This window comes from Camarhynchus parvulus, chromosome Z (genome assembly GCF_901933205.1).
Source record: "Camarhynchus parvulus chromosome Z, STF_HiC, whole genome shotgun sequence".
Lineage (NCBI taxonomy): Eukaryota > Metazoa > Chordata > Aves > Passeriformes > Thraupidae > Camarhynchus > Camarhynchus parvulus.
The window spans coordinates 43374264-43518442 of NC_044601.1; the positions used below are offsets into that span (position 1 = coordinate 43374264).

Here is a 144179-nt window from a genome sequence, read left to right on the forward strand (position 1 = left end):
GCAGGAGGACCTGGACAGGCTGGATCAATGGGCTGAATCCAGCAGTATGAGGTTCAGCAAGTCCAAGTGCCAGGTCTTGCACTTTGGCCACAACAACCCTGGGCAGAGCTCCAGGCTGGGGACAGAGTGGCTGGGCACTGGTCAGGTAGAAAGGAACCTGGGGATACTGACTGACAGCAGCTGAACATGAGCCAGCAGTGCCCAGGTGGCCAAGAAGGCTAATGGCATCCTGGCCTGTGCCAGCAATAGTGTGGCCAGCAGGAGCAGGGCAGGGATTGTCCCCCTGTACTCAGCACTGACGAGGCCACACCTCAAATCCTGTGTCCAATTCATGGCCCCTCAATTTAGGAAGGACATTGAGGTGCTGGAGCATATCCAGAGAAGGGCAATGAAGCTGGTGAAGGTTCTGGAGCACAGGTCCGATGAGAAGCAGCTGTGAGACCTGTGGTTGTTTAGGGGGCTTGGGGGGGACCTCATCCCTCTCTACAATTCCCCGAAGGGAGGGTGTAGCCAGACATGGGTTGGGCTCTTTTCCCTGGCAACCAGTGCCAGGGTCACAGGACAGAGTCTTATACTGTGCCAGGGGTGGTTTAGGTTAGGGAGGGAGGACATTAGGTGGCATTTATTCACAGAAAGGGTGATTGGGAATTGGAATGGGCTGCCCAGGGATGTGGGGGAGTCACCGTCCATGGAGGTGTTAAGGAAAGACTGGATGTGGCACTCAGTGCCGTGGTCTAGTGGACAAAGTGGTGTTCGGTCATAGGTCATGATGATCTCAAAGGTCTTTTCCAACCTAGTCAATTCTGTGATTCTATGAAGATGGGAGTAGAAAAGATAATCATCAGGGACCATACCTGGAACCGCTGTGCAAAGACATTCAAACTAATTACTGGACAGTAGAATACCCCATGGGATCCTACTGGTGGTAAAGATCCATGAATAAGGAAACAAGGTCACTGTATTTTTAGAAAAAGATGCTAACATGAACAGCAGGACATTTCAGAAAGGAAAGTGTGTGTCAGTGCACAAGTGCTAAATATACTTTTTCAGTACAACATTTCAACCAGGGATGTTTTTCATGTTATTGTCTTGTTCTGTGCTAAATGAGAGTTTGTAATTTCAAAAATAAGACACTTTTCTTAAAAAAGTATCTCGTTCTTGGTTTTACTATGAATTTCTTATCTCCTTACTCTCTGTCTTTATTCTTAAGTATTTATTTTTCTGGCTCTGTATCACCATTCACATGTCAACAGAGCACATTACTCCTCAGCCTTGCCATTTGCTACATGCATGTACCAAAAGCACTGTAAAACTCAGAGGCCTCTTTTGATACTTGGTTATATAGTGAAAGTATGTAGGCATCTCAGATTGCAAATATGTCATGATACGAAATAGTCTGGTTCAAACTGCTTGGTTTTTGAGCATGTTTATTATCAGTGTGGGTTACTGAAGGATGTAGCATGTTTTATTTCTTTGCACATATTTTTTTCTTTAAAACATGGTACTTCTGCACCTAAAATTAATCCTAGTTTAAGTTCCAGTTCTGAATTCCCACTGTTCACTGTTGCAAGAACAGGTAGTTAATGTATTGCATTTGTCTCAGTTTTGGCTGGGATTTTATTCTCAGCAGCTGTGTTTTGTCCTGCTAAGTATATATATAACAATACCCTAGAAAGGCAGTTGAGAGACTTGTCCAAGAGCGAAGGCAAATGTAGTGTGAGAGAAAAAATAATAAATCTTACTGCTCTCATGCTTCCTCTTTAACCTTTCTTATGATTCAGGTCTGGTTGTTTAAATTAACAGTATTTAGTAGAGACCATGCTTGAAGTAAGACTCCCTAAAGAAATTGGGGAAATTAATTTTGAAGAAAGCTACAAAAGAACAGCGCATAAAGAAAATATCATTACTAACACAGTGCCCAGGGGTTCAAATTACAACAGAAGAGCATGTAATTACATATTGTTCCTCATGTCCAACAGAAATGCCATTATATAAGTACATAATATAAGAAAATATACTGTAGGAAACACACAAAAATCATCAAGCTGCAAGGAACAATCATTGCTGGCAAGTGAATGATTTCTTAGTAGTTTTAGTCTGCAACTTACTGTTTAGCATCATTTCAAAAAAGAAGAAGGTGTGAAGTGTAGATCATTATCTCCTGTGGTAATAAGATATCCTCAAAAAGATGTGCAGAGTTTATAGCGCAAATGCAGTTTCTTAAGGAAAATGCAGTCTGGCATCACTCTTACTGCTATGGATTTTGCATTATACAGACATCTCAGTGATACTGCTGGATAATGGTGGCTTATGGTTCCTCCGAATAGATTATTAGATTTATTTTTTTTCTGCTTGAAATTTTCCATCGTTATACTGCAATAAAAATGTTAGAGCAATCATATCAGTCTGCTTTAGGAAAACTGATTGTCATTGTGTTTTTCACAACTCACACTGCATGTATTTATGAGACTTGAAAGGAAGGCGAGAGCTGCTAAGAAATGCAAGCTCTTGAAAAGGTCTTAGTCATAATTTTCCTAAAGGAATTTTCTTTCTCAGTGCATAGATAACAAATAGCAATGAAAATTCAGCCCTATTCAGCCCTATAGTTCTATTACTCAGAGTTAATATTTTACTTAAGAACCACTAGTTATGATATCATTACCATAATAATGGCAATTTGTTACTCATTCTGCATTTCATAACAATAACAAGGAATTCTCAACTTGGCTTATATACAATGAGACTTCTTGAGATGGATAAACTTTGCCTGGCTGGTATGATAATTCATATTTGGAAGTAACATCAGAGATGAGTAGTGTCTGTGGTAGCTGATAGCTCTGAACTATTTGTTAGGTATAGCTCTGCTTCCTAAAGGACAAAACTGTGTGTCTGTGCTTGTGTGCATTCCGAAGAGCCAGGTACAATGGCACAGAAACAGAAACTTACCCAGTTACTGTGAACAACAGACCAGGTTGACATAGACAGAGCAATGCCTTTACTAGCACCCAAATATCCATAACCACCCCCTTCCATGAATATGAGCACAGTCCAGTCCTTTTCTGCCTTTCCGGGTGATCTGGATTGGATGTTTTCTAGTGAAACATGAACACACCTTCACTCTCCATAAGCACAGCATGTTCCTCAAATAACAGTATAAAAATTAAGTGAAATTTATCCATATTCTGTCTGTGACTGGACTGGTGACTTTGCACCAGTCCTTGGTGCAAAGCTTGGGTCTTTCTATGAACCATGTCTCCATGAAAGAGTCCACTTTTTCCGTAGTGCACTATGCACAAAAACACACTTATCCCACCAGTAGGCAGTCTAAGACGCTTTAGACTTCCAAGTGCTGTTTCTAGGATCTGTAAGCCCCTCATTGCTCTGTGAGCTGTGTTCCCTTCTTCTACTGCACCCTTGCCCTCTCCTCTGACCAAGCAGAGTTTCAGTCCTTTGGACTGGTTATTTTCTGTTGAGCCTGATGTCTGTCCTCACCCTGATTTTGCATGTACCAGGTGTGGAAATCCTTGCCTGGCATGGGAGACTGAATGGGACTGAAAACACCATTAACAGTGAAACCAGACAACTTTATTTCCACAAGTCACTCAGATTCAGGATTTGTATGCACACAGAGGAGAAGCCACGAGCAGGATAGGGCAGGCCTTAGACACTGAGGCTGCCTTTGGATCAGCAGACATTGCCCCAAAAGAAAATGGTCATGGTCATGGTCATGGTCATGGTCCACTGCAGCCTGCACTGGATCCTGTTCATCCTGCTTCTTTAGCCAGTTTTCTCCTTAGGACCTGAAGGAGCTCCTGCGCCTGAGTAAAAAATTCCACCAGCTTCTGGAGTGAAAATGGGCAGGAGCTAAACCTGTCCGATGATCCTGGTGTTGGCCTTCGCTTCTGAGGTGGGGGTAGGGCAGTCATAGAATGTCTAGATGCCCTTCTCTCTGTCTGCGGGTCTATCTGGACTAGGATCCAGTCATAGAAGTGCTGAACGGAGGTGTAGACGCCAGGCTGGTTTGCTCCCGCACAGCCTTTCACCCAGCTGGCCACACCAACGAGCCAGAAGAAGGCAGCATTGTTATCTTTGCACACCAGAGGGCCACCGCTGTCACCCTGCAGTGGAGCAAGAGAGGAATAAGGTAATATTGGGTAGCTGCTGCTAGCACTAGAGCTGTCTCCTTCTCTCTCACAGCCCTTGACGGAGCTGCATTCCTGGTAGAGAAAGTCTCAGCCCACATGCTGGAGCCTCCAGAACCTTGGCTGGGAGCAGGGTGAGGGGCTTGTATGGTAGGGCTGTCTCTTGTCTCTGCACAGTAATCCTGGGTGTGCAGAGCATGGATGTTTCAGGGCTGGCATCTGGACCTCTGGACTGCCAAGAGCACTAGATATGCTTTCTGGGTGTAATGCCCCTGGGACAATGGGGGCACTGGGCAAGGACCTGCAAATGGGGAAGGGGAGGGAAGCCCTAACAGTGGTGGGCAGCTGGGACTGTGAGTGACTGACTGCAAAGCAGGCCCTGGGCTGTGTTGGGGTGGTGCTGCTGAAGCTGCCCATGCTGCTGGGGGCTGAGTGGCTTGTCTCACACTCCTACCTGGCAGGGGTCGATGCCACCCACTGAGTAACCAGCACACAGATTTTGAGTGTGGATGGCCCCTGTGTACCAGAGGCTGCTGTTACAGAGCTGGACATCAATGAGGTGGACCTTGGCCTCCTGCAGCACATCACTTGGTCTTTGAGCTGTGAGCACAGAAAGAAATGAGCATACAGCAGTTCCTTGGCCATTCCCCTCTCTTGTTGGGGGATGAAGCCCTTCCCTAGGGCTTCCCTGGGGTTCCCTAGGCAAATACCATGTTTCTCTTCTTTCCCTCCTCTGTCTGGCTTTGGGGAGTGGCCAGGACTACCACTCCAGTGGCAGACATCCTACAGCCTGACTCTGGCTTTGGCCTCTGCTGTTGGGAAGCCCAACTCATCTCCCTTGCCTGCCAAGTTTGCCCTCAGGGCATGTGTCCCTTTTGGGAACCCACCTCTTGTAGTAGTAGTACCCCAGCCAGCAATGTAACAGGCTTTCAGCTCCGACACTTTCAGTGTGGTGTCAGGCACACAGCCCAGCTGTACGTAGTGGTTGCACACGACAGGCTGGTCCAATTTCAGCAAGGCAATGTTGTTCCTCTCCTCACCAGGAATATAGTGTTCATGAACCCGCAGCTGCTTAATCTGGCGCACTTGCACCTCAGGGCCCAGCTGAGTCAACCGGGTAGCCCCAGCCACTACATGCCATGTGCTGGTGTTCCTAAGAAGGACATGGAGAAGGAGGTGAGAGGGAGCAGAGCCATGTGCTGCAGCAGCACAGGAGTTCCCTGTCCTCTGCTTTGCAAGTCAGCGAACGAAGCAGTGTGTATGACTGTCCTAGCATGACTTAGGCTTCGAGAACATTGACTTAGAGGCTTCTAGGAAGCAGTGGCAAGATCACAGAGTGTTCTCTTGAGTAGTCACTCAGCTGGGGTCTGCAGTGCACAGACATTGGGCATACTGCAGGGAGACAGGATGGGAGTAGGCCATGGTGCTGCCAACAGGGTACCTGCTGGTGTAGTGGAGATAGACCCATTCCCTGCTACTCCCTACCTGGCGTTGATGAAGCAGTGGGCAGCTGTGAGGACCCACTCTGTGCTGATGAGGGACCCTCCACAGATGTGCCCTGTGCCTGGTTCCCAAGGATCCTGGATGCTGACAATCCCAGCCCAGGCTCCTGGCTGGACATCTGTGCCACCAATGATGTGCACTTCACCATAGTCTGGAGCCATGGGGTCATAGTCATGAGCCATGGGGCCATAGGAAGCAGCCATGGGCCAGAGACCACAGGTCCCTCTGTAAACAGAAAGTCATTGCTTGATGGCTTGCTGCTGCTCAGGCTGAAGGTCAGCCAGCTTCCCTCTCCACGTGGCATTGTTTGCATGGACAGCAGAGCCAGGGAATCCCATGGGGCATGTGTCTGTCTGTCCACCCCTGTTTCTTCTTGAGCCTCCACAGACAAGTTGTGCTGCAGCTTGCGCACTGTCAAGGAATTGAAGCTCCTGCATGGAGCTCACAAAACTGTAGTGTGGCCAGAGGGGACAGGGAACACCCCTCAAATGTTGTCCAAACTACCTCCAAGAGCCTGAGGCCACTTACCCACAGGTGTGCCATGTGCTGAGCACAGACCTACACATGGCCAGTAGGACGAGGCACAGCAAATGCATCACTGCCTTGGCATGTGCTGCAAGGAGTGAGGGCTCATTCAGTGCAGCCACCAACTAATGCAGTGCCTTTGGCACCAGGGCTGATGTCACAGAGCAGCTAGTTCAGTGTTTTGGTCACAGTGGCCTTAGGGCATGGACAGTGGAGGGGCAATGTAGCGTCATAGAATCATAGACTTCTTTGGGTTGGAAGGGACTATAAAGATTATCTAGTTTCAACTCCCCTGCCTGAATACCTTACTCTACAGCAGGATGCTTGAAATTCTATCCCACCTGGCCTTGAACACTTCCAGGGATAGAACAACTTCTTTAGACAGCCTATGCCAGTGCCTCACCATCCATGAAAGTTCCAAGCAGGAAGGGAGGCAGAAGTTGGGACTGGACATTCCTGACAGGCCCCAGTGAATTCTCTGCTGGTAGGATGAGGGTGTGCAGGCCTTATGGCAGGTAGCAACATTTGGCTTTCAGCACTGCCTGTTAAAAGCTCACAGGAATAATACCCCATGGGGTATAATCACAGCATCTTTGGAAAGTTCACTGACACTTTGCTCTCTGCATCAGTTTGCCAACAGGTCCTTTCCAAAAAACATTCAGTAGAGAGCAATACACATGGGTTGGGTGCTGAAGGTCCAATCCAGTTACAGCTGTGATGGGTAAGCAGCAAAGTGTAAGCCCAAGTGCAAGCCCAATAAACCAAGTGCTCCCAAACAGTGTCAGCCCTCCTGCACCAAGCGCAGTGAAACACAGATGCAGCACAGTCCATAGTCCATACTAGCTACAGTAACACCATCGGCAGACTCCGTGTCCTTGCTGTTTATGGCTTCTGTTGCTGTTCTGGGCCCACACTGACAAGGATGGTTTTGGCATCTGGGGTGTGTAGCCAAGGACATTCAATTTGAAGTAGACAGGGAATGATGGTCCTGTGGGGTTCTCAGCCCCACAGGCCAATCTCCAAGGCTTTGGTAAATCCCATACCAGTCTCATCTCATCAGTCTGGCTGCTACAGCCTTGTTCACCTGCTGGAGTGTAGGGTAGTCATGGCAGAAAAGCAGGAGCCAGCCACATCTATTGATGTTGCTGAGCACAGGCAGGTCCCTGGAGGGAAGAAACAGTGTTTCTTTTCTGGTGTCTTCTCACAGAAGCCAGCTGTGTTGTTCTACCTTGTCTCCCTTTACAAGACTTTGCCACTTAAATCCAATGCAAGGCTGCAGAGAAAAGCCATGAGAACACAACAGAGAGGTGGTCAAAAGGGTGTAATGATGAGAAACCCAGTCTGGTTAACTTCTCAGGGAGAAGGTGAAGAAGCTTGGTACTAAGGAAGACTTCAGCCTGGCAAGAAATACTTCACAAGATCTAGCTGATATTAGGTAAGCTCAAACAGAAGGCAAGATGAGGTTTGTTGTTTTGATTTTTTACCAGTAAGTAAAAGTACTGTTAAGGCAGCTTGTGAAGGTAAGTCAGGGACAAATAAATTTGAACCCTGGTGAGCACCGTCCTTTCTTGGGTGAATAATTTTTCTGCTGGTTTACTTTAAAAAAGAGGGTAACATTTTTCCCAAGTGGTCTTGAGTTTTGGAAAGTACAACCCTACTCCAGGAGATCATTCCAAAGCAGGTGGCTTAGATAAATGCAACTTCATGATTTTGCTTTCAAGCTGTCGTGATGGCCCAGGTGTGACTATTCCAGAAGGTCTGCCCAGGCAGTTCCATACTCAGAATTAGGCCATTTTGATTCCAGTCTGAGATGCAAATGCTATTGAGGCACCACATAGATGCAAAGCACCCTAAGCCCACCCTTTGTAATCCCTCACTAAGCCTTCCACCATAATTAGGTTCTTTGTGCAAGCACTAAATGGCTCTCAAACATCTGCTTGGAAAGGTTTTGGAAGAAAAATATTTAAATGGAATATATTTAAACATGAGGATTGTTTTTAAAAATCTCATTTTGGCATGAAATTTTTCTTCTGTTGCTCCTCTAAGTGTTGAAAGTTTGCTTCTTTAATGTTTCTGAAGAGCCTATATTTTGCTCCTGTAAATGGTACTCACACAATGTTCTGTGTATCTATTTTGACAGGAGAGACAAGAAGACATGAAAGCAAATAGAAAAGTGGAACAATACATAGAGAAGGTGAAAAGATGGGGGGGAAAGTGAACTGAAGTGAGTACTTCAGTTTACAAGAAGATATCAAAGGGAAGTAAGGAAATGATCAATTGGAGATCAAAATATCTTAAAATCACAGATTCTGAAAGAAAGAGTTAGGAAGTATACCATAATGTTTTTAAATTGACAAAAAAGGAGTTTTGTGTTTAAAAATATTGGTTTTTGTATTCATTAATCTCCAGTAAGTGTAAGAAAAAAATATTCAATATACATTATTTGCCTTGTTTGACTGAATTGAACTGGCGAGTATAAGAGCATGCCTTTTGTGAACCCATCTTTCAACGTTAAAGTTATTTGCAGAAAGATCTGCACCTCAAATCAACAAGACATCTTCTTCTCTCTGATTCCTGTCCTGGACTCTGTAACTGTCAGTGCCATGTGTGTGAGGGGTGAATGATCCCCAGCACAGTTTGGTCCTGAGCAGGTACAAATTGTGTTGGTTAGCCTGGAGAAAAGGAAGCCGTGGAGACCCTACTGCTCTATTCAACCCCCTGAAAGGAGGCTGTAGTGAAGTGGGGGCTGGTCTCCCAGGTAACAAGCAGTAGGATCAAAGGAGCCAGCCCTCAGGTTGCTCCAGGTAAGGTCTAGGTTAGGAAAATTTCTTTACCAAAAGGCTTGTCAAGCTTTGGAACAGGCTACCCAGGGAAGGGATTGCGTAGCCATCCCTGTACATATTTAAAAACCACAAAAACATGATGCTTAGGGAACATGGCTTGTGGCAGTCAGTGCTAGTACAGTATAGCAAACACATGGAAAAGGGGTAACAACCACTTTCAGTTATTGGTGTCACTTGATATTCTCTGAGGTGCTCATTTGAGTTCTTTCCTTAAGGTTGTCTTCTAAGATACCTTTAAGACACACAACCAGCTGGACATTTTATACAATTAGCTTAGAACTAGTAATGCAGAATTTATTACTATTAAGGAATATTGGCAGAAGGGTCTAGACTAATTTATGCATGTTGAAAAAAGTTGTTATAGTTTAGGATTTGTATGATGATGTAACAATGAGGACAAACATTCAAAGTTACCCTTTTAAAGTGCTTCTTGAAAAGTTAGAAGGCTTGACCATGGTTTTGTATCTAGACCACACTTCTGGGACAAGGAGATGAGCTTCCTTTCTGTTTCCCCTTATGTAACCTAGAAGTAAAGATACCTATGAAACTTTTCAATTAATTGATAAGAGGGTAATGTGCAGGAAGAAGATTACTTCAAGCATGTATATTTTCATTTCAGATTTCATACTGGAAGTACTTGGAATATAGATGAAATCCACATTTCCATATTGATAGCACCAACATTTGGTATAGGTTGGCCTTTATTTTCTTATTTGATATCAGTAAAAATAACAGACATGTAAAAGAGGTGCCTTCATCCCTGTTTTAATTTATATAAGGTCCACTCCCAATTCTGAAAAGCTCAAGATTACAAAAGTAGTATAAGAGTGCCTCAGCCCTTCTTCCTATTTTCTGCTTGGTGTGTGTTCTTTCAGAGGCATAGTGTGAAATGTCTCCATATGTCCATTCTAGGTGATAATGACACCCCAGTGCTGTATAGTGTGTCTGTGGAAAGGTAAAGTAAGATTAGGAAGGTTGAAATTTGGACTTTTGGAAGACAGAAGAAAGAGAAATAATTGTTTAGCCACACTACACCTGCCATTTACAGTTAGGGTACCTGCATTTGGTTGGAACACAGAAAAAAACTATTTTTCCCTGAACACTTTATGCGTTTTTAGATACCAAAAATATTTTTATAGGATCAACCTGTGCAGCTTGTGCAGTGCAGCTGTGGATGAGTGTTTTCGACAACCTGTTGTGGTAAGTTTGTATGTTTGGGATCTAATTTCTTGTTTTTCCCTCTCTTTCTGTCACCATCTTCCCCAAATCCTACAGGTACAGTACCCTCCTTGTTTAACAGAGCACAGTGGCAGTTGAATAAAGAGCCAGGAATTAACTCCACAAGTGTGAACAGAGCTGCTGGAAAAAGCTAACTACTGTATGTAATATTTCTGGTTTTGCTGTTAATAACAGATGCCTAGAAATATGAACACATTGGGAATCAGAGAATCACAATTTGTTTAGATTGGAAAATACCTTTAAGATCATCATGTCCAATCATGAACCGGGCACAGCCAAGTCCACCACTAAACCATGTCCCTAAAGGTCCCTTCCATATAAATTTTAAATCCCTCCAGGAATGGTAACTCAACCACTCTCCTGGACAGCCTGTTCCAATGCTTGGCCATTTTTTTCTATGAAGAACTTTTTCTTAATATCCAATCTAAACCTCTCCATGAGAACTTGAGGTTATTTTCTCTTATCCTGTCACTTGTTACCTGGGAGAAGAGACTGACCCCCACCTGGCTACAGCTTCCTTTCAGGCAGTTGTAGAGAGTGATAAGGTCCCCCAAGCCTCCTCTCCTTTTCTCTAGGCTAAAAACCCCCAGCTCCCTCAGCTGCTCCTCATAAGAGTTGTATTCAGAACCCTTTACAGGTCCATTGCACTTCTCTGGACACACTCCAGCGCCTCAATGACTTGCTTGTACTGAGGAGCCCAAAACTCAGTACAGGATTTGAGGCGCAGCCTCACCAGTGCCCAGTACAGGGTGTCAATCCCTGCTCTTCTCCTGCTGGCCACACTATTGCTGGCACAGGCCAGGATGCCATTGGCCTTCTTGGCCACCCGAGCACTGCTGGCTCATGTTCAGCTGCTGTCACCAGCACCCCCAGGTCCTTTTCCTGTGGCAGCTTTGCAGCCACTCTGCCCCAGCCTGTGGCACTGCCTGGGGTTGGTGTGACCCAAGGGCAGGACCCAGCACTGGGCCTTGTTGAACCTCACACCACTGGGCTCCAGCCAGCTTGGTGTTGTTTCTGAGCTGGGTGAGGGTGCCACAGTGAACAACTGTCTTCCTAACATGCAGCTAGCTTCCCTCATTGTTTCTAGTCTGTTAAACAAGTGACTTGACCTTGATTTTCCTCTTGCCATTCACAAATGAAAGGAAAAGAGAAAGGAGCCAAATGAGCAGGTTTCTGTATAATGAAACAACCCTTTTTAATATGTAAAGATCCTTTTTTCTTTTTTTGTCACTTGGATTTAGCACCCACCAGTATTCATCTTTCTTATCAGTAAAATCTAGGGGGGGGAACTACTTAGGAAGAATGTGGGAAAAAAATCTTTCTTACCACTCTGGAGAAAAAACCAGCCAATATTGGCTATCTTTAGGCTAAGTAGTTGAAGTAGCAATACCAGCTGCTGTTGCATGGAGACCCTAAAACCTGCCCAGAAATCTGGCAAGACCATCAGATTACTGATGTGACTTTCTGCACTGTACTGCTTTTGATACTAGAAATGCATAAGAGAAAACTCTCATTTTTTAAAATAAATTTCAGCCTATCTTTGACTGTAGCACAGCCATTCTGGTTCTCTGGCTCCCTGGCTTTCAGTTAGAGAACAGAGTAAGTCCTAGGACTGCAGCACACACTTGCATCCTGAATGAAGTACATGTTTGGCTTTGATTTCTCAGCTGAGATTCTTTTTCCATTTAAGACAGGAATGAATTGCTCAATAAAAGCAGTTATAATATAATTAAATTGTTGCTTCTTTTAAAAATCACACATCTTGCTTCACCCTTTTTCTGTAGCTAGATATTAATTATTAATGGATTAACTTGGGGCAATGGGATACAAGACTTTACATCAAGTTTGCTTTACTTAAAAGCAGGTTTGTAAGCAATGATAGATTAGGATTATGACACATGATTAAGGAATGAAAAATTAAGTTAAAAGATTCCATTTGCTGGCTGACCACTCCTAACTTTTTTTCTAGGGACAACCTGTATTAAGTAATTTTGCTTTCTATACTTCATTTAATTTTCAAGTATTTCCATACTGTCTTAGCTCAACCTACCCAAATGAGCATTTAGAAGAGGATACTAAAATGTGTTTATCTTACAATAAACAGAGCAGCCTCTAAGCCAAAGAAACCCACCGTTTATTTTTTCTGAGTGATTAATCTCTGGACAAAAGTTATTTTTTCTTGCCTGAATAGAACAGTCTTTGATAGATGTGTAAAATATGCATCAGATATGTCAGTGATTCTTGGAATGAACATGTTCCTACGTGAGTGCTGATTCTATGGTATGTTTCTGCAAGACAGCTGATGTTTATCAATAAGTTTTGAAATGGACTTCTGTTAATTTGTGTTGATAATTGCTCTTTATTAGTCTTTGAAATTAGAACTGTCAAGAATTGATAATAGTACATACATTAAAAGAAAATTTACATATGTGCATTTCATTTCTATTTAGTTTAACAGCTGATAGTAACATTTTTAATATTAAAAAAGGAACCAGAAAGTCTGCATCAGTTGTAACAGTTAAGAAAACGGCAGACTTAAGAACTGACTTAAACTATCTACTGAGAAGGCTTCCATTTTGGAGTGGGCAATTGTTAATCAGCAGTTCTTTCATCTGTCTACGAATCTGGGAGTCCTTTATCTTAACATTTTGAAATCTCAGTCAATTTGTCTCCCCATAATACCCAAGTTATCCCTTTTTTGCACTTATAGACCTTTTCAGTATATTCTAGAAATATCTCTTGGAAAAGAAAACTTAAGTATAGGACCACCTTGGTGAGTGTTATTTAAGGATGAAACTTCTATTGTAAAGAATTATGTTTCACATTAAAGACAAACTTTCATTTCCTGTGATTTCCTGATTTGTTGAAGTTGCCTGAGTGGTAAGAGGAGAGAGAAATTAGTATTCTATGTCCTATCATTGCAAAAGAAGATGAACTCTCAATTTTTCTAGGTAAGAAATTATTTTCACTAAAATACACCATTGTATTTTACAGTGGTGGTCAGCTCTTGTAGGACAGGAAAAAAGCACACCTACTGTAGAAGAACAGGTTTCTGACCTTATTATTACAGTTACAGTTTACTGTATTTGTGCAGGCATTGTTATTTTGTATTAACAGTGGTTACTTATATAAGTCAAAATTCTATTTAGGCTGTGTGACAAAGAGCAAAAGACAAAAGCTTTATATAACTTCGGTAATTATTTAGTGCTGTGACAAAATAGTTGACATTTACTTGAACTAATGTGTACTTAAATCCCTTGCTGTTTCCTCTTGTTATGCATGACTGGAGGAATCAGCAGTATGCCAAGATGCACTCTGCTAAGTAAGTATATTGGCGTTGGAAATGAAGGACACGTCCTTTCTGTTTTAAATGCAAACGGAGGGAAAAAAAATCCACCTGCTGCAATCCATTCCAACTGAGCAGGGACCTTAATTAGGTGTTTACAGCAGCATATTTTGTAAGAAAAACTGTTAATTACAGATCAAAACAAGCAGGAGGAAGGAGCCATCAATTCTTCCAAAAGAAATAGAAGAAAAAGAGAGGATTCATAAGTAAAACAGGCTGTGCTCTATTCTCATTCTTATGCTGTATTTAGCACAAAAATATGCAAATACAGCTGGTGGAACTGATTTTTTTTTTTCTGGAAGTACCCATGGAAAACACATTAATTGTTTCCTGTTTTGTATTTTTTACTCCAACGTATATGGAAATTCCACAGTAATGCTACAAAACAAATACGCATGGAGTCTGATGAAAATTAATTAATTAATTAATTTTCATCAGCATATCAAAAGTGCAGCACTAAAAAATATCAGTTTCCTTAGATCTGACCAGTGACATTGACAGTGCCTAGCTTTCCTATGTTTTTGGTTGGCTAATAGTGGTTTCAAGTCTAAAAGCTTTTTGTGAGGATAATTATGAGGAAGTTTACTGGTTTTCTAAAATCTCTGTTCTTATTCTCAGCACCCATTGCATTAGTGACTTTAAAGATGATACAAGTCGATTTATTTACAAGCAAAAGAAATTTTTAGTAAGTTTTGAAGCAACAAAAGAGGTAGAAATCACTTTCAGAGTGCTATTGCTCGTTTGTAAGAAAGCACCAAGTAAAATGTTCAAGTTGTGGGTTACATCTAGAAACACCCTAAGTTATATGAAGTGGTATTCTGGTTTGAAAATTGTAAGTGAAGGATAACGGTTTTTTTCATAGTTGCTAGCCAATTAACCATATTGAGTTCAACAATGTTGACTACTGTTCTTATATACATTAGTTCTTAGAGTGCTTGGTTGTGAAATCCTGCCACAGCACTAACCATATTTAATAGGCTTTCCTTGTGAGGCTTCATTAAGTTTCTTTTTAGAATTGATTCTTTTCCATTCATCCCCTGCCTTCCCAAAACAATTACCAGAACTCTGAAAGAAAAAGCAAAGGCAAAGAATACTTCTCAAAAGAAAAAAAAATGGCATATTCAATAGCAAGAGATAATTTACAGAGCATTTGTAAGGTTTTAAAAAATTACAAGTTTTAAACTAGGACACGTTAATTCCTGTGCATAGTGGGACATTCTGCCAACACATACGGCCTGACTCTCTTCTATGCCACTGCTTCAAAGTCTCCCAGATGCAAATATTTACCTCTGTACCACATGGATGGATAGTAGGGAAGGGGCAGTTCTGGGCATTTTTTTCTGATTTAAAACAACTCCCTACTAATTTTACAGCATAAGGTAAAAAGAAAAAATTGGACTTCTCCAGACAGTGAAACCTTTCACTTCCCTGAAGGCAATGGTCTGAGATGTTATACTTAAGAGCAAAAGAAAGCCTCTGCCTTTGCAAAGTAAACAACAGTGGATTTGGCAGCGTTTCACACTTGCTTGCACAGCTGCAAATCAAGATGAAAAGACTTACAATCCAAATTTGAAATAATGTTTTTTTTAACAAATTCAGTAATACCACAGAGAACTGATTTCCTGGCTTTATTCCAGTGATATTTTTCTGACATACATTGGCTGAGTGTTGTGCTTACATTTTCAATATCATAAAACTCTTTATTAAATACTAAAAAGTTGCCAATAGTTTTTACTACAATAGTTTTTACTACAGAGTAAAATAAAAAATAGATTGGAATTTATTAAGTTTACTTAGTTCAGCTAGTGCTGTAAGCTGTAGAATTGTATATTTTTATTAGAAGCACTTTATTATTTCATCCATTTATAGGTATGGATAGAATATATAATAATACAGCATCTGAAAACAGAGGTTCCTAATAGACCTACTGGTGTTGTATAAAATCAGTTTGCAGCTGTGCATCACTGTACGTGAGTCACATGAGAAGGGAATATTGTCCTTCCAGCTCTTTTTTTAAATCTGAAATTTAGCTTGTACTAATATTTAAACTTGAAATGTACCAGACTCAGTTTTATTCCTGAGAGTTCATTTGATAGAGAAAGAACTATTTCTTTGCATTTGTTTTTTACTGTTTTTACAGTAAGCTTGCATAGGTTCACTGGTCTTACTTTTAAAAATATTCTTACCAATATTCTAGGTTATTGAACAAAACCCACATCATGTTCATGATGTGAATGTATCATGTCAGAAGATCTTTGAGCAATATGCAGCATTCATGCTGCAAAAATTCAGCACCTCTTTCCAGGTAGTTCCCTGTGTGAGGATAATCCTGTGGCTCACCACAGAAGTCTGTTAAATACTACAGTTTTCTCTCAATGGACTCAGCAATTTGGTTCATTTTGAGACATGAACCTGAAGTCATGTTGCATACCCTTTATAAGTGTTCTGAGACTTCTCTATCCCTATAGAAGCCTAACAGAATATATCTGTAAATTCCCCCCAGCACAGTGTGATAAAAATTACAGGATATGTGTATCTTTCACCTTTTCTCTAGCTCTGTGAGAAGTTTTGATAGTACAACCTATATAAATATCTATTTTTCATTTGTGTACCTAGCAAATGAAGAAATCTATAGAGTTGTAGAACATATTTTAATGAGATCTCTCACTATGTAATGCCATCCACTAGCACATTTATATATGTAGGCCTCATTCTGAACAAATGAGCTAGAGTCAAATCAGAAATGCAGATATAATTTTAATACCAAAAACATAACTGCAGTGTTACCTCTAGCACAATATGATCAACCTTTAGTCTTCCACATGCTGTGGAAAGGCTGGTTTGAATGAAAAGCCCCAGGAAAACAGACCCTCCTCCTCTGAAGAAGTTACATGCTGGCCAAAATAATTAAGAAACAGCTGTAGTTTCAGAGATTTTTCTCCAAGTCAACGGCTATTTGCAGATCGTTAAAGATAGTTTACGACATTATGGAAAGTAGTCCCTTAAACTGCGGGAATTGTAAATGGCTGCAGTTTCCTGGGTGAGGCCATGAAACCACTGAAGGTAGCATCAGACAATAATTGGCTTGTTATTTCTAGTAACATTTAATACAGCAGGTGAGAGATTTCTAGTATAAAATTAAGGTGGCACAACAAATGACTGCTTTGTTACCAAATACCAGGCAGACATGGTTCAGTTCTCAAGAGTCTGGCAAGTTTCCCTTGCCAATAATGAAAGGAGTACATGAAATCTGAATTCAGCTGAGAGATTTGTTGTATCTTTTAGTGACCTGCATGTCTTGAAATAAACAGGGCAGGAGACTTTTCTCCTTTTAATGCCTTTATTAAAAGTGATGAGCTCAAGATTGGGAACCTCGACGGGTCTGCAGTCTCCGTCTTCTTTCCAGCGTGGCTCAGAGGATGAAAATATGCAGCTTTGTCCACGAGGAGCAAAGCCGGGGAGGGTCCGGTCCTCACAGAAACGTCTGGGCGGGACCCCGATGTTTTCCGCTCTTCCCCGCTTCCCGGCTTCAGGTCCTGGTCTCAGGCAGCTTCTGTAGTCAGGGTGAGGGGCACCAAGGTCTCCCAACATCTCTGCAGGTCCAGCACGCTGCTCCTCACATCCCGGAATCACTCTAATTTCTCAATCTTATATTTGGCTCGTTGTTTTGGGGGTTTTTTATAAGTTCAATACGTCCCATGGTACACTGGTTCTCAAAATCTGCATATTCTGATGTCCTTTTCTCTCCCTGACTGGGAGCGGTACCTTTGCCTTAGGGCAGGGTTTTACCGATGCAAAGAGAACTATTAACTCTAACGACTTGTAATTAACATAACAAGTAACACAGCCGCAGCAGCTCCAGGTCTAAAAATTTTGTAACTTAGTTTTTCTACAGAAATAAAATTTACCCAAATTCTGTTCATAACATGTCTGTCTTGATCTCACATTTCAGTCTCAATCTGTACACTTATTTTCTATGGGGAAAAACCTTACACTGTGAATTGTGTGAAAATTTCACATCTTTTTAAGGAAGAAAGTAAATGAGAGGGAGAAAAACAACAGCAGCAGCAGATAACACTGTCAAGCTGGATTCATGGTCATGTAGTAGGCTCATCTTCAATAAATTACAGCAGTAAGACATGTTTTTTTGTGGCTTATCAACTGCATATGGTTAATTTTTTTACATTCACCCCAGACAGATACATTTAAATTTTTGTACGCAGTGATATGTACATAGCAATTCATGGTAAGTTGTATTTTCAGTGGCATTCATTTTGAGTGTCTATCCATATGAAGTGGTATTAGACTATTCTGTCCTTAGGAATAGTACAGGAAATCAATGTGAACGAGTCATTCACTGCATGTTGCGTGTGCTAGACCCACAGAATTCTTTGCAATAATTACGACAACTGTGATATCAAAAAACAACTTTGATGCATCTAGATCAAACGGCAGTGAAATAACTATGGTGTTAATTTGCTTGGTGTTAATTTGCTTAACTAAGTTTCTACATGTTGTGCTTGCTTCTTTTTTTTCAAGATAAAAAAAAAAAAAAAAACCTAAAAAAAGAGGGAGGGAAAAAAAGGCATTTAGAGGTTGGAAGAGTAAGTCTCCAGACTGCATGCATTTTATTCTTCCTTAAGCCCTGGCATGTGAGATACATGTTTCTACATTTCATAATTAGAAACCGCACATATTGATAAGTGTGCATTGATCAGATGGGAGCCAAAACTGGGGAAAGATGCATTGTGACAGTGTAGCTGGAGAGTCAGCAGGACAGAGGACAACTGTTCAACAGGAGAGTCAGGCAGAAAAATTGCTTTCTCGCTGTAAGCATCCAAGAGGGCACTGAATACCTGTTAACTGCTCAGGTTCAGCTCACCAGGTTGAACCCACACTGACTTAGTGACACCCAGATGCACATATTTACAGAAGAAAAAGAAACAAAAGTAAAGTCAAGAAAACAAAGAAAAGGGAGTGGGAAGTATAAAAATATCTTTCAGTGGCTGCCCCTCCCCACATTAGCCATTTCTCAGGCATGTGATCTCACAACACTAAAGGGAAACTTCAGCCCGATTTTACTGGGGCTTCAGCATCTTTTTGCAGGAGGTTTTAGATGTTCCTCGAGTAACTGGTTAGTCTGTAATCAGATATCCAATGGATCACGATTCCAAACTACTGCCAACAAAGCAATGCTCAATGGCTCAGTGGAACTTAAGATAATAAATCTTATATTTAATGGCCTCTGAACAAAAGTCAGTGTCAAGCTTTTACTTTGAATGGCCATTTTTAATTTGATTTTTTTTCTACTGTAAACATTTGTGAGTATCTGTGAAGAAATCCCAATCTTTAGCATTTCTTCAGTGGTACAAGGGGAAGCAGAGACTTGTTTTCAGAGTTATGAGTAGTTTTCTATGCTGAGGTGATACAGCTAACACTACAGAGATCCTCAAATGTACATTAATCAAACACTCATAAAAGCATTAATAAAGGAGGATATTGCCACAAAGCATGAAATACACCTGAGTTCAGGAAATAGCACAGAACTGAACATGATACTTCCTCTAAAATTATCACACAAAATCCCAACAGAAAAAAAATTTCCTATGCTATTAAGTACATCTGGAGAGGAGGAACATGTGGTGACCAGTGACAGAACCTGAGGGAATGGCCTGAAGTTGTGTCAGGGGAGGTTTAGGCTGGACAGCAGAAAATGATTCTTCACCCAGAGGGTGGCTGGGCACTGGAATAGGGTCTTCAAGGAAGTGGTGACAGTACCAAGCTTGTTGGAGGCATTTAAGGAGGCATTTGGACAATGCTCTCAGATATATGGTGTGATTCTGGGGGGTATCTGTGCAGCATCAGGAGTGGGACTTGATGATACTTTTGGGTCCCTTCCAACTCAGCACATTCTGACCCTGTGAACAGAATTCTCTCTCTCTGCCTTTCCTCCTCAGAGATGCTCCAGTCCCTCAGTCACCTCTCCTGCTCTCTGTTGGACCCAGGAGCTCCATGTCTCTCGTGTCCTGGAGCGCTGTGTCCAGTTCTGGGACACAGCACTCCAGGTGTGGCCTCAGCAGGGCTGAGCAGATGGAAAGGATCACTTCCTTGGACCTGCTGGGAATACTGTTCCTAATGCCCCCAGGACACCACTGGCCAGAAGGGCGCACTACTGGCTCACAGAGGCTTGTTGCCCCGCAGCACCCGCTCCGCAGGGCCGCAGCCCGACGCCTGTCCGGGCCGATCCCGCCCTGTCCCCGCCCTGTCCGGGCCCCGCAGCCGGGACGTGCCGCGCGCGCGGCGGCACGGGACGCCCCGGCGCGCTGTACGGCACGGCAGCGCGGCGCTGTCGCGCGGCAGCTGCGCGGCGGCCAATGGGGAGCGGCGCCCGGAACACGCAGCCGGCAGGCGCGGCCGGGCCGCACGTGTGAGGTGAGACGGCGGGCCCGGGACCGCGGGTGTGCCGGGGCAGGCGGCCGGGACAACGGGGACAGCGGGTGTGCCGGGGCAGGCGGCCCGGACAGCGGGGACCGCGGCTGTGCCGGGGCGGGCGGCCGGGACAGCGGGGACCGCGGCTGTGCTGGGGCGGGCGGCCGGGACAACGGGGACAGCGGGTGTGCCGGGGCGGGCGGCCGGGACAGCGGGGACAGCGGCTGTGCCGGGGCGGGCCTGCCTGCTTGCCTGTGCGCGGCGGCCGGTACCCCACCGTCCGCTGTGAGGGTTTGACTTGGCCATGGGTGTTGATCAGCAGGCACAGGCTGTCGTTCTCTCACGGGAGAGCCCCGGCAGTGCAGTAATGTTGTCTCTTGCTCCGTTTGCAGTGTTGCCGCGATGGATAACAGGGGTAAAAAGAAGTTCGTGGGAAAGAGTGGGAAAGGACCTCGTGGAAAAGCGCCGCACGGGAAGAGATTTAAAAAAGATAATGGTAAGAAGGCAAAGGGTCGTCAGTAGGAGCCTTGACTTAATGGTTATGGTTGTGTACTAGCAAGCTTGGAGTTCTTTATCTTTTCTCTCGTGGTAAATTCATGTTTTGAAACGATTAGTTTGGCGGATGAGCAAAAAGAAGTGGGTGTTGTGTGCCTGGACTTCAGTAAGACTTTGTCAGTGTCTTCTCTCCTTTGAAACCTTCTCAGAGGTGCTGAATGGCTGGGTCCAGAGACTGGTGTGCTCTTTGGAGACCGCTGATTAGCAGTCGACCTCAGGAATGGATACAAGGTCGAGTTTAGTTCAACAGCTTCATGGAGGACTTGGATAATGGGGCAAAGTGCAGCATCTTCATATTTACAGATGGCACAGAACTGCAAGGAGTGTTAGATGTGCCAGAGGGTTGTGCTGCCCTCCAGGGGGATGTCAGCAAGTCGGATGAATGGGGTGGTAGAAGCCTGGTGAAGTTTCTCGAGGAGCAAAGGGCAAAGTCCTGCAGCTTGAAGGGAACAGCTCCATCATGCACTGAAAATACTGGGGAAGGGCCAGGGGCTCCTGGTGGTTGGAGCTGGACCTGAACCAGCAGTGTGCTCTGGTGGGTATCAGCATCCCGGGCTGCATTAGGAGGAGTGTTGTCAGCAGATTGAGGGCTGTGTGCTTGCCCTCTCCTCAGCCCTGGTGAGGCTTCACCTGAAGTTCTGTGGCCCAGCTCTGACTCTTCAGTGCAACAGAGATACAGATGTGCTGGAGAGAGCCCAGTGAAGGGCTGCAAAGGTGATGAAGGGACCAGGGCATCTCTTCTGGTGGCAAAGGCTGAGACATCTGGGTCATTTCAGCCTGTCCCAGAGAGAAGACAAGGCTGAGGGGGATCTGCTCAATGTGTACAGTGTCTGAAGGGAGAGTTCAAAGACAGAGCCAGACTTTTTCCAGTAGTGCCTAGTGAAGGGACCAGAAAACAGTGGGCACAAACTAAAACACAGGAGATTCCTTGTCAGTATAAGGAAAACCTTTTTGCTCCTGGAGTGACTGCACATGGGCACAGGTTGTCCCTGGAGATGATGGGGTTTATCACACTGGAGACAGTCAGAAGCCACCCAGAGTGGTCCTGGTTTTGAGTGGCCTTGTGGGAGCAGGAGGGTTGCAGCAGTGACAACTTCGAGACTTCAAGAGTGCCTCTCAGCCCCAGCCATTCTTTAACTCTGTCTTGTGTTCAAAACTGTACTGACTGTATGAGCCAGTGATTTGCTGAAATGCTTTAAGCAGGTTGCATTGCAAGCCTTTCATCTCTGATTCACCTAAAATATTCTCAGTTAAAAATTTGAAGTTGATAACCTTTTGATTCTAGACGTGGCATTCCTACATTAAGACAAAATTATCTGAGAGGTGAGGCTAGATGGGAACCTGCTGTGGGTTAAGGTTGAGAAGATGCCTTTCATTGCTGCCTCAGAACAGATGATGTTGAAATAGCTCTGATCATGAGCTATGAAAAGAGTGGGGATTTGGGGATTGATGAATTTGATGTTGAGGATGGTGAAATTTTTAATATGGAATAATCCTTTTTATGCCTGAGCTGTTACACTGCTGCCCAGAAGATAATGCCTGGGCAGAACTTCTCTATAGAAAACATACACACCCAGGGGCTGCAGTGAAAACACCAGCTTTGAGAAGCACATAAAAATTTTTGTTAAATACAGGATTGTTATTAGAAAGAAGTTTAATTCTTGTTACAGTAATTTTTAATATTTTTTTTTATTTTGAAGCAACAGTAGCTATGTGATAGCATTTTGATTTCTTTTGTGTTGATTAATAGATTCAGGTCCACCAAAGAAAGTCTTTAACAAAGGAGATGAGGAAGAAAAGCCAAAATTCATTTCCAAGAAATTTGTTAAAGGACAGTTAAGACCTGGAAAAACTACTGTCAAACAATTCAAGAATAAACAGCAACCAGAAAAGTTTGCAAAGAAGAGAAAACGCCAGGATGGTGAAGAGGGAGGTGAGCAGATTTTTAAGCCTGGATATCAAGGGAAACCACGTTTTGGAAAACACATTGTTCATCTAGGTTTTCCTCTTTCTGTCTGTCTTTCCAAATTGGCTGAATAACTCCAGATTAACTTCCTGTTTAATCTTTGCAGTGGGAAAAATTACTTCACTTGCTGATTTTCATGACTTGACTAAGCGGCAAGCTTAGTCAAGTCATGAAAATCAGCAGTTTGGAGTTTTCTTGGAAGTCAAAAGTAAAGACAAAGCAGCAAATTTTAAAATTGTCGTACCATCCTAAAGCTCTGTTTATTTTAATGGCAGCGTTTAGTGGTCAGCTAGAAACAGGCAATTGTTACATATGATTTGCAAACACAGAGCTTTCCGTGTTGTGTTTTGGACTGTTCTAAAAGTACTTGCTATAAGCTTTGAAATAGAAATTAATGAAACAAAGTTGATTATCCTTTACATTATTTCCTTTCTGTGGTCCAGACTATCTGGTCACATCCTCTAAGAGAAAAAAAAGCATAAGGGGTGTTAACACTGCTTTTATGTTTTACAGCTTTTTTTTTTCTGGTGTTTATACAGAAAGCCTAAATACTTGTCGGGTATAATCATGTTAAATGGATTTCTTTTTCAAATTAATTCCTTCTGCTTGAGATCTTCATCCTTTCCCATCCTCTCCTCTAAAGTAAAGTTCTACTGGGGCAGTTAATCAGTGCTGTAAAATGAGAAGTGAGATCTTAAATGAGGGGTTCTGAAGTTCTGCAGAAATATGTCATTTGCTTGAAGAACAGTAGATTGTGTCGAGTATTTTATTACTGCTGTTCTTGCATGTTTGCAGAATGGCTTCACATGGAATATGCACTAGAGGTCTGAAAATCTAGTAACAGTAGAATGTTTTTATTAGCCTCCTTTAAAAAAAAGTAAACCCACAGCAAACCTTTAAATGTTGTTCATAAGAATAAATGAAAGCCTCTGTGTATTGCACTGCTCCCAAAACATTACAAGTTTTTCTTGTGACTGTTGCTTTAGGAGAGTGATATAAAAATCAATAATACATTTTGTAAAAAGGAAAACACGGGTTTTTGAATGGGTAAAACAGTTAAGTACATGCTGCTAAAAACCAATGAACAATGCTTTAAGCAATACAAATTCTGGGTGGTGCCTTTAATGCATAATTTGTGGCCCTTTTATAACATTATTTTGCCCCAGCTTGTTGTGTGGCAGTGTACAAGGGTTGTATAGTAAAATACCATGCTTAATGTATTTGACTGAGTAAAGAGATCAGGCATGTAAAAAGGGTTTAACTTCTTTTCTTTTATAGAGTTTTCAGATATGTATCTTTGAGTTAGGGTTCTCCTTTTGGGAGAGGGGTTAAGTGTGCATGAATTACAAGTAAACTAAAACGGGAGAATTATTGGGGCAGCCATAGCTGCTAAGTATATCTTCAGTCAATTTTTAAGCTATTAAGGGATTTGTGATGCATCCTTTGACAGTTTTGAGGAAAATTAATTGTTTGCCTTGTTCTCCCAGTAGTCTAGATTACTACCTTAGCATACTTATTCAAGATTTATGGCTAGCTGGGTAACTGCAGGCAAGGGCCCTGAATTGTTAGTAATTCAAGTCATAAAACTGACACAGTTTAGACTGGTAAAGAATTCTATTGCTGCTCTTTTATTTATTGACTGTGGAAAATATTTTTTTTTCCCTAAGGGTCAGATTCTAAGAAGCCAAATTGGAATGACTTCAAAAAGAAAAGGAAAGAGTTAAAGCAAACCAGACAAATTAATGATAAAAGTAATTATGACATAATTGTAAAATCTAAACAAATATGGGAAAGCATGAGAAGGTAATGACTTTTTTTCTTCCACTTTGTTGACTTCTAGTCATAAATTGCCAGAATACCATCTTTCTCATCTTCTAATTACATAAAACTGTATTTCCAAACTGAATCTCTTTGAGTGAACAGTAACATTGCATGCAATATTGTAGGTAGATTAAACAGAGTATGGTAACCTGTGGTCCTAGGAATGTCTGGATTGAACTTGTATTTTAGGATGAAATTCATAAATTTGTGAGTAATTGCTTAAGAAATTGCATATTTTTGGTTTTTTCAGCCCTGAAATACAGAGCATGCACTGATTCACCCTGATCCTGCAGTGGGATTACTGCATGAGTTTTGTGTGAAGGTTCATTGTTTCTGTCTGAGAGTGTAATTGTAGAACTGGTGCCCCATGTCTGCAAGAAAAGTTACTTTTATTTCTTCTAAGTGTTTGTGCTTTGCATGCTTACAGATTTTTGGACCTGTAAGCAACTCTGACTGCAAATTTGAGTTTATGTTTCAAAAAATATTTTTGAAATTTTTACTCAAAAAAAGAATAAAGTTAAAGTGTGGAATTCTGGTTTGATTTCCATGACTGAAACAGCTTAGTCACATCTCTGTACAGGGTTAATGAATGACAGTATAAATTTGGATTGGCAGAAGCCAACCTGTTTTTATTTGTACTGTATTGCTGCTTAATTTATAGATATAAGTGAATCATACTACAAAAAAGCTGCTTCCTCAATTGGAATTGTTTTACTAGATTTTTTTTGCTTGTAGGAAGAAATGCAATAAGGAGAAACGAGAAAAGCTGATGAATGAACTACAGAAGCTTCTTCATGGGAAAATTAAAAATGTAAGAAAATGCTAATGGCATATTGCACCAATTCACGAATTCTTCTTTAACAAATGGTGAAACTGTGAGTAAAAAGAATAAAAACAGGGCTGAAAGACTGCATTTGGCACCTGTGTTTTGGGACAGTAGTCCTGGGGTGCTTTGTCTGTCAGCTGGCTGTTGTAAAAATAGCCAAGTAGCTTTAGTCCTGTGAAATTTGATGTTAGCTGGGGTTCAGGAGCTCAGATGTTTGATTAGTCACAACTGTTGCTTTGCAATTTTCTAGGGAAGTTAGTGTTCTCATGCTTAGTCATACTAAACAGTCTTTCTGCTTTATTCTTGAAATGTATAAATTTGCAGTGAGGAGCATGTTGAGCTTTTCATATTCCGTGCTGAAGTGGAACTGTTTCATCATACTTACTCTGAAATTATGAAGAAGAGGAACAAAATGGAGATGCCATTTAATGGTTTTATTTCAGTATGGGAAACCTTAATACTTGTCCTTAATTGTCAGCAGCTGTTGTCTGTTGTTTTCTTTGATAGAGTACTTGTGAAGGGGCAAAAACCTTTAAGTCTTGGTTTGTTATAAGCAGGTAACTGCTTTGCTAATTTTATAATTGGTGTTACATGTGGGATGAAGCTATACCAGAGAGCACATACATTAAAATAATTATGGTGCATACTGCCTTTTGAATGACCTAGAGTAACAAAATATCTCTGTCCTTCAGCTGGCGTTTGCGCATGATTCAACCCGGGTAATCCAATGCTTTATTCAGTATGGTAATGAGAAGCAAAGGCAAGAGACATTTGAAGAATTGAAAGGTATTTTCATTTTACTTATATGCATTGATATTGTGGTTAAGAAGGATTTTAACAAACCATGTTGTTTTCTGTTGAATATTTTTACTTTTTTTTCTGAACTGATGCATCATTTCTAGTGAGTTCTTCATATTTATTTAAATAATACCTTATCATTTCATGGAGTTAATGTAGTGAAAAATAAGCCAGCTGACTGTTTCTCCCTTCTTTTCTAGATAGCCTAATAGAGTTGAGCAAGTCAAAATATTCCAGAAATATTGTGAAGAAGTTTCTTATGTATGGGTGAGTATCAAGTGAATTTGCTCATCAGTGTTGTTTCATTTCCAGTGTGAATGCTGCTTCTTAATTTGTAGTGGATCGATCATGAATAAAAATACGTCTCTGGCAACACCTTTGTAATATTATGGAGTAAAGGCTGGGGGGTGCTAACAGTATTTTTCCTTTTGCAACAAATAAGGCTAATGCTGTACACGTCAAGGAAAACATGACCAAAAACAAAGGTTAGGTTTATTGTCAGAGTTGATCTTTGCTGTATATAAAACGCTGGCTTTTAAAACTTTTCTTTGCTAAGCATTTCAGTATGGCATTTGTTATTCTCTAGAATTTATTTGCTGTTTACTTTCCCTCTAAATACCTTACAATTTTCTCACATTCCTGGCTTTCTTTACATATTTTCCTGAGTGCCATAAGGCTGATTCAGATTCATAAATTTCATGGTTTCTTTGATAAAACTTACTACCTAGATGTGTTTCTAAAAATAAAACTATCAATAGGTAAGCTTATCTCTAGAAGTTTTAACTCTTACTATTTATATTTCCCTTTAAAACAGGACAAAAGCACAGGTTGCAGAAATAATAAAAAGTTTTAAAGGCCATGTGAAAAAAATGCTCCGTCATGCTGAAGCATCTGCTGTGGTGGAATATGCATATAATGACAAAGCCATTCTGGAACAGAGGAATATGCTGACCGAAGAACTATATGGGAACACTTTCCAGGTTTACAAGGTGGTATTTCAATATTTTGTAGTTTAAGACAGTTTAACCCATAAGGTGTTGTGTTAGTAATGCCTTACCTATCTTACCTACTATTTATTTTGATAGCATTTTTTTCTGTCAGCTGTTCAAAGGCAGTCTAGTTTAGCATGTTTAAATGTAATGATTACTTGCACATTTCTAGTTTAGATGAAATTGTTGTGGGTTGTTTTAGTTTGTACTATGTAAAATATGCTATGTTCATGTATGAGCTTGCTCTGCTCATCAGAGACAGTTTATTCTTATATAGTTTCAGTTCTCATAGTGCCTAGGCTGATATCATCCTTGCTGAGGTAAGACTTAGACATAATTCTTCATTAATACTGTAGATGACTCTTGTGTCAGAACTATCTTGTGTCTTTTGAAAACTGAGTGTGGGCAGAATGGGCCAGTATCCACATACAGTGTTCCATTTGGGCTTAATTTTTGTTTTTGTTTTCCTTTCCCATGGAGACTGTAGGACTTGAGTTCAAACTCCACTGAAATCTAGGTCTATGGTCGATGTTCACCAGGCAGTTGGAACCTTCTTAAAAACTACAACCTCCATTCTTTTGAATTCTGTTTTTAATTTTTGCTGACTTGTAAAGTTGGTATCCATTAGGGTTAGGAATTTTGCTACAAAGTACAGAACTGTTTTACACAATTACTAACTCCAGTCTAATGACTATTGCACCTGTTCCCTTATACCCAAGATTTCTGTTAAAATCGTCTTAAGAAATTAACCAGCTCATTTCTGAACCCGTATTTTCTTAACAGGTTATTGTAAGTTTTAGTTAGGCATTTTGCAACACTGAGTATTGGAGAGGTGTGTTTGTTGTGGTTATGGGCTGTAATTTGTACTGGGAGTCAAACAGCCCATGGAATGAAGGACACTGTTAGCTTCCATCATTCTGGTATTTTTGGCATAACTGCTTTAAGTAGCCATACATTGTGGTGCAAAACCAAGATTCAGCACAATGTAGGTTTACAAAAAATTGCAGTGTAGTCTTTAAAAAGTAGCAGAGATGGTTTAAAAAATACTTCTTCTAATTGTCTATCCAGTCAGATGTTTCTTCTAAGAGCAGATTATTTTAAAAGAGTTACCAGGCAGTACTTTTGTGTGTAAAGTATATGGTATATATTCCCTCTCTCTGCTGTTCCTGAACTGGAATTTCCTGGGCCTTTGTTAGCTTCTCAGTTCATTAACTTGTTGTGTTGCCCTCTGATGTGTGCCTAAAGCAGGATTTCTGCTTAGCTCCGGAGCACCTTAACACAATGCCAGTTTTATGTATTTTGCCTTCTATCTGGCATGAAGAGCTGATGTAATTGGCAATCACAGTACAGTTGTGATTGGCAAAAAGCTGCTCAGGGTATAGAAGTGGGTTTTGTTTGCTAATGAGGAATATTTAATTTGTACAAACTGAAGTTTACAGCTTCTGACATACTCAGAAAAGGTAGCTTTTTATTTTTTAAATTGTAAAAGTTGTTAGTTTTGCAGAAAATTAATTTTGTCTTGACATTTGATTGAAAAAGTTCTAAGCATTGTAATTTTCTATGAACTCTGATTCTTACTGGTATGATTAAACCTCTGATTGTGCATTCGTTTCAGACACCAGCTGTCCCAACACTGGATAAAGTGCTAGAAGCTCAACCTGAAAAGAGAGAGGCTATCTTGGATGAAATGAAGCAGATTCTTACACCAATGGCACAAAAGTAAGGACAAAAATCAGCTGAAGGTGTGACAATCTAGCACAAATCAGTTTGTTTCTGACATACAACTGGTACATTTGTAAGTTCAGATGACAGTGATACTGATACTCTTTTAAGCTGTAATGCTGTGGTGCTGAATAGTCTGTGGTTTTGTCCCAGGTGTCATAATGAGTATCTTCCCTTAATTTTGAACTCTCCTTCTCTGAGTTAAAGTATCCTCTGTCCCAGTCAGACAATTGGTAGAAATGTTGCACTATGATATGTTTCCATAATGCATTATTTGATATGCTTCTCCAGTGAAGAAAAGACGTTCTATAATTTGTAAGTTTTGTTAGAATCTTCCACATACTGTAAATGTTAAACATCTGAATCCAAAATGACCATGTGTTTTTTGCTCACCACGCTGCCTAACTTTTTAAAATACAAATGAGGTATTGCCAACATAATTTAAAATGATTGTGGGGAGCTTGTTGCTTATTTTCAACTATCCAAATACAGAGAGGCGGTGATAAAGCACTCACTGGTACATAAAGTATTTTTGGACTTCTTCACTTACGCTCTTCCAAAACAAAGATCTGTAAGTATCTTTATTTTGCTTTTTGTCTTCTTTTGTCTTTCTGTGGAATGTTTTTTATCTTCTTGTGAAAATGTTTTAAGTTAACTCAACAAGAGTACACATTTTTCATTAATAGAGTTCTACACATCTGGTGATTCTAGATGGAGGATGGGAGGGTAGTGTTGTGTGGAGATTTATAGCTACAGTGAACTTTCATAAATGTTTGTGATAGTTGAATTTTTTTTTAAAAAGTGAGATGACTTTGATGTTTCCTCTCTTCCTGCTAAATGACCGTTTTCAGTAGCTGGAGAATGTAATTAAAGTGAGGACCATTGCTTGCAGTAGTTTAGCTTTCCAGTGTGTTGTTTCTTAACAACTCTCAATGATTGTCCAAAAATATCTTGACCAAAATGCAATGAGATTGGCCCTTCTGTCAGCAACCAAAACTTTGTTTGCTATATCCGTATTAAATTGTAGACTTAAGGTTACATTAGACATTCTTGTATTTAGGCCTAAATCTGTCTGTATGATATGACATGGTTTAAGCTGGTATCTTGTTTGACTTAACCTATCTTCAAGGTCTGTCCATTACCCTCACCTTGGTTCTGCAACTCAGAGCCATCTCACTTCAAGTCAGGCAGAGCCTTCTAAACTTGCTGTCTCTTGCTTCTTTCTGCCAGACTTGACTCCTGAATACTCTTTGGTACTGTTAATAAACCCAAAGCTAAGGGTAGGGAAGTGGACTAGTTAGGGCCTGTTCTGAGTCCAAATCTTCAGAGCCCAGAACATTCCTGTACATGGTTTTATGTAATGCTACATCTGAGAATGCTTTTGGTTTCATAGGCTTGCATGAATCAGGGGAATAAGGTTGTATCTCCTTGCTTGGCTTTCTGGGCAAATGTGCTAGTATATGGACATGCTGTTCGGGGTTTGGAAACCCCTTCTGCAGATCTTTTCCTGCCTGTGCTTACAAGTAGTGACATCAATTGTGTTGTGACTGAACAGTTTGCAAATAATTGGTAAAATAGTTGGGGCCTTTGGCTAAAGAGCAAGAACTCTAGGTAGGGATAGAAGGAGGCATGGATGGGAACTGCACTTTGAGGAAATCTATTGGATAGTAACAGAAGTAGTATCTAGTAATCCAAGAGGGTGTCATTTGATTTGATTTGATATTTTTCTTTGGCTTTTCCTTTTTTCTTCTTTTCTGAAGCTATCTGACAATGGTATTGTCAGATAGCTTCAGAAAACTTCATTCATTTGATATGAAGACAAAACATCTGGCTATGTCTTGTAATATCTGATTTATAACATAACCTGCTGCTTAAATGACTTTAGTTCTTCTTACTTCCTGGCTAATACTCTGTATGTATGAATATGCATCAGCTTCAAAGATTTCTTCCTAAATTGATGGTTGTCTTTTTCTCTAATTTCTGTCTCAATTCTGAGTACCCTTTGTTGATTTTTTTGTAATAGGACAGCTGACAGGCTTCAATACAGTTGTGATTTCATGGCATGATTATGACAAACAGTGTAATTTTAAAGACAGAAAGCTTGTGTCATTTACAGTCTTTTGGACTGCTGTTGGGGCAGTTTTTCATAGGTCAGGGAAATGAGAGTGGTTCTGTAGAGCCAGTAATGGAGTGTAGAGCAGTATCATTTGGGCAGACAAAATAATTCTTTCTTGCCCACCAGCCTTGAGTTCCTCAAGCCTTTTCTTTATCTTTTTGCTTTATCACCTTTTCTTCCCCAGGAAATGATAGAAGCTATCAGAGAGGCTGTCATCTACCTGGCACACACTCACGATGGAGCCCGTGTAGCAATGCATTGTTTATGGCATGGCACTCCCAAGGTAATGTTTGGTTTCCCTCTACTTAGTTCTCTCTGACTGCCCATATGGGTCCTTCTGCTTGTGCACATTTTGAAGCAATTAGCAATTTGAGGGCAAGGTTAAAAACTGGCCCGTCTTTATCTATTGGCAAACTTAAGCAGTGCTTTTTGTGACTCAAATGCTTTCATTAGAACTTCTATAGCAGAAGCATCTCCTTTTATTTTTAGCAGAGGTTTTGGCAGTGACACCTGGAGTAATTTTTCCACTGTAAGATTATTGGCATTTCATTTATCCCATGGGTTTCTTAATATAAGTGAAATTGACAGTAGGGAGAGGACAGTAAAGAAGTCATAATGTGAAACCATGTTTGGCTTTAGAATGCCAAGACTTGCAAAATGTTATAGGAAGTGTGGTTTAGTTTCATCACCTGATACGGTATCCAGAAATTCTTTGGTGTAATACGTCATCACATCTTGGAAATAATGTAATGCCTCCTATGTTTTTCTATATTAGAAAATAAAAAAGATGACTTATTGAAATAGTCCACTTGTTAAAAAATGCAAAAAAAAAAAAAAAGTTCCTAGGATCTAGGCGTAGTAATGGATCTAAAGAAGACTGAGCAGTGATTCCACGAGCCAAAAATACAAGGAGGGAACTTTCTGACAAAATATTCTTGCTAGTAATAGGAGTTTAAACCAAGCTAGAGTTTCAAGTTCTGTTGAATATGTTTCTTACCAAATGAAGAGATGAAGTGCATTCTCCTTTAATTAATGGACAAAGTATGAATGAACATATGTGATGGTTTGGGGTTCTTTGTTTGCTCTGGTTTTTCCAAGTTTTTTTGACATGTCCCATTGGTGATCTGGACTTGTAAATATACCACAGGATCTCTCTGGGATCAAGTCACAATTCAGGTTTAACTTTCCGTATTGGTTCTGGGTGTAAAGTAATAGAATATATGTTAGTCTTTGATAGATGCCTTTGCCTTAGAAAGCAAATTGAAGATTATCTTTTTGAAAGGTGTAAATAGCGGTTTAGTTACTCAGAATCATTGGTATTCTAGGCTCATTTGAGTTTCCTCTTTTCTTTTGGATAGGACAGAAAAGTCATTGTGAAAACAATGAAGACATATATTGAAAAAATAGCAACGGTAAGTGTTCATTAACCATTTATTTCATAGTCTCTGAAACTAGTGGTTTGATAGAGGCTAGCTCAAATATTCTTTGGTACTGGGAACAATTTTGAAATCTTAATAAATACCAGTGATGTATTAGATGATATAAAATAATTGAACTATATGGAATATTTGAAGATGTGCCAAGAAGCTTCAGTGTGAGCACTGCACGTACTACTATGCTTCATTATGGCTGAGTTCATTATTATTCCTCAGTTTTCTTTCTGCTTTTTATTTTGTTGATCCCAACTTTGTATTGCATCTTCATGCGGCTCATTGGTTAATCCTCCTTGGTTGGGTGTAAAACAACCTGTATAAAGAGGAGGAATTAAAATCAAGATATGCTGGAGATGTCACTGAGAAGGCTCTGAATGTGTGTATTTCTTAGAAGATGCTCAATATTTTTGTCAGGTCAGGAAGGTTCAAAATACATTGGCATACAGTGGAAGAAATCTATTTTATTTTTTAATGAAAAACATGTTTTTGGAGTCTGCAGTACCAGCAGAGTAACAGTTGAAACCAGATTTCATACCTACACCAACTGGCAAAACCGTAGGTGTAAAGAAGAGCTTTATAAACTTCTCTTCCTGTTTACTGTGGGTTTTTTTATTTGTTGATAGTTATTGTGGTCTCAATCAGTGGCATTCAAGCGTTTTGATCACATCCTGGGCATATATCCCCAATATATATATTTATGTATAAATCACATGCCTTTACTACTATAGTGTGTACATTATAATAGAAATAGAAAATTTGAAAGGATGAGATAAAAATAATCAGAGGCTATTTTTATTTTTTATTAATGGTTCCAAAAATATTTTCTTTCTGCACCACAGTGGGTTGTCTTGTGCAGCCCACTTTGAGGGCCACTGGTCTAGGTAATCTTTCTCTCCATAATTTTCCACTAGAATAAATGAATTGTTTCATTTTATAAATTATATGGAAATATGGGACAGTGGGTGAATAATAACTGATGCAACACTGGAGCACAGAAGATCTGGTTTCACTTCAATGTAGAGCCTCACTGACGTACAAGTGAACTGATTTGTGCCCTTTTGAGTATACTGGGGACTTGATGTCCAGCAATGCAGTAAAGACTGTATGGCTCATTGCAGAGATATGATCTCCAAAAACATTGTATGTGACTTAGTTCACTTCTAGGCAAATCAACAATAGAAATAAAGTCTGTATGTAATGTTGCTGTAGGGAAAATACTATGATTTCAAATGTTGATAATACAGTAGGATTAGGTTAATAGCTTGCATGTGATAAAACAGTATATCCACTTGAAATGGGAGATTTATCTTTGTTTTAACAACATACTTCTTTTGAAAAGCCTTGCTTTTGAAAAGAAACCTAAATGTTGGACTTCTCTCATTCTTTGACAGTAGTCAGAATTTGCTTGTGCTTCATGTTATGTTTGAGACAAACCCTCAGAAATCCTGATTCTAAGTCAGTTAGTATATTCATAAAAAAATATTGCATGTGGTTTTTGATGTCTCATCTTTGCAGGGTGAATTTTCTCATCTGGTCTTGCTGGCAGCATTTGATTGCATTGATGACACTAAACTTGTGAAACAGTTAATTATATCAGTAAGTAATTGAATTTCTCCTAAAATAGTATATTAAATCGTGTTAATGTGTTTGTCAGTGTATAGGAGGATGAAAGTAGGAATCCATCTGCTTTTTTAGACTATTTAAATACTTCCCATCTTTTCTGTTTCATTATATTTATGTATCATGATTAGTTTTTTCTTTTCCTAGCAGACTGTAGCACTTTCAGACATAATTTTAATTATTTATTTGAATTAATTTTTAAACTAGGTTCAGTACTTGCTGGAATTTTCCCTTTTAGTACACATTCATTCTGGATAAGGGGTGACTGGAGTCTCTTTAAAGTCAATGTCTTTTATCATAGAAGTCTGAGCTCTACTAGTATTTCTAGAGATGAAATTGGTGGAAAACTTGAGAATGATGATGGTACCTTATTGATTTTACAAGCAAAACTATTCGCATCCTCTCAGCAGAGAAATTCACGTTGACGTATGTGCTGTAATCTGCTTGCAGTAGTACTCATGCTATAGCTGTAAGGGCTGGTGGGTTTAGGGGAAGTGGCAGGAAGATAAAGATGAGGCAAATCTTCTGTATGTGGAGAAGGAATGTAAGGAGAAAGTGGTTCGATGAGGCTTGTTTTGCAAAGTAGGAACAATTCTTCCCTTGTGCAACTTTGTGTAAGGTGCAGTTGGGATTTTTTACCCTATCATAGGGATTTGGCCCTTAGACTGTGCCTCTCTAATGGGTCTGGAGCGATGAAAGCATCTTCATGTGGAGGTGGCTTTTGTTCCTCAAGGATTTCAGCTGTGATTGCAGCTGGATTTGGTTCCCAGAGCCAAACCTGGAATGTAACAACTTCTGGGAAAGGTCTAAGGAAATAAGTTCTGACATATCTGAGCTGTCCTAGTGTGAGATATTTGACCTATTCCTGTACTGTGTAACAAGCACTCTGCTTTCTGGAGAGTTTATTAGTTCAGATACTGTGTCTTTAGCTGAGCTTCCAAGATGTCATTTAATTACAGATTCATCTGAGATCAAGAATTAATCTATTACCAAAAGTAATGGAATGTTTACTGTTTGCTCATCCTACAACATCAATCTGGACAGAAAATGGAGAGCACGACGTGGCCTTCACACATACGCAGTCGGCCCATCAGGGCTTATGTGTGGTCGAGAACAGGGAAAGAATGGCAGGAAGAGGGAAAAAATTCTTAGGTCAAAACCAGCTCTTCAGATAGTTAATGAAAACTAGTAGCAGATGATGAGGTGAGGGCATCTTAAAATCAAGGATTGAAGCACATTCTGTAGAAGAAACCAATCTTTAAAATTATTTCAAAGAGCAGCTAGACTTCAAAGATACCTTATGGAGATTATCATTCTGCCCATAAAGAAATACAGCTTTAGGAAGATAAAAAAACTAGTAAAGCTTGAGACAGAGAAAAAGCAAGGGGTGGTTTGTTGGGGTTTTTTTTGTTTGTTTTTTTTTGTTTGTTTTTTTTTTTTTGTTTTGTTTTTGGGGGTGTTTTTGTTGGTTTGGATTTTTTTTGGTAGTATTGCAAAATTCATCATTTGTCTGGGTTGGCAGTATGGGCTGAGAATTAGTAGGTAAAGGAGGGCTTTAAACTCTTTAAATCCTCTGAAGGAAAGTCTCTTCTTATCATCTCTCAGGTCCACAGAATCTTAATCCTGGACCAAAGTCTGTCTGTGGTGCTTTGAACTTTTGTATGTGATTGGAACTGTACACTGAGTGCCTGGCATGTGTAAGGATTCAGGCAGATTTCAGCACAAAATCTGTCTCTTTCATGAGGACTCCAAAAAGATGGATACATTACCAACAAGAGATAGCATGTCTCTGTCATTTAGAGTTTCTTCTGGTACAGTCCTAATACTGATAGTGACCAAGAACTATTATTTCATTAATGTTTTGTTGTTGTTTGTTTACTCCCACAGGAAATAAAGGCTTCTTTGCCTGATATAATAAACAACAAATATGGAAAGAAGGTCTTGTTGTACTTGCTAAGTCCTAGAGATCCTGCACATTTTGTTCCAGAAATCATCACACTTCTGCAACAGGGAGATGGAAACGCCTATAGGTAACTCAGATGTGAAAGTTACATGGTTTTTCTTGAGAGCCCAGAAGAAGTCATGCAACTTTTTGTCATGATTTAATTTCAACTTTTCTTCATAATAAGTCTAAGTAATGTAAATATATATAAATAATACATGTTTGCCCCCTTTATAAAGGGCAAATATTGTGATATATTTTGTGTGTAAGCTCATGTATCAAATTCAGTGTAGAAGAAAATTTGTAATACGCATTACTGGTGCTTTGGCGAGCATAAAAATATATCTCAAAATCTAGTAATAAGAACGGAAATTGTTAATTTGATTTCAGTCTCTGGTATTGACATTGATGCTTACCAGCTTTTGAAGAAGGAGCAGTTCTACATGACTAGTAAGCTGTGTAAAAATACATTGCCATAGTTGGGATAACAAAATGCAAATAAATAGTAAATGTTACTTACAAGAAAAAACTTAGAGGTTTTGAGACAGTCAGCTTTAAACACATTTTCACTCCATGTGTTCTTAATTCTGTGTCCAACATGCATTTAATTGTACATGAAACAGAGGGAACAATAATGCCTGCATTTGAATCTAGCAATAATTTAAATGTCTCAAATAGCACATACATTCTGAAATTTCTTGTTACTTGATGCGTGTACAGTGCAAATCTTCTGCAGTAATGTGCTGTCTCTTTCATCAGTAAGAAGAATACTGAGCTCCGTCGTCATGAACTCCTGGAAGCCATTTCCTCACCTTTGCTAGAATATTTGCAAGAACATACCCAAGAAGTAATCATAGACAAAGCTACTTTTGTCTTGGTTGCTGATATTTTAAGAACAGCTCTTGGTGACATCCAGCCTGCACTAGATGCAATTGCTAAGTTAGCAGCAGAAGAGCTGGTTCCAGGGGGCCGTGATGGACAGGTAATGTACAGAAGACAAGGTGCTGAGATCTTGCAGATATTCTGCATTAGTAAAATAAAGTCTGGTCTTGATTTCCTTTATGTAAGTCATCAGTGTACTGTGCTGATAGCATTTGCACATTAGATGTGATCTTATTTTCTGACTTGTTGAATTCATAGTTTATTATTAGTGCATCTGGAGAGATGGCTTGAGCCAGCATTTCATATGAGTTGTAGGGCAAGGTGCTTCATGATTTTCAATCTTCAGAAATGCTTTGAACACTTAGTGGGGAGGTTGCTGACAAGCATGTTACACAGTCTAATGTTATCACTGTGCAGTCAAGCCTTTATCAAAGTTTTACAGGTCATTGGACTGTTTACATTGAGAGGGACAGGATCTCTTGCCTTTCAGGCATATCTCCATGCAAGGAAAGATCTTAGATAAGCACTGTTTGTCTTCAAAGTATGACCTTCTCTCCAAAGAGTTTCCCTCCCCTACTTTGTTAAACTCAGTCAGATATCTGTCCATAGACTAGAAAACAAAAAAATATGATGCATGCTGTATTTGAGATAGATATCTCCAGATTTCCATAGTTGTGGTGCTTTAGCGCTGTGTTTCACATTCTTTGATAGACATTTAATGAAATTTTAATGTGAACTACACATGTTTTCTGTGACTTTCTCTAAACCATACTGTAGTTGATTTTCAGGTGTGGAAATGTGAAAGGTCTAGAAGTTCTGGCAGAGACAGACCAGGAGGTTTTGTTTATTAAGAATGAAGTCCTTGAAGGGTGGATGAATTGTTGGTTGATATAGTTTATATTACTGAAAAGTTAAATGTTTCAGGGAAGATGGTGAGAGTTAAAATGGTCAATTTAAATGAGTAACCAGAAATTTACTTCGAACTTGTTGATACTAGCATAGGCCATGACTCAGTGAATCAGTGTGACGGCAGAGTGAATAAACCAAGCAGAAATATTTATGGCCAGACATGTAACTGAATTTTGAACCAACATCACTAAATAATTTTGGGGTTTTTTTGTTTGTCTGTTCCCCTTAAAGCTCCACGTTGCAGAACATCCGGCAGGCCATCTAGTTTTGAAATGGTTAATAGAGCAAGATGAAAAAATGAAAGCAAGCGGAAAAGAAGGTATGTTGGAAATACAGCTTTATTTTCTCAGATTGACTTCAGAGTATTTTGCTATCTGACCTCAGATAAGATAGTTGCAGTTATTTCTTTGAGTATACTAGTATATGGAAAATTTAATGTTATTGTTTCTATCTTTTTGCTGTTGTGAGCTGTTATGCAAACAGAATGCCAAGGATATGTTTGGTTTTGTTTGCAATGCAAGCAGTGGTTCGGTTTTTTTTCTTAGTGCTTTAATGTGTATTTGGGGCGGAGTTTATTTCTATGCTTAAAATGTCTTGATAGCTTTGCTAAATTACATAGTAGTTTAAGGATAATAATAGAAACAGTGAAGTCTTTCTTACAGGAGCCCCTGTTTCATTAGTGCTTGTAAACCGGGCTGTAATCTTTGCTGTGTTCATTAGTGCTGCTGGGTTAATGCTTTGTAACTGTTACTAAAATAATTTGTGCACAAAAATAGGACATCTTTGCTAGTTTATGTTCCATAAGGCAGATATTGGGCACAGATGTTCTCATCTTAATTTAGCTTTTAAACTTATGTTATTATGTAACTGTAAAATCTTCTGTGTGTATCACTCTATCCTAATTGTTATTACTTTTTCTCATACAAAAAGCTCAAGAAATGAAAGCACATGGTTGGCAAAGTGTAATCTGAGGGAACTTCTCTGTGTGTAATAGTCTTTTTGTCTGTGTAGAATGATCAGATCTTGTTAAACTTTTTATTTCTTTTCCTCTTGCTACATTCAGGTAGCCACTATTTCCTTTAAAAATGTTAGTTGTGTTTTATTAAATGTTTCTGAAAGTAATCTGTTTTTCCACTTCTCAAGCAGATAGTTGAAAATGTCCAAAGGAAAACTGTTGCGTCTTTCAGAGACTTGCCTATCTGAAATGATGATCTTAATCTGGATTTATATCTGTAAAAATTGTGCAATTTCCAGTTTAATCACATGCTCTTCCCTTTGGTTTTCTCCAAAAAGTACCATTCAGAATTTCTGGTCTAAGTTTATTAAATTGTCATTAAACCCTAAACAAATTGCTGTCACATGGGGAGCAAGTTATATAAAATCTAACCTGTCTTCAGGTGGAATTAGGATCTAAAGTGAAAGCAAAAAATAGCTGCAGTGCTTGGAGGCTGGTGTTGGGGTCGAGTGGGGTTTTTTGCATTGTTTACTGATAAGTTTGCTCAGCAAGCTAAGTTGAAAGAACAGTTTCCATGCAGTTCAGTTCTTTAAATTCAGCTGGGGCCTTGAAGTCAACCTAGGTTAATGTAATGAGTCTGAAGACAGCTTAGGCTTTTGAAGCCACTGAAGGACTAGAGCTCTGGAGCATCAGTACAGCTGAAAAAGATATCAATAAAGGATTAGCTCTGAAATTTTAAGTAACTTCTGTTCAAATTATTTTCCTTGAGTTGTAGAGTCAGATGCTTAAAATGTAGCATTTTTCAACAGAGGTGTTTGCGTGTTTAATATATTGCATACCATGATCTGTTTAACCAGAATGATTCTGTGATTCTTGCTGAGTTCTCTCTTTGGACTGGAAGCCTGCTCTAAGATATTAATAGCCTTTTAGACTCTTTTTAAAAAACAAACAAGTTTGCATACTTTATAATAATAAACTGTCACACAGTGCTGCTGTTGTCTAACAAATTCCATGCAGTGCTTGGAAACAGTCTAATATCTATAAAGGTCTGCATTGCATTGAACAGTCAATTATTTTGAGAGGGCAGAACTTTGTGAATACTTGGGGGACTGAAAACTATTTGATTGAATCAAAACTACAGAGAACTTTCAACAGGCTTCTTTGTACAAAGATATTGTCTCATTTTTTTACTCCCCTGCTTCTTTCTCACATTTTGCAGTTTGCTTTGGGAGAACGCTGGTGGAACATGTTGGTATTGAGAATCTGAAGACTTGGGCAGAAGTAAATCGAGGTGCCATTATTCTTTGTTGGTAAGTGTGGTGCATGACTACTTCTGATTTGATTACATTGTTAATTTCTTGAACAGCTGAGAGAATATCAATTGCAATTTCTACCAACAAAATGATATTCAGCATGTGCTATCTTGAATGCAGCTGGCAAGTCTTGAACGAAACAGGGATTAGAAAAATTCAAATCAGAGTTTCCATAGATTATTCCTTGAGTTTCATCTTTTGGAGTACTAGGAAGCAGCTCAGTATCAGAAAATCTGAAGATTAAAAACAAAATTATTTTTAAAATTGTACCTACCATGTCTTGTTTCACAAGCACAAAAGTCTCAAAAGAGCAGTCCACAAATAGCTACATTAAAATAATTAACTTCAGAATATCTGGGACTGGTGGCAGCATACAAAAATCTGGAAATTGTTTTGTTTTGTTTTGTTTGTTTTGGTAAATTACTGTTTTGTGTTGATGCCTTAATTGCAAAGCCTAAAAAGTTCTCTCTGAAGCAGAGAAGTGTTTGGAAGAGACCATACATAAGAATAGACTTATATGCAAAGACCTATGATGAGCTAACTGGCTCACAAATTTGAAGTAGTGAATCATGCAACTAGTGAAATCAAAAATACCTTACAGGGATCAGATTAAGATTAACATTTTGTTTTATCAAGAGTGAACTGCAGTGTTAATCATCACTGCTTTCACTTTGTAGCTGCTTGTCAATATCAGGTCATAGAAACCCAAGGTTTTGTTCCATAACCTGAAGTATGTGGTCTGTGTTCTGGAACTTCTATATCAACCTTGCCCTTCTGGCACCTCATAAAGACTTTCACTGAAGCAAAGTCAGCAAACAATTCAAACAGACAACGTGATTTTGACCATTAAGTCCCTTGGTCTCTTTTTTTTTTCTCCATTTTTCTCTCTCCTGAAGTTACTTTTAGATTCCTTGCTCTTTGCCTTCCATCTCTGCTATTTATCAGTTTAGAGTAGGGCTACTTCAATGTTTGTGCTGTTTGCAAGGTGAATCAAAAGCCATTTTTACTTCTGTTAGCTAATCTGAGTTTAATTCTAACTTTTTTTAGTCATTGTCACTCAGATCACTAGTGAGAAGAACTGGTAGTAGAAGAGTAGTTTCAATCCAGGTAAAAAAACAGTTCACATCTTACTAGTCATATGTATGTGGCTGTTAAGATTGTTCAGCTGCCAAAATGATAATGCTCTTTCTTTGCCTCTTGTAACAGGCCTTTAGAATTCAACAAATGCACCTAATGCCTTTAAGTTATCTGATCCTGTGCACAGGTGTTCAGTGAAGTTTTGTTAGAAAGGCTTACTCACTGACACTATATTAATGCTTGGATGTTTTTCCTTTAAGTCAAGGCTGAACCGATTCATTTAACATATGATATTGCTGGTATATGTTCTAAGCTGTTAGGATTGTCCAAATACATTTGTAAAGTAAATTAATAGATTTTTCCTATATTTAACACTTTAATAACTGTTTGTGATCACTGTAACAATAGTCTTTTAATAGACATTGAAGACTGTTTTAACTGATCATAAAAGAAACTGGTACAGGAGTGGTGTATTTTGTGGAAAAGTGTGAGGAATGGCAGTCTTTCTCCGTTTCTGCTATTATTCATGTCACTACAAGTGGAGCCTTGAGAAGTGTCCTTTGTTACCACACTGGGGATCTTACCTCCCAGACTGATAGTGTTTCATCCATAATGAAACTTAACTAACAGGAATGAGAGAAAAAAGTATATTGTAGGACTGTTTGTTTGTATGTTTGATGGAATTTTGTTGGTAGTCTTTGGTTTATTTCACTTAAATCTAAATTCTTTCTAGAGTGAACTTCTCTTGATGACTTTTTAGGCATGATGTCCTTTTGTTTAGGCAGCTGAGAACACACAAACATAACCATCTCCTTTTGTTCCATTTCATGTCACACTGGCTTACTTCACTATCACATAGCAATTAACGGCATTTTTGTTTAACTGCATGCACTGAAGCCAAGAGACTACCTAAACTGTACAGCAGTGATTAATTTTTTTTAGTCTGGTGTAAAGTAACAGCAGGGGATTCTTTAAAATTATGTAATGGCTGAGTTTTAAAAAACCTTTTAATTTAAAAAACCCAGGTGCTTCTTGTCGTGGTTTGACAGTGACCAAATGCCAGGCACCCATGAAAGCCGCTCAGTCACCCTCCCCTGCCACAGCTGGGCAGAGGAGAGAAAAAAAAATTATCAAAGGGTTCATGAGTTATGATAAGGTCTGGGCGAAAACACTCCAAGTGCAAAACAGGTTTAACTTAAAGGTAGAAAGTGAATTTATTACTAACAGAATCAGCAGAGGATAATGAGAAGTAAAATAAGCCCTTGAGAAAAAAACCCACTTTTTTCTCCTCCAACCCCTCCCTCCTTTCCACAGACAGTGCAGGGAGACAGGGCACAGGGGTTTGGTCAGTTTGTCACCCAGGGTTTTCTTCTGCTGCTCAGGGAGAGGAATCCTTCCCCTGTGAGGCCATGGGGTCCCTCCCACAGGACACAGTTCTCCGTGAACTTCCCCGGCGTGGGTCCACTTTCATGAGCAGCAGTCCTCCCAAAACTGCTGTGGCATGAGTCCCTCCCACAGGCTCACAGTCCTCCCAAAATTGCTGCAGTATGGTCACTCCTCCATAGGATGCAGTCCTCCAAGGACAGACTGCCTCGCCCTGGAGGCAGGGGCCCTCTCTCTCCATAAAGTCTCCCACTGGACCACAGCCTCCTCCAGGCATCCACCCACTCCAGCATGGGCACCTCCCCCACGGGCTGCAGCTGGATCTCTGCATCCCTTGTGGATCCCCATGGGCTGCAAGGGCACAGCTGCTTCACCATGGGCTGCACCATGGCCTGCACCATGGCCTGCAGGGGAATCTCGGCTCTGGTGCCTGGAGCAGCTCCTCCCCTCCCTCTGCACTGACTTGCTGCTGCCATGTTGTTTCCCTTACATGTTTTCACCTCCTCCTCTTCTCTGGGTAGAAAAAAACTGTGTGTCTACTTTGTTTTGAATTTCTTATTAAATATGTCATCACAGAGGCGTTACCAACCTCTCTCATTAGCCCTGTTTTGGCTAGCACCATGTCCATCCTCAGAGCCATCAGGGATTGCTCTCCCAGACGTGGTGGAAGCTTCTGGCAGCTTGTCACAGGAGCCACTTTTTTGGCCCCGCCAGCTACCAAAAACCAGGCCATATAAAATCAACGCACTTCTTTTGTCATAAAGAATCTCAAATGTTCAGACAGAGGTAATTTTCAGACAATGCTAGTTCCTCCTAAAGCCATGATAGATTTTTGTTTTGTTGTTGGCTTTCGGAAGCCATCTGTTACGTATGTGCAGATCTGAAACTCAGAATTACTCAGTGAGTCCATTTGAAAAATTTTGGCTATCTAGTCCTTTAAGCTTATATGTTAGTTATAAGCAGTGCATGTGCTTGGCTTCTCAGTAACCTGGTACCCTCTGGACCTTCTCCTTTCCTTGCCCTACTTGCTTTTTAATGTAATAAAAATATATGGGACCTGGTTCTGACTTAGTACTATCTTGAGGATCCCAAAGGTAATGAGAGGACCCTCTGCATGCTCACATGTGTACTAAGTGTTGTAAGTACATGACTATCATAGATGCTTGCCTATTTAAATTTCTATATATGACTTTTCGGTATATTTTTTAATTTGTAAATAATGTGTAGCATCAGAGTAGAACATGGATAAGAATGTATTTCACCAAATATGTTATTGACTTCCTTTATTTCTGTAATCTGTGGAATATGTTTTGCATCCACAAAATACATAGGTGCCAGCTTTCTAGACCTTGTAAGAACTTACAGAATAGTAGTTTAAAAATATCCCTCTCTGTCACTATGTTGGTCTTTTGGCTGTGTTATCAAACATGCAGATGTTCGGTATTAATAATGTTGTCTTGACATACCTGTGGTTACTATGAGTTTGAGAGCAACATCACATGTATAGCTGTCAGAAGCTGGCATTCATTTTTAGACATAAGTAAAATGCAGTCCCGAGTGGCTTGCTACTTTGTAGTCCTTGTCTCTTGTGAGTGAAACATACATACCTTTCCATGTTAATTACCAGTGTGTTCAGGGTGTCCTTTTCCAGGATTCTGGACTTCCTTGCTTTTATCAGGGGCATGTGGGTCATAGAAGAGATGAGAAAATATCACTCTCAGCTGAATTCGGTTTTAAAGAAGGCCTCTTGATTAAATGGTACTATTACAGCTAAAAGTGTAACACAATTTGTTGCTAAAGGTTGTTGTAAAGTCATAGAAATAAATCTGGGAATGAAGTAGCTGAAGATGTTGTCAGACGGACATCCAGTGCTTTTCTGCCTATATTGTTGCCATCCAGCACAGGATTTGGTGCCCTAAAGGAGACAAAATTTAAATCTCATCTTAGTTACATTAATTCCTTTATGTCTTACTCAGTTCAGTTTGCCATGTCTAATCATTGCTTAAAAAATAGATAAGAAGTAAGCTTTTAGGTTGATGTAAATTTGGGAGCCACTTGGAAGTATCCTAGGGATTGTAAGGACTTGCAGTATCATGCAGCCTGCTTCATACCAGTGCGCGGGTGTTACAATTTGTTTCTAGTCCTAGTTTATTTGTATGTCAGACTTGTAGTTCTGATCTGGCTTGCACAAAATGGCTGTAGAAAGCACTTTTCTAGCCAGTGTTCACTCATAACTTTGAAGTAGCAAATTTGGTATGTCATTAACTTGGCAGATCTTGTACTTCAATCCAAAAACATTTCACTGTTAACTGAAGAAAGGGAAAAGGACAGGCACTAGTAAGCTGATAGTATTTTACAGCTTATGATGAATTTCTTTGTTTCTGAGGAAGAGAATTTATCTGGGAAGTCTGATTTGGTTTCCAAAAGTAGTATCTTTTAAAAGGAGAACAGAACTGGTAAGGCTTCATTGTTCTTCACTAACTGCAGCGTGAAAGTACAATAGTGAAGGGGCTTGATGTATATTAGATGTACTTCACTGCATCCCATTTTAGGACCTGCACAACAAGAAAGGCACCAACAGCTGGAGTGAATTCAGTGGAGGGTGACTTGGGCTGGGTTCCTTGGCTGGGAAGGAGAGGCTGTGGGGCTAACTCTGTTTCAGCTGGGCAAAGGGGCAGCTTGTGGGCTCCTGAGAGCATGTCTGGCACCAACGGGTGGATGGAGAGCTGGTCCCTTCACAGCAATGTATGAGTAGAGAGTAAGAGGCAGTGGCACAAGCTTAAACAGAAGAAGCTTAGGCTGTTTTCTTTCTGTAAAGAAAAACCTTTTCCCCATGAGGATGGTGCAGCAGTCGGGCTGGGGCCCAGGGAGTTCTGGCTGTCCCCAGCCTGGCAGGTTTGAAGCCCAGACTGGGTGAAACCCAGAACAACCTGGTCTGACTCGGTATTTGAATGTGCATTGCATAGGGGTCAGCAGTTTCTTGCAGAGTGATTTATCCTCTGTTGGCTGTGTTCTGACTTGATGTTTCATATTTTATGGAATTTTTACATCTTTTTTATAGTATTTATAGCCAGATGATAGTGTCTGGCTTGAGCTATATTCTTCTTAAGTAGTTATTGTTTCCTGTCATGGACTGCTTCTTTTTCTATAACCTGCATTCGGACCTTTGATATCCTTAATTTTTCCCCTATGTTTTGCAGCCTTCTCCGAAGCACTGATGAAAACGTGGCAAGCACAGTCAAAAAAGGATTAAAAAAGCTCATCCCAAAGCTGAAGCAGAATAAAAATGTAAAAGGAATAGAAGCATTACTGGAGAAATTGACTTCCTAGTGTAAATGAACCTAAAACAATTATTTACATCAATACAAGTCAACTGAGATTTGGTAAGATTTTGTACCATGGTTGTTTTAAGGAGCAGTGTATGCATTTGTATATTAAATAATTTTTAAAACAACTTGTCATTGTATTCATTCTGTTGTGCACAATAGAACATTGTCCTCAGATATTAAAATCTCAAGATTTAAGGCTAGTGGAAATTTCTGAACATGTAATCTTTCCTGATAACTTTCACAGAAATGTTTTAAGTGTTGTTAAAATTGGTGTCATGGTATGTATGGTGTCATGGTTACCATAGAAACACAGGCATCTGTTCTGGACATACTTTGTTTGAGCAACTGTATTTGTTTTATTCCCCTTCCCTCCAGGTTTCCTGAAAAAAAAAAACAAAAAAAACCAAAAACCAGACCAACTGGGAAGACTACTTAAGTCCCACTTGCCCTGTGATGGAGACTATCCTCCCTAGGAAGGGTGAATTCACTTCCTCAGGATACCAAATTGGTATCCTATTGATTTTTCCTGTACCTTATTTTGATTTAGAAAAATGAAGCCAATATTTTATTTTGTCCATTTAGGAAAAAATCCAAAACTTCCTTCATAAGGCAAAGAAGACCCTGCTGGTGCTTGAGGCCATGATGATAGACTGATCCAAGCAGAGAACCAGACTGATTAAATCTTCAGCTGTAGGAGTCACTGTTTACTGCTGCTTAGCTTGACAACATGTGGCTCCATTAGAAATAGCAGATACTTAGGCATTGCTTCTCCTAAGATAACAGCTTCCCCAACATGAAGTATACAGTACAACTATCAGTGGTTGGTTGCCGTGGTTAAGTAAGCTGGTTTAAGTTCCCATGTTTTACATACTTGAAATGAGTCTCCTAAACTACTGCATTTACTGACAGGTTGTCATGGTCCACCACTGGTCCTGCACTCCATTGGGAACTGCAGTGCTCAGCACACATCACAACCAGATTACCCAGTGTTAGACTCAGACTTGAATGCATAGCATGAGGTAGAAGACTGGTTCTCTAGGGAGCACCTGTATGGCCCTGATGTTAAAGCACACAATCAAATCATCAGATTCATGTAAGCACACATTCTTACATGGCTGTTTTCTATCCAGTTTATCAGCACCTTCTCTAGCTATGACTTAATTTCATTGCTCCCACGTTTGTGCCAGGTTCTAAACATTAGATTATTGCCCTCAGTAACCTGAAAATTGAGACGGGGATTTTTTTGCCCTCCCTATTTTGCTCTACCACTAACTGCAGCTACAGAGTTGATCAAGGAATTGGAGCATCTCTGCAATGGGGGAAGGCTGGGGAAACTGGGCCTGCTCAGCCTTGAAATGACTTGAGTAAGGACCTCATCAATGCCTCTAAGTGTCCAAAGGCAGGGTGCCAGGAGGATGGATCCAGGCTCTTCTTGATGCTGAGCAGTAGGACAAGATGCAAAGGGTGGAAACTGATGCATAGAAGTTCCACCAGAACCTGAGGAAGAGGTTTTTTGTCCAGCAAAACGGTTTGCGCAGAGAAGTTGTGGAGTTTCCTTTCACTGAGTTCTGGGATATTCCAGAACTCTCTGGACATAATCCTGTGCTATGTGCTGTAGGATAACCTTGCTTGAGCTGGAAGGTTGGACCAAGTGACCCACTGTGGTCCCTTCCAAACTGATTCATTCTGTGATTCTGTACTTCTGCAATTAGTCATCATAAATCTGTTGCATATTTTGTTCATGTTGGCTTTTTTGGCAGTAACTTAGACTTCCTAATAACAGTTCACTTCCATATAAATTTACTGCCTGTTGCTAATTAAAACAATCTGGCTTTTTGTCACAAAAGAAAATCGTGTTGCAGACACTTGAGAGCTGCAATCTTCAGTAACTGAGAGGACGTGTTTACAAGCAGGAACACTTAATGCCATTGCCAAATAGGTCTAATTGGGATTAACCTTTAAGTATTTACACCTACTCAAAAACTTAGGTGGAATTAGAGGGGAGCACAGTCAGCAAAGTATTAGTAAATCAACAGATGCAAATAAACAGTGTTAGAAACCATTTTCATAACTATAACATTATGTACTGCCCAAAGTAACCTAAGTAAACTACAAATTACAGTTGGGTTTATGATTTATTTGTTTTTATGAATTTCCCTATTTGAGTATCTTATAATTTTTTAGTGAACAAACAAATACTGTCCCCAGTGAGAAGCAAGAGATTATTTATAAAGATGAAATAGTGCATTTCACTGCTTTAAACTATTTAATCATACACATCTAGAAAATGTACTTAATTCCAGCCTCTGATTGGCAAAGGCATTAAGCGTTCCTGCTTGTAAACATGTCCTCTCAGTTACTGAAGATTGGAGCTCATTAGTTTCTGTAACAGGATTTTCTTTTGTGACAATAAAACAGATCGGCTTAATTAGCAGCAGATAATGAATTTAAACTGTAGTGAACTGTTTCTAAAGAAGTCGCAGTTACTGCCAAAAACCCAACCTGAATGAAATATGCAACAGATTTGTGATTGAATAATTAATGGTACAATAAAACAGGGAGAGGAAAAAAAGTCTGGTACAACCTTTCTCAATTTTTTGGGTTATTAAGGGGAACTAGTGCTTAGAATCTGATACAGACATACTTCCAACCAAGAGGATTACAGGGACCAATGAAAATAAGTCATAACTAGAGAAGATGCTAATAAACAGAACAGCAAAAAGCTGTGTAAGAATGTGTGCTTACATGAATCTAATCTGATGCTTTGATTGTGTACTTTATTTACGGTTGCTTTAGCTGGATGTGTACCAGGCAGTTTATTTGCATTTTTGAGTCTGCATACATCATTTATTTTAAGTTATGTGCAGTAATGTGCAGTGACTAGCAGTTAGTTTTCCTTACCACAAGCTGAGAAATGCCTCTCTTCATTAAGTAGGCAGTTAAGGTTATGCTGTAGTTGTCACTGTTTTCCTGCCAGAGATACAACACAAATTTTACTGTGAAGGTGTGTCTTGTATGTCAATTGAAAACAAATTCTAGAATAGCCTAAATGGAAGGAGAGAAAAAGCAGGATATGTGGAATATGAAAGATTGTTTCAATGGCTTAAGCTACATCAAGTAGTGGCGTGGTTTTTCCCAGTGAGGAGACTGCTTGGATGCAGTGCCATAGTAGTGCCGTATCTGTCCCAGTCTGCCATGGGTCTCTGTGGCTGTGTGGAGGTAGAGAAGTAAGTTTTTGAAAGTTTCTGAAGTAATAGTGGGTTTTTTCTTGATTTGGGGCTTTTCAAACATTTCTGCTTTTTGTTTTGTTTCATATGTACTTTTTTGTATAACTACTTTAGGTTATCCAAAGTGCTCAAATTATTACCAGCCACTTAATATAGCTTGTAGTATTTTTTTATTGCCAAGAAAACAATGGAAGTGCACAGGCTGCAAATAATTTTTTTTTTGCCTGCTACTTGCTCAGAAGAAAGGCTGTGCCGGCAATTATGAGGCATTTGTTTTAAAGCCATTTTCCCAAGGTGAAATGCCTGTCCCTTGTGACCAGCTAACACCTCTCATCTTACTAAGCAGAAGTTGGAGGGTGAACCACCATTGTGAGCACTAGGACAGAAGAGGTGGTAATGATTGTTTTATTTTCTGTTCTCAGAAGACAGAAGACCCATTTCCTTGGTATTGATCTATATTACTGTGTAAGAGTGTATTTTCCATTACCTTGGAAGGAGGTGCATGCAGATGGGAGCAGTTGCACCTCAGTAGCTCTTGGTTTAAGATACAGAAGAATCAGCCTTGGCCTTTGCTGCTGACAACAGGATCTACCAAGAGCACACAGTGTTTCGCTTTCCCACTGACTCCACCAACCTCCGTTTCTTCAAAAGCAAAAAAAAAAAGCACACAATGACTTTGAGTTTGTTTCTGAGTGCAGAACTGAGGGAAAAGGTGGGATCAGCAGAAAATGCAGAGTGATTGACTTAGCTGGAAATACAGGAGGAATGTTTGGGGACATTGTGACCCATAACTGAGACTTGCTCTCTTAGTCCTGTCCATCTCCTGGCTAGTTGGGTTGTAGACTGTCACAATGGACACAAGGCCATGCCCACATATGCACACCACTTGGTACTTATGGAGTTATACTGTGTGCTTTCTTTATTCCTGTGTTATGTCTAAAAAATTAAATTGTAATAATCTGATTAAAAGTGGGAGCTTTTTAATTTCTTACATGTTTAAGACAGATTCATTGCTAGAGTCAATTGCTTTAATCAATACATATTTGCTTTTGGTTTCTTGGAAGAAATCTGTACTGCCCATTCAACATTTGGCATTATCAGGTTTAAGATCATTGCTAAAACCCATCCATTTTGCCTCAGTTTGTATCGCATTGCTCAGCTGCTGTGTGAAACCACCAGAATTCATTTAACCTTAACCATATTATTTTTCCATCAGTTTCCTTGTTTTCTGCATGGGTTTAAAACTCTTGCATTGAGTTGCTCCCTTACATTCACCATTATGTAAATTGCACCTTTTTTTATCTTTTAGTAAGTTTCTGTTGTTTAAATACCATTGTATGTTTTTGTGGGTCTTGTTTTAAGATCTGTACTTCTAAGACATCAAACCTTTTTAAAGATGTGTGAATGGTAAATACCTTGTGTTAACCATCTAATAAAAGAGGAATAGATATTCCTGGAAATAATTGCTGTTTAAGAAACACTGATGTATCATAGTGGGTCCTTCACCTTTTCTCTCATCCCTGCAACTCTTAATTTCAGCAGTTCAAGTTTTACTTAACATGATTATTTTCCTGTAAATGTATACAGAAGGTCTAACCTATTTTACATTGGCATTAAAGCAGCCAGTAGGGTGTTACACGCTGTTCTGCATGGAGGGATTGAGGGAACAGAAAGTCACTGATGGCTGGAAAACTGGAAAATTTGTGAGTTAAACTCAGTCATCAGCAGTAATTCCTTGTATATGCCCGACTAAACATCATATACCTTTGTGGTTTTCCTCTTGCGGTAGTCATATTAAAGTTTTGTCAAGGCCCATACTGGCTGAAGTGAATTGAGCCATCTTGCCATCTGCTGTCCTGGAAGATGGTTTTAATTGCTGGATTCATACATCTTTCAATCAAAATGTGTCATACAAGTACACTTAGGCTTTACACAATGCAAAAATCCTACTGATTTCCACTGTTCTCCCCACAACTGGTTCTGCCTGCCGTTCAGGTATCTTGTCCGTCTGTTCTCTAACTAGAGTGTGTCTACATGGATTACATATTTTATTACAATTTAAAACCAAAAATAAAATGCATAGAGGAGAGAGCCTACAGGACCTCTGGGTATACAGGCATAGACAAGCAGGTGCTATAAAGCATTGAAGCAAGAAGTCATCAAAAAGTTTTTATCCCTTTGCAAAACAGATACAAATAAGATGCTTGTGGGGGAAAAAGAAAATTGATCCAAAACAGCCAACCATCACCACCACCAACAAAAAAACCAACAAAAAGCAAAAAAAACAAACCAGAGTTTGTTATTTTAATGATAGACTAAATTACAAGCATCTCTGAGAAAACATTTTTTGGGGAGAAGAATAATAAGTTATTAGAATTAGTTCAGTATGTTGTGGTTGTTAAAGTTTCTGCTTCCAGGCTGTGGTGAGATGAAGAACATCAGCTGCCACAACGCTTCCATGAAGTCATCTTCACAGCATGGTGACAGCACCAGTTTTCAAGGCAGTTGTTCTTAGAGTTGAAATTCTTTCAGAGGCTGTTTTACAAATTGATACTACCCATTTTTCTCTGTAGGCATTTTCAATTTTTATGGGTTTTTTTCCCCACTGTTTATCTAAACAGGTAAAAAGATTTAGAGCTTCTTTTAAATTCTGTATCTTTATATAATGGACAGTGAAAAAAAATAGGCAGTATCAATTAAAGATGTGTGGTGTATGTCTGAATGACTTCTATTAAAATGAATTAAAAATGGTTGAACTTTTACATTACTGTAAACACTCCACCCTTGGTGACAAGACTTCAGGCTTTTGGTAGACTGCCTGAGGAAGATGCAACACAGTCGGCTAACATGGCAGGTAGCAGGCACCAGATATTGTTAAGGAAAGGGGGAATCTGGCAGCCTGTAACCTCTGAGCGGCAGCAGTGAACAATGTTCCATGCCAGGAGGGGTTCTTCCTACGAGGAGACCCACCCCGCTACTTGGTCCTGCCCTGAAGAGGGCCCCCAGCAGAGCGGGAGGTGTTGTCGCAACCTGCCTGCCTGTGATTTCCTGAATTTTCCTGAACGTACTGGTTTTGGGGGTTTTTTTCTTCTTTGTTGTGTTGTCATCGTCGTCCCCCTCCCCTCCCCCTCAGCCCCTGCCAAAACTGGTGAAGGAAAAAGTGAACGTGGTGGCCTGAAGAACAGTTACTAAGTGGTGGGAAAAGACTGGCTTTTAAGTATGGCACTTGCTTATCTTGTTATTAATGATGTCAAATTATTTTGCTTATAAATCGAGCAAATCCACTTCAGGAATTTGAATGACAGTACAGAGTAATTTTTCATTGTAGAACTAGAATTCCGACAAGTTTTATTTATTGATAATCTCTATCTCAGGACTTGTAGAAAGCTTTAATTTTTCTCAGCGTATTTCCATTAAATTAACTAAGTACATAAAAAACTTCTACCTCTGACCTTTCCCTGTTTTAGTCCTAGATAAAGGACTGGATTACAGTAAAAAGGCATGTGATTTTTATACTACCAAATAAAGAAGTTAATAAAAGTTTTATAGTAGTAGATAAGCATGTTTTTGCATGACATAAAACCAGAATGGTCTAAACAGTTGAAGGTTTTTTTTAAGCAAGGTGATTACTTTTATTTCTTAGTCTTATTGGTAGTAATTACATTTCATCAAAAACCTTGAAGCATTCCTAATTGATATTTTTAAAATTTCACTTAGTTTACTTACAATATTGAAAGACTGAATATTGCTATTTGCCTTAGAAACCTGTGAATAGTACCAGATGTCTATTAATCCATGGTGTACTGTAGCTACCCCTTTAAGTGCTATCTTTCTGAGTGAGAAAAGCAAACAGCTCCTGAACTGCGCTGAAAAAGTGATGTTCTTCAAAGACAGGATTTGGGCAGGAGCATATTCTAAGTGGAATTCTTTATCTCATGTAGGGACAGACTCTACATTTCTACTACCCCAACCATTTTTAAAAAAAAAATTCTCCTTTCTTTCTCATTTTTTTCCTTTTTACTTTTCTGTTCTTTTTTTCATCCCCCTTTTCCCCCAGTAATGCCCGGGACTAAATTAAGTAGAAGAAACAATACTTGGTTCTCCTAAAATGAAGGCAAGCCATCCAGATAAACTGAGTGTTTCTTTGTCTTACAGAGACAAGAAGATTTGTCCTACAGTGACAACAAGACTTGTTTGCCAAGTCTGTAGTGAAACATAATGATAGAATATATTTTCCATCTCCCTCTGGGTCTCATTAATATCTGCAATTAGTTAAAATAGAAGAATCTACCATGGCCATATTTAGAGAGATTTCTAATTTCTCAGTAGTTTGAGAATTCTCCACCCTGTTTCCCCAAACCTTAGTTATGCCAAATTAGCATCTCATAAAAAAAGACTGTCTACTTTATGTTTAGTAGTATTGCCCATCTTGTTATGTTTAAGCATGTTTTCCCTTGATGTGTTATTTCGAAACCTTTCGATTGCCAAAGCCCTATGGAATGCAAGTAACCAAGGCAATCATGACTCTCCTGTGTTGTTTTTGGATGTCATCATGTCTACCACTTGACTGTTTTGTTTGAGTAATTTAGGGGCAGTGATGCCACTGAGTGTCTTTGTGGATGTGGCACAATAAATTAGCTGAGTCTTCTGCAGGAAACGTGTCAAAAAGAAAAACAAGGCAAAAATGCTTCATCCTCTTTTAAAACCAGCTGATACATGTTTGCACAGCCTTCTGTTTTGTTGGAATATAAACTTGTTCCTATCTCTGAGCTGGCTGGAGGTCCCCTTTGTTTGGTAGGAACAGGAGAGAATTTGTGGAAGGATCTTGCTAGTTCCCATCTACGTGGGAGGTGTAACAAGTGGTGGCACTGACAGAGCCCTCAGCAATCCAGGCACTGTCTAGCTTCTATAATGGTACCTCAAATTTAGACATAATCTTTCCTATTGAAATGCACAGACTAATGCTTGTCACCCCTAAAATAAGAATAGTTAAGCAAAGGCAGAAAACTGCATAAGATGACCCAGAGAAGAAAATGACAAATTGTTAGGGAAAAAGCCTACCAAGCACTAACTTCTAATTTTCTGGAAAGTGCTTTACTCCACTAAGCTCCAATTCACCTCCTCACTGCAGCAGACCAGAGGTGACAGGTATTGCAAAACAAAATGCAGCAACTTTGCTTAGTCTTATGCTTAGTGTTTCACTGCCAGAGGTGTGTCTTCTGGGCTGCACGCTTCTAATATGTACCTTGTGCCAACTCTGCTGCTAGTGAGAGCTATCGGGGTTGAGCCTGGTCATGAGTCAAGTGAGAATCCATCCCCACTCCCCCAAAGAGTCACATTTGTGTGCTGAGTCAGTGCACAGAGTAGTCAGGGTAGTACCAAAGCTGCCATTTGTGAGATGGTGGGGCTAAATGACAGATGAGAGGGCAAAGTGCATTGAGAAAAAAGAGAGTGGAGCAGCTGCTAGGTGAGCTGAGCTGCCCAAAGTGCAGCTGGCCATCAAGATGGCCTTGGTGTTCAGGGCACCCAAATGGCACCTGGTGGTACTGGTCGCAACGTCTTGTGCTTCTGAATGGACAGAAATCACTCTCCTCTGTGGCTGGCTGTGATTTTGGCCCATAGCCATTAGGCTGTGAGGCAGTCTAAATAAGTTTTACCTTCATGTGTCTGTAATGTGTGGAGACTCTGGATTCCTTCCAAACTAAAGATTGCTTGGGCCAGAGGAGGCTGGGTGTTTGGGAAGACTTTACTGCTTGGTCAGGGTACTTTCATAGCCCTTTATTGAAGCAGGGCCTGTGAAACACTCCTTTCCATCCAGCTATGTGCTGGAAGTGCCAAACTTTCTGGTCTTCTTTTACTGTCACCTTGTGGGCCATTATTTACCTGGTGCAAAGTGGAACAGATTCAACTGGAGGGGTGCAAGAGACCCTCTTCAAGCTGCATTTGAGCAGTTAGAGCAGTACTGATTTGTGCACTGAAATCTTATCGAACAGATAAAGCATTTGTCAAGGACATTCAATTCTGACTCTTGATTAAGAGGCAAGACTCCTTTTTCTTCTGCTTGAGTTTGGTGTGGAAAATCTATTTCATTACATGTCTTCAAAAACGTCTAGTTGAATAGGTCCTGCAGGTGAGGCAAATGGGATGGAAAATGAGACTGGTGATCTCTGTCAGGTCTGAGGCTGTGACAAAGTCCAGTCTCAGCAGAATTAGTCCTCAGGCTCTGGACTTCTGTAGGTGACAGGAAGCTACTGAGCCTGCCATGCAAGGCTGAGCATCTGCATCCCATCTGCATGGTCATGCAAGTATGAATTCCTTTAGCAAAGAAACTGATTTATGGTGTCCTATATTTTGGAAAATTCAGTAATCACCAGGTTTAAAATCCTTTTAATGGGTCTAAATCAATTTGCATGTTGAAAATAAAGCATATTTGTATTTTTGCATGCTTGTAAATTGTCACCTCACTGGACTGCAATAAGAAGTTTCCTGTGGTTCCTGGAAGCTTCTTGTCCTGTTGTTGCTGTGCAGAATGGCTATGCAAATTCCCTAGAGCCAAAGCAAAGCAGCTATTCTTCTCAGTGAGTGCCAGGATTGTGCCTGCTGCATTGTGTGCAGTCCAGAACAGCAAACATCTACCACATTGAACTCCCAGGGCTCAGCTGTGCCTTAAAGACATGGTTTCGCTTTTAACAGAGCTGATCAGCACACAGTGTTCTGACTGTCATTCCTAAAGAACAAAATGACAGATGGGCTTATGATACATTCATCTGGAGGTAGAGAATGAGAAGAGCAAGTTGGTTACTAATTACCTTCCCACCACTGAAAGGAGAAATGTCCCCATGCTTGACACAACTTGCATGGACGTGTCAAAATTAATGAACATTTTCACCCTCAGCTGTCCCAGAGTGAGCTTCACACCATTGTGTCCCATGTGGCCCTGGGATCTTAATGCAGCCATTTGCATTCATCAGGGCAGCACAGACACAATGTGAGAGTTCAAGAGTTTTGAAATGCATCTCTGTCATCAAGACGCTTTGCAGGAGTGCTGCTGACTAACAGCCATGGGTCATATCAGAGCACTGTTACTATTGATCCTTTTCATTACACTTTTTTCTTTCAGATCTGTTATTCAGATAACTGTTTCTAAATTGATATGATTGCTCTTACATAAAAAATTATTCCTGATAGTCTCAGAAGTAATACATAGACCGCAATTCCATCTAATTGTTGTTGATTTTATTTGTTATTTAAATTTTGGGAAGAGTTTAGACACATGAGAAATCCCATCCAGCTGTGCAAAAAGACACAGTAATCTTAGGACATAAGGTACTCCTGAGGGTGAGCTAAGGTGTCAGTATTTTGTCCCTAATGGCTGTATGTACCGACAAATTATCTTGATTTTAAATCATATTTAGAATTGGTTACAGTGAAGTGCTGATAAAATCCTTTGTATGAATAATCTTTGAGAGTTGCTACCCACGTATTCCCTTTGATTATTTTAAAATTACTGCTTTAATACTTATGTTCCTTGACAGGTCTATTATTCTAACAATCCAATAAGTAGATACATTAAATACTGCAAAATAAATTATCCCTTAATCCTATACCTAAAAAGGATTGGGTTTGGAAATGTTTTCAGATTTGATCAATGAGATTTATCAACTCAGGCTCCAGAATTCTTCACTAGTTCTTGTCATACTGAAAGATGATTATAGAGGTGAGGTGGTGGGAAATGCTAAAAGCTGTGCATTGCTTGACTAGGCATGAAAATAGGAGGGCTTATTTGCAGGGCTGCATTTGGAAAATAAAATTAGAACAATGAGGTATAGCTATCTGTCAATGGAAACAGAGGCTGACATTTTAGGGATTATAGCTGCTACTAATATTTGGGTAAGTGCTCTAGGCCATTTTCCTCTAATTGAAAGCTGATGTAAAACAAATTTAAGTGATGTAGTCAGCATATTGGGTATTCTATTAGTTTAATTTTTGACACTGCCTTGACAGAAGTAACATGGCTGACCCTTAATGACAACAATTTGTTTTCTGTTTGTACAATTATGGTGGGTCTTTATTGTCAATCTAATCATTGGCAGGGGGTTAGATCTTAATGTGAGACTTGTTTAATTTGAAGGAATTCATTTCAAAGGGTTGATGAGCACTCAAGTGCTGCTCACAGGCTATCAGAATTTTAAAAAATCTGTTGTTTTAATCTGAGCCTTTTTAATTTTGAAAACAACCCCCTTCAAAACAGATCTCACCATCTACTTTTGTTACTTTTGGCCCTTTTCATTTATCTTTCGTCTGATTTGTTTTTCCTCTTTCTCCTCCAGCTTCTTGGTTGCCTCCCAATATCTAAAGCAGCACAAACTATAATTGCTGTGACAAAGGGTGGGATGCACCTTCTCCGCAGCACTCAGATATTTTCCTCATGGCTCTCCGTGTAAAGTCGACCTTCCCTCTTTCTTTCTTGAGAGCTGTGTACTCGTACGCCTTCAGCTTGCTGTAATAGTCTGAGAACTTATTATAGAGGATGGAGATGGGCATGCCATTCAGGATTATTCCAAAAGCAATGCAGAGGAAAGCAAACAGGCGTCCAAGGTGCGTTTCTGGACACATATCTCCATATCCCACTGTAGAGATGCTGACCTACAGGCAAATCAACACACAGCTTATTAGCCGAGCAAAGTACATAGACAGATACGTTCACTGATCAGGGACAATGTTAAAGTTAGCTCTTTTTAAATTTGCATTGTAAATCTACAATATTCTGTGCTGCTTTTTGTGTGTGTGTGTGTGTGTGTGTGTGTGTGTGTGTGTGTGTGTGTGTGTGTGTGCTCTGTGTGTGTATGTGTCTACTAGCTTTCTTGTGCAAAATATCCCTAATTAAAAAAAAACAAACAAACCCTCTCATGGAGTAAAGAAAGACAGTGGTTTGATGCCTTCCAGGAGGATTTTTAGATTTTTGCACTGCAGAGGGAATTCCCAGACAAATTCTGCACCAGGCTGTCCAGAAGGTGAGTTTGCTTTGCTGCAGGGAGAGGATAGATGTAGCTCCCTAACCATGCAAATCCACTGATAGCTGCAACCCTGCTCCCTCATCATGTCACTTGGAACAGATGTCCTGTTTCTAAATCCACTGTGCTGATAAAACCCAGTATTTGGGACTTATTATGTCAGTTGTATTTTGAGTTTTACCTTTGTTTTTCATATATATTTTAGGAACTAGTGGAAAACACACAAAACCCTTCAATTAATTACGAAATAAATTTTCCTATTTGCATTATAGGAAGTAATGATCCAGGACTTCAAAGTTACTGGACAAAATCCCCTTTAATGATTACATACCTACAAGAAACTGTAGCCTGGAAGGTTTTCTTGCAGTGTAATATGTATAGTTATAGTGTTAAATACGTACCCACACAGGTGGGTAATTTTTGCCGAATTTCCTTTTGAAGGAGGATTTAGGTGTTGTTAAAAATGTTTCAGCTTTGATTGTTGGATTTGTTTTGAGGGTTTTTTTGAGAGTGATGGTGTTTAGTGTATTTATTTTATATGATTCTGAAAACTTAGCCAGCTCAGTGTGTTCATACCTTTACATTTTTCTTCTCGGCCAATATAATTTTCTCTTTCTAGCCTATGGATATATGAGGGAACTGTTTTATGGGTCCAGTGCTACACCAAGTACTGAAATACTTCCATTGTAAAATTCAAATTAAAAGTAACGGATGTTTGATTATGGAGACGCTACATTTGTAAAACCTACTCTCAAACAGTCAACATAAGATTGACAAACAACTCCTAATTTATTTCGTTTCACTGCACACATTTTGATGTTTTATATTTTTTACACTGAATAAATATAACTTACTTTTTTCCTGGCAGGCAAAACTTGCACGTTGCTGTCACCTCTCACTTTCTAGTCTGTGAAAGGGATCTTTTTCAGCCAGTGAATTTTATTTAATTTTTTTCACAGTGTCTCAACACACTGTGTTTATCTGCTAAACAATAACCTAAAATTCTGACAAAAATAAGCCACAGACAATAGGACTTTCACTGTAATGCTCTTGTAGCTTTAACACTAGAATAAGTCTTCAGAAGGTCATTGTGTAGAGTTTGACATCTTCAAAAATGGTAAATAGAATGATATTTTAAATTAAGAAAACATTAGAGTTCATGAGACAGCACTGGGTGAGCATATTTTTAGGATGCACCTGGTGCTTCCTGTGGAATAAAAGGGATTAGTGATTTGGTTTAATGGAAATTAAGTCACTGGATTTGAATGATAATACAGGATAAATATCTCCAAAAATAAATACTGAGATGAAGGCAAGATGTTTATCTCTACCAGCCAGGACAAAAACGTTATCCTGTGATAAGGTTCTGTACCACTGGCATAGTCTTATACATTGCCTGTAACAGTTTAGGAGGGATGCTTCTTCTCCTGCAAGTGTGAGTTGGTGAATGCTGTTGCATTTTTATAAAATTTGAATGATCTAGATATTTTAATTTACAGTCCTAAAGAACAAATAGGCTATAAAAAGTGTTTTATGCTTTGGAATTTCAATGTGCATGATACAGCTCCTGTTTTGAAGGCACTTGCTCAGCTAAATAGGCCTTTTTCACCTAGCCATATAAGTTTATTAGGAATATCTATGTTATTATGGTATCACCAGTTTGCAAAAATGAGCCCTAAAGATTTTGCATATAACCTGCATGTTCAGAAGACAAGGTATTTTAGCAATGTGTGAATCCCCAGTGTTTTCATAGCCTTTGTATATCACTTACAGATGATCTATGAAGGTCAGATTACAGGATCTTCTTTCCTTTATTCACTGATTTTTCCATCCTTCCATGGCCCAGCTTAAAGGATATTCAGCACAGTTACACATACACATGTGCACATATAAATGTATGCATCTATGCTTGTCTGTAAGGCTTTTTTTCTGCCACATGAAGAATCACTGCAAATGTGGGGTAAAACACCACATCTTGTCTTCCATGGCTGAACCAGAGGCACTGACCTTGGGCTCCAGGATGGTTGGCCAGGGAAGTGACCTTGAATGGGTTGGGATTACTGTCTGGTGGGCCTCATATGCATCTTGGGGCATCCAGTGTCAGTGCTGATCAACCAGCATGAGATGTTCTAACTCCTATCCAGTCTATTTGCATGAGCTTCTTTCTCCAGGGAAGCGACTGGGACAGAGCCAGACCCATAGCTATGCCCCGGGGTCAGAAGTGCTCCTGGGGCCCCACACAAAAATAGACTATGCAGGCTGGCATCAGCTGCTGCAAAACAAAATGTATGTGACAATAGTCTAGGACAAGCCTTACGGTTATGGATGGCCAAGATGTGGGTCCTGTGCCTTCCCTCAGCATTGACAACGTCTAGCTACCCCCTAGTTTCAGCTAGGGTGCTATAAATACAGACATCTTCTGCAGCACAGCAGAACACAATCTCTTTTGTAAAACAACTGTTGGTCCTATTTTGGTCCTCGTGGATTTTTAACAGCCGGAGTTCTGGGACAGCTTTCACTTTTAAAGTGTGGGTGATCTGACTGTAGTTAATAAACTATGTCTCATCATCATGCAGTTTTATGGGTGGCAGAAGACCTACACATAGAATAAGAACAAAAATCCTGTAACTAGATAGTCAAATGCATGCATTTTCCCCCCTATTTTCTTGGCAACACTGACAATGGCACTTTTTTTCCCCTATCTTTGACTACTTCTTCCTTAAAAGTGAAAATACTGTCTGCATTTGGAGATATGGGAATTTCAAGACCTCCTGCCTGATTAAGTCTTGATTTAAGCTTACAGAGAGGTGAATGAGTGCATGTGTGTGTGTGCACGCAGGCATGCATATGTCCTGTAAGCTCAGAATTCAGAGCAGATGTTCACTGATCTGAGCCTGTTGTTTTCAAGACTGTCAGCAACTCCAGCTGGGAGGAGAGGGTAAGGGGAGGGGAAGGAAGGGAGGGTCTCTGTCTACCCAGCAAGGCAAGATGTGTTTACTTACGGCAGCCCACCACCAAGCATGGGGAATGCTGGTGAAGTTGGTACTGGAGACATCGTGCTCCACTGTGTAGACCATGGCAGAGAAGGCAAAGATGCCCATAGCAATGAAGAGCAAAAGGCAGCCCACCTGCTGGTAGCACTGGCGCAAGGTAAAGCCAAAGGCACGCAGCCCTGTGGAGTGGCGGGCCAGCTTGAGGATGCGGAAGATGCGCATGAGGCGCATGATGCGAAGAACTTGTCCTACCTTGCTCACCCGTCCCACCTTCTCGATATCGTGCTCGTGTTGGGAGCCCCGACCCCGGGGCTGGTCATCGTCAGTAAAGCATTCAAGCAGCAGCTGCAGGTAGAGGGGCAGGATGGCAATGAGGTCTACTGCATTGAGGGCACTGCTGGCAAAGCGGCGCAGGTCTGGGGTAGAGACCAAGCGCAGCAGGTACTCCAATGTGAAGAATGCAATGCACAAGGTCTCCACATGCTCCAAGACAGGCCGGCTATCCCCACTCTTCCAGTCTACCTGCTGCATCTCCTCTACTGTGTTGAGTGCTAGGGCCACCACGGAGATGAGCACGAAGAAGCTGGAGGCCACTGCCATCACTTTGGCAGTGACAGAGGAGAAGGGCTTCTCCATGAGGTTCCAGAGGCGCCAGCGCTGGGGCCCATAGTAGCGCATGTGGCGGAAGAGCTGCTCATTCTCTTCAGCCTCTGCCTGGGAGCGCAGCTCTCGCTGCACCTTCAGCTGCTCGCTCAGCTCGTCCCGGCGCTCCTCGAAGCAGATGCGGCAGCAACGGGGTGTGTATTTGAGGCGCACGCCCCAGTAGCTCAGCTCCTCCAGGAAGCTGCGGGGGCACAGCTCGTCCCTCACCTGCAGCACCCCTGAGGCATAGAAATTGTACACCAGCTGAAAGACAGCTGGGTCCCGGTCAAAGAAGTACTCATCAACCTGGGCAGCGTAGTCGTCACACAGGCCCAGCTGGCAGCGGCGGTCAGTGGAGGTAGCCAGGCGGCCCAGGCGGGTCTTGGGGTAGATGGCCACCGCCTGGTAGGTGAGACGGTAACTTTGGCCACCAACATTGATGTTCAGCACGGATGGAGCAGATGATGTGGCCGGGGATCTAGAGGAAAGAGCAGGGGAACAAGGAATAAATGATGAGGCCTTGCTTTCGCCCTTAAATGCATCTTCATGTTGCCAATTTCCTTCTTCTTTCTCTTCATCTTCCTCATCTTCATCATCCACATAATAGTTGTAATTCCCCTCAGGTCCTAGTTGCAGTAGCGGCTGGGTGTTCAAGGCAGTGGTGGCTGAAGTACCACTCTGCTTGTCTACATGAACAACTTCCTTTTCCTTCCCCTTGCTGGGCTGCGGTAGGATGTTTGGTGCTTCCATCTCTCTGCCTTTATGTTTTCGGAAAAGAAACTCTTGCTGACTGTTAAACTGCAACATAATATTATTCCTTACTCTTCTCCCCTCTTTGCATTCACCTGATCAAGCGGTTAACACCAGTCCTTTTCAACTCTGCAAAAGCTGGCAACCTGGTTTTCTTCCTTCTTTATCTCAGAAGTATTATGCACAGCAGTGGCTCTGCATATATCTCCCTGCCAGCCACCACTCCAGTTGTTGTGAAAGCTCTGTGTGGGTTATAGACACATGAAGACTGCTGTTGACCGTTTTAATCTTGCTGACAGCAAAGATCTGAGTGCTTAGAGGAGGGGATTTAAGGGCTATTATCCTGTTCAAGCCTCGTTTCCCTTAGGCTGTGACGTGAATGATTATGGATCCATAAATCTATGAAAAATCAGTAGGGGGGGAAATCCCCTAAAGTTTTATTGCTGATAAAACCCACACATTTTCCTACTTCAAATATATATGGATTAAAAGTAATCTGAAATAAAAATGTATGAGGAGCAGAGAGAAAGAGAGCAGTACAGATTTCTTTCATCCTCATGGACATAGCATGTCTTGGCTTTCTTTAATGAAAATAATGAATAATTGATATGCAGGTAAAGGGCAGGAACTCAATGGTGTATCTCTTAAAATGTTTTCAAAAGGTGAGCAAATAAAAGTGATTTCATTTTATTCACAGTTAGAATACCTTCATTTGCTTAAGAGCCGAGGAATATTTCAGTCTGTACCTGAAGTTTTGAATGTACTCTGGGAGTTCAGGTCTAATGTTCTGCTGGGCTCAGTGGAAGCAAAGGGCAGGGGTGTGAAGGAGTTTCCAGCTTCAAACTCTTCATGAGCTGCTGAGAAACAGCATAAAGCCATTCTTGTTTCTCTTGTGGTGGTGTTAGTGTAGTATAAAGCTGCAGTGAGTAACTAGCAGGACAGGAGAGATGCTTTGCCTGTGTTTGGATGGAGGTTTCATCTTCAGCTCTGTTGGAGCTGTCATCAGCACTTCCTGTAACAATAAACATCCCAAAAACCAGGTTACTTCCCCTTGTTGCTGGGACACTTCAGCTAAGCTGGAGCTCCTGAAAAGCAGGGGATGCACGCAACAAAGTGCTGATTCCTTGTGCATGCTCTTAGCGCCTCACTTACAACTCCTAAGCAGCAGCTCATTATTCTTCCTGTATCCAGGCTGGTGCAGGAAGGGACAAGGCACTGGAAAACTACTAATTTTGGCAACACCCTTGCAGGTCTGGAAGGCCTCCCTTGTGCAATTCTGTATTCTGCCTTCTGCTTGCAGCTCCCTTTCATAGAGGCTGCTGGGACAGTGTATCCCAGAGCACTGCAGCAGTGCTTTCCCTTTGCTGTCCTCAAGCTCCCGTTCTTCTGCACTGATCTCAGGTTCTTGCTCCTGCAGACCCCAATACTGTTGTTTTGGTAGCATCCTGTGTGAAACAACTGCTGTTGCTATGAGAATGTCTCCTGCTTTTTTCCTGTTTCCTTACCTCCAACTATAGCTTTTCTATTTATATTTACTAGTTCTTGACAAAATGGAAGATGCCATAGCTGAGCATTTTGCAATACTTTTGTTCTCAGTCTGTGTTCTACTCAGTTGATCACATGAAACTCTTCAAGGTTTCTTTGAGTCACGCTGTTTAAGGTCCAAATTATTTGTAATTCATATTTAACTCTGCTTGAGAGTAAATTTGTCTCCCCTGCCTGTTCTCTTTCTTCATGCAAGAGAGGCATGCACCCTAGTAGTAGGGATTGTCAGCACCCCTTTAGAGATACCAACCTGCTTTGCAGTTTGCTTTGAGCATTAAACCATGCCATGGTGAGTCCTTTGTACAGCAACTTTAACACAAATTATTGTCAAGTTTCAAGGCTGTTTCTTTCTCCTAAGCAAAGTGATTAATACATAAGACAATGGGCAGTTCACAATGCCATCATTTTAGTGCCGAAAATGCTGGAATTTTTCTTAATCAAGATCCAGGGTAGACTATAACCATATTCCTCATGCCAGTCTTTGCTGTAGCATTTAATTTTGCTTCTTGTCAGCCTCCCTGGTCTCACTTCTGAGAAGTATCCAGTAACATTTATTGCTCACTATTCGAGATCATTTCTTATGCCATACTGCAGCAGCAGGGGCTTCTACAGGGTGAACTTCCTGACTGTCAGGTACCAGCTCCTCATGCACATGGACTCAGATCTTGGACATCATTACTAAGAAAAGCAAGGAAGATCACTATCGTCGGTCTGCTCAGACTAATCTGTTTGACCTAAATATTCTTGGGAACAGAGTTCTGGGGCACCTGCTGCACTCTGTTCAAACTTGCCTCTAGCTGGCAAAATAGCTAAAATAAAATTATTTAATATATGTTCTTTATTTTCAGGTGGGAGTTGGTTCTGAGGTGCTAGATTCTCAGTCTAGACACATAAGAAAATGAAGTGACTGGAAAAAACCCACTTTTTCCCCTTATCTACCTTATTTGATGTGCTGCTTTTCTTCATAAATGCCATTAGTAGTAATTGCTCATCTTCTTGTATGGGAAAGAGGAGAGTATGGGCTGTTCAAAGAGCTAGTTAGTAAGGTCTTTTGGCAATCTTTTTCTTTAAAGTTATCTGAGTGATATGCTTGTCTCTTTTCAAGAGCTCTCTTTTAAGAGTGCAGGAGCAGCCAAACACAACATGTTGAAAGCCAAGCCAATGGGGCAGAAGGTTGGCTAGGCTGAGCAGTGAACTTAGATGGAGAAGGAAAGCATATAAACCTTGGAAACAAGGTGACATGGGGGGATGACAGAGATGCTGCTCATCTCTGTGGGGAGAAAAAACTCAGATAGAATTCAAGCTGTGCAGGACAAGCTGTGCAGGAAAGCAAAAGGGGCTTTTTTGGTTTTTATATGTTAACAGCAAAAAAAGGATCAGAGATAACATTGGTCCATTGCTTGTTGACGTCCAAATAAAATTGCAGACACAGCAGAGAATGATCCACCTTTGCCATCTGTCTTCAAGTCCAATGATGGGCTGGGATCCTCGGAGCCCATTGTTGGAAGACTGTCACTTGGGGAATGATAGATTCCCAGGCAATCCAGAAATTGTTTGAGATTTGCTGTTTCAGTTGGATGCACACAGGTGTATGGGGCTGGATAGGATTCTTTCCATGGAAGAACTGGCTGATGCACTTGGCAAGACCTCTCTCCATTATATTTAATTTTTCTTGTGAGTCTGGAGATGTCCCAGTCAGCTGGAATCTGGAAATTTGCCCCAGTTTTCAAGAAGGATAAAAAGAAAACTCTGGAAGTTATAGGCCTGCCATTTTCACTGCAGCACGTGGTAAAATCATAGGGAAGGTTTTTCTGGGAGTTACTGAAAAACACTGCTTGAGAGAAAATGCAGTCATTACAGTGAACATGGGTTCACAAGGGAAAAGTCCTGTTTGACCAGTTGAATTTTCTTTTATGTCAAAGTAACTCTAGGTGACCAAGGGAAGCCAGTAAATGTGGACTGGTTTTATTTTACAGAGCTTTTTGTTCTGTCTGCCATGGTACCCTGCTGGATAATCTGCCTGGCACACAGCTAGTTGAGTCCATAATACATTATCTGAGTAACTGGCTGGTGGGTCAGGCTCAAAGGGTTTTGGTAAATGTTGTTACATCAGGCTGGCAGCCAGGGACCAGAGGTTCCTCAGGGCTCCATTTTAGCACCAGCGCTCTATAATGTTTTTATTAAAAGATCTGGATGCAGGGATCAAATGCACATTAAACTGGTGTGGTGATTTTACTACACTAGGAAAAGTTGTGGACTCCCTTGAGGGTAGAGAGATTCTGCAGAGAGATGTGAGTAGATTAGAAATTTGGGCAACTACCAACCATTGGATACTAGACAAGATCAGTTGCAGGATTCTCCACTTGGGATAGGGTAATCCTGGATGTACATGTAGATTTGACAATGAGAGAGGCTTGGGGGGATCTGAGGGGTTTGGGTTGGTGGCAAGCTGAACATGAGCCAACAGTGTCCTGGCAGCCAGGAGGGCCACTCGTGTCCTTGGGGCATCAGGCACAGCATGGCCAGCCAGGCAAGGGAGGGGATTGTCCTGCTGTGCTCTGCACTGGGGCAGCCTCACCTCGAGTGCTGGGGGCAGCTCTGGGTGCCACAATAAAAGAACATGGAACTATTAGAGTGTCCACAAGAGTGTGACAAAGATGGGGAAAATTCTCAATGGCACGACTGAGGCCCCTTGGTTTCCTCAGCTTGGAGAAGAAAAGGCTGAGGTGACCTCAGGGCAGCCTACAATTTCCTCAATGTGGGCAGTGAAGTGAGAGGTGCTAATCTCCTCTCTTTGGTGGTCAGTACAGCATAGGGGGAAATGGAATGAAGCTGCATCAGGAGAAGTTCAGACTGGACATTAGGAAAAGGTTGTGGTCCTGTTACCTGAGCATTTAGGCTGTGCCATCCAGGGCAGCAGCAGTGATGTGTGGCCCAGGGGTGGACCAGCTGACTGCAGCAGCATACCTGAGCACAGGCACCCGGGACAAATGCTGTGTGCTCCCACTGCTGCTGTGTATCAATGTGTCATTGTTGGTATCTATTTCCACCTCGACCACTCTACATTATCACTTTCCTCTCCTAGTGAACTTCTACTTAGTTTTCTAAATTGCAATATTTTTTAAAACAGGTAAACCTATCTTAGTGAGTTCATAATCCTTTTTAACAGATGGGATGCTGAAGAACAAAGTGATTTAACCTGGAAACAAGCTGGAGAAGAATAAACCAGTATGTTCTGTATTTCATATTGCTGGGCTTCCCACTGGGCCTTGCTTACTATGTGTGGTGTCTCATTCATAAACATTTTAGCAGCTCTTCAGACACAGGCAACTGGTGCCAGCCCTGCAGTGAACACAAACAAACAGAAAAAGCACATAACAGCAGCAGCAAGAAAAAAATTTACTAAATGAGTGGGAATGAGTATGAACTATATGCAAAGAAACAGGAAATATGCTGGAAGTAGAGACTGAGTCATGGCAGTAACACATTGCTAAAGCTATGGGAGGAGCGACTTGTGCAATCAACGGCTTTACGTTTTCTGAGCATTACAGATTTATGGGAATAGACACTTCTTTTGCTGACAGAGTTGCCAGTTTTGCTTTGGATTTTTTTTCATATTGCTGAAAGGGAGGAAGTACTGATGTGTTTATGCAGTGTGTCCACTTCCTTTCTCCACCAGGAATTTATACTTCTAGGGTTTTTTATTTGTTTTGCTGTGCCCTTATGTATGATAGAGGCACTTTTGACAGGCAGCATATAGTAATACAGTGCTTTTTTTTTTAATGTGAGAGGCCCCTGCAAAACAATCATGCTGCTATATAAAGAAAAAAACAACAAAAAAAACAACAGCAATAAAGTCACAAAATGGAAGCCACAGATGAAGGTGTGGAACAGCACCAAACAGCCCTTCCTGGCACAGTAAGCAGCATGACATACATTCTCTTTTCAGATTTCTGGATCTGGTGGGCTGGACATCAATCTGTCCTGTGAATTACAAAGAGCCTACTGAGCTTGTAAACAGTGCCATTCTGGTATTGTTCCAGTCACCACTTCCTCTTTTTTTACCCTGTTCACATCCCACCTCTAGCAAGAACCAGCCACCAGGAACACAAATCTCAATGTGAAATAGTTTATGGTGATCCAAAAATCAAGAGCTCAAACAACACTAAACAAAAAACTCCAGCCAACCAACCAACCAACCAACCAACCAACCAACCAACTCCCCTCTTCCCCATGCCACCTTGCCCAGAAAAAAAAGAAAAAGAAAAAGAAAAAAAGAGGTGCAAAATAAAGAGATATATCAACCTTGGATTCCTCTTGGTGGCATAATGGTGAGTTGTGTTGGACTCAGTTACAGAAGAATATGATAGATACATGTGTCATGGCCTCTAGATAGAATTTTGTTTTGATTTATACATTCTGTCACACACTGTACTGAAAACTGCTTGTTCTTTTCTTAGGCTTTACTAAAAACCAGCTAGCAACAGGGAAAAACCCCAATTCATTCATGCATGTTTCTTGTAACAGGGTCACATAGAATTAGAAAGGACTTAATGCAAGGCATGTATCCAGGAGTAGTCTTTTCCAGGTTCTGTCCTTTAACATCTCCATTGTAATAACTTCTTCCATTGTTCCTTCTTGTTTCCTTGGGTGCAACTGGCCCTCCAGAGCCTTTCTTATACCAGCACTAGCAGTGATTGTAAATTAGCACAGCTCACCTGTCTCCTTAACATTTACTTGCCTCTTTGCAGCTGAATTACCCTCATGTGCAGGTCTAATGCTATACTACACCCGCTATCTGAAAGAACAGCTTGGCATCTGCCAGATCTTCCGCCCAGAGACGTATCTAGCTTCACACCAGCATTACCTTTAAGGAGGAGAAAAGGGGACCACACTCCCTGAAGTGGATTTTCTGACCCTAGACTTTTAAGTCCATAATCCATAGTGGGTTTTTTAAGGCTGTGCTGTTGTGAAATTTTGTTTGCATCATGCATATGCATGTCACACGTCTCCCACTCCCTGTGAGTTTAGTTCTGTAGCTGCATGGCCTCTGCTTTTTTGACATTTATTTCTTGCTTCCTTGTCCTCCCCTATTGTATCTGCTCTGTACTGCCTTGGTCCCAGCTCTCTGCCTGTTCTACGGCAGCATCTCTCCCTACAGAATCAGTGACACCAGCATTCCTCTGAGTCAGGTGTTTATATTCCTCTTGAAGACTTCTCTATCCACAGCATGCTTGAGGGCTCATCTCTCAGCTTCTTTATGAGCATGTAGTGTGCTCTATCATGATGAAGTTCAAAGAATACAAAGAATTCTTTTAGGATACCAATGCTGCAAAATTATTAGAATTTTCTTACACGCAAGAAAGATTGGCTAAAAATAAACTAGCGTCTCCTTGAACTTTTCAGAGGAAATTTGATAACTTTGTGCAGTGGAAGAAAAGATTTCAGTCATTACTGAGATGCCTAATTCAGAGCTAATTGTGATTTTAAGTTCTGTGGGATATTTTCCAAACACTAACAGATTTATAATAAACCTCACTCACTATAAAGCTGCACACAAAAGAACAAATCAGTTCAGGGGCAAAAAAAAAGCTTTTGCAAGCCTGGATTTTAGCCAGTTTTTGTGTATGGATGTTTGCATACACACATATTTTATGCATATGTGTGCAAATCTGTCAGCAAGATTGCTATCCTTATCCCAACCACGTGCCATTTGCAAACCACTTTAACGCAGTGAACATTTTGGGCATATAACGAAAATATAGTTTAGTGATTTGAACAGGTTGTCTTTTATTTTCCTGCTGCAGCCATACACTGCACTGCACTGGCTTGATTTACAGGCCAGTAAACTGGCCTGTAACTTTTCTAGAGAAGATTTCAATTCTCAACTCTGTACTTCTCTTGCTCAATGCAATGCAATACCCCAAACTTTTTCTTTGTTGTTCTCAGAAATTGCCATTGTTTGGAGAGTGAACAAGATCAAGAAAAGATCTTTAGCTGATATTGTCTCTGAAGATACAATGAATATGCCCTTGAAAGTATTCATTTGATATTGACTTCTGGTAAAAAACAAGTAATTCCTTACCCTGCTCTCAAAGTCTGGCAAGAGAAAAAAAATAGGTAGGGCTGCAAAACTGCAGAAGGTTTTCAAATGTGACAGAATAACAAGTGCCTGTTTAAGCTAATCACTACCTTTGTCAAATACTGCTTAAAAATGGTCCTGAAAATTTGTTCTTTTAGAAAATACACTCTGTTCTGCTGTTTTAAAAAAGGTCACAAATCCCTATTTTGTAATGATGAATGTTAATTTTGCTATAATGACAGGTTAATTGCAAGATGTTTTCTGTCAAACTAGAGTTGCAGACCTCTGTACAAAAGATGGTCTCTTGAAATTTGCTTGGAAGAGAGTATTTAGAAAATACTCTGCAAAAACATGATGTCATTGCTATTGTGAATAACCATTGCACAAATAAAGGATCTAGATAGCTTAAAAAACCTTATCAGCAGACTTGCATTTTATCTCTCTAAGTAGCCTTAGGAAGGTAAAAGATGTAATGAAAGGTGATTCACAGTAACATTAATTTGATCATGAGTGACCTGAGGTAATCAGAAGAAAAAGTCAGGCATAGGTGAGCTTTTCCCTCGTGTAAGTGCAAGTGAGTGGCATAAGTGGTGAGACACGGTTGCTGGAGTTATGTGGGCTGATTGCAGCTCAGACTGGGCATGTCCAAAGTGTGAGAGCATCCTTATTCACCCTGTGTGAGGATGGCTTAGCAGTAAGCTATTGGCAGGGAGGCAGGGAGGGAGGGAGGGAGGGAGGGAGGGAGGAAGGAAGGAAGGAAGGAAGGAAGGAAGGAAGGAAGGAAGGAAGGAAGGAAGGAAGGAAGGAAGGAAGGAAGGAAGGAAGGAAGGAAGGAAGGAAGGAAGGAAGGAAGGAAGGAAGGAAGGAAGGAAGGAAGGAAGGAAGGAAGGAAGGAAGGAAGGAAGGAAGGAAAACATTTCCTAAGGTGGCACTGAGTGACCTGAGGCAGCAATAAGAGGAAGAAGAAATGCAGTCAGGGCAGTATACAGTTCATTCACAAATGAGGGGTTTGGAGAGAAACAATCCATACAAAACTAACTAAAAATATCTAATGTAGGTTCTTGGCAGTGTAGCAAACAGGGATTTGCCTAAATTGTCAGCACCCCTGTTTGAAATCCATTTGAGGAGCTGGAAAGCACAGTACAAGTGTAATTATGCTTCACGTTAAATTTTTTTGTATGGGTTTTTGTACCACTTACAGGACCACGGGTATGGAGTTCATGGCCAGGAGGTCCCTTCCAGTATGATCCTTGCCTTATGATTAGTCAGTCATTTGTGATGGGTCAGGCACACATGCCTGTGTGATATTTTCCTGCCTCAGAGACCATATGATCCAATAGTAATTTTCATATCCTGTCACTCAGTGATTTCCTTAATATGTTCTATACAGATTTCTTTCTCAGTAACTTGCTAAAATCCCCTGCTAGGACAAGTGGGTCCTGAAGGACAATTCTCTGTCACCATTCTGCTTCACTAGCTGCATTAGGTTATGTCTTACTTCACTAACTGTCCGCCATCCAATGTTTTACTTTGTTACCAGTTTAATTCTCCACTGGCTTATCACTGTACTTTTTACATGTATCTTCACAGCAAAACTTGTCTGTATGGGGTCAAGGGATTCAATAATCTGCCAGACATAATTTAGCTATGAAAAGTGTGGGATGCCATTGTAGAGGTAGAAAAGTGTGAAGGTGGAATCCTAGGGAGCAGTGATTGCAGATCAGAAGGACCAGAGGAAGCAAGGAAAGAAGGAGACTTGATGTAAAACAACACATGCAGGGCTATTCCTGTTTAAAGATGTAACAGGAAGTCAGGCAGGCAAGGAGACAGGGAGACATCACAGCAAATTGCTCACAGATTCCATAGAGTGATAAAGAGGGTGCTTAAAGAGGGCATTCTTTTCCTTACTTTCCCTTCTGCAATGAAAAAATAAATTATCCACTTTGTGATACTTTACTTCTCTAAGGTGTAAAGGCAACAGGTTGCACTCAGGATTTTAGTTACTGCTGGGGTCAGTGTAAGCAAGACTACCATCACTAACACAAGGACATCACCACCAGTGGCATCTTCAATGTCTTCGAAGTGGAGGACAAGACTAGGAAGAAATCTTGGACTGTTGTCTTTTCTGGTTGGAAACAGTAGGGAAGCCGACACCTAGTAACAAGAAGCTACTTCAGCTCTGTGCACCAGGGGCATGGTAGTGGAGGGCATCAGCACAGGAATGATAGTTTATGGCTAAGGGATACTGAGGTACTGAACATTAACAACAAGGAAGATGATGAAGAAGCACCAAAACCCATTCTCACTGAAGAACCCCAGAAAATACAAAAAGCAATGTGGTTCATCCAAAATTAATTAAGACTGGAGCTTACAGCAAGAGGTAAAGTAAGTAATGCACATGTAGGAGAAGGCTTACAGTGGGAGTGAAATTGTTGTGATCCCGTGAGTTACAGCAGTCACAGCTCATCAGTTACTTCACCTTTTCTAAGTCTGTGGTGGGTTTTGCAGACCTTGAGGAGAAAGCCTAATTTTTAAAAGATTAGAGATGTTTAAAGAGAAACTTTCTCTCTGTATTGTTTTCCTAGCATTTGTTTTTCTGAACCTTCACAGAGGTGGCTGCCAGAGCTATTTCTATTTTTCCTGGCTCTTCCTCTCTGTCTCCCCATTGAGATGAACCGACATGTTCACACAGAGTCTGCTGGAGGCAAGACAGTGCATGGTAGTCACGAAACATCACAGGGCAGCTCTGAACTTGCCACATATGTGTGGGACTTTATGTAAAGTATTTTTCTTAGAATTAGATCACCATTTAGAACTGTAAGCTGAGGCACTGACAGTCCAGATGTTCCCACTAGTGTCCCTCACTTCAGCCTTCTTGCTCCTGTCTGTTGCTGGTGACCATAGCCTGTCTTGAAGCCTATGGTGCTCCATTGCAAACAGTGATTTGCATACATTTTGGGGGAATATTTGTTATCTGAGAACAGGAGAGTACCTGGCATACAATACAATGTCCTAGGTTGCTTTCCTGGTGCTCAGAATTATGAACTGCAGTTAGTTTTGTTTTGCCATGAACTATGCTTAAAGCTAAATCCTGACCTTAAATTAACTCAGCAATATATCTTTGGCTCCTGGATTTCTCTTTTTATTATTTTTTTCTGATTTTCTTTTTCTTCTCAAATGTGAGCAATTGCATACCCATCCTAATCTGGGAATAAAGTGTAATGAGCACAGAAATGATAATTTGGTAAGTGAGTTTGAAATACCAAAAAGCCAATTTGGTAAGTGAAGCAGCACACAAGGAATATAATTTACTTGACTACAGCCTTATTTATAAATTGAAGAAACATAGACACATATTACATTTAACTACAGATGGCATAGATCAGTCCATTTAATTTAAATGTCCATGTTACAAGGCACTAAGGGGGGAGTTTGGAGTGCTAGGACCTGTGGCACGGACAGAGGGGAACCTGTCTTACACTGCCACCACCACCTCCCTCCAGCAGCAGCAGCAGCACTGGACTGCAACCTTCTGCTTCCTAGGGAGCAGCACCATGGTAAAAACAACCCACACCCTGCCTGGAATGTTGTTCTCAGGTTTCTCTGGAAGCCTGGGTGCCTGTACCCTCAGGTATCCCTTGGGATGGGCAGGGATACCTTACTCCCTAACGTGGTGCCAGGGGAGACCATAGAAGCATGAGCCTGGTTAGAATGGTGGAATGAGCTAAATAATTTAGGTGGTCTGTTAGGTTCTAATGGCAGGTTAAACTGGCCCTTGAGCCACAGCTGAATTTCAAGAGTATAGAGTCCATCCTTGACTTGATTTAGGCAAGCTAAATCTGTGCCCACACGTGCTCAGCAGTGGTAGAAGAAGCAAATCTTCTGCAAGCATGATCCTCTGTCTGAAGAAATCAATTTAAATCATCGTGATATTGTGCATGCCAGAAGTGAATGTTGCTTTAGCTTCAGTTCTAACAAGTTATGGGATGATGGATTTTTAGTCCATTTGAGATAAACTGATGCCTTCAAACTCAAGACAGTGTAAGACTTCAGACATGCATACTAAGACATGTATTAATAAGATGTTAATAGGTCACTGACAGAGAATCCCTTTTTAGCCTTTTTTTAATGCAAGCTTCCAGTGGTGTTCCACCTCAAAAGCTAGTGATCAAAAAAATTTCCAGTGTAGAAAGCATTTGAGCATTCAGCATTGCACGCTGTCTCTAGCTTGAAGCGAGTACTGCACGTTCAGACTGCAGATGCAGCACTCTGGGAGCTGTAGAGGGTACTTGCATGAGCAATGAAAACAGGACCTGGTTGCTTGAATGTGCTGGTAATGATGACTAACAAATGAAAAGGGTTTTTTGTGAGTTTTTTTCCATCTGTTGTGACTGGATGCCATGGTGATTGGAAGTATAAATAGGCAGATGTTTTAGATGGATAGAAACATTGGTTCTTTATGGCATAAAATACCAGTTTAGCTGAAAAATTCCCTGCACTTCAGCATAATGCTTGCACATTTATCTACCCATGAGATCAAAATTTTGTATTTTAGGAACCAGTCTTGGTCTCCTGGGGAGAAGCAATACTTTGGGGTTTTGAAGCATTTCCAAGGACAACACCATAATGTCAGAACACCAACATATTTTGGGAAGGAAGGATCTTCTAAGATACTCAGGGGATAAAATCTTCCTTAGAGTAGTTTGGAACTGCAAGGTTTGGGGATTTTCTGACAGAATCTCAGCAAAGTGCTAGATAAAAATATTACACTTGTCATTTTTCATCAGTAATGCCCTAAAGGCAAATTCCATTTATCAGGCCTGTTCACAGAAGAGTTTATGTCCTGTCTAATGAACCCAAAAAAAAAAAAAGGGATTTTTTGCTGTTTTAATTTGTTGTGTTAGCTGTAAAGTTAAATTATACTAATTGTTTACTGTGTTTGTGAGAGCTGGAGTACCTTAATTAATTACCCTGGAGTCATTGCTGCTCTCTGTGCGATAAGTGTAATATTCAGTATGCTGATGAGACCAGACACAGACTTTCTCCCTGCCTTAGTGATTTCAGTAATATGATTAAAATGCAAGACCTTGCAGTGTCCCCAGCTGGGAGCAGTATGCGAAAGCACAGCTGTAGGTGTGGATAGACAGGAAACAGAGAGCTTTGGGCACGAGTTGGCAGGGTTCAGTGGTGGACAGGTCTGTGTGTTGGTGATGCAGCTGAGCAAAGGCTGAGCCAGGTCACCAGGTGCAAGGCTGAAGGTGAAATTCAAATTGCTTTGCTACCAATCCCCTCCTGTCAGCTTCTGAGGAGAAATGCATGGCCCGAAGCTGTGGCCTTCCGTGGCTAACCTTCCCCAGCTCTGTGTGCTGAGCATGACACCATATGGTACGGGGTATCCCCATGGTCAGATGGGGTCAGCTGTCCTCCTGCATGCCCAGGCTGCTCTCTGACGGCGTGGGGCGAGGGGCAGAAAAGGCCGTGATAGTGCGTAAGTGCTGCTCAGCAATAATCAGAGCATCTCCATGTTATTAACACTGTTTTCAGCAAAAATCCAAACCACAGGCCCATACTGGCTACTGTGATGAAAATCGACTCCACTCCAGCCAAAACCAGCTCATCTGTGAAGCCCCTCACCCAAAGACACCGTGTGCTAAGGTTTTCATAGCTCACAAATGAGACTAGATGAATTCTTAGAATAAAACATGCAGGACAGTTGTGAAGGAAGACAACTGCATTTAAGTGACAAAGCATTCTGTCAAAGTTTTCTGTCACAGTATCACTGTACGATGTCCTTAAATTCTCCCTAGGCACCCACAGATGGCTACTGCCAGGGAGCAGACAGTGGGTGAGATAGACATCTGAAATGCCCTGGCACAACTGGCATTTTCTCATCATGTGATGACCTTGTCCATCTGCTGTAACTATTGTCTGTAATGTGCCCACTGACAGAAAGTTATGAGGGCAGCACAGCCTTGGTATTCTGTATTTATAAAATCAAGGGAATTTGATTAAATATTTTGTATTCCTAGCCATGAGACAATACAAATAACAATGTTGAGAGAAACAATAAGTATCTCAGTGTTGCAGCACATTCCTCTGTAGTTGGTGCTTGTACAGTGGTGCCAGTTCCATTTCTGCCTAAATTACTTTCGAATGTACAGTAGGCTGTGGTGCCATATTCAACAAAGGTGTTGCATGAAGTGATTTAAAGGGTTAGTTTAAACAGAAAGCAGAGTGTATTCCTCTTCTAAGCCTGCACAATATAATTTTTCCTAGGGCTGGTAAGCTGCTGCTGCTACTGGTTGAGAAATGGTAAGGGAAAACCTTTGCCTTTGCCTGATAAAGCTGATTTATAGGGTTGCTCTGCCCAAGGGTTGCTCTGCCTAAGGGTTGCTCCCTGGCTCAGAGGGGGGATGTTTTGCAGGCACATCTGGAATCAGAACTTCAGAATGTAATTGGGATGATGCAACTTGTCCTTCTTATGTCCTTTTTACTTGTTGCATTGAGAACACAGATCTCCCAAATGGTTTAAAACACATAAATGACTAGGTAAAACATCTCCAGGTATGTAAAATCTAAACCATGCAGTAGTCCAGAAAAATGAAGCCCAATGTCTTGCATTATCCTTCTGTGCCATCCTGTCCATTGCTAAGTGTACCATCAATTCAACAGCTGAAGTACCCTCATAGGAGCTGGCTATGGTGAGACTCCATATGTCCCTTCCTCCTTCCTGCAGAACATAACCTAAATATGTAACAACTTATTCACCATCACACTGAGAATCTCTGTTACTAAAGTGACACAATTGCTGTGGAAACAAAAGGCAATTTGGGGACTTTTGCATAATGTTCCCCTCTGAATTCCAGGCTCTCTTTCTCTCTCTCTCAAAAAAAAAAAGGTCTTATTTCAGCATGTCTCATGGTATGAAATACGTAATTCACAGGAGGGTGTGCCTTCATCATACTACAACTTAAAAATAACAGACTACTCTTCAGGAAAGAAGTTTTCATTTTTGGAAAGAGACAGTTTATCATCCTTCCCTCCTGCCATAAGGTCATCTTTATCCACTGAATGCTATTAAAGATCAAAATAAGGTTCAGATTTTTCAGCTGATAAGATATGGGAGAAAAGGCAGAAGGCATTTCAAAAAGCAAAACTGAAAAAAGTAGTGTGATCAGTGCCTCCCACTGCAGGTGCACACTTGTCATTTGTGTGCCTCAGGGTAAGAGGGAGTCAGAAGTGCTTTCAATTTACTGTATCTGATTTCACTTCTGAGAGTAACAATCTGTTCAGGGACTCTAACTGTGACGCTGGAAGTATGTCAGATTTTGGATTTGCACTAATGAAGGATTTGGAGAAGGGAACAATACACCACTCATCCTAGCAGTGTACTCAGAATACCCCTCTACAATTACCTGTTTGGCACAGCATTTCAAATGCAGTAATTCTTAAGGTAAAATGTGTCATGAACAATTCATTTGCTTTGGCCAAAATGTGACGTTCCCAATGTAATTTGGAATCAGGAGAGTGGATGATGAAGGGCCTGCAGGGCATAACATAACCTGAAGAATCCTTATGGCTGGGATAGCGCTGAGCAATCTTCAGACAAATCATTAAATATGAATGATAAACAGGTTGAAGAGAACAAGGATTCCAGTAAATGTTGATGTATCAGTCAGAGGAGTTTAGCTGACATCTCAACTAACCTGTCATTTGAGAAAGGATTTTTTTGGCTGTGAGTCACACAATCATTTAGGTTGGAAAAGACCTCTAAGGTCACATCTAACCTTTGACTGATCATCACCTTGTCAATTGGAAAAGCAGATCAAAAGTCCTTGGAAGCGTGTGCGGTTTTTTAACTCCCTTGAGAACTGAATGGATATGTAGAATTTGACATCCCAGGCTTTCTTTATGTGCAGCATGCAAATTTGAATCACCAGTTCCATAGACAAGAGGTTAGTATAGGAATTACAACACACTTTACAGCCGTTTTCTCTCAGGACAGCTAAGGCTGAGAGTTGTTCAGTCTGGTTTCTGTGAGGTATAAAAATATGATGCCATTAGATCTCATTAATGAGCTGCTGAGAGCCATGCTCCACAGTAAGCAACATCTCCATTTTCCCAGGCAGTAAATCAGCACTACTTCATTAAGTTTAAAGGGCTCCAGCTAATTTACACCAGCTGAGGACACTTTGCTGTAAACTTAGGCTCCTGCAGTGTATGGGTTGCTTCATTCATCACAGAACCACAGCTATCTCCAGCTGGGAGACAGCACCTATTCAGATCCTTAACACTGCACAACTGCAGTAAAGCAGGAAATGGATTAGAACATGAGGCTCTTGTGGGACCGTATTGTGTATGTATATTTTCTGAACATCATATGGACTTTGGTCAGGGTGCTCATGATTCAGCCACTGTGCTTGGCGATGGGATAAAAGAGATTAAAATCTGCAGGATCGTAAATTATATATAATGCAATGATATATCTAACATAATTATAGGACAGTGTATATCCTGTGCTAGTCCATTTGTGCAGTATTTGAAATCTGTCAGAAGTTTAGTGTAGAGTATGAAAGATTTAAAAATGCAATATTGCAACATTTCTGGCTATTGTAAGCCTGAAACAAAGGATCATATTAAAACTGCAGCTGAATGAGAAAGCATTTTTCATTGGGCTTTTTGTTCTCCTGAAGCTTTTGCAGAGTAATTCAGTTGAACTCAGAAGAGAAATAAGGAATAATTCAAAATTTATATAAATAACAAATTTTACTACTGAATTAGGACATTTCTACTTTAGATAGTAAATTTTTTCTACTTTCTATCCTTTAGTGGGGCTCCTGCTTTTAAAGATCAGTAGCACTACCCTGAAGGAGAAAGCCTTAATGGAATTTAGAAGCCTTTGTATAGACCATTTAAATATCAGTGAAAGAATACAAATGTACATATTGACCAACCAAAAATTTGTGGTTTTCTTCTACTCTGCCGAAACCTGAGCTATTGGTACTTCTGTACCCAATCTCACCTTTCCAGAAGGACTGGTCCCTGCTGCTTTGCTCACCTGTGACAACAGAGGGATTCTACCTGGATAGAAGGCACACTAAGTAAGTGAAAAAATGAACAAACTAAGCCATGTCCTTGGCATTGGTTACAAGGAATACATATGACCCAATTATTGGGAAGTTAAGAGAATAAAGAAAGGCTCAGGCTGTGAGGAGGAAAGAACTATTTCTTTTTTTTTTTTTAAGGGGACAACAACAACAAAAAGCTGTCTAATTTTTGAAGAGTTTTGAAGGCTGAGATTTGTGAGTGGATGAAAAGGTGAATCCTGGCAAAGGGGTGGGGAGGGGTGTAAGACAGATCTATGTGTGGAGCTCCTGCTAGGCAGCTCTTTGTTCAAACTATGAAAAGTGAAGTGGTTTGTATATACAAAACCAAAGTTTTTGTCAGAGGGGCTAAAAGAACTTTATAGATGAAGGTAGCAGGGAAGACAGAAAACTTAGGAATAATGCAATAAAAATAATCTATTAAGAAAATACTACATGGCATACAGCACCGGTGACCTTGGCGTATCCCCAGGGAGATTAACAGCAAATCTTAGGTTCTTAAGTCTAACACCAGTAGGTGAACTGTCCTCAAGAGACAAATCTATTCTAAGCTCCCGAGGTTCCATTACAAAAGGAAAGAGATGATCTTGCTGCACCTGCAGGCAGATTCCCTGCTTGAACAGCAGATGATCGCGAGACACATTCTTAAGTCGTTAGCTCGTCACCAGTTCTGTTCATTAAAATACAGCTGCATCAATACAAATACAGAAAATCCATTGTTGGATTGTGCTATGGACTCTTTTGGCCCGGTGCTGAAAAATGTTTATCAAGCTTTAGTTTCTGAGGCTTCCTTCAATTCTGTGGCTGCTTTGGCTCCCATTTTGCCTGTTGCATGTTTACCAAAACTATGCTAACCTATGGACTCTTTAAAAATTACCAGAAGTCTACAAAACTTCAAGAGCACTATTGTCATGTTCTTTTTGGGGGGGAAAGCACTTTGGGGAAATCCTAATATGGCTGCCCAGATGCCCCTCCCCCTCCTGTTTTGGGAGGAAGTATTTTAATATTGTGCAGGGCTCTGGTGTTTGGAATGATGTCTGAAGGCTTTACTTGTGGCTCTGAGGATTGTGATAGGCAGCTCAGTTAATAGATCTAGTCCTGAGTATGGAAAACATTACTATTATGACAATGAAAAAACCATTTTTTTCAAGAATATTATGATTGTATATTTTTCCTGAATATTATTTTTTTTATTACACTCTGTTCCCAATGGACTGGAAATCCTTTAGGGTAGGATCACTTTTCCTGTTTCTATTCATTATTGAGTACAGTGCAGCCCCTACTTTTATAGTGGATTTGGGTTATGCTGAAATGTCAATAACATTAAAATAAAGATGATAATCTTATATTCCTTTTCCCCGCTATTGTGTAATGAGGTGCACACTCAGTTTTCAACATGTCCTAACTACCTAATTGCTGCTCTCTGGCTCTGGAGCAAGCCTTTTCAAATTTCAGACTTCAGATGTGCCCCAAATAAAAATGTGACCACACAGTGGCCACACAGCAACATTAAAGTGATAGGATGTGACAAAATTACAATCATTTTTATTGAGGTGGATTGTAATTATTAATGCTGAATTAGATAGGAAAAGCAGCTGTGTCCTGCCACAAAATTCTCAGTGATATAGCTTCATTTTGTTAAGAAGAATTCCAGTGTGATTTCTCAGCTCAGACTGAGATTTTCTACATTTCCTGTGGGAGTAAAAGTACTCTGACTCTGGTCACTGCAACAGGAGCTCCCTGATGGCTTGCCCTCTGCATAATTTTGTCATATATGAGTTTCTTAGGTGAGATCTCCCATTCAGGAGCTGTTTGGACATGTTATTGAGTCTAATTAGAGAATAAAAGGACTGGCAAGACAGGGAAATGAATGAGAGGAAATGTACATCCTGTGTTTTCCAGTTCCCTGTTAGCTGCTAGTCGGAATGCAAATGGCCCCTGGCTGTTCAGTGATTAGACAGTACCCCAAACAGAGAGACTTTACAGCCCACAAGTTCTGTTTTAGGTTGTGTCACTCAAGATCTATCCTGACTCATGGCATTAGGACCTACGATTTCATGCATCCACTGGTTCTCAGATGCTGGCTGCTGTTCCCACAGTTTGAACCCTGCAGTTCAACTCCCATTCCTGCTGCCCAATTCTGCTGCCCTTTGCAGACAGACAAGAGTGTGTGAAGGCGCTGGGCCTTGCCTATCTGAGGCTACAGGTGCTGGAGATGTGGCACAGATTGCCAAGTATCATTTATTATTATATTTACAAGGAAACAAAAGGCTAAACTCACAATGCTACACAAGAAAGTCCGATAGCTATATAGATAAATTGGATTAAGTGAGTTTTGTAAGAAAGATAGATATTGACTTTAGCTATATGAATATGTGGTAGGCAAAATGGCTCAATAACTCTAATAAGAGATCTGCACACATAATCTTTCTTTGTTTTCTTTGACAGCCAAAGGCTGTGACCTTAGATTGAAAATCAAGGTCATAACATTCTCTGGGACCCTAGATGTTCTTGCATGTGATGCATCCGTAAAATTAAGTTTCAAGACTGGAAAAGTTGTTAATGATCAGCTTTCCTACAGTGATAGCAGCTACAAGAAACTCAGCTAAGGAATAGGGGCTCACTGTGTTTTCTTAACATTTATAAACCTTTGGTTAGGGATACATCAACACTTTTCAGTTCTAAATGTAAATTGCTGTAAAACTACGATTTGCAGAGGAGGATGAACAATTTGGATTACTTGATATAAGATTTGGAACCTCTTCTATTTTTTTCTCCTGTTTTCACTATGGTCAATTGTGGAGCAAAAAGGGTTATTATTGCTACTATTGTGGTTCAGCCATCACTGTGAGAAAACAAGCAGCATGATTTCTTTTATTTGTGATGGTGCTTCAACACTCCAGCATTCACCAGAAGGTGCAATAATGGGCACTGACAGCAGAGACCCTGAAGATTTAGCTGCCAAATCTTATCACTGGAGTGATGAGATGAAGTTTACAGCAGAGGAAATGACTACTTTTTACAGCTACAATTTGGGTTTTTTTTTTACCAGCCTCATATTTTCCTCGTAGAAAAATGTCTTTTTAGATGAGAAATTATAGCCTGCAGAAAACATCTGCTAGTAAGTTGATTAATTAAAGATTACATTCCCTGAAAGCAACTGTTGTGTCAGTCAGACTGGAAATGAGAGAATATAGAAAGCATGGCTGAAAGGCTGGGGGGTATAATAGATGGTAGATATAATTGATGGTAGTAAAGGTTTCTGACAGGTCTGGATTTACAGGTCTGGAACAAGCCACCGTGTATAAATAGGCCAAAAAATTTGGAGGTTCTTCATTCTTGGTAACCCAAGGAATTTTAATTCATTAAGACACAAAGTACTTTAAGCTATCCTGAGTGTACAAGTGTGCAAATTTCCCCTGTTCTATCTGCCTGCCAGATAGAAGACACCAAAGCCAGGTGTGTTACATCCTCCTGCTAACAGGAGCATTCCCATGAAAGAGCCATGGCAGAAGTTTTAAATCTTCCACTTGTGCTTCTCAGGTAACCTCTGGGGACTGCTTCTTTCCACCAAGCCGAAGTGAGAAACCAAAGTGCCATTCCCAGGCCCTCTGCCTGCAGGTGGAAGCAGCATAGAGAGCCCTAAGCCCCATGGAGATGTTCCATGCTGGAGCATTCTCCTGCCTCTTCCTCAAAGTGTGCCAAGCTCCAAGTCCTTACTGCACCTACCTGATATTCCAGGGTTGGTTTAGGAGAACCTAAAAAATCACTTGAAATTGCACTTTCTATGTGGAGTCAGCCACGGGGATCTGTGTTTCACACCTTCTTGGGCACCAAGTTGCAGAGTGTGATGCTAACACAGCCAATGCTGCCATCATGCTTGTGTCTTTAATGGCATGCTTGGACCGTTGTTCTGGAACGCAATTTTTCATCAGGTGTCTTGGTAATTAAGAAATATTAATTCTGGAAGATTTATGGCTCATGATGTCAATAACAGTTGCAATTCCTTTTCAGACCTTTCCCAGGGTGCTGCTGAATGGCTGAGGGCCACTGAGGCCCCAGAACAAATTGCGTGTAATCATACTGTGATGAGCCAAAAATCTATGTGTTCTCTATAATCTTTCTCTCATGATGGTTTACTGGATTCTTTCTGTCTATTTGGTTCTTTCTGTCTGTAATTAGGTGGATAAATAGTTTTGTATGCTGAAACCCTTCACACTCTTTCCCAACAGTCAGAGGATACCCACCCTGCCCTCTGAGAAGGAAAGTACATCGTCTTCCTAAGAGATTCAGATTTGCAGTAGCAAAACAGCTCATAGGTTTTCCGCTTCAAGGTCCAATTAACCAACTTTGAATTCCTTGAGCAGGAAACTGCCTGGAGAGCCTGGTTTTTATTCAGCTTCATAATACAATGTTTGGCCTCAGTTACCAGTTACAGGACCCAAACCCCTTTTGTTTAAAAAGTAAAATCTCAGTTTAGTAACATGACCCCCTTTCAGCTTGTCTAAGAAAGGCATATAATCACAAGAGAACTGAGCTGGTACAGAAGAAGCTCTTGGGAAAGAATCTACAAATATAGGAACAATGGTCCTATTTTAATTCAATAAAACAACTTCTTATTATCTTTAAAACATAATCTGAAATTAAAATAGTAGAAACCAAAATACAGTTGTCTCCTTATTACAAGTAACTCTTGGTGAATCCCATGCCATAGAAACAAATGTTTGTTTAAATCACAGGAAAGAAAATATTTTAGTACACATGGTCTGTGGTGAAAAGGGAGTAGAAAATGGTCTAACAAGGATCTATCCTCTGATGCAGAATTAAGCCTACAGGTTAATACTCAAGCATAACAGCCAGTTGTTCAGAGGAATTATTACAGACTGCCCCATAGTGTAAGGTACAGCCCTGAGCCTGGGAAAGCCCATTAACATGAAAGACAATGGAAATGCTAAACAAGGAATTTATCTGCTGCTTTTCTTTCCCCTCTTTCTTACAGCAGAAAACAGACTATTAATGCAATATATGAGAACAAATTGAAAAGGGCCAGACAGAAAACCCCATTTCCAGCTGTTCTAACAACACTAATCTACTCACTTGTCTGCTTGGCTCCCTTTAAAGGGAACATTCAGCATTTCTTTTGAGCATGACACAGCCACACTCTGTGTGTGTGTGTGTGTACGTGTGCATGTGCACGTGGAGAGGGCACATTTTGGAAGCAGCATCACACTGCAATTTCTGGATTTTTTTTTGGCAGCTGGAGCATAACATTGCCTTTTAAGTAGATTTTCTTGCATTTAATTTGTTGGATTAGCATAACTAAAATGGTGGTCATAAGACAGAAAAACTTTGTGCCTCTGTCTTCTTTTCTTTATTGGCTTGCCCTCTGACGGTATTGTATTTCACTGTCTGCCAGCTGGGTGACAGACTGCCTGATGAAAATTTATCATGCTGCCCTCCATGGTGGACACAACAACGTGTCATGAGGAAAGTATCCATGACATCATAGCTTTAGCCTCTGGTGGATGTACAGCACAAAAAATAAAGGCTATGAAACAGCTATTTTAGAAAAGACTATTTCTCTGTGCAAATTTTCTTGCTCCTGCTGGTGGCTGACATTGTTATATTTATTAATTTTCTTCCATTAAAACACATAACACTGTTACATACCAAAAAATTAAATAATATTCTTTTCTTAAAGCAATCATTTGCTCTGTTTCATGGGTCTTCACATTCAAGTATAGGTGTTTTTTTTCCAGAAGGCCTGAAATAACATGGTTCTTTCTGCTTGTTAAATAGACATATCACCCAAATCAGTTCATGTCTCACAATAGTGCTGGATTTACATGTGCATCTGAGTACATCAGAAGATAAAATTTTGCTTCCAATGATTTTTTTAGGTTTTTTTTTCTTTTTTAAAGTAACACAGATAATTCTACCTATTTAAATATTTAAACCTATGAAGATGTCCTTTATCAGCCAAGGCAGTTTGAATTTTAGAATGTTACTATTGAAATATGTCATATATGCTTTCTTTGCATAATTTCAAGAGAATTCCTTCTGGGATTTAACACCATGTGGTAAAAATAGATTTCCCAATCCAAAAAACCGAAGAAAACTCTCTTTTGTTTTTTAAAGGCAGATCAAAATTATCCTAGAAGAGAGGGGATATTCTAAACTCAGAGTGTGTCCTTAAAGCTTCATTGGTTTCTTAAGCTGGTATAATTGTGACAAACCCTATCAACTCAAGAAGATTAAATTGCTATGCAATAAATATACACTCCAGACTTCTACAGCATCACAGACATTTTTCCCTTGCACAAAGACTGCTGTTTTCTGCACAGAGCAGTCAACAAGATACCTGATAATTGAGATAGCAAAGTTTTGCTGTAAATTTAACCAATTAATCTCAGTAATATCTTCATTACCAGTACCATTTAGGCTATTCTGATCCTGGAGATTTTTCTTCTGTAAAATGTGTCCTGCTGAACTTAGTTGACTGTTACTTCCACACTATTGCTTTGGCTGTGAAGCTGCTACTTTGAAGAAACCAGGTTTCAGTTCCAGGGTTCCAGCTTTGTGTGGATGTTTGAGGAAGCACTGTGCTCCAGACTCCACATGATCATATCTCAGACACAGAAAATTATATTCTTTTACTGTAAAAAAGGAAATTATATCTAACACTGAAGCAGCAACCAATAAAAAAACCTTCCTAATACATGGTACTTTTTGTAATCTGTGCCATTCTTTCTCCCCCTTTATCTAAAGCTAATAATTTTGTTTTGATTTTGTTGAAAACAGGGCAAACATTCATAAACATACAGGGGAAAAAATTGTTCCATCTTAAGTGTGCACAATGCTACACCTAATGTCAATTGTTATGCCTGGGTACAGGTCATGAATGTATCTCAGTATGAGCCTCTCCTTCCTTAGTTGCACGAAGTGAATTTTAATTAATTGCAGTAAGGATGCGAAGACAATATGACAAAATTTGCAGCTTGTTTTACATCAAACAAGCTATTCTATTTTGCCTCTTGTATAATCGATCGTCTGTACACAAAAGACAAAAAAAAAAGCTGGTCAAGGGTTTAGTGCTGTTCAGCTACCATTTGTCATGCCCATTAAATTACTGCACAAAGCAGACAACAATACAGATTCAAGCCCCGAATCTTGTGTTAACTTGACTGCATAAAGGGGTCTCTAAGTTTAAAAACAGTTGAACAAAAGAGCCACCACGGAGTGATTAAGACTTATTTGGGTGCTGGAGTGCACAGCTGCTGCAGGGAGGAGGGGGAGAGACAGCTCACATCCTCAGGGCTCGCCCGTGCTTGGCACAGGTCCCAGCTGCAAGGGAAGGAACTGAACAACCGTGCAACCTTTGTGTTCCTTGGCTTCTTCAGGGCTGTCCCGGTCCCCCAGTGCCAAGAGGATCAGTCCCACAGGGGACCACTCTGCAAAGGGTCTGCCAGGCTGCAGCAGTGCTCCAGTTCAGTGCGAGCTCCTGCCACAACACACTCCAAATTGTTCAGTTCTCCTGCAGGCACATCTCTCTGCTCCTTTTGTGTTACTGCAGAAGGGCAAGGGGAGAGAAGCCAGGTGGGGGAATGGTCTGCCAACTTACCAGTGAAATTTATTTCTTCAGCATGTGAACTTGAATGCTCAGCACTTCAAGCACAAACTTGAGCACTCAGCAGAGAAAAGAAAAAAACCCGTTTGATTGCTTTGATGTCATCAACAATACAGGGGTGACATAGCTTCCAGCAGAAAGATGTCTCTTCCTATAATACTGACTCTGATGTCTTGCTTCCTATGTAACTGATTATCCCGGACTGCTTGTGTTTGCTAATGACTTCAGGAGTCTGTTGAGAAGGAAGATCAGCACTGTACAAACTAAAAATGAAAGCACCATGTGGCAATATTAACACAGAAATGAAACATTTCTTCATGACTGTTTTAAAAAAGACCAATTACAGTGGAAAAATGCCAATTTCCAGGGAGAAGGAAGTGCAGGATTAGAACAAAAACAGGCAAAGTCAGGGAACCGTTTACATGTTCAGTACTTCAGCTTTATCAAAGAACTAACAAATTACTGATTTCTTTTTTTTTTTTAATGCCACCAGGCAGTTTTCTAATACCACATTTTATTCAACTGTCCTCCTTTAACACAGCAAAGGATGGGCAGATTGGTACAGTACATTCAGCTTCTATGCCAGTCCTCTGTCCTAAAGACAAAATGGTATACTGATACATGTACATATACATATGTTAACTTGATTTTTACTTTTTGTCTTTGGGATGAAGAAACTAATCAGCCCAAGACGCTTTCCTTTGTCTCTCCTTTTACTTACACTTTTGATAAATTCTCCACTTCTTTGGGACATAGATGGTTTAGCACTATCACAATGTAAATGACACAATCATAGCAATGTATCATAATTTTGTTAAGTTTAAGAGAACTTTTGATTTAAAAAATATTCTTAGTGGCATAGTCCTATAAAACTGAATAGAAACATTTGAAAGTCAGCAACACTATGTCCTTAAGGTCTTTTCTGACACTATTAGCTTGAAGCTTTTGAAAATGTTTTATGCTGTTAATGCATGACCAGTACAGTAGGCATGTGTATGAGACTTCCAAACAACGTAAAGTACATCCAGATTATCATTGAACTTCCCATGTAACCTGAATATATGCACAATATGAGTCTTGGAGCTACTGACTGAGGTTGAGAGTTAAGAAAAAAAAATCAGTCTTAACCATGTCAATATATAAACTTGCTTCAGGAGTCAGGTCTTGAAATATATTTATTTTCATTGAAAGCATTATGCTAATTGTGCCAAAGATCTCATTCTTACTGCTCTGATGGCTGACATCTGCATTTGAGTCCATTTCTCTTTTCAAAGAACAATACCTTGTTTTGTGTCCTTGTACCAGAAAGCCTTGTCAACTCATTGCTAGAAGAAATGAGCATCATAAAGATATGTTAATCAAATCTGAGTAATAAAGTCTGATCTAAGCGGCAAACTCAAAACTTGCCCAGCCAAGCGGCCTGATTTAGCTTTGAAAGGAGCCCTGCTCTGAGCAGTAGGCTGTACAAAATTACCTCCAAGGATTTTTCCATGGCTATTTGAAATCCAGTTAATGACATAATATTCTGTGCTTACTCTTTCTATTTCTTTCAAACATGCATCTTACTAATGCAGTAAGTCTAGCAGAATGAACATATACACAATTTATGTGGTTGGATTAAACTTCATATATATGTAATTTCTGCTTTCTCTCTCCTTTAGAACCACATGTTTAATGCAAAATCTTACAACTAACAAAGAAGTAAACATCCTTATGGTACACATCTGTAGTTTAGGAATGGTACTCCCCAGTTCAATGGCCCTACTGAGACTCTCCCAAACCAAATTGTCATTTACTGCCCCCCTTCCCCTCATGCTTCCCACTCTGGCAGGATGGAGAGGAGAATCAGAGGCACAAAAGGTTAAAATCTGGTTGAGGTAAGAACAATTTACTGGAAACAGCAAAGAGATAAGAAAATTAACAGTTACAAAAACCACATTAATAACAAAATGTGTAAGACATAGAAATCATTTACATGGAAAGCCCACAAGGAATCCCAACCAGCCTTTCCCCACCATGCTTTCTCCCATCCAGAAATCTCAGTCTTCTTGGAAGAAAGAGTCCCTTAGCCTGCTCCTGGCAGTGATCTGAGGTGATATGGTGGTGATATGGTCTGGCCACCCCCTCTCTTGGCTGTTGCCAAAGACTAACCCTGTCCTTGGCCAAAACCAGGACAATCACCTACACTGCTTACCAGAAAAACACAGAGGCAGAAGACCAGAACAACTCACTTGAGGTCTCTGCTAAAATTTGGTTAGATCATGGCTTTGGGCATCTTTAAGTGAAATGTGCCCATACAAGTGTGCTTCTGCATATGAGTACTGCTATGCATATGCACCCATCATTCCACTAGAGCTTTACAAGCTCTGGTTTATATTTGCAATAGCCCCATGACTTGGTACAAGTGGGAAAGCTGAGGCATAGAAGAGATTTGCCTTAGATGAAGCAGGAAACAAATAGCAGAATGAGGGCAACACACTTTCCCCTTCCTTACCACATGAGCTGTTTAATAGCCTTTCATGCATACCTAATCTGAAGGCAGCTGTGACTCCTTACAAAGCACAGGACTATACTGTCTATACTTCTAAGGTCCATGAAGCTTAAACAATCAAACATGATGGACCAGCACACAGAAACTCCAGAGTGCCAAGGAATCCCGTGACAATTCCTCTTCATAGCTAACTGTGTCAGCTTGCGTACTTAAGATAAATTGCTGAGCAAGGCATTTTCTTCTGTGCCAGGCTGAGGATTTCTCTGAGTTTTGTTTCCTCTCTCCAACGAACTGGGCTCTTTTTCAGTACATTTCTCTGTGTACTGCTTCTAAAAGCAAACAGTAAGTTCCTAGCAAATCAAGCTACAAATTTGCCAAGATGAAAAGACATTGATTCCATTTCCTCCCTATTTGTAACAAACACAAAGAAACAAAATTAAATCATTAGTAATGTATATACTCTACTACTGCCAGGTAATGGCCCTTTTAATCCTTATAATTTTAAGAGCTGATCTGTACCTAGCTGGTCTTCTGGATTTTCATTTATAGTCAAACTTGAAAATGGTATTTAATGCAGCTTATAAATTAACAGCTTGTACTGAGAATGATTCCCTGCAAGAAGAATTAATATGGCAGCTTGTCCTTTGACTTAAACTGATTCTATGCCCTCATCTTCAAGGTATTGCCCCACTTTTATTATTAATTGCTGAAAATCTTAAATAACATAGGATGTCCTTCTGCCTGATTATCAGACCTTGATCCTTTGTTTCAACAGATGGATGAGGCATTGTACGCTGCCCTCAGAAGAGGACTGGAGACTTCATAAGACCCAGACTTCCTGGCAGGGACTCCTTCAAGGAGCACATAGGGATGTTGCTGCAGGCCTAATGGAGGCCTCCCAGACTTTGTCTGCTCTTTTGGGTGCCCTACATTTTGCAACGTGAGCAGTGGGGCTTCTGCATCTCTTACTTTTGTTTCTGGATTTACCCATGTGATTGCTTCTGATTGTTATGAATTTGGACCAGATTCCTTCCTGTGAACTATGGCTAACACTAAAGACCTCATTTTACAGCATCAAGAGTCTTCTCAAAAACAAGGAAAAGAGGAAGTGCAGGCAAAGGGGAAGCTGGCACAGATCTAAGCACACCAGAGATACTGGAATAGTCTCTGGTGATGATCGAGCTTCTCACAGCAGACCTCTAGCTCAGCCCTGTCTCTTGAGGCAGATAGTGAAGCTTCACTTCTTCCCTACAGGCCAACAGGCTCTGGAGATAACTGATTTACATAACTTGTGATTATTTCAATTCTTCACTGATTCATTAATGTGATTGTTAGGCTCCTAATGACCAGGCTGGCTGCATGACTTCCTTCTATTCTGAGGTAATTTAAAGGCAGTTTCATTTTCTCTGTTGCCCCTACAGTACCATGTAAAAAACTGCCACTTAGTGTTAAATTAACTAACTGCTACTGAAGTGTCAGATGAAAAGAACAAAATGAATGTCAGGTCTAATTATCAAAGCTATATGTCACAGCCACTTGCAGAGGCCTACTCTAGAGTGGATCCTTTTAAGTGCTGAACACTGAAAGAAAGCATTGGGGTAGCTCCTAATGACAGTCATGTCTGTTATGCTAATACAGGGAGCACTAAACAGCCTTCTGATAGAGATTCTTGATGGTCAGCAAGGGACACTTATGCCATATCATGTATTGGGACCATCCACTGCTTGCCTGTGACATTCAAATTACAAAGACAGCTAACAAAACATTAGTCCTCAGCAGTCAGAGGGTATTTGCATCTGAAACATAAGATGGTGAAAAATGACTTTTTTGAGTGGTTTTTCTCTCAGATGGATGCACTACATCAAATACTGAAATGCAGTCCTCATGACACCATTTGAATTATGCTCTCTGTAAGCAAGCAGTTTTACAACTTTTCTTTCTCTGCATTCACTTACATAAAGTAAACTAGCAGAGGAGGCTGCCAGAAACACAAAGGGCTATGAAGAAATAGCTCTTTATATGCTACAATCTGCCAGCTACCCACTTCTGTCCAAGCAATTCTTCAGACTCTATTTCTGAGACAAGATATAGGTATGCTACAATTACAAAATCACCAGGCTTTACCTGGCACCAAGAATTTGATAATGTGTGCGGATCACAACCAAAAACTTACACATAAATTCAACAGACACCATCCACCCTCTGCCCCTAAATCACTTCCACTTATTCCTTCACCAAAAAAAAAAGTGGGGGGGAAAAGAGGCAGTGAGTTGAATGCTGTCTAATTAAAGAATAATCAGTAAAACCTTCTAGTAAAACCAGAATGACCAAGTTGCTCCTGTATGAATACAGCACATGTAACTTAAATTTTGTACTGAGGCTTCATTAAGGATCATTATTTGTAGAAAGTTAATAGGATGAATCTTTTTTACCACTAGAAGCACCAGCCAAAAAGTTAGAAACTAACAGCATTTCTAACTTAGACAGCAGCAGCCACAATACACTATGGAATTATAATCTAACTTTTAAGAAAGTTAGATTTAAATGCATATATGAGCTCTCATATATTTAAGGGTCCAAAAAAGGAACAAGCTGTCTAAACCGAACCACACTTCTCAGCTGCACACCTCCACAAAAGGGACATTAGAACATGCAGCACTATTTCTAGATGATTGTGGCATTGACTGTATTCAATGATCACTCTTTTGAAAATACTTTCACTGGAAAGAAACAAGTATTCTGAATGTTAAGTTAATCTTTTTACATTGCTATCCACCTATCAGCTTCAAGTATATGCACTGACATTATAAAACATTCCGATGTATTTTGAAGTTTGACTCTAGGAAAGGATCTAGGAAAGGATCTTCATAGGAAGGAGGGAAAAAATTACCTTAAAACTGTCTAGTTTTTCTACAAAGGACATTGCACAGCAAAAATCCATTTCTGTGAAATGTATTTTTCACAATTATTTGTTTTGATTTAATGCTTAGTGTTTCCTATCTTCAAGCAATTTATGACATAGCAGAGTATTTTAGTGAAGTTAGCCTTCAGTTACATGTTTAGGTTCTTGGGGTGGGGGGAAGTTTCATGTATGATATGAAGCATTTTCCCCTGCTTGACAGCAGTGTGGAAGTGTCCCAACAAGGGCTGTGCAAGGAGATAAGACAATCATTCTTTCCACAGGCAGTCTTTATTTTAGATGTTTAACAGCCTGGATATTCAGCAGCCTGATTGCACAGCCTGTCTGCCCCTCCCCTGCTCTGAAGAATTTTTCATCAATATGGGCAAATATCAAAGCTCTTTCTCTTTTCAGGAGAAAAGCAAAAACCAGCAAGCAAGGAATGTATTAAGTTGGCTTCCACAGAGCAGACAGACCTCTCCAAACACCTTCTTCCAGTAAGTGACAACACCAACCACTGTTGTGGGGCAGCTCAAAGAAGGAACATGGGCACATTTCTTCCCAGACATGCTGTGCCATACCTACAGAAAGTACTGGCAGACCTCCACTTATATCCAGGTTGTGAAATGAAGAGAGCTTCTGCAATTGAATCCTTTTTACTTTATCTGAGGACTCTCACACTGTTTCTTCCAGCCTAAGTTTTTGTTTTTATACTTCTCTTATCTACCAAAATTCAACACTTACATAAAAATAGATAAATACATCTTTGCTGTTTTAGGAAAGATCTGATTGGAAAAAAGGTATGTCCATTAAAAATGTAGGCAAATACAAGTTGGGTTGGAAAAGGCATATTGTAGCTAGCTGTAGAGGAACAAGGTGCAGAAGGGGAAGAAAATCACACGCACAGCATCAATTCCTTTAATGTTAATTTCTCTCTGAGCAATAATGTAAAATATTTACAGTGCTATAAAAACAAAGGCAGATCAAAGAGGAGGCAGAAAATAAAGTGGGGGCAGAGGAAGTATGTCAAGAGAAATCTGCATGTTCACAAGATTCAAATTTAGCTTTGCACTCACACTGGCCAGCAGACACTGAACAGAAATAGGCAGTATTTAGAACTAGAGGGTTTGTTTATTTTTCTGGGAAGCAAAAACTATACCATTACCTTGATACTACCTCAATAACAAACTACAGTCATATTTTTGTTTCTATAAGTAGAAAATTCTTCAGGAGGAATATAAAACCAACCTAACAATGAAATCTGACCAAAGAGGTTATTAATGTCCCATTGTTCTGGGATACCATGAGACTGCAGCTGAGGAGCTGAGACTGGGATGCTGACTGAGAATTCCTTCAGTGGACACCAGCACAGCCACAGGGTGCTGCTGTAGGAGTACTCAGTATGGCTATACCACCTTCACTAGATGCCAAAGGAGTCATAAGACAAGGAGTAAAACAGAGTAAAACACTTGCAGATGGCAGGGGAAAAAAACTGTTAAAAAAGAGGAAGGTATTTGTCAATGCAAGCTGGATCTCTTTTTACAGAAGGAATCTCTGACCACTATCCAAGCCTGCTGTGGAAGTAAACAATGATTTCATAACACAAAAATGAAGAGGGGCAGGAAAGAATAAACCTAGTGAGACTAAAAACCAAACAACATTTGCAAATAAGTACAAGCCATCTTGTATCATCTCCTGCTACTGCCTTATACTCCCCACTCCTCCCTCCTGCTATATGAAGCCATACACATTTTATTTGGTAAAGTGTAAAGTCCCCTCTAGACTATAGGAATAAATTTTGTTTCTCAAGGCACTATACTTTGTTCAGCACATTGGAGTAAAGTCAGAAAACAAATTCTTAAGAGTCCAGTGTCTGTAAAAATTACCTCAGGTTCCTAAAATAGGCTTGAGTTGCTACATCAGATAAATATTAACCTCAGAAAGAAATGTCTTTATTGGTCATACAGGTCTCTCATACCATTTGGTATGATACTGGTAAGAGCAATGAACTTAATCAAAAAAAGTAGAGCTGTCTGTACAAAGACTGGGAAGGCAGAGCATTTTGCCTGTAAGTAGCTGTCATGTGAATTTATAATTAACCATCTGACTGAGAATTATGTTTTGTTTTATAACTTCAGAGTATCCAGAGTTACGAGTTTAACTGAAAAAGCTGAATTCTACCCCATAACTAATGAACCTCACATATTACGCAGCTATGAAAGGCACTTTATCCCAAAAGGTACTTGGTAAAATAGATACAGTATTGCTAGCCAGAAACTATAGAGGCCCCTTACATCCTAATCTTTGCAAGATAATTTTGTCCACATGAGTTCCAGATATCCTAAATGCCTGGAGTCAAGAGTTGCCAGAGATAGTTGGTTAGAAGCTTCAACTCCCCGAAGAGTTGTGAACTTGCTAGAAACAGCTTATTTTAAACCTGCACAAGTTGGCAGCTGTCCTCATCTGTTAATAAAGGAGTCCACAATACAAGAAGACAATTAAGAGAACAGACCCCAGCTGTAGCTGCAATGAGAACAGGCATTAGAAGCAAGCCTAGGAACTGATCCAAGTTCTGACTTGATGATTTTTTTGTTACTATTTTAGAGACAAGATTGATTGAGAATGATTTAATATGTCATCACTAAAGTGTAACCAAGAGATTATTGCTTCTTCCAAATTATGTCTTAGCCTTGAAATTGCATCCCCCCCCACCATAAGCAATTTTTTTCTTACCTTGAAGGGGGAAGGATTAGCAACAGCCAAGCAGCACCTCATACTACAAAAGTTATGGGGAGTAACTGCCAATAGCCTGACACTGCAAGGACCTCACACTCACCTGGCAGAGGTGAGCTCTGACCTGTCTCCATCTTGCGTGTCTGCCAGTGCTGCCTCTCAAAATATTGCAGCAGTAGTTGTGTCATTTTAGCATGTGTCAGTCCTAACTTAGGAGATCAGCTGGGCTTCTCTGACAGGAGACCCACACTGTCCATTACTCTGTGCAGACTATTACTCTCAAGAACAAACATGTTACCCAGCAAGTGTCTTAGCTGCCTAGAATGCTGCTGAAATAATTGAAGAAATACTTCATGATCTGGCTGGCAGTGGTAGTGCAGCCTACTAAAGCTTTCAACTTAGGAGATATGTCATTTTACTTCAGTGCTAACATAATAATCAAGAACAATACTTTAACTGCTTGACTCATTTTATTTTTATCCCCTTGGCTGCATTTGAGTTTTACAGTGGTTTCTTAAAGATCATTCATTCTTGTAGACCTCTAAGAGGTAACAGACAAGACTGAAGCAATCGTACATATAAAATTACTTATGTTTACAAATTTTTGGCAATCATAATAACCCGTTTTATCCTATTGCCATTGCCCCAATCATTGAAAAAGAGTGTACAATAATTTACATCTGAAGTATTTCAAAGTGCTTGATAGTGATTTTCCAATAATTATTTACAAGTGGCCTATAGACATATGTACAGGTGTTACAAGTTGTGGCTGGAATATGGCTTTCTATGGAAAGTGCTTTATATTTGGTCAGTGATGTTACTGACTAACCAACCCAAGGGTTACTGATAAAACTGTAACCACTAACAGCTGAATTGTTGTGGACAGGTATTTACAGAGTTGTTAAGCTGTAGAAAATAACTATTTACACAAGTGTTCCATAAATACAGAAAGTATCTTCTTTCTTCCAAGAATGGAGGAAGTCCTTCAGCCACAAACCTGGTTACTATCCCCAAAGAGTGTAAGACACAAGTAAACTGAAAGTGATTGCTGATCCAGTGCTCACGCCATATCATCATCTGTGCTGACAACAGATATCTGTAAAAAAGTAAGTACAGGTTGCTACAGTTGCACTAGTAAAAGACAAAGCAACACACATAATTGCTAATTCTGCAGGCTAGTGACCACATTCAGCACAGATTACCCCATCCTAGGTACAGACACTAGTTACCTACCAGAACTTTAACCTTAATTATAGGGTAAAGTTGTCAGTTGATTCAGCCCAATAGTGCCTGCAGCCAGCAGCTTTCAAAAGCAGAGACCTCTCCTAAATTCAATTCAGGTATCATTTGGCAGCCTTTCTACTCCAATTATTAACCTGGAGTCTCAGACATAATAGGTTTACTTACTGCAGGGTAGGTGTGTCCTACTGAACCACTGTGTCTTCCAATATCAATTGTGAGGTCCTCTTCTGTGGTTTTTAGGTAAACTGGATTATCAAAATTCATGCTTTTCATGTTCTTGTGCTGCCAGTTACGCCACATGAAGTAGCCAGCTGCTGCAGCCATCATCAGCAATACTGTGAGGAAATAAAGAGATTGCAAACATGGAATAGAGTCAGGTCAAGCTCCTAAGAGTGGCTTGTCCCACCACAACATGGGGTCCAAAAGGCTAGTAAATGCTCTACTCACCAGCAGGAAGAATGATCCAAGCTGCTGATGTTCTTCCAGCTGCAGTTACTTCAGAGGTTGTACCACTAGTGTTGAATGCTGCATGAGAATTTGACGCAGTGAGCTTGCGTACTGACAGGCTGGCAGATTGTCAATATGCAAGTATTTCCCAAACCCAGAAGCTCCTAATTGATTAGCCTCTCTGCTAGAGCAGCCTAACATGCTTCATCCTGTATTAGTTGGAAGCTTTCTTTATTGCTTGCCTTTTCTGAGCACTCCTGGTATTTCATGGAACCTACAGATTCCACAGTCCTATGTGAACTAAATCTGTTTAACACGTGCTCCAGCTGCTACACTACACAAGTGATCTGGCCTGTGTTCTCTACTTGCATGCAAAGGAAAAAGCTTCCACGTGGGCTAGTTAGTCAGTTTGCATTTAATTTCTCTAATGTTTAGCAGTGTGAGTTATTGGGACCAGTACCTCCAGGAACTAGTCCAACAGTTGGAGATTTTTCTGTTGTGCTGGTATCTTTAGCCTCAGTGTAAGCCACAGTTGTTCCAGTACCTGAAACTAATTATAGATCAAGAACTAATTATAGATCAGTTAATCCTGAAGTTCTGCAATGGCTTTGCTATGAGAGCCATGGTAGTGAAGGTTCAGCAGATGGCAAAAATGATCATGCAGGTTGTTAGCTTCACTGGGAACACTGACATTAACTATTTCACTAGCACACCCTCAGCAGAGAGTTCTTGATGAAAAGTAGTTCCAAGAACAAGGCCAGGCAGTAATCAGGAATGAATTACAGGCATTTAAAGTCACAACAGACACAAGCCATCCCACCCCTCACATAAGGTTTTCTGTGTAAGATTTTAGTTTTACAAGTTTAGTGGTTAGGTACAACCTTTGATACCCATAGCAACCTTTTAGAGCAGCCAAGGGAGGCCAGCATCCTTGCATTTAGCATTCTGTGGCAGCCAGAATCAATATGCAATACAGTCAGTGGCACCTTGGAGTTTCTAGTTCCATTCCAAGGACAAAACAAGCCTGCTGCATAGTCAGTAGTGACAACTCTAGTACAGCAGCATGCTCATCTGGACTGAAAGGGAGGTACAAGCTTCCTCAGTCAGCAATATTAGCCAACCACCTTTTGATCTGTGTATTTATAGGTACAGCCATGTTAGTTTATACCCCTGCTTTGTAAGAGGTTGAGTATGTTTTGTCCTTGTGCTTGCTGTCTGCAGAAAGCCATGGAGGTGCAAAATCTTGTTGCAAATGATGATGATGATGCAGCAGCAAAGCATGGACTTTGAACAGCACCTGCAGACTCTAAGGGCCATATTAAAGCATAAGGACCTCCCCTCCAGGATTAATTGCATCAGATTAATTTTAGCAAAGCTGTAGCCTATAGCACTGTATTTCCTTCCCCCTAACAGTTCAATACTCTCATACTCCTTTTCCCCATTCACCCTGGGAATGATCTCAGTTGTGTTACAATACCTGTACATCTCAGACCATCCTCCTGCAAGAAGTACCCAGCAGGACATGCACAGGTGTACTTTGGAGAATGTTCATTTATCTGAGGAGCAGGCAGGCACAGGTAGCTACAGCCTCCATTTGCCATTTGCTCTTCACACCAGTTCCTACCTGTTGGTACAGCAATTCAGGAGTGAACAAGAGTGAGCCTTCATGCTTCAGGTGTGCAGCAGAAGTATTTGCTCAGTAATTGTTTTAGAAGAATTACATGTCTCAGCTGGTTATAGATTTATAACTGCCCTACCCAAGAAAGAGCAATTGCAACTAGACCTCTCAACCCCCATGGGACTGCCTATATTAGAAGCTCCAAGCGCAGGAGTAGGAATAGGTAGCTGTACAGTGAAGGGATACCATTTGCCACCATCCAGGCAGAGCAGGCTACTTACAAGTATGCACTGACTTAACTATAAACTGTATTGAAATTACCTGAAGGCTGAACGAGTTCATGATACACAATGATGTCCTGTGCATCATTGAGGTTGTTCACAAGGGTAACCAAATCAGTTCCAGTAAATTTGTTGGCACCATAGACTGCCTCATTCTCTCCATCAATCCAGTACACACGGTCCTAGAAGACAATGTCATTGCATCCCATTACCTCCATGATGCTATCAGCCCCACACCAGCAAGAAGAGCATCTTTGACAATGACTATAGAAAGTCGTTCTTACCTCAAAAATGGTTAGAGCAAGAGGATGAGGAAGGAACATATGTGACTTCAGCACCATTCTACGATCCTGGCCATTCAAGTCCACACTTGACAGCATGTGTAGTTTGGAATCAAGCCAGTACAGGCGGCTTTTTACAAGATCTAGGAGGGGGAAAACACCAATACATTTTGTGTCCACATGGAGGAAACCTCCAAAGCTTGCTGCAAGAATTGAAACACGCACAGGTTTGAGAATGGTGGCAGTGTTGCCCTAGTTTCTTACCACTCCAGCATACAGAGGGCTGCTGCAGTGATGCCTATGGGCCTGTGCCTCAACTATAATATACAGCAGTTCAGGAAAAGTTACTATCTCAGTATCTGAGAAGTGTTGATGCCTGATGCAGTGTCTTCAGGCATACTGAAGCTTCCCCTTTCTCAGAAGCTGAAAATACTTCTCTGAAGAATAACCTTGGTTTTGTAGCAAAAAAATTGCTTAAGCTCCAGAATACCTCTGGCAGAGACAAGTTCAACATACCTAGAGCAATTCCATTAGGCCATTGGATTTCTGTTGTCACAAGCTGCTGTCTGTCAAATCCATTCATTCCTGCTTTTTCAATTTTTGCTGGCTCACCCCAGTCTGACCAGTACATAAAGCTGTGAAGCAGAATTTATGTTGTATGATGCACTATAGTACTGTGTAGTATCACTCTTTATTATGACCAATAACTAACAAAGGCTACCTAAGCCAGTTATCAGAACATGTAGTTGGTAGGTGCACTCTTTTAAAAGAACCTGGACAAATACTCACCCAGAGATAGGATCTACAGCAATAGAAGCTGGTTCTCTCAGCTCAGAGAGAAACAAAACCTTTCTTTTTGTGCCATCCAGGCTAGCCACTGAAATGGTCTTTGCAGTTGAGTCTGACCAGTAGATGTTCTTATAGACCCAGTCAACAGCAATTCCTGCAGGGCTGTGTATGTTGTCCAGGATTCTGATGTGTGTTCCAACCTTATCACGGGTATCAATAGAGGCACTGGAAGACAAGAATTACTTGCTTTCAACCACTTCCACTGCAGATACAATCCCTTGGCGCACCTCAGCAAATACTGCACAAGATTTCAGGCAGAAGATGTATGTGGGACTTTCCACAGAGTGCCCTTTGTACAAATGTAGCAGCAGTTACTAGGAAGTGCAACAGACATACACACTGGTATCTGTGCGAACTTGCATCAACTGTACTTTGTCTTTAGGACAGCTGGAATCTAGTTTTCATTACCAGAGACTAGAGAAATAGCCTGGGTAAAACTATGGGATGGTTTAGGGAAGTACACTAGGTTCAGAAGCTAAGCCCATTTACCTGAAGATTGCTTTCTGGCTGAAGTCTGCCCAGTAAAGCTTTTGCTCAGCAATATCAGCATCTAGAGCTATAGAGTTTCTTAGCTGCTCTACAAGCTGAATGTATTCCTTTCTCTCAAGGCCAATCTTCCTTATGTCCCGGCGGTTGGTGAAAATTAGACTTGGTTCTTTCCCTGTGAAAAGAGTTTGGTATCTGTACTTCTAGATACTCAGTCACATACTTTTCTTTTACAAAAAGTTTTAATATGATGTTTAATATGATGACATATCATATTTAGTATTTGACATTCCACACTTGCTAACAGATGCTGAAAGAGCTCTTGGCTGTACCATACCTCATCCTTTTCTCCCTCCACAACTTGATGGGGAGGATCCTCCTGCCCAGGGAGCAGACACAAGCAGTTTATGTCAGGCAGCTCTAAGTACTGTATCATGGCATCATTTGAAGTGCTACTTGTGATCAGTAACACCATAATAGCTAGTGTGAAAATCACAGTAGTATAAACAGTGCATCACTTGCTGATTCATTTTAAAGTGGGGATATGAAAGTCACGTCAACACTCACCAACTGCCTTGCACACACCAGTAGCAAGATCCATCTGATAGCCACGGCTACATTCACATTTGTAGCCCCCTTTCAGGTTGATACAGATCTGACTACATATACCAGGGTTCTGACATTCATCAATATCTGTAAAAACAAAAATTTAATTTATGCTCACCTCCAATATCACCAGTAGAGTCCATGTTAAACTACTAGATACATACCTCCACAGGTTCTCCTGTCCAGAAGCTCAAACCCAGCTGGACAGTCACATTCATAGCCAATAATGAGATCTCTGCAGATATGAGAGCATCCACCGTTGTTCACCAGACATTCATTGATGTCTAGAAGAAAGAATTGGCCACTTCTGAGAAGGCATTCTTGTTTAGTTTTATAGTCTTAGCCACGGAGCACTTTTCCAGGTACACATCCACTTTCTAACAATGCCTGTCACATCTGATAAACTGTTCTGGCACTCAAAGTCATATACAAGAGAACCCTCTCAAATGCACATTCACTCAGCTACCAGCACTTTCTCTGTGTTACAAGCAGGCAGCAATAAAGATTGAGGTTCCTGAAGTTTCAGTGTCTCTAATGCAATCAAGTGCTTTCCTGACTACAAAGAAATCATCCTATCAGCCAGTTTGGCTATGATAAAACTAGCCTATTAACTAGGTTGGTCTCAGTCATAAATTTGCCACCAAGAAGGGCCAATGGGCATTTCAGCTGACATCTGACAACTCAGAGGCTATATCTAAGCATATCTATTAATCAGCATTGTGCAAGGAGTTTATTTACTTACTACACTCCTTTAGGGGCTCATCACTCCAGTCCTTGCAGTCTCTCTGCTGGTTACACACTTTATTGATATCTATGCATTCTCCACTTCTGCACTTGAATTTGCCAGGTCCAGAGCACTGAATAACTGACATAATGAAGACTGTGAGGGTGACTACCAGCTTCAACAGATATTCTGCAAAGACTTTATTCTTGCTCAGTTCCACACTTACCATTGTTACAATTTGCTTCATCTGTGCCATCCAGACAATCTCTCACACCATTGCACTGCCTAGTCCCATGGATGCAGTTCCCATCTTCACATCTGAACTGGTCTGGTCTGCAGGTCCGAGAAGCTGAGGACACATACATTACAGACTTTTACTCCTGAGGTTTACTGAAGCAAAGGAAATAAAAGAGGAGTCAACCAGTACCTTCTAGAGAAGGACCAAGTGAACTTACGGCAGTTGATTTCATCACTTCCATCCTTGCAGTCAGGATCTCCATCACAGCGCCACTTTTTGTGGATACATTCACCTGAGCCACACTGCACCTCACTGGCAGAGCACTTCACAGAAGGTGCAGGCTGGCGGCCACATTGCTCTAGAGACTCATCTGAGTGGTCAGAGCAGTCAGCATCATCATCACACACCCAGCTGAGGGGAATGCAAGTCGAGCTCTTGCACTGGAACTCATGAACTCCACAGGTAGGAGGTGCACACTCCAGCTCATCACTACCATCACTGCAGTCATCTTGACCATTGCAGACAAAGCTCTTGGAAATACATTGCCCACTGCTGCACGTGAAGTCTGCTGGACTACAAGTCACATTGCCTGGGGTAATGGGAGTAAGACAGATTAGTACATTGTCACAAGAAGGCTGACTTTTGCATGAAGATATTTTGTTTTGCAGTTGCTAGCTGATGCAAGATCAGCATCCTGTATAAGGCAATAGGGAAGCATAAATGACCACCTACAGGACACTTGAGTTCCACAGACCATCCTCATTGCCTCTGGACATGGTAAGTGATAGGCATCAGATTTGAACTACTGAGTGAAAATAACCTTCTGAAGTAGCTAGGCTGTCCTGCCCTTCAGATTGTAAGTCTTTCAGAAAACAGGGTCTAACCCTGTGAACCAAAGACAGAAGGTAAAAGAAATGCTAACTCAAGAGTACAGACTAAGATTAAGGTAGCCTGATGGTCAGCATGTACTGTAATTTGAAATTAAAGTGTTTTGTGCTGGTCCCCAGGACAGCAGTGCCCCATTTGCTTGGACCAGCAGGGATAACAGACCAAGATCTTGCCTGAGTTGATCCCGTGGTTAAGCACACCCATGCAATTTATGCCAGTACAAATTATGCTGGTTTAATAGCCATGTAGCTAATAGCTCAGTGTGCCTAGGCTCATAGTTTTATCAGCTTCATTAGAAACACTGTCTGTAGATTTACTTGCAGATTAAGGCATTAGTTTGTTGAGTAAGATGGCAACTCCACAGACACATAGCAAAATTCTGGAGATCTGTGTCTCGTTAGGCCATCCACGTAAGGTGGTTCTGATGGAAGCCAGCCCTGTGGCTTTGGTTACAGCAAGTATGTCTCAGGACACCTCAGAAAACTCATATGTATGCAAATTCTTTTGAATAAGCCAGGAATGCTGGCTCAAGTGCTGCAATGGCAGCTTTACTTGCATACCAGCCTGAAGTTCCCTCCCCCTGGCCCCAGCCACCCAAACATCAGAAATCCAGCTCCACAGATATTTCAGGATAGGACTATAAGGTAGATTAGCTATGCTCTTTGCTAAAAGTTGCTACTACACTTTTAGGAGACAATTTGTTAATGTAAGCAGCAATTTCAGGAACTCTCCAGAAAACAAGTTCTGACAGTTGGCTTGCCAAGTGACTAAACATACCTATGGCTACTGCCAAAATTAGCAGAGAAAAAAAGACACGCATTAAAAAGCTTACATTATTGTAGCTCTTAATTTAGCAGGATAGAGGATTGCTACAAAAAGTTTGATTTAAGTAGCTGCAAAACAAGATTAATGTAGGAAAGATATTGATACTATCAAAAATTTATCTTCCCAGATGTACTGCCCAGGTAGCTCCTTTCCAGACAAGTCAATTTCAAACAGAGTTATGCAACCACTATTTCTCTCCTTACCACAATTCTGTTCATCTTCTTCACTGTCACAGTCTTTTTCACCATCACATTTCCAGGACACTGGGATACACTGAGTTGACTGAGGACCACAGCTGATTTCATTTACCCGGCATGTTCTCGTGTCTATTGAAAAGAAGTTTTAGTTCAATCTAGGAGCCACTGATCTTGGGTATCAGCATTTGTGCTGAAAATTGAGACTGAAAAGCTTCAGGTCTGGACAAAGTTGCAATTATTTAGATGCCAACATCTGTATAAATTGATGGAAAAGGCTATACTATTCTGTAATGTTCAGTTAAAAAAGATGTTTCTAATTCATAAGAGATTAATATTTTAAGGGTACCTTTGTAGTGGTAGCTTTGTGGCTGCATGCTGATTACACTGTAGCAGCTTGAGCTACAACAAGTAGTAGTGGGAATGAGTAATGCCAAAGTGCACTAGGACTTGAGCTGAAATATTCCCCACTGTGGATCCTACTGACACAGGAAAATGACACTTTCTGGATCTATATTGCTTGATGAGTTATGATGCTTCAGACCAGAGTGTTTGTTAATCCTGAGACCTCACAGTCAAGCCTCTGCATTACTGCTTCCCACACCCAACAGGTAGTCAGATACCCAGTCCCTACATTAGCTCTGTAGTACTGGGGCTGCACTTGCAAAGCAGCTGCCTTGGAGAAGAGCAATCACTTGGTGGACAAGCCACAGTGACAGGCCTATCATGTTCTCCTTGCTGCTTCTGACTGTGAGGAAAACCTGGTACTTGCTATCTCTTACCAGTGCAAGTGCAAGAGTGCCCACTCAGTTCTGCATCTTTTTAAGCAGTGAAAAGTCTCCTCAAGACCCTGACAAGGCCAAGCACTTAGGAAGGTGCTCCCTGAGACAAGTTCATCCCTGCTTCAGGAGGAGAGCCAGACTGCAAGCAGGCAGGAAGTCAAAATGCCCCTTCTCAGAGTCCTGGCTACACCACCATGCCAGGTTCACTTACGGCACAGTTCGGAACTCTCATCAGACCCATCCTCACAGTCGGGATCCCCATCACACTGCCATCTGTTAGGCACACATTGACCACTGAGGCACACAAAGTCAGATTCAGCACACGTCTTCTTCACTGCAAGGGAGAAAAAGACACTTGTTTAGGTACCAGAGCTTAGCTTATTTATTACTAACAGGGATCAGCTTTGTTGCCCTAGAAAGTTATTCAATGTCCTTGGTTTGTGGATGCCTGGTGTTGCCCCCCACCAACCTAGTAAACAGTGCTGTCAACCACTTCCTACAGAGTAGGAAGCAGTCAAATATTTCTCTGTATACAGAGAAACACTTATATTCATCTAATCAGGCACTGAAGGACCACTATTGCTAAGGAGACTAAGCCGGTTAGTTTATATTAGCTGCTGCTTTGAACAGACCTAAGTTAAAATAAGGTCTGTTGATGTTAATATTTAGGTTTTGAACTCTGAGTTTATAGTCAAGGCATCTGATTTGTCATTACAGAAGCATGGTACTATGTAACTCTAGGGTAATAGTTTAGGTCTGCCTGAGGAGACTGGCAGTTCAACCACACCAGTGATGGATATAGAGTATGCTTTGCCTGGTCTCCAAGCAAATCTAGTCATCTATCTTGGCTTCTATGCCTGCTTAAGGCAAGGGGTGGCAGCCAAAGCTAGACTTAATGTTTACAGGAGACACAGCAGAATCACTTTCACATATAAAACAGGGCTTTTAGCCATGAACTAGCCAACAGCAGAGTGCTAATAGGAAACATTTTCTATTATGTACTCAAGAAACAACTGAGAACAGGCTTATATTCTGTTCCTGTCAGTCATCACTCTCGTAAGTGAAGAATTTTGGTCACAAGCTTTGTCTCAGTTGCCAATTTCAGGAGAGTTAGATAACACTCAGGAAAATTCAATTGCCTCAGATGGGTACAAGGAATCAATAGTGGTTATTCTAAGAAATTTGTCCTTGTGTTCTGACTGCCTGAAATGCTGGGCAGGAAAGTATCTCTCCAGCTATCTACTGTTAAGTCCCCACTTCCAACTAGCAAGTACTACTACAGAGGTATTATTTTGATTACCTACCACAAGCACTCTCATCACTGCCATCTGAACAGTCTTCATCACCATCACATTTCCAGATTTGAGGAATACAGCGTCCATTACCACATGCAAACTGGGATTCTTCACATTTTGCTCTTGCACCTTCAATGAAAAAAGGAACCTACACCTCAATACTGTTAAGCAATACCTTCTTGCTTTCCCCACTGATCAAGAAGCCACCCAGCCTAATCAAGAGCATAACATCAACACAAACCCAGATCTGAGCTCCAAATTTCTGCAATCACCTTATTCAATCATGAAAGTAAAGCCAAAAGCTTTCCTTCATAGTACAAGAGCAGAGTTTAAGCATCATAGTCGTCACCTGCCAAAGAGCAGCAAACAGCCTCAGTGTTATTCTCACTCAGTTTTCCTCTTCAAGGCAGGGTCAAGCTTACAAAAATGTGCGCCTACAATTACTTTTGCTGCCTTGCACCTAGCATCACATTCTCAAAACTCTTCAAACTTTAAGCAAACTGGGTTTAAATTTTATTAATGTCAAGCCAGATTAGCATTTCAATGCTCTGCTGCTAACACATTACAGCAGAATCCCCAAGACATCTGTAAAGGTAGCTTAGATAACTGCTTTGTAGCTGAGCAAGTTTTCATCCTTTATGTTATCCCTCAAAAAGTGGCATCCAGAGACATTCCTTGGTATACATCAAAAGAAGTGTGATGCTAAAAAAGCAAGGTAATTAATCACTTCCTTCTGGAATGAAGTCCATTGTCTCACAACTGGTAAGTCTTGGTTTGCTAGTATGTTTGAGTAAGGTACTGCTTTCTGCAAGATCCTTAGAGTGCATTTTCCAGTGTATCTTCAGCTCTACAACTGTATGACCCCATCCCTCAAGGGAATGTGCTTTATCTTGGAAGCCCTGTTATAACTGTCAGTAAAAGCAGAAGCCTGCATCTTCAGCAGCTAAGCCAGAGCTGTTCCACTTAATGCACGCAGGCAAGTGTGTAAGATTGTGCATCAGTATTGGCTGCACATGCCCAGAGCATGATGCAAGACTCTCAATCCTTCTTGCCTTATTGCATCATTTAGTGAGAGTGCTTTGTCCTGGCATTCAAAGGGCATCAAATTTTAGTAGAGTATTATTTGCTATTTTTATGTCCTCTCAGTATGACATGCAAAATGCAAGACAGTTTCCAAGCAAAGGAAGGTACTCAGCCATTTTACTTTATATTGGCTAGCCATCAGGCATGAGGTACTCACAAATGCTGGACAGTACAAGCAAGAACAGGATCAATTCTATCTGCTGAATGTCTCATGTAAATCCATGAACAAGGATGTGAAAAAGCACCTTACTGAGTTCTGCTAATGTTTTAGTAGCCTTACTGGGGGAGTAACCCAGTTGTAAGAATAAAGTCAACAACTTTTTTTATGGGAACTGTGTTCAAAAAGTACCAAAAATCAGAACATCAGCTCTTGTGTATACTGTTTCCATTCCCCTGTTTCCTTTTCTGGTTGGGAATTACACCAGCATGTGCTTTCTAATAGCGTGGCTTTGTAAAGCTACTACTACTACTTGGTCATGAGCTGCCAGTCAATTAGCTTGCCTTGTGCTAGACAGCACACCCAGCCACCTAAGAGTGGGAGTAGATGCCACAATCAGAACCTGTTGTAAGCCGGATACCTTGTTGTCCAGCAACCTCTAAAAGAAGGTTAGAGTTGTGGGCCCTGGTGACATATTTCAGGTTTTAATGTACTATTGCATGAAATAAAATATGCAACAACTGACTCCTGCTAGTTTCAGGACTTTCTCATCCAGGCGTTTAGAGTGAGAACAGTCAACCTTTCCCAAAATAGCATACAGAGATATTAGACTAAGCCTGCCACTAAGGAGATCCCAAAATAACTCCATGGCCCTTAGTTACCCTGTTTCAAGCTAGAACAACCAGAAAAGGCTTGCTAAGGCTGACTAGTACATTGTGACTTACAAATGTAACACCATTTTGATCAAATGCTACAGGGAAGCTACACACAAGGCTAACAGAAACCAGAGCTGAGCTTGGAGTAACAGCTGTAACTTTACAATTACAATCCTAACAACAAACCGTTCCAAGAATATATCATTGCTTCTGCAGCTGATACCAAGTGAAATGTCAGAGCAACTACTTTTAGCCCACAAACAAGTAAAAAAATCGACAAGACCTAACACCTACACAGGTGCACAAAGGTAGAGGTCAGCATCTGCTACTGCTCCTGAAGATGTCTGTCAGACTCTAACAGCCACTTGAAATGAGCTCCAGCTAAGATGGTTAGTTACAGCCAGTAACTCTGATCCCCTGTCCTACAACAAGCACCATTCTACAATGCCAGGTAACCAATTTAGTTAGATACTACCAGTCTAATCCACTGTTACTTGAAGCAATGGAGTCACCTCAGCTGCAGCTTCGGTCACCAGACACCTAATGATTTTGGATCAGCATCAATCAGCCACTAATGTAAAGCTTCTCTTTATGTGCTCATCTTACAGTAGAAGCACCTTCACACATTTTCTCTTCATTGGAATACATCTTAGGCTGAAAAATGTTGAGAACCAGTAACATCAGGGCCTGTGATTGCTAACACATTATTTTACTGTTCACCAGATAACTATTTAGTAGAAGCTGGCTAATAAGCAGCAATGGGTGTAGGGTGAAGGAGCACAGTTACGCCGACTACCCAAGTTAAACTACCTTTCTCCATATCTCTGCTATCACTGTTAGCCTCAGCCCCTTAAGCAAGTTGCCAGATTACTTGTCTGGGCAGCTTCAAACATGTGACACTTGTGTACTGTCATCTGACACCAAGTCCCAGAAAAGCTTCCAACCCTGATTGGGAAACCTTGTGAGAGCTCATATAGGAACTAGCTTAGACTTTTCCCAGACCCTGGCAACTACAACTAGTAGCAGAAGAGAGCTGATGGGGCCACTAACTCAAACTGAAAGAACAATCAGAATAACTTGGTTAGCTAGCCTACTAATTACCATCACTGTGCATCTCTTGTAATGACTTCTGAGCGCAGTGAAGCAGCACTTTCAGTGGCAGCCAGCTTGGTCTTTCATTCTACAGCTATTTAACCATGTCTGTTGTGACCAGGCATGTGAGCAACCTACACGACTGGAAGACAAGAGGTGACTAGGCAGACATTTCTCCTCCCTCTCTTTGTATGAGTACCGGATACAACAACATGCTGGCAGGGCTCTACCCAACATACCTGGTGTCTGAAACATCGCACGCTGTTACAGGAAACACCACCAGGATCAGACACTTAGGCCTACTTTAGGACAATAGTCAGGAGATTTAAGAGCAATACGACAATCCAGACTTCCAACTGCCCACCTCCTACCTAGGAGAGCAGGCTGAAGCTCAGCTCCTCAGGGAAGAAAGGAGTCAGCCAAATGATTACTATCTCCAGTTAAGAGTAAAATATTCTTAAACGACCATCCAACTGGCTCATTGTGCAGGACCCCTGCCAATATGGGCAACAGCTTCCACGCCGGGAGGCAGCCCGGGAGCTGGCCACGAGCAGCGCTACTGGCGAGCGCCCAGCCGCGGGAGCAGGGACCCGGCGCCGGCAGGACCCAGCCTTGCCACCAGGTGGAGACCCCTCACGGTGGTTACCCCGGACCCTGAACTAGAGCCATGCCAACACCGCTGGATAACACAAAGCCTAACGTGCACCGCAGTTTGACAGCACCTTTAACGCCGCGAGCTGCCCAACGCTCCTCTTTCGCCCTCCACAATAGAGCCCCAATCCTCCCCGACCCTCTCGCGTTGGCCTCAGCCCCTCAGACCCTCCTCCTTAGTATCGATCAGGAAGGCGGGCCCCTCCCGCAGCGAGCGGGGGGCTCCCGGGGCTCGGTCCCCCCTCACCGCTCCCGCCGCCCGGGGCGCCGGGGGGAAGGCGGCGCCTCGCCCGGCACGGGGGGCGGCGGGGCGGCAGCGCCCCCCTGTTCACCCGGGCCCGCCCCGCTCTCCCCGGAGCAGCGGGCAGGCAGTCCGAAAGAGCGGGAGAAAATAACGAGAGCGAGGCAAAAGTAAAGGGCGGTGGGAGACGGAATCGCCGCGGGGGCAGCGGAATGAGCCGCCCCGGCGGTGCGGGCCCCAGCCCACTCCCCCGGCCCCGCACTCACCATCGGCGGCGGCGCGCAGGCAGCCAAGGGCGAGCAGCAGCAGCAGCGCCCAGCAGCGCGGGACCCCCCTCCGCGCCGCGCCGCGCCTACCGGCCGAGGCGCTCGGCTCTCCACGCTGCCGGTCCAGCCGCATCGCCGCGCCGGGGACGGGGTGCGCGGGCAGGCAGGCGCTGCGGGCGGGGAGCCGAGGAGCAGAGGCGGCAGCCGGAGACATGCACAGGGGAGGCCGTCCCCGCGGCGCTCTTATAGCAGCCGCCCGGCCGCCCTGCGCGCCCGCTAGTGACTCACGGCGCCGCGCCGGGCCCCGGTTGGCTCGCCAGCACCGCCCGCCCCCGCTGCCTCCTCCACGGCACCTGCTGCCTCCGCGGCGCGCCCGCGCACCGCTCGGCGCGGCTCGGCGGGGCACGGGCGGCGCGGTGAGCGGCGCTGCGGCGGCGCGGAGCGGTGAGGTGCTGCGGGCTGAGCCCCCACGCCCCCCCGCCCGGCCCTCCTTCCGCAGGGTGGGGACGGGCACGGTGCGCCCCTGCTGCCAGACCCTGCACCGGGGCGGCGGAGCGCGGCAGTCCCGGCGGGAGAGGGTCGGGAGGCGCGGCGGCAGCGGCGGCTTTGTTTCCCCGCGTCTCCCCAGCGCCGCTGCCGCCCGCCGCGGGGAGGGGGGATGCGGCTCCCCCGGTCCGGGCGTGCCGAAACCCGCGCTGCGCCCGGGCTGCCTCCGAAGAAGCTTTTCTTCTACGCGGTGCTCCCCGCCCCATGCGCACATGCTCGCGTGTTTGTGCGGTTTTCCCCTCCCTCTGTAGCGGAACTTGATTTACAACGAAGCAGGCGCGGTTGTAGAGGAAGAAAAGCACTACTTCTGCTTAATCCGATCGAAGGAACCTAGTTAATCAGTAATTTTACAAAACGATATGTCAAAATCGTGTAATTACAAGCTTGACCTTTTATTTAAGGAGGAGAATTGGTAGTTTTATGCCATGTTTGTAGCGTTTTATACGTCCAATTACGTCTCGGTGAAATATACGTAGAAAAGAAGGGCTGGTAAAATGCAAAGTTGCATTTGTACGCGGCACCGTCAGAATTTGAAATTGTGCTTTCTAAAATACTCTGATTTTTTAAAAAACGTATTTTTATAGACCTGCTAGTTCATGGTGGTACTGTGTGCTGTGCTTTTAATACTGTTGTGCAGATACAAACCTCAGCAAGCAGCTCCATCCAAAAATTATGGAAAAGCTGATTGCCGTTTCTTCCCTTGGAAATGAAGTCTTGATTTATTAGCCTAATACTTTAAGTTTTCTCCAGTAACATGAATGATTCCTCCAGTGAAGCGAGCATCTTTGATTTCCCATGTTTCCTCAATGTCATAACATATTTCTTTGTATGTTATTTGCAGAGTGAAGCTCTTTTTGGTTCACATCTGGTTGTATCATGACTACACTAAAGAGAAACCATACTACTGCATGAATAACTTTGGAGTTGATTATCTCTTGCAGTTCATGTAATGAATGACTTCACATGCCATCCAAATGGGCAAATAGCTGGTGTATCAGAGACTTTAAAAGATTTTAAAAAGTCAAGATTTGTTTTAGTGTAACTGAAATACATCTAGGGATTATATTTCTCATTTGTATGTGTAAATATGAAGAGAGCAGTTCCTAGTGTTTGCCTTCCTACAGCTCTTCCACTTCATGGCCTCAGGGGCAAAGACTGCTTTCCCAGCCTGCCTGGTATGTGGCATTAGATGCTACATCCTTCTTGCAAACATATGCTGCTTCAAGCAAGAAAAATCTTTTGTGTACACGGGGGTTGACTGGGGTCCTCAAGAAGGCGGCTTAGTGTAAGTAGTATGTTGAAAATAATTCCCCTTGCAGATCTACAGCATAACACACTGCCTTCAGTGCTCACTGCTGCATGGTCTGCTGTGCTTTGAGCTGAACAGCATTTTCATAAAGGTCCTGCTGTCATTACAGAAATATTTTATAAGCCATATCCTGATATGCAATGCACAAGAAGACTCTAGTCATGGAGAAATGCAAAGCTGGACATACCTTGGTGTATCCTGGTAGCTGATAGCCTTCCTGGTTTGTCTGTAGAAGATACAGGTTTACTGGAGGGAGAAAAATTATTCTTTGTGCCCTGCATTATGTCTGCTCAATAATCATCTGCACCTGGCTTTGTGATGGGGGTCCAACTTTCTGTCTGGGATTTACCTAGCTCTTCACACACCTCAGGGTTTGGACTCCAAAGCAGAACTTGGTACAAAGTAATTTTTATGATTTCAGCTATATTAAAGTGCTTGAGTAAGTTAGCATATGAATCTTACAATCCACAGGTTTTGGTGGCATCTCCATAAAGGGATCTCAGACAGAAAAGTTTTCTCCATCCTTAACACCATCCTTACAGGAACTCTGTTCAGGAAAGGGGCAGGAATCAGGATGCTATGAGATGGTCTGCAAGATGGGTACCATCTGCACCGAGGTTTCATGCTTTTGCAGCGGCTATATTCTTTCAAAGGCTTGCTTCATGTGGGAATGGAAGGTATCTTGGGGGGTCTGCAGTGTGTATAATGAATACAGAGTCATTTGTTCATACAAGGATACAAGCCAGAATATATCTGTACGGGATAATAGAATAAAACTGTGGATTTCTGTCAGTTAAAAATACCCACATGGAAGAATAACAGTCCTGCTGTGCTAGTGATAATGTAGGAGCAAAGCACCCAGGATGGTCTAAGGTTTAGGAAGGGTGCTGAACTTTGTAAGGAATATGAGCTGGCTCTTGTCATTGTAACTCCTTTATTCATTTTGTTGGGGAAAATGCATTAACATTTGTTTGTTTCCATTAGTGACCTGCAGTCTTTGTTTTTTGCAATACGTGTTTGAGTTAAACTTCTTCAGATCTGGGGAAGTCAGGAAGCTGCAGACAGCACATGGATAAGAAAGTGCACAACTTCAGTACAGAGTGGGAGTGTGTAGAGAAACCTGGCATTGCCACCTCAGTTAAGCAAGTTCCCATAGTCACGTGGTATATGGTATTGAATATTATGCATAATTGTTTTATTAGTGCTAATTACTTTTAGCAAATCTCCAAGTCTCCACCCTGTTTTCTGACTGTAACTGGTTAATATTCTTGAATATGAGATGTTCCCTTGAAAAAGATGTAAAGTACTGCCAAGAAGCCAAGCAAACCGCTTAGGCATTTCCTTCACCTTAAAATACAACGCAACAAGAAAAGGCATCATATTACCTGTCCTTTTGGGAATTGTGGCAGATATGGGCTCCCTGAGACTTCACAACATCAATTCACTGGTTAACACATTTGGACTTACAAAAAATGGATAAGTGGTCCCATCCTTTGGTTTGGATCCTTTGGGATAATTAATTTACTCGTTGGTTCTAGAGTGTAAAGTCAGCTTACAAGAAAAAATAAAGAACAAAAAGGACCTTCTGGAGTACACGTAACATGAACTCAGTGTGTTTTGTTCCTTTCTCTTATTGCCTTAAACACCATATAGCCTCCATTTCTAAATGAATTCCTGAAGCACTGGGATTATTCATTCAGTCTCAGGTCTTAAATCAGTGGGACTTTTGTCTTCGGCTCCTTTGATGAAGGACATGAAGCGAGGATGTGTCTACAATATTCAGCCTAATCTAATAAAGAAAAGGAAAGCCTTATGGGTAGAAAAAGCGGCAGCTATGTATGATGGGATAACACCCTGCCTTAGGATCAGTTGCAAAATATTTTCATCATTGTGTGCTGGCATTAAAGACATTAACTGCTTTTCAGATTGCATGCCTGAACTTACAGTAAATGAAGGAGGTGTGTTCATGCCTGTATTTTGGACGTGCAGAGCCAGGATCTATATTACTGACTTCAGAGGAGTTGTACAGAGGATGAGAGAGAGAGAATGCATCCTTTGGGAATAATTTAAAATAGGTATGTGCATGAATCCTGATTCATGTGATTGTGTGTCTGTATCTGAGGGATAAATTGGCCTATTTCTTCTTTTTTAAAGTCTTCTCTGCAAACTGTGAAGGTTTATACGCTGGTTAAAAAGTCCTGCTCCTGTCCATGTTCTGTGTTCTGTCTGCAGCTTTACACAAAAAGAAGGGGAACAAAGAAACACATACACAACTTTCCAGTCAAAATGCACCATTCCTGTGTTCTTCAAGATATCTAGGAGTGAATCAGGACTCATAGAAAAGTCCTGTTTACCCACCATCATAATCTGAGCTGTGAAAAGAAGGCAGAACTTAAGTTTCACTGGTGATTTTAATCCGCTTTTAAAATTTTTTTTCAATCATTAGTGATGCAAGAAATGTATAGTTCATCTCTGAAGAAGCCTAGAAAATAGTTATTTCTTTTGGTTGTATTCTTCACAATGGCAAAAAAAAAAAAAAAAAGAATACAATTCCCAATATCAACACCAATTGGAATTTGCTGCTGATTTCTGTGAGGGCAGGATTTCCTTCTCTGTGCTACAAACTGGTTAGTTTTCTTTGTATAGTCACTTATTAATGGAACTCCCCTGTTTGTGAGCATGTATTTTTATTAGTGCTACAGCACTAGAAGTCTTCATAATAGCTATGTCATGTTAGGAATGGAACCTTGGAAGCTTTTAATTTGTTTTCAAAACACAAGTTTGCATTTCATTGGTGGTACTGTGCAGTGTGTAAGCCTGGAAATGAGAGAATTGTAAGTCATGCTTTGGAACCAAAATTTCCATTATCCTGTTTGTTTGTTTGTTTGTTTGTTTCAGTAATATGTGATAAAACTTTAGTTGTGAAAAAAGAGCTTCAGTTTCTGTCAGATGTGACATAGGATGTAGCTTCAGAATATACCCTTACCAATTTCGCAGCTGTGCACTTTTTATACTTATCTTTAGAACTGAGAAACTCTTTAGAATATCATGCCCTGATGTGACACCAATTCTGTATGCTTAGCAATAAACCAAATAAAACTTGATCTTGCTGATATTGCAAGATTTATTATACATAAGCCGGAGTATATTCTGATCAGATTTTCCAGTGAGAAAACCTGCTAGGATGAAGATGTATTAAAATTCCACTGGAAGTGCATGTTTGTAAAGTTTTGCAGTGGAAAATGAGGAACTTGAAGTTTGATTTTCTTTAATGTTTCTCTAAATATGTTCAGGTTTGTGGAAGTCCACATGCATTCACATGGTAAATCTGACATTTGTGTTCAAAAAAACTCTTATAGTGGAGAAGGATAATAGTACTTGTTTTCTTCTTTACTAGGGATAAAAAATGATATGGCGTATGTTAGAAATAAGAAATGTGATTAATTAAGTGGGTTAAAACTTCTGATTGTAGTGTTGTGCCTGTAGAGCATAGAAAATAGAAGGTGGAGCAAGGACATTACTGGCAAACTTGGAGTGGACCATGATGTTCTTTGGGTATTTTTGGGTGCATTTAGATTTGGAGGATAATGTGGAAACAGAATAAAGTGTATTATCCTTATAAAGTGTAATGTAGAAATCCCGGAATATGTTCTTGCTTCCCACAAAAGGTAACAAGTCATGCAGAGCACCTGTGTGTACCTCTATGTAAGAATGAGCAGCAGAGGACCATGCTCACTTGGGAAATTCTCACTGTTCTGTGCAGATAGACTTGCTGATCTAAAAAAGAACAAACTAAGGACATGGTGAGAGAACTGCCTGGGCTCATCTGTTATTTGGACTTAACAATGTATTGTGTTTTTCATGTCCCATAATTCTTGCAAAAAGGATTTGTTGTTACACTCTGCATTGCCTACTCACATTTTAAATGCAGATATCATTTTTCATCACTAAGGGTGTTGTAAACTCTTGCCATTTTCATTCATTAGCCCTTCCTCTTCCCCATATGTTTAAGTTTCACAGTGTTTTTTTACACATTCTTGTTAGGGAAGAGGTGTAATATTTGACAGGCAAGTGGTCAAGCTTGTCTCTGCTGCAGGTGGTGTTTGGCAAGAAGTGGTAGACAGATTTATAAACTAAAGGAAATGCAATATAACAGCACTCCCTTACATTTTAACTTACATTGTATTGATCAGTTCTGATGACTTTGCATCTATCTGCAAGATACTATTGTTCTGCATACTGAAATATTGTTAGATTTTGCTTACAAGGAAATTGCTTCTGTGAAATTAAATGATGCCATGAAATACAGGTTCTGAATCTATTTCAGTAGCATAATGTGTATAATAAAATGTGTCTGCCTGTAGCAGTACGTAGACTCCAACTTCAAGTCTGCATGTTGAAAATCAGCTTTCTTAGGCCTGGGTCCTCTTAGGGCATACCCAGATAGGATGGATATATTCTGTCCTTTTAAGGTCAGTTGTTTCCTTCTTACAACTGATTTCAAAGGGAAAATGAGTGTTTCTTGATTATTTTTTGCTTACAATGAGACGTTTACTGTAAACCTTATGAAGAGTACCCTGATGTCTTGTTTCTGTGTTACTGAGTTTCCTTTTAATTTTATTCTGTTAGTTTTGTTCCTGTTGCTTCTGAGACTGAGATTTGTGTTCAGTGACTGTGCCTGACATTCTTCCCTGTCCCTTCTTGCTCTCTCTTTTCCAAGCTAAACTAGCCAAACTCTTTTAAGCTCTTCACTGTTGAGAGACCATTAATCTAACCATTGTGATTGAGATCATTAGGCCCTCTCTCAGCTTGAATCCCCCTATCTTGGGTTTGACTGAACAGAAAGGTAGGTGTTGCTCCAGGGCTCAAAGAGCTCCACAGGAGGACTTTTTCAAGTTTTCTATGCTGACATTAAGCTGACACTGATAATTTTCCTTGCTGGAAGTATCTTGATTGATATCCTGTGCTCTCCCTCTGGCTGTATCAGATGGTGTCATGGTCTCTGGTGTACATATCCACCTACCCTAAGTACTTATCTTGAGGAGCAAGTGTACCTTTATAATCAAAGGGGAGAAATGGACATTTCTGCGTGGCCATTCAGAGACCTTGATACAACTTCTATTATTTAGTTTATCTGTTGGTTGTCTGTTAAAGTGAGCTGTCAAGCTTCATGTCCTTAATTTTGTTAACCTCCTTTTTAATTTCTAGCTTATTGGTGACAATATTTAAGATTGGTGATGAACCTATTTGATAGGTCCCATGGTTGATCACCTCTTAGTAAACTCCTTTAAGTTTTCTTTTCACCTATACTTCTCATATACCCTTCAAGCTATATATGTTACCCCATCTGGCAACTCTTGTACAAATTGCCAGCATTTGCTGCTTAACTAATAGTTTCCCATGTTAATTTCATTTACATTCTTTACTGAGCAAAATGTCGACTTGATCTAGCTAATTAGTTGAAAAATTCACATGGCTTGTTGAAAGAAAGAGTGAAGTTAGCTAGGTACAGTCAAATTCCAGTAAATCCCAATTGCTTTCTCCCATTTTCCAAGCACACATGAAGTTTATGAAGTTTTCTATTATGTATTTGTTCTGAAACTTAGTATATTATTGAAGTTGAGACTGTAGGTGCCTGGCTGAGCAGTTGGAGAAACTCTTCCCATTGTCCTCCTTAAATATAAACCGTGTTCATTTTTTCTTCCAAAGCATGTCTTAGGATAGGGACTGTCTTTGCCACCGCAAGATCTTTGGGTCTTTGCTCCACTTGTACTGTTCCCTTTTTTTCCTTTAACCATCCTACACTTGACAGCATTGTCATTGTTCTGTTGAAAAGTGAATCAAGTATTAATTTAGTTACAGATCTATACTTAGAGGATCTTTGATCTTAATATCATATTCAATATGTGTGCAATGGACTTTCTTTTTTAAAATTATTAATACATTTAATGATCATTTGAAGGAATTGCAAATTCTTGAACTCTCTAGTTCTCTCAGGTTTTTAAAATTTGATCTTTTACAATAAACAGTTAATTTGATTTAAAGTAAGTTGGCTGGTGATCATTCAAATGATATTTTACCAGCTCTGATGTGGAAAACTTAATAGAAAAAAACTCCTCAACTACAGTAGTGTTGGGTTATTGTCTACCTGGTGAAGGTACACCATCATTCATGTGCTGAAGTAGCCAGAGCTGACAGCAATCAGTATGTGTTTTTCTGCATATGGAAAGTTCAAGTAAAAATACAAAATCCTGACATATCTTTCTGCCGTGTAACACTGTAGAGCTGTGCCTGCCATCCTGTCTGGTAGCCCGTATAAGACTCCAGCTGTATCCCCTTAGAATCTGTCTGTTCCAGACTGATTTGGATCTTTTTTCCCTGAAGTCTGTCACATCATTAGTATGCAAAACTACTATACTGTCGTAACCTTATTTCATTTTACCGAAATTCTTTAAAATAGAGGTAAGTATCTTTTCAAAGCTGTGTTTTTGTCATGGTTGCAATTTTATTATGTCTCTGTTATTCCTTGGAGATCCATTTTATCATGATCTCTGCAGGTAGTTTCAGTCCATACAGCATAGCATCTCCTGTTACAAGAATATAAATCTTATTTGCATATAACAGGTGATTCTTTAGGCTTTTCAACTGCAGTTATCTTCCCTGTTTTTTTTCTAAGAATATTGCTGTGAAGATACTGAACAGCACCCCAGGCTATCTAGATTCAGTTTATGACTTGGCTTTGTAGAAATCTTTTTCAAATGTTCTTGTGCAGATCAGTTTTTTGATGTCTCTGCCCAGTAAAATGAAGGAAAAAATGTCCCCATGTGTCATAAGGTACTTCCAGGGGGTATATTTATCAGTGCTTGGCCAGGGCTCAAGTAACTTAGTAGTAAATACAGCACAAGTAGTGACTGGATGGTTCAGTCTGTGGAACAGCAGTTAATACATTGCCAGATTTTTTTTTCTTGGAAAATGAAAGCTGAGAAAAATTTCAAAATACAACAACCATTTTGTAGAATAAATGCTATCTGTGCCTTTCCCAATAGTTGTTATTATTATTGTTGTTGTTATTATTATTATTATTATTATTATTATTATTATTATTATTATTATTATTATTGGAGCTCTTGGCTTATTTTCAGGTAAATACACACCACTATTCAAATTTTAAATTTATATTGATATATGTAAAAGGAAATAACTGTCACCTAGAGAAAAGGTTTTGTTAATAATTTCTATTATGAGATCCTGCTTTCAGAGTGATGTTCTCATCACAGTTTATTAGTTTAACAGAAATTGCTTGCTCTTGTATTTTTTATGATACAGTTGAAGGAAACTGCTGTGTTTTGGGCATTCATTCTGAGAATTCTCAGAGCTCTGCTTCTACACTCCGAGTCTGGGACATGTGATTTGCCATTTGAAAAGGAGGTTGCCTGTGCTTTTTGAGTCTCATTGTCACATAAAACATACTACCTTTTCTCAAGTAATAGTATTAAAATAATGAGTCTCTGGTTCATATAGCTGTGATTTTCTTACAGTTAGAATGGTGAATTCACCCAAGACCCCATATCATAACAATTATTAAAAACAGAGATGATACAAATCCAGTAATGGATGATGACAGAAAAGTAAGACTGCAGAAAAAGACACTGAAAGAGCTGTGTTAAGTGAAGGACTCGGGAGATTTACAGTTACAGACTATAAATAATTGCAGAGATAATAGTATAAATGAAAGAAGGGAATTACCCGCATTCTCAGAAGAAGGAAAGACGAGGTGCAATGGCCTGAAGCTGAAACAAGAAAATCTCAAGTCATAAGAGAATGTTTCTTTCAATGAGAGTAATTGTGCAGTGAACTAGAGGGCAGTGCAGTGGCACTGCAGATGGGTTACTGAGGCCGTGAGCATTCCTGCAAAGTGGAGCTGGACAGATTAGGTGACGTAGATGAGCTTCTCCAGCTGCTAGTTATTTCAAGAGCTTACAAAAGTCAATCTGTTTCTCTACATCATCTTCATAAATCCTTCTACAGCTGGCAGTCACGTTGGGCCAATGGGTTATCATACTGAAATGCCTCTTGGCAGTCAGGATCATGAACCCCAGTGGCTTCAGTGAGATAAGGGTCTACCTTGTCTCATTTTCTATTGAAATTAAGTGTGTCTTCTGCTCTGGTTTTCCCAGCAGGCCTCATCTTTCTCTCACTGTTGCTTACTCACTAAGTAAGTTCTCATTGTCATCTTCATTGTCATGTTCAAGTGCACTGCAGTGCTGATCTATTGTGTAAACATCAGCAAAAGCATGCAAGAAAGGTCCAGTGTGACCCTAATCTGTTCCTTCTTCCTGTGTTTCTTACTCCATTTGTTGCTGTGCTAGTGACACCATCTATTTCTGACTAATTCCAGCAGATGAATATATCAGTGTGGCTTATCTAGGCTTTACTTGGGTTATCTGGAGGAAAAAAAAAAAAAAAGAGAGAGAGAGAGAGAGTCAAGGTCTACTTGCATTTGGCTTGGATGTAGCAGAAGCCCTTATGGTGTTAATACATTCCAGAGAAAAACACAAAAGAAATCTTGGGAAAATTCCTGATCCCTGAAAGTTCCTCTCCTGTTATGAATTAGAAATTCTAGGTCCTCATTAGTGCAAATTGCCAAGAAAAAACACCCCTGTTTTATCTTTGGTGGTTTTGTTAGGTAGTCATTCCTGTGATGGGAAAAAACAGGAAATGTCATGCACTGATCTCCAGGCTGTCCACTGGTTTCAACAACTTTTACGTGATAGTTTGCCCTTGTTCATGGTTGTTACACTGCTCTGAGGAAGTAACAAGCAATGAGACTTCCTGCTTTTAACCCGAAAGTTAGCTTAGAAATGGTGTTAGGCTCCAAATAAACAGCCCCAGCAAGAAACTACAGCCTGGGAACACAACTGTTTAACTGCAAAATGGGAATGTGACCAGGCTTGGTGCAGCGTGCTGCTTTTCAGCTGGAGCTGGAAGGCCCATCTGCAGGGTCAAGATCAGAGCAAGATTCAGCCCTTTGTCAGCAGGCTTTAAGTGGCTGCAGGATCTACTCTCTTTCAAATTTATTTTGCAGGGAGAGTGTTCTTTGGTACCTCCTGACAGGCTGTGCTCCATAGATATCAATAATTTAAGTTTTGCGACAGTTCTGTGAAGGAACTCGTGCGTGTGAGCCTGGGGGATAGCCACAGGACTGGTTCAGCAGGAAGGCAATTGCCATGTTAAGCTGCCCTGCTTGTTTATCCAATTCTTGCTGCCTCACTGCGCCATGGAGTCTTTAGCCCTGCTTTATTTATTTTCACTTCTCAGTGCAGTTACTGCCTCAGAAGTTGGTTCTGGACTAGTGATCCCCAGGAGCAGTGAATCTGATGGAGAAAGCTTTGGGTTTGAAAAAGCATAAGCACCTAAATCTTCTCAGACATCCTTAGGCTTGCCAAGCAGGGGCATCTCTATATTTCAGGGCCAACCCTCCCTGGATAGTGAAGTGCTAAATTTCTTCTGTGCCAAATGGATGACACTTTCTAAGTGAGATCTTTTTCAAGGAAATGTTGATATGAGTATTTTTCTATGCAGTTTTAGATGTGCTTTTCCCCATTAGTTCCATTTGAATACAGATCTTCAATAAGGTCAACACATACATGCTTTGTATTGGGGTACAAATTCTGTATTTGGACCTTAAATAGAAGCACCTTGCTACTCACTCTGAAAGTTAAGGACTTTTTATCTAGTCGAACTGCAGGCCTCTGGTTCAGTCAATCTGTCTGGTTTTCTGCTTTCCACCCCTATGTAACTGTAGGCCAAAAGAATTCTCAGAGCAGCATCTTGCCAAAGGCACACCTGGCAGCTGCCTGGGTATTGCTAGCTACTGTGATTTTACTATGGCTATAAATGAAGCAAGAAACTTTCTTCCCAGGCTTCAATTTTGGCTAAGGTTGTTGTATTATTTAGCTTTGCATTAGCAGCTGGGGAAGTGCTTATATGGTCGCTTAACTAATTAGTTTCACTCTTACTTTTGAAGAGTTTACTAATAGTTCAGTCAATTGCTTTAACAAAAAGCATTTGTAACGTCCATGAATTGAGATGTCTGTCAGTGTTGCAAACATGTTGGTAAGCAGCTGCATATCTGCCTGCATGAAGGTAGTATATAACATTCTGAGTGTAAGCTGGAGACAGATCATCCCAAGTGAAGAAAAAATTTCAAAAAATAAATATTTGTAAAGGTAAAGTGTAGTTGTTCCTTAGAAACCCAAAGTATAGTGATTTGAATCATCAGAGAGTTGTCTTGCCATTATGATAGAATTAACTCTTATATACTATTATTTTATAGCTGTTTTCATCATTATTAATTATTTTCAAGAATTAATACTAATCACATAATAAATAAAATCTTAACGTCTTCACTGAATTTTTTAAGGCTTCCAGTGAGACTTTTATCAGACTTGGGGGTGAGCAAAGTCTGATGTTAGTATTTGCCTTTGTAAACTTACATCTGGCTAAGTGCAGGTTGGTGGTAAGTAGTGCAAGACAGACCTATAGAAAAACTGGGCTGGAACTGCTTCTCCAAAATCATCTGATCCAACTCCTGCCTCTAGAAAAGGCTGATATTCCTAGATTGCTCCTGATGTGGGAAAAAGCACGTCTTAACATGTTTTTAAAACCTTTCAATAATGGAGACTCCAGGTCTTTTTCTGCATCATCAGATTACTGGCTCTGTAGTTTGTTATCTACAGTTTTCCACTTGACATTTAAGATGCACAAAGTCTTACAGAGAGGAAGTTAACTGTGCTAAGGATGCAGGGTTTTTATTATGTTTTGGACAAGACTGAGAGTCTGTGAGGGTATCTTTGCAAATTTAAATGACATAGTTTTATTCCTGGTTTAACAAGCCAGGTGCTAACAGCATGCCTGTCTAATGTATGAAGAAATTTTCAAGGGCACTTTAGCAGAGGTGAAAATTTCAGTTACAGCTGTTTTGTGTGCCAGAAACAGTCCTAGGATTATGCACAAATTCACCTGATTAATTGATCTGAGTGTGATTTGGTGAAAGCTCATACCAGAAGTCAAAAGGATCTGGGTTCTGTGAATAAAATGCTCAGTGTACACACTGCCAACTGGGCTACTTACTCGTAATAGTCATGACGCAGGTGGGTGATGAAATCTACCCTCTGCTAGCCAGAGGGCAGGAAGCAGAGAGCAGGATGGCAGCCAGCAGCTTGCTCCCTTTCCCATGTGCATCTTATTCCCCTTCAGCTCCGACTCTGGTGAAAGGGAATGAGCCAGGCCCCTCCCGGGCTCCTGTCCCAGCCCTCTGTTGTTTCCAAGGCAAAGTTTTCCATCACATGTACTTTTGCACTTGTGGATTGCAAAGCAGGAACAAAGTCAGGTGACATCTACCCCTGTACTAGAGGCCTCTGCAAGCTCTAAACAATTATTTTGAAGTGGCAGATTCATGTGGTAGCAGATGGAGTTCTGTACTGCAATTCCACACTGAGCCAGGCCACAGGCCAGAGCACTGGCACAGTATATAAACATCCCACTTCCCTCTCAGTCCCACCTTTTCCATTCAGCAGCTTCAACATGTTTATGCAGAAAGCTGAGTTTTCTGTCGTTGAAACATCAACATCTCAAAACTGTGTTTGCAGGGGCAATGTGGTCAAACAACATTCATGGCCAAATTCATTTCTCCCCTGTTTTCATTTCAAGAGGTAAACCTCACACTTATTTGAAAGGTCAGACTAGGTAAGTTTTTATAGAGCGTGCCTCACTAGAAAGATGCCTGAGGTTGCTGTCTTCACTGGTGTTGTCAGAAGTAAAAACTTATTTGAGCACTTGTTGTTGTAGCATTTATTATTTCTTTACACTCACATTTGTTAGATGGCTTGACATAAAAGGCATAACATTCTACTTCCACCTAGATTCCTTGATTTGAATAGTTATCAGCACCAGAATTGCACAGGAGGGCACATGTTATAAGAACAATACCTCCATTATGACCTACTAACACTGTAATCTAATTTGAGTTTAAAGAAAGACCTACATATTAAAATCTAGTACAGTAGGATAGCTGAATGCAATTTTATAATACAGAAACAATGATCTTTGACAGAAGGTCAGAGCATTTCTGTTTCAGGTATTTATGTTTCAGTGGTATTTACTTTGCCATTTTTAACTGGTACAATATTTCATTGAATTAATATTGGTCCCCTTAGATAGGCTTTATTTTATTTAATTTTTTTGCTTGTTTTCGTTGGTTTGTTTAGTTATTTAAATTTTTAAACATTTGAAAATCATGATGCTGGAAAGACTTTGTTAATGAAGGAGTAATTCCTTATTTGGAACCAAATTTGTGTCTCAAAACAGTGAGACACAAAGGAGCCTTAATTTTCTCATAATGGCCTAGATTAAGGATAATGTTGTAACTGCAGTGATCTGTCATGTCCTATATCAGAAGCTCAGAAGCCCATAGGCTCTAATGTATTTCCCATCAGGGCAGGGATGGGAGTTGGGATGCTCTGTTACCTTAGCCTTACAGGCTGAGGGAGCTGAGAGCTCAAGAGACTCAATAACCTTCCCAGTACTGTGGCAGGACCTCTGTGACAGAGCAAAGAGTTTGGGCAGCAGCAGTGAAGATCTTTTCTCTCTGAGTGGTACAGCTAGAGCCCGGTAAGAGCTGGTGCATGTTCCCATATGGATGAGGTTAGCTGCATCGCATATTAAAAACATGGCCACAAGCTATTTTTTTTTTCTGCTGCAGTATGCTGCACTGGTGTAACATGTAACAAAGTTACATTAACAGGAATTTCTTACCATCAAATGCAGCCAAACTGCAAATCTTGCGAGAATGCTTCTGTTTACATGTAAGCCCATCTCTTGCCCACCTTGGAGTTGGTGGAAATCCCTCCATTTATATAGTAGGTTCTTACTGTGCTCAGATTTCCTTCTATTCCTGTCAAAGACATCTCCTAGAGGCATATTTAAGTGAGTCAGGGTAAAGATACCTAAAGGGAGTTTATAGTATCAAGTTTAGCTTCCTTGCTTTAACTCTCACTATGAGCACTTGGAGCACTTGCACGTTCCTGGGTCACGTAGGCAGTTTGAAAACACTCCTTGCTCATTCTTATGCAAATCTGAATACTGGTCCTCGAGCCAGATCTCAGTTATGTATACAGTGTGGCAGCTGGTACCTGCTCCCATTCCCAGAGGGGAAAAATATTGATTGTGTATTTTTTGCTATTGGATTTTGGAAATCCAGGAAACTGAGCTGTTTCCTTCAGTGCAGGCAAACTGTATTCAGCCATTAACTACAGTAGCTTAATTAAATAATTTGAAAGTTTCTGCTTTCATTATGCTAGTTGGTATGCTTAAATACATATTTTTTGGTGCCAATAGAATTTTTCCACCTGTTTAATAACACATAGATAATGGTACCATTTTTAATAGAAGTTTGTTTTCATAATGTCAGACTTGTGAATCATGCTTCTTAGTTCCAGTTTAAATAAGGTATTATGAATACTGAGATGGCTGCAAGACACACAATGGCAAATAATACAGACAATTTCTAAATAAATGAAGCAACTGCTTGTGACCAATGTGGGAAATTAAATAAGACCTAATTGGCCTTTCTTAACATTAGATAGCTATTACACAGTAAAGGCACAGAATTAAATCATAAGTTAACCAGAAAAAATATCTGAATTTCTTTTTGAGATATTACATGTGTTAGTTGTACAGGTGTACTTCTCAAAGGAAATTTCAACATTCATCTAGCATGCAGATATTTGCCAGACACGCCTAAGTTGTCAAAATAGCTGCCTAACATACATGGTGTGCCTATTCCCCACTTGAAATACCACATTTTGATTTCTGCCTGGCTTGCACAATAGTAGGCCTATTTCTCCCTCCCATTTCTGTTCTGACTTTTAGATTACTTGTTCCTGCTGGAAGTACTCTCTAACATTTAATTATAGCTGCCATTTTCTGCTCAATACTTTAAACAGTCTATTATTCTTATGCATAGACAGAGAATACTCTTGCTTTCCAGTTTCTTTTTCTACACTTATTTTGTGTTCTTTTTGCAAAACCTTACATGTTTTCAGATGTATGAAGGGATCCAGCTTTGTCAGCAGGTCTTAGAGAGGAGAGAAAAACTGGGGTGGGGGACGGGAAGAATGAAAGAACTGAGTTAAGTTCCAGCTGTATTAATAAAATAATGCAAGTAGTAAAAATACTTGTTTTTCTGTCAGTGGTGGTGTGGTAAATAATTCCAGTATTCCTGCTGAAGTGTGCAGTAGGAAGTAGCTAAAACCAATGATGGCCAAGTTAGAAAACATATTAGCCTTTATTTATGTTGTGATTGAAGTAATATGAACTAAAACACACATTAACTGTATTACATGGTCATCATTTGTATAGGTTTATTGGTCTCTTTAAAAAAAAGCTCAGCTGAAGAGGACTTTCATAATGCATGGTTTCTTGAATAAAAAATATGACCACATGTTAGGTTTGTGAGACATAGCAGTTATAAACTGGAAGACACATCATGCTGCCTTGTATGTGTTGCAAAGCAATGGTAATTACAGGACTATTCCCCTAACCACATGGAAATGGGTGGTCCCTACAGCAAGGAACAGCCAAGTCTATCCTATGATTTATTGGGAGTTAACAATGCCAGAAGATGACTGGATAATGCAGAAAGTTCCCATTGTCTCAGAATGGAAGGTTAGGTGGAATACATGGCAGGTATGCTGAAATCTAGAGCAGAGGCTTTGCAGACACTGAGATCTTGTGGAGAGAAGTGGTAGCCTGCAGTCTGATGACACCATAAATATATGTCTGTGGTTGGTTGAGCTCATGCACAAATGCCCTCTGCATGGGTGCTCAGCTTCCTGGAGACCAGCCAGCTCCAGTTCAAAAGCATGTTTGTGAAGCCCAGCCCAGATCACTCAGCCTCGGCACAGAGCTTATTAGCTTGGGCGCAGTGTCACCCCAGCAAGGTCACAAGGGTTTTCAGTTCGGTGCTGGCTGGAGGCCCATTAGATTGGTGTGCCGGCAAAGGGAGCTCCTGTGTACTCTTTGTAGCTCCTTTAGCCACATCCCGTATGAGCTTATGAGGATAAGCAGTAACACAGAGGTTAGGAAAAATGAACAGAATGCTCTGGAGCTCTTTTGAACATAACTATTTTTATTAAGCAAGCTTATATATTACTTGTAGACTGGATCGCTCATATACTTTTAAAGGCCATGGAAAGGGAGGTTAAAGGCTTTTACTTTTTTTATCGATGACATGGATGAGGGTTTAGAGTCTTTCATTAGCAAATTTGCAGATGACACTAAGCTGGGAGCATGTGTCGATCTATTAGGGGGACAGAGGGCTTTGCAGAGGGACTTGGGATGGGTGGGTGGATGGGCAGAATCTAATGGGATGAAGTTCAATAAGTCCAAGTGCCGAGTCCTGCACTTTGGCCACAATAACCCCCTGCAACGTTATAGGCTGGGGATGGTGTGGCTGGACAGTGCTCAGGTGGAAAGGGACCTGGGAGTGCTGGTTGACAGCTGGCTGAACATGAGCCAGCAGTGTGCCCAGGTGGCCAAGAAGGCCAATGGCATCCTGGCCAGTATCAGGAATGGTGTGGCCAGCAGGAGCAGGGAGGTCATTCTTCCCCTGTACTCGGCACTGGTGAGGCCGCCCCTCGAGTATTGCGTCCAGTTCTGGGCCCCTCAGTTTAGGAGGGACGTTGAGATGCTTGAGCGTGTCCAGAGAAGAGCAACGAGGCTGGTGAGGGGCTTGGAACACAAGCCATATGAAGAGCGACTAAGGGAGCTGGGGTTGTTCAGCCTGGAGAAAAGGAGACTCAGAGGTGACCTTATCACTCTCTTCAGCTTCCTGAAGGGTGGCTGTGGTGAGCTGGGCGTCGGTCTCTTTCTCCGGGCAACAACAGACAGAACAAGAGGACACAGTCTCAAGCTGCGCCAAGGGAGATACAGGCTAGAATTAAGGAGGAAGTTTTTCACAGAAAGAGTGATCAAATACTGGAATCATCTACCCAGGGAGGTGGTGGAGTCACCATCCCTTGATGTGTTTAAAAAAAGACTGGATCTGGCACTTGGTGCCATGATCTAGTTGAGGTGTTAGAAGATGGGTTGGACTCGATGATCTTAAAGGTCTCTTCCAACCTAGAAATTCTGTGATTCTGTGATTCTGTGATTTAAGGCAGACTAACACACACTGAAAATGCTGCTATGCCAGCCTTGTCCTGTGCAGGACTTGAAAGAACACCTGACCTGCTGGTTGGCTTTACCCACACACAGCTCTCTGGATGCTCACTCAGCTGCAGTGTGGGCTGCCCCTGCAGATGTCACTGTGCCTGGCTTCTCCTCCCCGTGTCCTCCTGCTGCAAGCAGGAGATCTGTGCAGCCCCATGGAGAACTGCGCTGGTGGACCACCTGGCTAAACCCTAAAATCATTTATTTCCCTGTTGCTGGCATTCAGCTGAGCAGCTTCTGAGTCCCAGCCCGTCTGTGTGGCCACCAGGGTGATGGCACAGGCACAAGGGAGAAAGTGGCTGTGGGCTAGGAGAAGGGGGTGAAACCACTCATTCTGCTGCAGCCCCAATTTTCACTGCCTGAACAGCTGTCCCTGCACACTGCCTACCACTCTTGGAGTATGCCTGTATGGCTCAACATCAAATTACACCTCTCCTGAGGCACATCATAGCCCAGGTTGTTGGTGAGGATGGAACAGGGAAGCCCTATAAATATGGGCTGGCAAAAGATTTTGAGAGTATAGAAACTATAAGCAAGATTGAAGGCAACCTTTGAGATCTCCTAGCTAATGAACAATGGGAAAACAATGGTGTGGCCGAGCAGGTGATCCCCTTCTTGATGAAACAATACTCTCTCCAAGCAAGCAGGTCCAAGGGTCAGAAGCAGACCCTGCCTGCTCAGCAGGAGAGGTCTAAAGAGTAGTTTTTAGGGTTTAAAGTGTAACACAGTATGGTAATGTAGTGATTTCTATAGGCTATATGTAAATGCTATAAGATTTGTATCCTGTACTAGATTGGTTAGTGAGAATCAGAATATTCAACACAGAAGATGATTTAATCTATTGTAATGGGAACTTTGCTCCCTTGCTCTCTTTTTCCTGCTCTTCTTCGCTCTCTCTCTCTTCTCCTCTCGGCCCTGCTCTGAGCTGAGGCTGGCAGCTCCCAGCAGGGCCTTGCACCCAAGCCCTTGTAATAAACTCAAGTCCACAACCCAGCTTCAGACACCTCTCGTCTCCGTCCATCCCGACCGTGCAGGAGACCATCAACCGCTCCTACACCAGGTGTTGTGGGCGCTGCTTCTGAGTTCCAATCTGGCTTGAAGCGGAATCTAAGCTTAAGTGTCACTACAGTTTATCCTGACAATATCTGTGTGGTGTTTTTTTTGTTTTTGTTTTTCTTGGTGTTTGTGTTTCCCCTCTTGTATATATACTTAGTTTTATGAAACAGATGCGTTGGGGTTTCTTTGCCTGATGTTACTTTTTCTGAAGTCCTGAAAGCTGTATTAGGCCCATCATAGGAACTGAACTTCGAGTACATGGTATTGAGAATGAAATATTTCATAAGGAAATGAACTTGATAATTCCCAGATGTAGTAGCAGGGACAGTTTGGACTTTTTTCAGATCATCTTAAAAAAACTAAAAAGTGGAGCGTATCAGAGAATCAAGACCCGTTTTAAGATATGTCTTTTAAGACATGTTTTTGTAGAAGAGAGTAGAAGACTGGCTCATGGGAAGCAGCTCCACATTTTGCTGCTTTTGTGCGTCATCAGTGCCTTTTCTGAATGCCCTGTGCTTTGACAAATACTGATTGGTGGAAGTTGAAAATGAGGAAGTATAAAACAATTTGATTTTATTATGATGGATGATCCGTCAAAAGTAGGCACAGCCTTAATGACAAACTGTGATCGTGGTATCTTTGTTGTTGGGAAATAAAGTTTATTCTCCAGTGTAAGATAATATGCTGAACATACCACGACAGGCATTTTAGGCAGTGTGTATGGTTACTGTCACAGTTATGCTGTGGAATAGTATTTAGTTCTTCAGTAAGTATCCCTTGAGGAAGAGAGGTGAAGCAAGACTAAAATTAACATTGTTTTAAGTTACACATTTTTCTATAAATAGAATGCCTATTAAAATGAAAAAATAGAGCACCTATTAAATCTGCCATGGATTTCAGTGGGAACTGAAGTGGGTCATAGGTCTACATAGAAATTCAAAAAAGTAATGAAATGTTATGCATGGAAGTGCCTGCACCATGCCCCAGATTCTTTGTTGGGTTTTGTACTGCTCTTTTTCCACATAGATTTGAGTTCCTGCAGTGACTCTTGATCTACTAGTGTTTGTATTGATAATGTGTTTCAACAAAAAGGTATGATTAGCCTTGTGTTCTGGATATTGGCTTGTCTCTGGGAGGGACTTTTTTCAGCTCTTATTATTTATGTCTTACCCAGAAGCACAGAAGTTGCATAGTAACCAACCTCACTGACAAGAAGGTTGCATTTTATCACTGTGGCATAGTGAAAGAGACACACTTGAGTTCTGTCAAATTATGTTTACAACTTTTGAATTACCAAGATTCTTTATGTTGCCAGTGCAGTGTAGGCGTGCCAAGGAGAAATGGAGGATTTGTGCCTACACCTGCATCAGTGGAGGGGGAATGGGATTAACAGCTGACCACAATAACCAACGTACTGAATAGACAAAGAGCCAGATGTTGGTACACCCCAATACCAGATTTCCAGCATTTTTCATGGGTTACAGTCTGTTACAGACATCTTTCACAAAGTAAGAGTTGATGTCCAATTTTGTACAGTCTGGTTTTGCTGCTCACTTAGGTGACATTTATCATTGCATCTGGATCAATGAATCATCCATAAGTATTTTCTGTTGCAACCAGATGCATGGATTCTGTTTTTTGTACATACAGCCCACAAGCAAGCTAAAATGGATTAAGGGCTGAAACAGTGATGTATTCTCCACTATTTAAGAGTGTTGCATTTTAGTTAAGACTATTAGAAGTCATGAAAGCCTGTTATAAAATCTGAAAATACTCTAGCTGCTATAGAATTTTTAAAATTTACATAGTACTGGTGATTACATAGAGATGTGACTGCTGTGGTATCTTAGTTGAAAAGGGCTATTTATAAGCAAAGTAATATATGCCTAAAATTTCAGATTGCCAAAAGGCCTCAAAAGAAAAATCAGTATTTCTGACATATTGCCTAGGTTATAGTGTTGTAAACCTAAAGACAAGAGCAGCATTACATACTGCCATGAAAGTGTAAAACCATATGGCTTGGCATTGCATATCAGATCATTGATTCCAGTCATCATCATCAGTTATAATAGTTATTATATTTTTAAAATCAGCTGTTCTTGTCTGCATCTAACCAACTGTGCAACAGGACTACATCACAGAGCAAATTCCTTCTATGAGTGATCAATCCGTTTATGCCAGTAAATGAGATTTTATTGTCCCTATCTTGTTTCTTGTGTGAACAAATAGAAGTTCTCAAATTTCTTTTATCTCTACTGAATAGTGGAGACATACTGACATACTCCTACCTTGGTAGGAGAAAAATGAATAAAGCAATGTATCTTGAGTGCTGTTGTATCTAGATATGAACACAAACATATGACAAATGCCACTGGCAGAATTTTAGCAAAGGAAATTGGAAATTTTGTGAAATCTCCCACCCATATCCTGAGCTTTAGGCTATATTCAACAGAGGAGCCAAGAGTGTTACAGAACACTGAGCCTCTCATCAACCCTTGAAAACATTCATGAACACAAAAATATGAAATATTCCCTCATTCAGATTTTTCGGTTCACACAACATGTTTCCTTTGCTGCAATCAGTTTCCTGGTGATTTTTAATGACTCAGAAGTTGTGGATATTTTAGAAAAGCTCATTCACAGGCCAGTTGTACCAGACATTCTAGTTGGTTTCTCTAACCATAGAAATGTGGTAGGCTAGGTGAAAATGTAGAAAAGTAATGATGGAAACAAGTCAAAGGAAGCTCTCCTTTGTGTTTCAAGATGCCATGTGCTACCTGCTTGGCAGTGTGTAGCCTGTTATTTGACAGCTTAGCTTAATTCAACTCTGAAATCTCTTGTATGCCATTTTTCAATTCCCTGTAATTTGTAATTTTGCTAAGCTCTGACAAGTGGCATTTTGCAGAGTTCACTGCAATGTAGGTTTTCTCTTTGCCCACAGAGGATCTAGGTTGTGTTCTCATGGCAGTTACACAACTTCTGTTGATCTAGGAGCACTATCTGAATGTATTGCCTTGCAGTGTCAAGGCCTTCCCTCTAAGCCAGCCCTCCACCTCCTGAGGCCAGTGGGCTGGGAATGGGTAGGAGGCTGGGAGGAGACCACAAACTGATCTCGGGGATGTTCTATCATACCATATGGCATCATTGTTAGCAATAAAAACTGAGGGAAAACAGAATGATGCAGGGACACTTCGACTCATGGCATTTGCTGTCCCAAACAATCCTTACAGGTACCAAAGCCCTGGACATGTGCCTGGTGATGGGAAGTAAGTGAGTAAATTCCTTTTCTTGCCTTGCTTCCAGATGCAGCTTTTGCTTTTCTTACTTGACAGACTTTGTCTCAATCCCAGTGCTTTTTCAACTTCTTTTTGTCCTCTCTGCTGCAGAGGAGGGGGACTGAGAGAACAATTGGGTGGATGTCTGGCGGCCAGCTTTTGTCAGTGCACCATTGTCTTCCCTAGGACTGTACTTTAAAATGAGACCAACATGACCAATCTCAATAAACAGGTTTGGCACACTTCATTATACAACATCATATTCCTGATGTAGATTCTCAGGCATTAGGGCTACTTTTTTTCATTCAGAAAGTCATTACAAGACTAGGTTTGTTTCAAGGTAAAGCCCATCCGCATAGCCTGCATTGACAAAGAAATGTTACTTTTTCAACAGAGCGGTTTGCAAAAAGAAAATTATGGATTTGACATACATTTAAGGCCATATCATTGTTCAGACTTTCCATGGATTGTGTCTTCACAGTGATTCAAAGGCTCAGGAGTTGTTAATCCAGTTGATAATCAGGATGATTGCTCACTTCACTTCCAGCAGAAGAGATTATGTCAGTGTGAAATGCAGCTTCAGATGATATTTCCTGCAAAGGGAACTATGAAATTATTGTATTTCCTATAGGGAGCTGTGAAAGTCTATGAGAAGGGCATGGGGAATCATACAGAAGGAAAAATTAATTTGATGTGAGTAAGAATGGCTTCTGTAGTTTGTTGAAGGAAGGACAATACGTGAGAAAGTGAGGTAAAATATCGGTGAATGTTATGAATAAATGTAACTCTCCAGACAGCCCTTTGTTTGACAGAACAGTCCTGATTCTCTCAACCATATAAAATTATAATTAGTCATGTCCCAAACTCAGCACAGCTTGCTGAATAGGCTGTTTATATAAGATCCCTGTAGCAGACTTAGGAGTCGTGGCATAGGAAATGAATGCTAGCATAAAAAAATCAAACAGATTTTCCCATAAGAAGTTGTAGCACTGTTTAAGTCTTGGGGTCAAAACCAGCTGTGTAAAGATGAAAGAGTCATTTGCTGTTTCAAGCTACAGCCTGGAGAACTTCTGTAGGTGAATGCGGTGTTCATGCACACTGCACAAAAGCAATTGCATCCGCTACATGATGCAGCAGGAAATCCTAACCCCACAGAAAGCAGTGGAAGCCTTGGCATGCATTTGACAGAATCATAACTTTATTAATTTCTATGGCTAGCAGAAACTGGTGGAGCAAAGGAGTGTGATGGCTTTGAGAGCAGCCAACAGGGTATGAGTTCACACCCTTTAGCAGGGTGCCACAGACAGTGATACACAGTTTTTTGTTGTAAAAATGACAGCAAGAAGCCTCCTGCTTTAGGATGAACAGGTGGTAAGACTGTAGCTCAATGCTTGTGAGCCTCCAAATTGGAGCATGAAACCTTTGCCTGTAAAAAGCACATTCTGGAACATTTTCCCAGAGCTTATTAAGTATCAGAGCTGGATTTTTAGCTGGAAACAAACTTCTTGCTTAGAAGCATTCTTTGACATTTCTTGAGGAAATTTGCAATGAGAGCATTTAAAAACCAAAGCATTCAAGCGAGTGGCTTAACTTTTTTCCTGTCTGAATGGTAATTCAAGCATGCAAAGCCATGCTTCTGTCTACAGTCGCAAATCTTCCTGTTCTGCTGTTATAGAACACCTTACACTGGATACTGTGTGCAGCAATAGAGCTGATGTGTGTTATGATAATACAAATAGTAAATACAGGAGTAATCAGCAACACATGGGATTTTCACACGGCTTTTGCCAAGGAGTCTGTAGGAACATCACTGCAGTGCAGCAGGCCACAAAACAAGGGACAAGGGAGCAGTCAGGATGATTCTTATAATTGAAATTAACTGTATGTTGTTTCAATTAATTGTTCCAATTAGTCTCTTTTCAGTTACGCCTCTCTGTAACAGTGTCATCTGGGATGCTGTGAGAAATTGAAAATGCCCTAATGGTCAGAATGCTCATCAATTAAAGAACTTTCTAATTAGCTCCCTGAGAAGAATTTATTGTAAGAATGAAAAATTTTATAGGTGGAATGGGTGAGAAGTTGTTTTTATTACAAGGCAAATCTTCCTCTCAGCAATAAAATTATTTCTGTTGCCAAAAATAATTTTTAAAAAACCCTTAATAGAAAAGATGAGGAGTCAGCTAGTTTGTTTCTATGCACAAAGATTTGATCTTGTGAACTATCTTCCACAATAGTTTAGTAGCAAACAACACAACAGCTCTAAATCACTGTTTTAGAAAACAAAAATCTCAAATAATCATGCATATTCATACTATCAGATCTCCTTTTTATGAAATCAGATCATGAGGTACTCTTTCAGATTTTTTGTCAGTGAGATATTTCCTGACAAACAATGCTTTAAAATGGACAAGTTCTGGATCTGATTAAAATATTTTCAAATTTACATATTTTTTTAAATGGAAAACTGAAGTCTAAGATGAGTTTCAAAAGTTTATTTTCTTTTCCGCAGTTTTTATTTACACCGGAAGTTCACATAGTATGGGGAGCAGTTGCTAGTAGTTGCTTCCCCTGAGGCTGTAAATGTAAAAGGACAGAAAGCTCTGCCTTAAAGCATGGCCCGACAGATGCTTTCTGCCACAGCCTGTAACCATCTCCAAATCCAGGTGTATCATACTGCCTCGCTATGCTGAGATTCAAATAGAATTCTACGTATGGCACAGCCCACACCTTAATCCAGACCTCCAAAGCATGAACGCTAAACAAAGGCCTTAAATTTGAGAGTTTATCCACAAATTGAGGTATTTTTTACTTTGTCTAGGGTTATTCTGTGTGTAAGTACAGCTTGTGGATGATTGTACCTTCTGACTTTCAGACAGGGGGCTGCCCATGAAGCTGTGGGATTTTTTCTGCTTATTCTCCATTAGGTATGTTGAGACAGCTCTCCAGAGTTACTTAGTTGTGATGTTGCTTCAGGTCTCGTGATCCAAAGAAATTTTGTCACATAGAGGTGACAAAAATTAGGGAAATATGCTATCTTATCTGTCTGCTTTATTATGTAGTATGAACAGATGGCAAATGACACTTTCATCAGCTGCTTGCATGATCATTAAAGATATTTTAGCAACAGGACTTAATGCAGGTTCTTACTCCTGCTTTCTCATTTCTGGTCTTAGCCTAAGAGAATGACTTCACTGTAATCACCACTGATTTGTGCACTGGATTTATTTCTCTATCTCTATATGTCTATATAGGCATATATATATATTGATGCGCACACACACACACACACACACACACATATATATATATATGTATTTATACTTTAGTTAAATTATAAACCAGCTTCTATTGCAGTCTTTGCTTATGATTTCCACATCAAAAATCTGTGGTTAACCAGAATGCTGAATGAAGTGAGGTTCAAAATTTCTCAAACCTAAGCCTTGTTTATGAAAGCTTCCTGATACTTTTGGAACATCTTAGTGAAAGTAAGTTAAACACCACCTGAAAAAGTCAGTTTTTGCATCTGCCCAATTAATGATTTTTTGCCACAGCATTTAAGTGACATAAACTTTTTTTTTTCTGGGTCTTGGTACTGACAATATGATTCATTTAATAACTAACCTCTGACACTGACACAGCAGGAGCTTTAAAATCAGCTTTTCATAGATTATCTACTAAATTAAATACTTTTATAGGAGACTTCTGACATGTCTTTTTCAAACACTTGTATATTCTTATTCATTCAGTTGAAAAGAACTGAGTGGAAGAACCATAAAAGAAAAGAACCATAAAATGCTCAGAAGCTGTAATTACCTCCAGGTTGTGTCACATGGGTGAAGAGATTTTTATAACCAGCAGTGATTTACACAGATATGTACCCCTTTTGCATTTCTGACAATTTACACCACTTTGATGTGTTCTTGGAGGAGCAAGGAGGAGCATTGCATCAGAACAAAGCAGTGTTTGGCAGATGATAAACCATGGCTTCTCAAAAGCCAGTCATGCATTTCTCTGTTTACAGAGAATTCCTGGAGTGACAGTACAATGGCTCTGTCCTTAAGCAGTGTGCAAGTTCACAATGGTCTCAGCTACCAGACCATACACTCCTGCTGCCTCTTTTGTGCTGGCATTAGCAGCTACCCTGGCTGTGTTGCGAAAATGAAGCTTTTATTTTTCTAGTGGGATAAATGTTATGCAACATAATTGAGCATTCCACATTGCTTTGGTTATACTGACTGTGAACCCACAGCTGGTGGGATGGTGAGGAAAAAAAGAAGTGTCTGTCAGTACTGGGAGCTCATATTTACAGTCTCTTTCATCCTATTCTGCATGGGAAAGGATGACCAGCCAAAAGTAAGTCAATCAGAAAGGTACATAAATGGCCTTAGGTTACTAGGGCATGCTGTTACTGTCTGCTCCTTCTCTGTTTCCAACACCTTCTCCATTGAGAACATTGTGTGTTTCCTAACAGCACTTCCCAAGTGTCCTTCTTCTCCATGTTCATTCTCTGCATATTGGCTCTTCTTTTTCCTAACATCAAGCTCCTTAAATTCCTACTCTGTCTGTGTCTTCCATTTCTATCTGATTCTACTGCATATGACAGGATTATACAGACACCCTTTCCAGAGGTAAAGGAACTCCACCATTTGCTTTTGTCAGTCAGCATGCCCTGGTAAAGAGTTTTGCACTACTGGACTTCAAAAATTTTGCTGTACTGGGTTTTGCAGATGGATTAGTAGACTGTGTGGTGATAGTAATAAGAAAGATGAGGAATTACATGCTTCATTGTAATTAATTGTGGCAAAAAGTTTCAGAATGCTGTTTCTAGGTACCTTAGTATATTTATTTATATTGGGATACTTTTTTATTTTACTCTTATAAGTACTAAAATCCTCTCTTTCATATATGGAAAGGATTAAGAGCTAGAAAAAAGATGCCTCTCAAAATAAATTTGGTTTGATCTAAACTCAGAGATACTTCCATTGGGCTGTTTTGAATTAATTGAGAAGTGCCTGCAGGAACTGAACAGGACACGCCAAGCAGGATATGTTATTGTTCAAACATCCATTACTGAGATAGTAAATACCCTTTACAGACAACCCTTAGAGAACACAGCATCTTGGGACCACCAGATTAGACTAATTATGTAACTATATATGTACTCTTGAAGGCATTTTCTACAGGTTTTTTTGTGGAAGAGCTCTTGTCCAAAAGAGAAGGCACAAGTGAACTCTTTGATTATCCATTGCTTGAGTATTGTTTCACGCAATTCCAGAACATAGTGTGTGAAAAATTCGTCAAATGACTGTAATGTACTTTAGTAGCCACTAATGTCTCAGTGGGAGCCATAAGCCAAGTGCAAGAACATATTATTTAATCCATAATCTCAAGATATTCATCATTACAATGTGTCTAACTCTATGTCTAATATTGCCAGTCTCAGCTTAAAAAGAGAGGAGTTGACTTCTCCACCTCTTTTTCCAAGGCAGAACTTTCAACAAATCCCTTTCTCTTGGCTCAAACCTTGCCTATTTCACATCAGCTATTGTTGCTATTATTATTACTGCCACCATCATCATCATCACCACTACCAAACAGAACTCCATCATGTAAATGAGCTATTTATGGCTGTTTTCATGAGGACTTTGGGACAGATGTTATGTGCAATGTGCTGCAGACTTTGTCTCAAATTGCTGTTTCAAATATCCTTTTCTGTGGACGACTTACTAAGTATGCCAATGGTAGTAGAACAAAAATCGAAGACTACCTCTGTGTTTTGTAGGAGGGGTATCTGGATAGGCACTGGAGACTCTCTGAAAAGCAGTAGCCAAGTGCAAACCGGGAAGGAAATGGTGCTAATAACACACGTAGCTTTCAGCACTGTAGAAAAGTGTGACCTGAGATACAGCCTGTGTGTTTCTGAGTGGGGGAAGCTGTGAAATAATACTGTCTTCAAGCCATTCCAAACTATTCACTCCTAGATTCTCAGACCAGATCCTGAATTTCCTTGACCTGAAATGAGAGGAAACTCCAAAATCAGGAAAGCAACCACTGCTCTCATGCTTAACAGCTCATAATGAGCGGTGAGGACACTCTATTCAAACAGCTCTCAAAGTAAAGCGGAGAGCTAACAACAGTGTTAAACAAACATCTTGGCCTTTATTATAATCTTCACCAAATCTTTGAAATATGGATTACAGAGTCTGTCTCTTGCACTGTACTTAATTAGCTAAAACTAAAATACATTCCTCAGTTCTCAGTTTCTCAGTTCATGGTGCTATGGAATTGGCCAGGAACTGATTAGAAAAATATCTTTCTCTTTTGACTATAAAATTTTCATCTTCTAAGATTATGAACTTCAAGCCTTCAGTGTTAGGAGCTACAAATTATTAACTTTTGGGAAGATTATTTAAAGTGTGTGGAAAAGGACAATGTGAAGACAGAAAGTGAACAGGCCTGCAGCCAAAGGCCGTGACGTAGCATTACCAGGGCAGGATGCATGAATGCACCTGAATGATACAGAGCTGGCAGATGATGCTCCTGAGAGTGAAAAAGCATTTTAGGGTTTCTCTAAACCTTGCCAAGAAGTAAGGATAACTCCACCATACTAGGTGCAGGAGCAAAACAAGGGGGCATTTATCCTGCTTCTCCTGTCCTCCTGGGTGTGCCACGGAAATCACAGCTGCATATTGGTCTTTTCTGCTTAAGTGTACCAAAGCTGAGCTACAGATTAACAGATAAATCAACTTGATAGGAGAGTAAGACAGCAATTAAATTTATTAAAGTACTTTGAAAGACACCTTCTATCTTCAAATCTTCATCTGGGGCACTTTTGGTGTGATATACAACATATTTTGTGATGGGCCAGTCTGTTAAAACAGTCACAGACAATGATTAGTGCTAGTATGAGCCAAATGTAGTTACTTGTTTTCCATTTTGTAAGGTTTACATTACATAGGTAGCATGTAATGTAATTCTAACTGATAGGAAAAATTAAATCAGTAATTAATTAAGCACATCTCTGGAACAAATGGACTTATGGCTATTCCCAAAACATATGATACAAATTAGTGCTGATCAAGTCATAGTGTCTGCATTTACCTCAGGTACTGAAGCTTCCAATCAATCAGGGCATGGCTCAGTGCCCACAGTATACAGCTTTTCCTGATAGCTATCTTCAATGGATATCCAAAAACCTGCCGAGAAGGCAGTCAAGTGTGACTGATGAACCTTACTAGATTCTTGCACTTTTAGGGACTTTGTGTTCAATTCTCTAGCTACAGACCTTAGGGATTCAAGGAATTTTGGAGGCAGTTTTTCTGGATCTGAGTCAGACAGGCTTCAAGGCCCATATTGATAGGAGAAGCTACTCAGTGAACTTCTGTCTTCAGACCTAATTTTGCTTCCTGCACTGCTGCAAACAGAAGTGTTGTTTCCAGCTCTTTAAGCAGCCAGGATACTAAGCCCACTAGTTTATAATGTTGCTGAGACCTCTCCAGCCACTTTGAATTTAAAGTACAGCTGACTGGTGAGGCTTGTTTGCTTAAGAGAAGTGACAATGGTAGTCACAACTGCTTCACTGAGAAAAACTGTAGCCTGTGTAGGGGGATTTGATTCTGCTTAGGAAAGAACCTTTCTGATTTCAGTAATAAAAAGGAATATAGACAAAAAGAGTGTCGAAATAAACAGAAGTGTAGGAATAGCCTCTGCTATTACTTAGCTTTTTACTTCTGTAAAGGCAGAGAGGTGGTGCTTACCACTTAGTGAAGGGTGTTACCCCACAGCTAAATGAATGTGCTGTGACAGTGTTCTGCTGGTTTATCTGTGCCAGATTGTTTAAGATAGCATAGATAGAAAAGAAAGCAAAGCACACCCAGTGGCTCACACTCTCCTGAGAGCCAGCAGCCTGGACTTCAGCTGTGCAGGGAACTGGGCTGTGCATTCCCATCAAGCTGTAGCCCGCAGAGTTGCTTGCTAACTGTGTAACCAATAGCACTAGTTAGCTCTAAATATTCCTAATTTCCTTTGGGAATTGGATAACAGCATATCTGAGATTTTAATGTCCTTGTGGAGGGACTACTACTCAGCTACATCCAGCAGGTTCTGCTTTGCCTCTTGTTTAACTAAATTAATTTGTTAGGCAAACAATTTGTCAAATTGGTTTTGTTTGTTGGGTATTTGTGATTACACAAGAGGACATATACCTTAAAGTCTACTTCCTCTTTAATTAAATTGAAGGATTAAAATTTATACTGAAATGTTTATACTGAACTCCAAAGTGGTGGAAGAAACAGTAGATTCAGTGCATTTCATGATTCTTGTTGAATCCCAACAGCACAACTGTCTTATGGTACCCTTTAACTTAAAACATCCCATAACCACTGCCTGCTCCAGTCTCTTTCCCCCAGATCAGCACAACTTTGTCTTCACAAAACATGGCATTGCACCCCTTTCAGGGGCTGCAGGCCCCTGAAATCCTCCACATAGACCAACAATTAGGAGGCTGGGTACAGGGAAAGGCTTTGCTGCTCACTTGTGGTATGTCATAGTGGGGAACAAGTATCTCCATTTAGTAGTATCTGCTGTTGACTTGCCGCAGGGTTTTTATCTTGCTTCTGAAATGAGCAAAGAACATTCAAAGGACAGAAATCTAAAACGATTGAAATAGCAAGAGAGAAAGAAGAGAAAAGCAGAAAAGACCAGAGGTTACTTACGTAAATGGGAGTTTTGAAGGCAAGAAGAGAAAGTACTAAGGTAAATTTAAAAAAATTTAAAAAAAAGAAAAAAAAAGGAGGAAGAGAAGAATATATATATATGGGTAGCAGACACTACGTTGCTGGAAGTGTTAACTTCAGTCAATGTAAAGCAAGAATGAGACTTAAGAGGGGCTTTTGCAACTTCTTAATTTCATCTGAAGAACAAGATGTGTTTTGAAACCAAACTGCCTTTTAGAACCTGAAGAGATATAGGTTATCTACTTGGAAATCATCCACAACACCTTTAAAAATTACTTTCTCAGCTTGTGGCCACAAATATGGGTTCTTTCACCCAGTGAAAGCCACATACTTCAGTGTGAATGAAGCCAATTCACACTCAGGGTTGAGGGACTTATTAATTTCATTTCTGTGCAGAGATGGGTGCTAGGTGGTAACTCCACAAAGCTAGCACACCTTCAGTATGACTTTTAAAATTAAAAACTAGCATTTCCCATATACGTAACAACCTAAGGCAGTAGTCCTTGGCCTAGCATTCTCCGGTCTGTCTTTGACACAGTGCACACTTGTTACATGGCGCACGCTCTACAAGGAAGAGGCCTGTGTAAGGGGCAAACATAACCTATGGGCGGATATTTTACTGTGTTAGTGACTAAGATGAACACAAAGTTCAATCAAAGTTATTCCTTAGCTTTATCAACAGTTTGTTTTTTTCAATAGTTTGATTTACAGTGTCCTATTCTTACTTCTTGAGTCATGACTCTTGATTCCTGCAGGCTTGGCTCTTCCTTCTCTTTAAATAAAATGAGGGCATAACCTCTTTTATTTTTCCTGCACTGTACTTCAGTAAATTTGTAACCCTCTCATTATTCTTTATTTCAGCAAGCTTGCATATCACTCTGCCTCACACTCTTGTAACACACTGTTTCACCCTTGCAAACAAGGTGTCCTCCAGGCATGGTAGCCACAGTAGATGATTTTTCTGCATAAACTTCTGACCCCATTGTTAACTGTACAGCTAGTGGAGATCCTGGAGATTACCTTCCCAAGAAACCAGCAAATCTCTTGCAGGGGGCCAACAGCTCAGGAATAGTCACAGGCAGGTTCTGTCAGATGCTGAGTGCCCTCACCTGTCACATCCCAGCACCCATCAGCGGCCACTGGGTTATGTGGGAGAACAGTTCTGGCCCACTTCAGGCTGCTACTTGCCTACCTGGGAAAATTTCCACTGGAGTTCTCTCATGTCCCTAGTGCAGAATAATTCCCCTTCCAAGTTCAGAGGTCTGAACCAGGTTCAAGTCTGCCACTATCTGGGCAAATCCACACAAACTTTGGAAAAGGTTATACAGTCTCTGGGGATGAGATGCTGTTCCTTTTTACAGAATATCTCCAACACCAAGAGAGAAGTTTTTCTCTGACTTTCTAAAAGTTTCCTTAAAACTGTGAAGTCATAATTTAACTATATTTTTGTAGTGCCTTATTCCAGACCTGGATCTTCTCATTTGAGATGTTCTTGGTTTTGGCTGTCACGTGCCTGCATGGAGTTGCCTTGCTCATTGCTTCAGGGAAGTCTCAAGGTAGATGGTGGGCTGAAAACTGGCTTTTTAGGCATATTGACTGTTGACAGATTGTTTGGCCCGCACATTATATGTGTGGAGTACAAGGACCAAAGCTATAATCTACCTTCTGAAAATTACTGGAGTTCCGTGGATAAAACTGAGCAGAGCCTTCACTTACTCTTGTCACAGCCTGAGAAATGGAAGTTTGGTGCAGTCTGCATCCAGCCTTTGAGACAGAGAATTAGAGTAATCCAGCTCAGAAGTGATCATGCCTGGGTCATTGTGACCATTGCTTATCTAGAGAGAAGGGATGACTCCTGCTCAGCTGGAGGTGATAAAAAGCCTTCTTCCAGGCTTATTACAAATATCCTGAGGGCTTAACTAGATGCACTCTGTGAGATACTATGTGGAGGATAAGGCCAGTTGTTCAACTGGCTCTTCAAAGGATTTCAACCCCCTAATCAGCGCTAACTCAGCCATACTGGCTCCTCTGGAGATCCTCCTTGGAGGCATGCTGATGCCCTGAGGGACATCACTGGTCATGAACAGCCTTTTTGTGTTTGCTGGTAGTAGCCATGGGTCCTGTTGAGCTCCACTATTGAAAAGCCTGAAGCAATCCTGGCAGTGCTTCCTCTGGGACCTGTCTTTTGGTTTTTGTGCACACGGGCAGTATGTGCCTACATGACAGCTACACTGTTGAAATCTGGGTTATGTTCCCCGGCAAGCTGTTGGTCATCTGCACAGAGCTGAGAAGATAGTCACAGCCAGCAGCAAATTGATGTTCCCCTGAGGATAGGAGGAGAACTACGGCTATTAAGGCCTGACTCACTCCTGTGGTGGCTCCTCCAGGGGATGAGCATCTCTGTTCCTATGCTGACACAGATTGTGAAAAACCACTAGTAAATCCAGTATTGCAGGCTGTAAGATAAATTTCCAGGCTGTCAGGAGTGTGCAGGCTCCCTCACAACTCCTCTAAGGCATCTTCTTCCATAAGTGCTTGTCACTCATCATTCCTTTTCAGTCTCCGCATAGCTTCTCTCCTCGGTCAAGTTGTGGAGGTCCAGAGGGAGTCCTGTGTTTATTCAAACCACTGCTACACTGCTGTTGTTGCAATGTGTATGGTGTCCACTGTTATCAGTCTCTATTACAGTATGTTGTTTTTCAGTGTGTATTTACTGGACAACCATTTCCTCTGCTCTGAGAGGAACCATTTTCTGTCCTTAATTGAAGCCTTGGGAAAGAAAATAGTCAGCTCTGTTATGTACCAGTTCCCCTTTTCTCATAGAGGATTTGGGAGGATACAGCCTGAGTATCTTACCTTATCTCTAAGCAGTAAGAGCTTTATTAGTGACCCTTTGCAGCTGGACAAAGAGAAGAGGCTTACTTGTAGGAATTAAGCTGTTTCTGTAACAAAATTGGGTTGCTGAAGGTTTGCACCAAAAAAAAATTTAACTTTCTGCAGCTAACCAACATAGCAAGGGAAATACCTTTTCAATTTAATACATCAAATTTAAATACATTTAACAAACCAATCAGTTTTTTCTGAGAGCACAGGATTTGTTCAGCTTCCTCTAGGTGCTAATAGTGAACTGAAGATATGAAACAAATCTGATTCTATTAACAAAGTGTACAGATTGTGCCGTTGCAATATGTTTGGGAAAGGGGCATTTTTAATTCTGCATGTAGATGCTTCCTACAGCAGGCAGCAGAAACATCCTAACAGCATAGTGGGATTTTCCTGCTGGAAAATCTCCTGGGGTTCTAAAAACAGGCTTT

General features: G+C 40.8%; 4 protein-coding genes across 8 annotated transcripts; 1 reads left to right on the forward strand and 3 right to left on the reverse strand.

The window, feature by feature from the left end:
- Positions 1 to 3764: 3764 nt before the first annotated feature.
- LOC115915546 (acrosin-like) lies at positions 3765 to 6241 on the reverse strand. The gene is made up of 5 exons (XM_030969020.1): positions 6174 to 6241; positions 5628 to 5870; positions 5030 to 5295; positions 4597 to 4742; positions 3765 to 4118 (listed from the first exon to the last, which is right to left on the reverse strand). The coding sequence occupies exons 1-5, from the start codon at positions 6239 to 6241 to the stop codon at positions 3765 to 3767; spliced, it is 1077 nt and encodes a 358-aa protein (XP_030824880.1).
- A 13695-nt stretch (positions 6242 to 19936) lies between these two features.
- On the forward strand, positions 19937 to 46066 carry PUM3 (pumilio RNA binding family member 3). 4 transcript variants are annotated; one of them, XM_030968813.1, is made up of 18 exons: positions 19937 to 20030; positions 20420 to 20523; positions 22333 to 22515; positions 24216 to 24351; positions 25105 to 25180; positions 25888 to 25981; positions 26194 to 26260; positions 26808 to 26982; positions 28598 to 28701; positions 29197 to 29275; positions 31005 to 31103; positions 32179 to 32232; positions 33769 to 33849; positions 35761 to 35903; positions 36575 to 36797; positions 37838 to 37925; positions 39781 to 39871; positions 45535 to 46066. In XM_030968813.1, the coding sequence occupies exons 2-18, from the start codon at positions 20430 to 20432 to the stop codon at positions 45662 to 45664; spliced, it is 1917 nt and encodes a 638-aa protein (XP_030824673.1). In that variant the 5' UTR covers positions 19937 to 20030; positions 20420 to 20429; the 3' UTR covers positions 45665 to 46066. The 4 variants fall into 4 exon arrangements, with proteins under 4 accessions (XP_030824673.1, XP_030824675.1, XP_030824674.1 ...); XM_030968815.1 differs by lacking the exon at positions 19937 to 20030 and adding an exon at positions 20043 to 20056; XM_030968814.1 differs by lacking the exon at positions 19937 to 20030 and adding an exon at positions 20055 to 20095.
- Positions 46067 to 57257: 11191 nt separating this feature from the next.
- On the reverse strand, positions 57258 to 62375 carry KCNV2 (potassium voltage-gated channel modifier subfamily V member 2). The gene is made up of 2 exons (XM_030969453.1): positions 60907 to 62375; positions 57258 to 57536 (listed from the first exon to the last, which is right to left on the reverse strand). Exons 1-2 carry the CDS (start codon positions 62344 to 62346, stop codon positions 57258 to 57260), a joined length of 1719 nt encoding a protein of 572 aa, XP_030825313.1. The 5' UTR covers positions 62347 to 62375.
- Positions 62376 to 92312: 29937 nt separating this feature from the next.
- Positions 92313 to 110438, reverse strand: VLDLR (very low density lipoprotein receptor). 2 transcript variants are annotated; one of them, XM_030968489.1, is made up of 19 exons: positions 109673 to 110438; positions 105536 to 105655; positions 104443 to 104565; positions 103459 to 103581; positions 101760 to 102131; positions 101531 to 101653; positions 101323 to 101445; positions 100745 to 100864; positions 100542 to 100667; positions 99978 to 100149; positions 99429 to 99653; positions 99156 to 99274; positions 98643 to 98782; positions 98399 to 98540; positions 97937 to 98083; positions 96920 to 97009; positions 96460 to 96537; positions 96178 to 96347; positions 92313 to 95866 (listed from the first exon to the last, which is right to left on the reverse strand). In XM_030968489.1, the coding sequence occupies exons 1-19, from the start codon at positions 110430 to 110432 to the stop codon at positions 95831 to 95833; spliced, it is 3309 nt and encodes a 1102-aa protein (XP_030824349.1). In that variant the 5' UTR covers positions 110433 to 110438; the 3' UTR covers positions 92313 to 95830. The 2 variants fall into 2 exon arrangements, with proteins under 2 accessions (XP_030824349.1, XP_030824350.1); XM_030968490.1 differs by lacking the exon at positions 96920 to 97009.
- Positions 110439 to 144179: the final 33741 nt, after the last annotated feature.

Coding starts and splice junctions, on each gene's coding strand:
- PUM3 (XM_030968813.1), top strand. CDS start 20,430: ATGGATAACAGGGGTAAAAAGAAGTTCGTGGGAAAGAGTGGGAAAGGA. Junction 28,702..29,196: donor CTTACACCAATGGCACAAAA/GTAAGGACAAAA, acceptor ATCCAAATACAG/AGAGGCGGTGATAAAGCACT. Junction 37,926..39,780: donor GAAAGCAAGCGGAAAAGAAG/GTATGTTGGAAA, acceptor CACATTTTGCAG/TTTGCTTTGGGAGAACGCTG.
- VLDLR (XM_030968489.1), bottom strand. CDS start 110,432: ATGTGCGCATGGGGCGGGGAGCACCGCGTAGAAGAAAAGCTTCTTCGG. Junction 100,865..101,322: donor TGAGCCCCTAAAGGAGTGTA/GTAAGTAAATAA, acceptor TCTTTCTTCTAG/ACATCAATGAATGTCTGGTG. Junction 98,541..98,642: donor TTGCTCTAACCATTTTTGAG/GTAAGAACGACT, acceptor ATTGTCTTCTAG/GACCGTGTGTACTGGATTGA.
- KCNV2 (XM_030969453.1), bottom strand. CDS start 62,346: ATGTTGCAGTTTAACAGTCAGCAAGAGTTTCTTTTCCGAAAACATAAA. Junction 57,537..60,906: donor ATGCTTGGTGGTGGGCTGCC/GTAAGTAAACAC, acceptor ATTTGCCTGTAG/GTCAGCATCTCTACAGTGGG.
- LOC115915546 (XM_030969020.1), bottom strand. CDS start 6,241: ATGCATTTGCTGTGCCTCGTCCTACTGGCCATGTGTAGGTCTGTGCTC. Junction 5,296..5,627: donor CACTGCTTCATCAACGCCAG/GTAGGGAGTAGC, acceptor TGTCCTTCTTAG/GAACACCAGCACATGGCATG. Junction 4,119..4,596: donor GTGGCATCGACCCCTGCCAG/GTAGGAGTGTGA, acceptor GCTCCACTGCAG/GGTGACAGCGGTGGCCCTCT.